This window comes from Caretta caretta, chromosome 24 (assembly GCF_965140235.1).
Source record: "Caretta caretta isolate rCarCar2 chromosome 24, rCarCar1.hap1, whole genome shotgun sequence".
Taxonomy (NCBI): domain Eukaryota; kingdom Metazoa; phylum Chordata; order Testudines; family Cheloniidae; genus Caretta; species Caretta caretta.
This window is the reverse complement of record NC_134229.1, coordinates 16,815,833-16,957,272: the sequence shown is the minus strand read 5'-3', so window position 1 is coordinate 16,957,272 and position 141,440 is coordinate 16,815,833. Positions and strand designations below refer to the sequence as shown.

The 141,440-nt window shown below is 52.5% G+C and overlaps 2 protein-coding genes and 4 long non-coding RNA genes across 11 annotated transcripts in view; 2 read left to right on the top strand and 4 right to left on the bottom strand.

Annotated features, from left to right (window-relative positions):
- The window catches only part of USF2 (upstream transcription factor 2, c-fos interacting), a 20,517-nt gene extending 9,728 nt beyond the window's left edge, over positions 1-10,789 (bottom strand). Inside the window, exons 1-5 of one of the 2 annotated variants that reach the window (XM_048828052.2) lie at positions 10,682-10,789; positions 4,088-4,134; positions 3,672-3,787; positions 3,300-3,419; positions 522-675 (exon numbers count right to left, since the gene is read on the bottom strand). In XM_048828052.2, the coding sequence (XP_048684009.1) occupies positions 522-675; positions 3,300-3,419; positions 3,672-3,787; positions 4,088-4,134; positions 10,682-10,734 (490 nt within the window). In that variant the 5' untranslated portion in view covers positions 10,735-10,789. The remainder of the gene's footprint in view (positions 1-521; positions 676-3,299; positions 3,420-3,671; positions 3,788-4,087; positions 4,135-10,681) is intronic. The other variant, XM_048828053.2, reaches the window with a different exon arrangement.
- Positions 10,790-41,176: 30,387 nt separating this feature from the next.
- LOC142069993 (uncharacterized protein C8orf90-like) lies at positions 41,177-42,888 on the bottom strand. Its single transcript, XM_075122869.1, has one exon. It carries the CDS (start codon positions 42,353-42,355, stop codon positions 41,732-41,734), a length of 624 nt encoding a protein of 207 aa, XP_074978970.1. The 5' UTR covers positions 42,356-42,888; the 3' UTR covers positions 41,177-41,731.
- Positions 42,889-48,235: 5,347 nt separating this feature from the next.
- On the top strand, positions 48,236-53,394 carry LOC142070032 (uncharacterized). Its single transcript, XR_012666002.1, has 2 exons — positions 48,236-48,373; positions 53,207-53,394. It is a non-coding gene; the product is annotated as an uncharacterized LOC142070032 (long non-coding RNA).
- A 2,113-nt stretch (positions 53,395-55,507) lies between these two features.
- On the top strand, positions 55,508-80,682 carry LOC125625884 (uncharacterized). 5 transcript variants are annotated; one of them, XR_012665929.1, is made up of 6 exons: positions 55,508-55,701; positions 58,069-58,101; positions 65,605-65,643; positions 70,947-70,985; positions 78,254-78,277; positions 80,384-80,682. It is a non-coding gene; the product is annotated as an uncharacterized LOC125625884 (long non-coding RNA). The 5 variants fall into 5 exon arrangements; XR_012665930.1 differs by lacking the exon at positions 70,947-70,985; XR_012665928.1 differs by lacking the exons at positions 55,508-55,701; positions 58,069-58,101; positions 65,605-65,643; positions 70,947-70,985 and adding exons at positions 74,660-75,728; positions 76,881-77,033.
- A 10,762-nt stretch (positions 80,683-91,444) lies between these two features.
- On the bottom strand, positions 91,445-101,879 carry LOC142069981 (uncharacterized). The gene is made up of 2 exons (XR_012665940.1): positions 98,147-101,879; positions 91,445-92,448 (listed from the first exon to the last, which is right to left on the bottom strand). It is a non-coding gene; the product is annotated as an uncharacterized LOC142069981 (long non-coding RNA).
- A 4,833-nt stretch (positions 101,880-106,712) lies between these two features.
- LOC142070080 (uncharacterized) lies at positions 106,713-135,282 on the bottom strand. Its single transcript, XR_012666011.1, has 2 exons — positions 134,596-135,282; positions 106,713-128,171 (listed from the first exon to the last, which is right to left on the bottom strand). It is a non-coding gene; the product is annotated as an uncharacterized LOC142070080 (long non-coding RNA).
- Between the last annotated feature and the right edge of the window lie 6,158 nt (positions 135,283-141,440).

Below are 141,440 nucleotides of genomic sequence, written 5' to 3'. Positions count from 1 at the left end.
AGGGGGGGGAGCTGCTCTGAGTGTGACCGACGCCGCAACGCTGCCTGAGTCTGCCGAGAGCCTGAGCCCGTCGCTGGAAGGGGGGGAGCTGCTCTGAGTGTGACCGACGCTGCAATGCTGCCTGAGTCTGCCGAGAGCCTGAGCCCGCCGCTGGGGGAGGAGGAGGCTGCCTCGGATGCGACTGACGCACCGACACTGTCTGGGTCTCCAGAGAGCCCCTTTCCGTCTCCCAAAATGCTTCCCCACTTCTGCTAACCCTTTCTAGACCTTCCCTTTAAATAAAGCAGGGCTGAGATATTCCAGGTCAGCCACGCCATCCTCCCAGCATGCTTTGCGGATGACGCCGCGCCAGCCGTGAACCAGAGCGGCCAAACCTTCACCGGCGAGGCGTCTTTACCCCCCTGCCATGTGCCCAGCTGCAGAGTAGAGAAGTCCTGAGTCTTAGAAGCAAACAGACCCAGCCACCCTTCCTGCCCCCCCCAAGTCTTTCCAGCCCCGGGAAACTGGTGGAGTCCTCTCACCTCCAGCCTGTGCCAGCGACTGATCTGTGGTCTGAACTGACACGGCCGTGGCATCCCCCACCGTGGAGGCAGGGAAATACGCGAAGCGGGCCTCTCCGCTGACTGCGTCTGCGGCCGGGCTTCCGCCATTGCTGAACGGGTTCTGGATCACAGCCTGAAGAAGAGGAGAAGAGGGCACCTGTTAGAGCAGGTGAGGGGAGCGAGTCAGGACTCCTGGGTTCTATCCCCGGCTCTCGGAGGGGAGCGGGGCCTAGCCTGATATCCTTCCCCACCCTCTGATCAGACCAACGAGCCCATCTAGCCTGGTGTCCTGTCTCCAGCACTGGCCAGAACCAGCTGCTTCAGACAAAGGCACCCCGTAGTGGTCAATGATGGAATGACCTGCCCCTGAGAGATTTCCTCCTGACCCCACCACCAGCTGGAGATCGCTGCCCTGAAGCCCAGATCTACAGTTCAGTCACCCTCTTCTGCCTCAGTGTGGTCAGTAAGAGGACGGGGATCTAGCCGACGAGACGTGGGGAAGCCAGGAGGAGCGCTATGCTGCAGGGGGCAGGCTCTCCCCTGGCAGCCAGGGCTGGCCCCAATGCCCCCGCACGGCGCTAGGGGGCGCTGCCCTGTAGGGTGCAAGCTCTCCACTGGCTGTCAGGGCTGGCCCAAAGAACTGAAGCAAAGGGTCTTGTAGAAAGATCTAGATTTCAGGACATCCAGGTGATAAAGATCCCACCAGGTCCCTTGGAACAGTCAAAGGGTTAATTCTCTCCCGGTTAAAAATCTGCCCCTTATTTCCAGCCTAAATTAATCTGCCAGCTCCCGCTTTGCCTGTCCTGGCTGAGCTAACCAGCCCTCTGTTCCCCGAAATCTCCTCCCCAGGGAGACTCTGATAGACCGGGATCTAGTCCCCTCTGAGCCGTCTCTGGAGAAACTCCACAGATCGAGCTCCTTCAGCAGGTTTTCCAGCCCTCAGATCATCACCGTCGCTCTTCCCTGAGCCCTCCCCGATTTCCTGATGTCCTGTTTGACGTGCATCCCCCCAGAGCTGGGCGCAGTCTCCAGTCATGGCGTCCCCCATGCTGTATCCAGAGGGGACCCCACTTACCAGCTCCCACTCGCTCTTCTCCAGCCCAGCGGGGTGCTCGCCCTCTTAGCCACAGAAATGCCGGGGAGCTCATGGGCTGTTGGTGCCCCAGGACTCCTGGGTCCTTCCCAGAGCAGCTGCTCTGCAGGGCACAGCCCTGCAGCCTGTAAGTGTGACCCCCACACGACATTGCTTACATAGGCCAAGACCCAACTTTTTAAGGCTTTTCAGAAAAGAAAAGAAAAGAAAAGAAAAAAGAAAAATCCTGGGGCCATTTTATGGTTAGAGAACGAATAACCAGCATCATCGGACCCCCGAGCTCTTCTCTAGCGCTTGAGCTCTTCGGGTGGAAACGCTTCCTACACGCGGCCAGCACCATTATCGTCATGGCTCAGATGGGGAAACTGAGGCACGGAGCCACAGGATTTGGCCACCGTTACCAGGCAGATCAAGCCGGGAACGAACTAGCCCTCTACCCAGCAGGCCAGACTGCCTTTTACAGCCTAGTGATGGGATGCGCCCCATCCCACCCACGCCAATTAGGTGCAGCGGCAGAGCTTGGGCTCCCCAGCAAAGGGCAGATTAAAAAGGAGAAGCTGGCCACAGAGCCGGGGGGCGTTTGCCCAAGAGGAGAGGCTGCTGGAGACACTACGGAGCGAGGCAGTGACTAGCCCTCCCTTCCCACCCACAGCGGAGGGGCTCCAGCCGGCTGCCCTCTGGCCATCTGCACAGCTGGACCTGAGAAGCAGGGGTTAGACCCCGAAAGCTAGTCCAGAAGAGGGTCCCGTGTAAACACTGTTCTGGACTCAAACTGCTTTCACTCCACAACCTCCCGGGGAACTACTCTGCCATTGCCCTGTGCAGATAAGTCAGGGGCAAAGGGCAGGATTATCATCAGCCCCAGAACCCCCCTGGTGCCAGGTGCTGGCCCCTGTCCCAAGTGGCTGACAATCCAGACGGCGGAGCCCGCATTCGGCTGCATGAGAAAGGCACCTGCTTCGCTCCTTGGGGCTTGTGCCCCGAGCTGCCAGGTGCAGCCAACAGCCACAGCTGCATGAGACGGCCTGGCCCTGACCACATCCGAGCGAGTGCACGCTCGCGGAGAACAAAGAGGCCCCCGCAACGTCAGGCTAAAAATAAACTGCGAAGCACTGGGGCGGGGGGGCTGTAACCCAAGAGCACCTCCAGCTCCCTGAGACAGGGAAAGGATGGTGGGGACACAGGGACACCTGGGTTCCATTCCCAGCTCTGCTGCATCTTTCAGATGGGGACTGAGCTCTCCAGGGCAGGGCTTGTCTCTCGCTGCGCCTGGGCAGCGCCTGGCACATCGGGGCTCTGACCCCAGCTGGGACCCATGGACACTACCATAATACACCTAATACAGCCCACTCTTGCAGCGTGATTTATAATTAACTCCACGCGAGCTATCTGCTGAGCCCGTTGTTCAGAACTAATCAGAGCTTCCCCAAGGGGGAGGCCATTGGCCTGAGTCTCAGGACTCCAGAGCTCCATCTCTGTCCCTGCTTCACCCTTCCGTGCCTCAGTTTCCCCAATCTCTCCAACGGGGCCAGTGATACTGGGCTCCTTTCCAAAGCGCTTGGAGACCTATGGAGGAAGAATGCACTAGAGGGGCCAGCTATTGCTCGTTCCCCAGTCCCTTTTACTAAGCCCTGGTTAGAAACCGGGCGCAGCCCGCCCCCCACCTGAGCGACAGCCTGCTGGCCCCCGGCGAAGGCGGCTGTCGAGACCACGCTGACGGCTCCCGTTGCGTCCGTCTGTCCATCCAGCTGACTGTCTGTCACCTGGACCACTCTGTATGTCACCTGGGAGGAGAGGGAGACAGGAAAGATCATTTGGGATAGAGAAATGTGAACAGAATCCACAGACGGCCCAGGGCCCCTTAGTGCCGTGCTGGGGCTTCGGGACCAGCCCTGACCACCAGGGGAGAGCCCCCGCCCCACTCCCTGCAGCACAGCGCCCCCTAGTGCCACGCTGGGGCATCGAAGCCAGCCCTGCCTGCCAGGGGAGAGCCTCACCCCGCCCCCTGTAGCGCAGCGCCCCCTAGCGTCTCTCACCTGTCCTCCATTGTTCTCTGTGCGGAACTGGTACTGGATATTGTGGTCTGTGAAGGCTGCTTGCTGGACACTAGCAATGGCCACTGCTGTCTGCTCCTCGGCGTTCGTGACGTCCCCTGGGAGCCAGGAGAGACCAGTCACTCACACAGGACCCCACCGAGGGAGGGGGAAGGGTTCACACCCCGGCTCTGGGGAGGCAGCATGACCTATGGAGTCAAAGCGGGGCGGGGGAGGCTGGGAGTCGGGACTCCTGGGTTCTATCCCCAGCTCTGGGAGGGGAGTGGGGTCTAATGGCTAGAGCAGGGGGAGGCTGTCAGGGTTGCACGAGTCCCACCCTGCTGGTTTAAGTGGCCCAAGCAGGAGCTCCAAGCAACGCAGCACCTGGACGGCGACAGGGCTCCCTGGCCTCGCCTCACCTTCCTGCAGCTCGACTCCTTCTTCAACTTCTTGTCCTTTCTCGTGGCTGGAAGACAGAAGGAGACAACACCAGCGGGAGCCGCTTCAGCCGGTGCTTTACTCCCAGAGCTGGGGATAGAACCCAGGCGTCTTGGCTCCCAGCTCCCCTTGTTCTAACCACTAGACCCCACTCCCCTCCCAGAGTGGAAGAGAGAACCCAGGCGTCCTGGCTCCCAGCCCCCCTGCTCTAACCCACCAGATCCCACTCCCCTTTCCCTGCTCTCCAAGAAGACGCCAGATGGAGGAGAACCCCCACGTAGCCACTCTTGCAAGAGGCTGTAATTCACGTTGTGACAATTTGCCATGCAACATGGATCTCAGCCCCTCAGCCAGAGAAGACCAGGCAGAATTCTGCCATGGGGGTAACACACACCCAACAACCAATGCCACCAAGCTACCGGATTTCATAGAAACCAAACACCTCCCAGGACCCAGCTGACAATATTTTAACCTCTTTCCCTGCACCCAGTTCACTGCTGGAGAAGACCCTCATTCTCCAAGGACACAAGGACTACTGGAAAGAGCTATTAATTCCCCCCCACATCCTCATCCTTAAATTTTAATCTGCTACAGGATTCCCCTGGTCTCCTGTCCTACACTCTGCAGCATTGCTGTGCGCTGTTGAAGCACCTCACCCCAGAAGCAGCTGCATTTCTGGCTGGATCAGTTTCGCCTGATCTCTTTTGCCAGCACTTGCTACCATCTCAAGAGTGGTAGAGAGCAGGAAGATGATCTAGTGTTTGAGGAACTAGAGTGGGAGCTAGGTTTGATTCCAGGCTCTACCAGACTTCCTGTCCCAGCTGAGACTGGGGAAAACGAGGGAGAGATGAGACGGACCCAGAACTGGACTCCTGGAAACCAGGACACCTGGATTCTATCCCCAGCGCTGGGAGGCGAGTGGGGTCTAGTGGGTTAGAGCAGGGGAGGGCTGGGAGCCAGGACTCCTGGGTTCTACCCCCAGCGCTGGGAAGGGAGTGGGGTCTAGTGAGCTAGAGCAGGGCGGGGCTGGGAGCCAGGACTCCTGGCTTCTATCCCCAGCACTGGGAGGCGAGTGGGGTCTAGTGGTTAGCTGGGGCAGGGATGGTCTCTCACAGTGTGTCTGTGCAGTGATTGACAACAGTGCCTGTCGGTCCTACCATAAACACAAACAAAGGATCCTGAAATCCAACCCAGCTATTTCTCAGAAGCTTCTAGCTACAATGCATGCGGCGACTTACTCTCCTTTCCCGCAGATGAAGGCTCAGACAGCTGCTTTCCGAAACAGGGTTTCATGCCGGGAGGTATTAGAACGGGTTGAAATCTAATCCTTCCCGCTGGCAGGGAGAGATAATGCCCATGCCCTATCTGGATGCCAGCATGGTATGCAACTGCCCAGAGACGCTCCTGCCTGGATGAGCAGAGCACAGGCTGCAGGGAGACTCACACAGCCACTTACACCATCGGTCAATTTCCTTTCCACCCGGTCAGTTTCGTGTGTGCCTGGGAGCCACCCGCACTGACCATTCCCTTTCCAACACAGGGCCACCATGATCAGATGAAGGCAACGGGCGGGTGCTCGGTGACGTGGCTGCCTGGTGCTAGTGTGGGCCCACAATTTGTGCACCCTGCACTTAAAGCTTTGTTTTCGGAGGGTCTTTCCTGACTCGGTGGCCCTGGGTTCCCCCCCCCCCAGTAAGTAACAACCACATTTCTTGCCCTGGTAAGCCTGGCTAAGGAGGAGCGACTGTCACTCCCTAGTGGCTAGATCAGGCATAGCACTTTGAGTCAGTTAATTCCTCTGCACCACTGGATCTGGTTGTTCCGGTCACTCGGAAGGCGTTTACGCTTTTAGATCCCCTGGTTGTATCCCTGCAGAGGATCAAAATGGACGATGGTTGGGGGTGGACGTTACACACCGATTAATGCCCTTGTGAAATGTATCCCGTTATGAAATGCATGCAAAAGGGCCCCGAACGGGACGTGCCTGCCATGTCTGGGCACCGGCTCTGATCCAGGAACAGACTGGCTCAGCGTATGGCCTCTTGGGTGCCTTAGCTCCCCATCTGGCCCCAGAGCTTGGGGGAGGGGGGGAGGGGGCTGGCTGGCTGGCTCAGTGGGGCAGGGAATGGGACATGGGGCCTTTCCTCTCTAGAGGGCGCTGACGCCAATCCACTTGCAGCTGGTACGGACTGGCTATGGGGGGAGAGGGGATAGAAACCGGGGAATGGGATACATACAGAACGGATTTTAAAATAATACTACTAATAAATGGGTCAGATTCTGATCTTATGCAGTTCAGGGGGAAGTTGGGCGAGTATGAGGCTCAGTGCAGGGGGACCTGGGCAATATTCCCTGGCCTGGGCTACCCAGGAGCTCAGACCAGATGATCAGATGGCCCTGCCCGGCCTTGAAATTGGCGAAAAGCCATGGTGAAATCAGAGGAGTTATTCTGGAATATACGCCCAATGGGAGCTATTTCACAGACACACAGGACTAGGGGACACTACAAGCCCCCCTCTAATGGCCTCCCGGCAACAGATCCCTTCCCTGAGGAAGTAATGATCACTCACACAGGCCTCTCCGAGCTGCCTGGACATCCCAGGAACAGCTAAGAAGTGCGGCTACGGCTGCCCCTGGAGACTTTTTCCCTTCGGAGAGTCCACGGGGCAGACAGGCCTGCTCCTCCAGCCCAGCTGTCCTGGCAGGTCCAGTGAGACACGCCCACCTCTCTCATCCACCGGTGACTTAGTGCAGACCCGCTGGGTGGTCTTTCAGGGTGGCTTCGGGGCGAAGGTGCTGGGCTAAGACCCCATGTTCTTGGGTTCTATTCCCAGACCTCCCACCTGTTCCCTTGGACCTCTGTGCCTCAGTTTCCCCCATCGGCAGGCTTGGAAGGATAAATTTGGGAGTGGCTCAAATACTAGGGACTAAAGGAGGATCAAGTCCCAGAGAGGGGGCTGCCCAGCACCCCCAAAAGTCCCTGTGTTGGGGACCCTGAAACAGGGTTATTTGAAAATGCTACCGCAGTGCCTCCCAGGAGTTGTAGTTCAGGAACCACATTCTCCAGGATAGACTGGACTACATGTCCCATCCTGCACCAGGCTTCCCTCTTTAGATTAGAAGCTCCTTAGACAGGGCCTGTCTCTTGCTGCATGTCGAGGCAACGCCTAGCACCACAGAACCGATCTCAGCCGGGGCAGGGCCTGTCTCTCGCCGGGTCTGGGCAGCGCCCGGCACGACGGGGCCCTGATCTCAGCTGGGGCAGGGCCTGTCTCTCGCCGGGTCTGGGCAGCGCCCGGCACGACGGGGCCCTGATCTCAGCTGGGGCAGGGCCTGTCTCTTGCCGGGTCTGGGCAGCGCCCGGCACGACAGGGCCCTGATCTCAGCTGGGGCAGGGCCTGTCTCTTGCCGGGTCTGGGCAGCGCCCGGCACGACGGGGCCCTGATCTCAGCTGGCGCAGGGACTGGCTGCTTCAGTAACCATGGAACTTGACCACTAGCAGGGTTAATTAAAGCTGCCATGGCAGGGAGAGCCCCCCAGATCTCCACAGCATCCAGTGTTGCCAGCTGTAGCCGGGAGCGGCTATGGGACCTATTCACTTCAGTCCCCGTGGGCACAGTTAGTTCCAGCCGCAGGGACCCATCTACTCTGACAATAGCCAGATGTGTCAGCATCTCGCACCCTGCAGCACAGCGCCCCCTAGTGCCACCCTAGGGCACTGGGGCCAGTCCTGATCGTCCACAGGACAAGTACCCATCCCACCCCCTGCAGCACAGAGCCCCCTAGCGCCACCCTGGGGCATTGGGGCCAGTCCTGACTGTCTGTGGGGAGCGCCCCCTGCCCGCCCCCTACAGCACAGTGCCCCCTGGTGCCGTGCTGGGGGGTCAGCACCATTCAACTCTACATCATTTCGCTTCCCAACGTGAAATCTTTTCCCCTAAGTTCTCCAGGACGACCAGACTCCGCAGCACCAAAACCTCTGCGAGACACTCAATGGCTTTAACAGCGCCCAGGCCCCCGCCCGGAGTTCTCGCCTTGCCAGCGATCACAAGGGCAGAGTCGCCCGCTGGGGCAACACAACGGACGCGCCGCAGCCTCGCCTTTCCACCAAAAGACGATCCAGCCCCAGGGTGTCTCCATTCACCTCCCTGGGCCTTGGTTTTTCCATCTGTGAAATGGGGAGGACACCGACCTCCTTTGCAAAGTGCTTTGAGATCACAGCTAGGAAGCGATAGACGAGAGGCAGGGATTATTACGAGGGCCACGCTTTGAATTACAGCCCATCTCCCTTCACAGGCGCTGACTCCTTGAGTGCTTAGGGGCTCAAGCACCCCTGGAGAAAAAACAGGGGGTCTCAGCACCCACAGGGCTGCTGCTCTGGGGGCCCTGGGGCAGGCCACCAATCAGCTGTTCAGCTCTGGCCCTGCCCCCCTTCCAGCTGTTGAGTGGGGCTGCCCCCGCCACTGGCTCCTCGCTGCCCCCTCACGGCCCCCAAGGTAGGAGGGGGCAGAAAAGAGCGAGGGAGGGAGGCTCTCAGGGGAGCAGTGGGGGTGGGAAGAGGTGGAGTGGGGGTGGAGCCTCAGGCAAGGGAGCCGAGCCAATGTGGGGCACCCACTCTCACAGGACCAGTAATGTCCCTGGCTCTGGAGAATATTAACCCAAGTTTCCTTCCAGATGCCTGATACTCTTGCTAAGCCTATGAGGAGGGTAAGGGCTGGAGAATTTTGTCAGCTGCCTTATACCGCCAGGAAGGAGAGGAGAGCAGCTGGGGGGAGGGGGCCGCTCTGCCCTTCATCCCCAGAGGGGGTCTCAGACGTGGACACAGATCACAGGCAACACAGTCCCTGTCTCATCCCCCACAGACCCCTAAAAGTGTGAATTACCTCTTCACAGTCTGCATATACAGGGCCAGACCCCTAGCTGGTCAGTCAGAGCTCCCCCGGAGTCACCGGGGCCTGATCCCAGCTGGGGTCAAGGGGCCGCAGCTCCCCCGGAATCACCGGGGCCCGATCCCAGCTGGGGTCAAGGGGCCGCAGCTCCCCCGGAGTCCACTGAGCTGGTCCAGAGTGTGCACCCCGCCCCCCGCACACTTACAGCAACACCCTCCGATCCCTGGGCTGCCCCCAAATGCAGGACACGGATCGAGCCTCCCAACTCCCTCCTCCCCATGGGGACCTCCGTCTGGCCACCCCCCCTCGACCTCCCACATCCCCCAACTCAGGCGGATCCTAGAATCCTTCCCGCCCCCCTCCCCAACAGCTCCCACCTCACTCCCCTTGACACAGAGGATCACCAGAAGATGCTCCCTAACCGCACCCTCTCCCACTTCCAGCACAGCGGCCTCCTCCCCCCTCACTTCTCTCTACCCCCCACCTCTTTCTCCTGGGCATCAAGTACCCTTAGGCTTCTGCAGTCTCTTTCGGCCACTCCACCGTCTATGGACCCATCTCATCTACATTGGCGCCCCACTCCCCGCCACAGTGCTGACCCCGTCCCAAGTCACCTAGAGCGTGGGGGGTGGGGGGGGATCCTGGGAACTAATTACTTGGTGGGGTGAACTCCCCCTGCTCAGCTCCCCTGGCATCCCATCCCCACCGCGCACAGGTCACAGGACACTTCTACCTGCTCTGGCCCCCCAACGCTAACAAGAGCCCTCCCCCTCCCTGACCTACTTCCCCAGTCCTCTCCTCTGCCCCCTCCCACCCCATTTCTTCATTCCTCACACTCCGGGCCCCCGACACCGAGCCACTAAGACCCCAGCTGCCACTTCTGTCTGCCCCCCCAACCCATGACACCAATTCGCTTAGCTCACAGACCCCCTGAGCTCCCTCCTCCCCCACCAGCTCACTCAGACCCCAGGTGCTCCCCTCTTCCTGTCTCACCCCGGCGCCCCAGATTCCAGGCTCTGTCTGCACCCCTTTCAGTCCTGTCACCAGCTCACCCCAGCCCAGCCCTCACTCCTGTGTCTGCCCCCCCCAACACAAATCCACACAGATCACAGCCCTCCCTATCTCCCTCCCATACAGCCCCCCCCCCCACTCCTGACACCAGCTCACTCTCACCCGTGGCCCCCTTTGTCTGTCTCCCCCACCCCGCAACTCCAGGCACAAGCCACACAGATCACTGGACCCCTTCCTCGACTCCCGCCCTCGGGACACACTCCCTGACCCCCCCATGTCACAGCCCCTTCACCTATTTGCTTCCCAAACACTCCCTGCCCCCCAGATCACAGCCCCACCCCCCAACTCCCTGCCCCAACCCTTCCCCTCCCCCCAAGTCACAGCCCCCTCCAACTCTGCCCCCATCCCTCCCCAACAGACACTCAAGGCCCCTCCTCCTCTCCCCCCCCAGCCGACTGGGCTCCCAGCCCCCTACCCCCTTTCCCCTCCTTCCCCCCTTTCTCTCTCTGCCTCGTCCTCCATTTTGTTCTCCCCCTCTCCGCGCCGCTGCAGGAGGATCATGGCTGGCTCCCTCCCCTCCCCCACCCTGCCCCTCCGCAGGCCCAGCGAGGGGGTGGGAAGCAATCGGGCCCCCCCAGAAGAGGGGTGGGGAATTTCCTCCCTTCGTCCCCTTACCTGGGAGCAGCAGAGGCGGTGGCTGTGTCCAGGCCGGGATCCAGCATGTCCATGGGGGGAGAGGGGGGAGGGGGAGGGGGAAGGGGGGAAGGAGAGGGGTGGGGAGGCCCCTCAGCACCAGGCCGGGGCGGGGGGGGAGGGAAGGAGAAGAGGGAGAGGAAGGGGGGCGGGTGAGTTTAAATCTCACGCCGGATGGAGGCAGAGGGGACGCGGAGGAGACACGGGAGCCGAGGCGCTGATCACGGGGACAAACACTCGGGTCATGTGAGGAGGAGAGCGAGAGCGATCCTCTCCCCCCCTCCCCTCCCCTTCCCTTCCCTTCCCTTCTTCCCCAGCTGGGAGCCCGGGACACGTGAGGGGGGAGCCGGCGGAGCCGCCGATCGAGCGCGGCCTGGGCCCCGGGGAAGCGTCGCGGGCGGCGGCGGCAGCAGCGGATGGAACGTTGCAACAATCCGGGGAGGAGGGTGGGGGAGGGGATAGAACGTTGCGACGATCGCGGGGGGGGGGGGGGGGAGGGAAGGAGAGCGAGGGGGGAGGGGTGGAACGTTGCGAGCGGATGGGAACTTGGGGAGCCCCCGGGCCGAGCGCTGCGAGAGGGGGGAAAGGGAGGGGGGCGGAAGGAAGTTTGGGGACCCCCCCTCCCCCGCTCTCCCCACCAGGTGGAACGTTGCTACTGTCTCGAGGGAGGGGACAGAACGTTGCGGCGGGCCGGATGGAACGTGGCCGGGGAGCCCCGGATCGAACGCTGCCGCCGGCCGGGGTGGATGCGGGGCGGGGGGGGGGCGTGAACGGTTGGGAACCCCCTGCTGGAACGTGGCGGCAATGTACGCGGTGGGGGAGGGGGGCTGGGGACGTCGGGAAGTCCCCGTCGCCGGAGGTGGGGGGTGGAACGTCGGGAACCCCGATGGAACGTTGAGACAATCTAGGCGGTGGCGGGAATAGAACATTGCGACGATCCGGGGGCGGGGGGGGGGGGGTGGCGGAAGGAACGTGGGGGGTGGAATATTGCCCCCATCGAACGTGACAACCAGCCAGGGAGGAAGGAGGAGACGGAAGGTTGCGACGATCCGTGGCAGAAGCGGGGCGGGGGGCGACGTTGGGAGCCCCCCCCCCCAATGCAACGCTGTGACGGCCTGGTGGTGTCGGGCCGGGGGGGGGGGTGGAACCTTGCAACATGGTGGGACAGACCCACGCGTGATCTGGGGCTCAGAACTCCCCCCCTGCGCCATCTCTCACGCGGGCCGGCGGCGGCTGCTGCTGGGAGAGTGCCCCGCCCCCGAAACAGGATAGGGAAGGGATCGGTGCGTCTTTCTCCGGGCTTTGCCCCCACTCCTGCAGGCAGCACCCGGGCCCTGGGCCTGTCCCGATGCACTTGGCAGAGCGGCTGTCCCCCGGTTGTCAGATCTTTGAGCCCAGTGTCCCAGCGCGGCGCTAGGGGGCGCCGTGCTGCAGACAGCGAGATGGGGGTGCCCAGGACTGGCCCCAATGCCCCAGGGCAGTGATAGGGGGTGCTGTGCTGCAGGGAGTGAAGTGGGGTGCTCTCCCAGGGCAGTCAGTGGCCCCAGTGCATCAGCGCTAGGGGGCGCTGTGCTGCAGGGGGGGAAGCAATCCCCTGGCAGTCAGGGCTGGACCCAGTGCTCCAGCGGGGCACTAGGGGGCGCTGTGCTGCAGGGGGGGAAGCAATCCCCTGGCAGTCAGGGCTGGACCCAGTGCTCCAGCGGGGCACTAGGGGGCGCTGTGCTGCAGGGGGTGGGAGCTCCCCTGGCAGTCAGGGCTGGACCCAGTGCTCCAGCGGGGCACTAGGGGGCGCTGTGCTGCAGGGGGTGGGAGCTCCCCTGGCAGTCAGGGCTGGACCCAGTGCTCCAGCGGGGCACTTGGGGGGCGCTGTGCTGCAAGGGGTGGGAGCTCCCCTGGCAGTCAGGGCTGGACGCAGTGCTCCAGCAGGGCACTAGGGGGCGCTGTGCTGCAAGGGGTGGGAGCTCCCCTGGCAGTCAGGGCTGGACGCAGTGCTCCAGCGGGACACTAGGGGGCGCTGTGCTGCAAGGGGTGGGAGCTCCCCTGGCAGTCAGGGCTGGACCCAGTGCTCCAGCGGGGCACTAGGGGGCGCTATGCTGCAAGGGGTGGGAGCTCCCCTGGCAGTCAGGGCTGGCCCCGATGCCCCAGTGTGCTGTGGCAGTGTTGTGAATCCACGCTTTGGGATACCTTTTTCTCTTAGCTCTACCTCTCCAGCTAAACTTCAGCATGAATTACTCCATCCTACTTCTCCAAAGCCTTCTAGATAAAGCTGTCTTCACTTCCTGTCCTAAACGGCCGTGTCTCTTTCACTTTGCTGTACAAGCACCCTATCACAGATTTACCCACGGGAGCTCCCAGCCCTTGCTACGTTTCCAAGCAAACCACCCAGCTCAAGTGGTTTGATTCTTCCAGGACATATCTCCAAACCCGCTCCCAACTGATTCTCGTTCCCGTCCTGCTTTTCAGGATCCCCTTGGAGACAAAGAAGATGATCTAACAACTTACGTGGCTTCAAACCACAGCATAACAAGAACCAGTGGCTGGACATTAGAGATAGACAAATTCCAGCTGGAAATAAGACACTGGTTTTTCTCCCTGAGAGGGATTAACCATTGAAACAAACTGCCTGGGGAAGTGTTGGTTAATCCTCTCCATGGCTTCCAGTCAAGGCTGGATGCCTTTTGAGATGTTACTGGACGCAGGGCAGGGGGACCAGGGTGAACTCACTGCTCTGGGTTACAAAGGAGGTCAGACTAAATGATGTAATGGTCCCTTCTGCCATTGGACTGGCTGAAGTTGAATTTTGAAAATGCAGGTGATTCACAATTTTCATGGCTGCATCATCGAAACATTTCCTGAATTTATCCTGCCTCCTCTGAGGTGGGGAAATACTAGCCCACTTTTATAGGTGGGGAAACAGAGGCAAAAAGAGAGGCTCATCCAGGGAGTCGTAGAGCTAGGAATTGAACCCACAGCTCTGAGCCCCACTTCTGCCACCAGGCCAGCTTTCCCCAGTGACCCCTTGTGATCACGCTCAGCTGAGAGGCCAATGGTTGAAGAGGCAGAGACTGATGACATGTCTCATCCCAGGTCAGGCATGAGGCAATTACAGGGGAAGATGGCCATGTGACTGGGACTTAGGCGTTCTGGGTTTGATTCCCAGCTCTGCTAGAAACATTGGCAAGTCACCTCATTTTTGCCTTAGTTTCCCCTTCTCTAAAATGAGAATAATTTTGCCTTTGTCTAGACAGATTGTAAGTTCTTTGGAGATGGTCTCTCACTGTTTGTCTGGGCAGCACCTGGAACAACAGGGCCCTGATCTCAGCTCGGGCAGGAACTGTCTCTCTCTGTGGGCATCGCCTGGAACAACAGGGCCCTGACCCCAGCTGGGGCAGGGCCAGTCTCTGTCTGGGCAGCGCCTGGTACAACAGAATCCTGACTTGGGGTTTCCAGCAATATATAAACAGTAACAGTTTTGTCCTATGCGGGTCCTGGTTAAAGATGCTGTCCTGGGCTCTTAACCCCAGTACTTCTGATCAACTAGTATATTTCCCTGTTTGCAATATGTCATATTGATACTTTCCAACAACCACTACATTTGCTCATTTAAAAGAAAACAGAAGAAATAAAATATCTCTGTGGAGCAATTGTTTCCTGTTCGCCCAGGGTGATAAATGTGGCTATTTATACTTGATGTGCTGCAGTGCGGTGTTCACTGTGCTCAATGTGCTTTTCAACAACTCTGCCAGGTCCGGGGCTAAGGCAGCGGGGATCTGGGTCTCAGCCCTTCAGGAGGTCAGACTATCATGGTCCTTTGAACTGAGAGATCAGTGGCACAGCCCCCCCTGCAGAGGGCGCTCTGGGGATCAGCATGGAGAGGGGTGTTTCCCCACCTACCTACCCAGAAGTTAGCTGCAGAACAGTGGGCCAGTCTAGCGCCATGCCCTGCTTTCCCATATCAGATCAGAGCCATGGGCCCACCGAGCCCAGTTCCTGCCTGCCTGGATCAGAACAATGAGCCCCTCGAGCCTGTGTCCCAAGCTCCCTGCTGCATCAGATCAGACCAATGGGCCCATCTGCCCTGGTATCCTCCCTGCCAACCTGGATCGGACCAACAGCTCAGCTTATACACCATGCTTCTGTGCCAGGGATCCATTTTTAAGGGGAGCTCTGGGGGCACCCACCGACTCAAAAAGCCGGAACAGTGCCACTCTGTCACAGCCTTGCCATTGTAACCACTGGAGCGCCCTCTGCTGCCAAGAGAACCCAGGAGTCCTGATTCCCAGCAGCCCCCAATGTTGTCCACTAGTTACGTGGAATCCGGACTCCAAGCCCCGCTGCTCAAACCACGAGACCCTCATACCCACACAAGTCCATTGCAAAGTGCTGCATAACCACCCAAAAGGCAGTTCCTGCCCGCAAAAGCTTCCAATCCAGGACAAGCGCTGGGGATGGATGGGAGCAATGGGCATGACGAGCAGTGGTCTCAGCTGCCCACGCATGGCAAGGTTTTTGAAGGTATTCTGGCAAAGGAGGACAGTGGGGGTGGATGCCGGTGTGGACCCTCCCCTCCTCACGGAGCTGTCAAGCCATCTGCTCTCCTCCAGCCCTGGCATAGAGGTTTTTCGTTAAGCTGTCTAAATCCCTCTGTATTTGCTGGTTTGTGCTGGGTTTGTGGCATTAGCTGGGGGTGGAATTGCCTCCTGCCTGGGCTTGTGTGGTTGGCCCCTGAGCATCAGTGACCCAACCAGCCTCGGAGGGAAGGCAAAAGCTAAAGTAGACGCTGAGGCGGCGAGAACCCAGGAATCTTGGGTCTCGGTAACATCGTCTTGCTGCACTAATCCCCTACACTCTGCTCCCCTCCCACAACTGGGAAGAGAACCCAGGAGTCCTGACTCCCAACCCTCAGCCAAATCTTACTCCCCTCCCAGAACTGGAATTGAACCCAGGCGTCCTGACCTGCGGCCTCCCGTGCTCTAGTCACTAGGCCCCAGTCTCCTCCCATTGTGGGGCCTGGCTTCCAAGCCTGGCCTTGCTATTGCAGTTGAAAGAAAAAATAGATTTGTTTTGAAAAAAAATTCTCGCTTTTCCTACATGTTGCCACTAGGTGGCGAGACAGCTGAGTGTAAAAAATAAAAGTGGCCCAGTGAGTTGGCCTGGGGCCAGGACAGAGCGGGGTGCTTCTAGAGAGAGCTGTTTTGGGGAGACTAGGGCAGGGCCCGGAGGAGATTGATGTTCCATTCAGTCACCTGGAGAGCAAGGCTGGCCTGTGCCTAAATGAGGACGCAGAAGAGCTGAGTTCAAGTCATGCCTGTGGCACAGAATCCCCGTGTTGCCCTCAGCAAGCCACTGCATCACTCGGTGCCTCAGTTTCCCATCTTTAACATGGGACGCAGACTGACACTGGTTCTGCAGCACCCAGCACAATGGGGCCCTGATCCCCGCTGGCGCAGGGACTGTCTCTTGCTGTGTCTGGGCAGCACCTGGCACAAGGGGGTCTCAGACTCTGTTGCTACTTTAATACAAAAATATTCCTTGGAATTATTTTCTTTGCTTAAATAGAAGGAACAAAATGATTCAATGTAGGAAAAATGCAACAGAAATTGTAGAAGTGAGAATAAAAAAATCACAATGGATCGAAAGGTTTAATGGGGACTTACTTGACTGAGTACCACGTGGGGCCTTAAAAAGCCACCCAGTTCTCTGTTCTGTGTTCACACTGAAAAGCTCACGGCGTTTTTGTAAGCACTGGGGTAAGCTTTGCTCTGCAGCTGTGACATAGCAGCCATGTCGCACCCCAGAGGCAGCTGCATTCCTACACGGGACTGGGTGACTGAGCCCTGCGCACCAGCGATGTACAGCTGGTAAACACCAGTTGGGCCCCACCTGAGCAGGGGAGGCATTTCTGCATCGGCTGAATCAGCCCTGTGCAGCGGCTAAACGGCTGTTCCTGACCAGAGACCGCTGCGTGTGTCCGGTGCAAGGCAACAACTATGAAGAAACCAAACTGTCAGCTCAGCTTTCTGTCTGTGTGCTCAGATCAGACGCACACACAGAGCTGGTGAGATGTTTTAAACACACACAGCGGTTTGGAGAGATGCTGCTGATAAATGCATCCAAGGATCCAGTGTGTAGCCCCACCTGGGCTCACACCTGTCTCTCACAGGGACCCGAGGATCTGTGTATCTGTTACCCTGTGGCATCACTCGCAGAACTTGTCGCTCCAATGAAGTCTGAGTCAGTGAACTGAAATGGACGGATTTCATGCAGCAGAGGGCAGTGCCTCCCCGACAGAGCAGGCCTCATCCCCTCCAGCAGGGACACGCATGCAGGGGGACACAGAGCAGGGCTCCAGCCAGGACGGGGACACACACGTGTTCCACCCTGCTCGAATGCAAAGCCCTGGAGAGGGACAGGAGCACTTTTCTCTTTGAGAAGTGTGGTCGCCACTTTTCACCTAGGGAAAATTCTGAGCAGCAGGCAGTTCTCGCAGCAATCACAGTCCTACTAAAACAAAAGCTCCTTCCTCTTGAACTGAATCCATCCAGCTATGACAAGGCGGGTGAGGTAGTATCTGTCACGGAGTGTGGGGGAGTCCAGGCCCTGCACCCCTCTTCCTGGGATTCACTGAGACTCTCAGCCAGCCAGTGAAACAGAAGGTTTATTGGACAACAGGAACACAGTCCAAAACAGAGCTTGTGGGTACAACCAGGACCCCTCAGTCAAGTCCTTCTGGGGGAGCAGGGAGCTTAGACCCCAGCCCTGTGGTTCCCTGCGTTCCTCCACCCAGCCCCAAACTGAAACTAAACCCCCCCAGCAGGTTCCCTTCTGCAGCCTCTGTTCACATTCCTGGTCAGAGGTGTCACCTCCCCCTCCCCCTCCTGGCTCAGGTGACAGGCTCTCAGGTCTCCCATCCCCAGGGCACATTCCCAGGTCAACACTCCCCCCTCCCCACTGCGTCACATCGTCACAGTATCTTTTACTGGACTAACTTCTGCTGGGGAGAGAGGCGAGCTTTCAAGCTTACACAGAGTTCTTTGGGTTATTTTACTTCTTTATTTGCCACTGGTGGGACTGGTGCTGAAATCCTGTGTCCAGTTCTGGTGTCCACAGTTCAAGAAGGATGCTGGTAAATTTCAGAGGGGACAGAGAAGAGCCACAAGAATGATTAAAGGGTTAGAAAACCTGCCTTATAGTGAGACACTCCAGGAGCTCAAGCTTGGTTGTTTAGCTTAACAAAGAGAAGGTTAAGGGGTGACTTAATCCTAGTCTATAAGTACCTATATGGCAGACAAAATATTTAATCGTGGGCTCTTTGATCTACCACAGGAAGGTCTAACAAGCTCCAGTGGCTGGAAGTTGAAGTTAAACAAACTCAGACTGGAAATGGAGTGTAATTTTGAACCATGAGAGTAATCGGGACAGTTTACCCACACTGGCAATATTTAAATCCAGATTAGTTGGTTTTCCAACAGCTCTCCTCTAGGGGCAGTTTTGGGGCAGTTCTCCGGCCTGTGCAATCCAGGAGGTCAGATGAGATGATCACAATGGTCCCTTCTGGCCTTAAGAGTCTATGAATTGATCTAAACTGAGCTGTAGGAAACAGACTCTCAGTGCCACGTTTAAGTTGCCTCTAAAGGGCTGGTGGAGTTGGTGGCTGTGACTGAATGAGCTTTGGCCCAGGACTTCCCAAAGTCTTCTGTGACATTCCCATCCTACATTAGCGATCAGCCAATTGTCACTGTCAGCTCTCTCATGGCTACAAAAAGCTAAACCTACTTGACCTTGTACTCCGGGAGTTTCTAAGGGCACGTCTACACTGCCAAAGTTATAGCGTCGGCTATTCGGAGCGGTGCACTCTGGGCAGCTATCCCACAGAGCACCTCTTTCTCTTCTGCCGCTAAGACTTGTGGGAAGGCGGAAGGGGTCACGGCGCGTCCTGGGTCCTGTCCCAACGCCCCATGATGCATTGCTTCGCATCCCAGCAATCCCTGTGCTTCCATCCGCATTTGGTGCCAATTTTCAGCAGTTTGTGTACTGCACGCCCTAGCTCTTCGGGCTGCAGACGTGGACCCCGAGCTGCTGACAAGAATGCTGTTCACACTGACCAACACGTCACGAGAGGCAGTGGAGTGATTCCTGAAACTACCAAGGCAAGAGGAGTGCGACACTGATCTCGCCACGCATAGGAGCTACGACAGGAGATTGCTTGCGGCATTCACGGAGGTGCTGACCACAGTGGAACGCCACTTCTGGGCTCGGGAAACAAGCACTCCGTGGTGGGGTCACATTGTGGTGCACGTCTGCAATGGGAGACAAGCCTGCGTTCTGCAACCCTCCTGCCCCCAGCAACTCGCTTCAGCAATTCCCCAAATCAGGTCCACTTACCAGAGGACTCCTCTCCTGTTTGTGCTTTGCCAAGCTCCGACTGCTGTGACCGGCTAGGCTGCTCCGGGGTAGAAAAGAGCTCCTGACTGCCTGCTTCTCTCCCCGTCTTCGTCCAAGATTTCCTCCTCCTGGCTCAGTCCACTCTCGACTGGCACGTGAGCCAATGAAGTATCCACAGGGGCCTTCGCAGTGGAGGTGGGGTTGCCGCCGAGCATCGCGTCCAGCTCTTTGTAGAACCGGCAGCTGGTGGGCGCAGCATCGGACTGGTGGTTTGCCTCCCGCGCCCTGTGGTGGGTGTTCTGCAGCTCCTTCCCTGTGACCCTGCACGGCAGTGTGTCCCGGCCATGGCCCCTTTCTCTCCTGCAGCGTGAAAACTGTCCCTGGGTATCATAGTTCCTACGGCTGGCGCGCAGCTGGGACTGCACAGCCTCCTAGCGGATCTTAAACATAAAAAAGAAGCTTACAAGAAGTGTAAGGTTGGACATATGACCAGGGAAGAGTATAAAAATATTGCTCGGGCATGTAGGAATGATATCAGGAGGGCCAAATCGCACCTGGAGCTGCAGCTAGCAAGAGATGTCAAGAGTAACAAGAAGGGTTTCTTCAGGTATGTTGGCAACAAGAAGAAAGCCAAGGAAAGTGTGGGCCCCTTACTGAATGAGGGAGGCAACCTAGTGACAGAGGATGTGGAAAAAGCTAATGTACTCAATGCTTTTTTTGCCTTTGTCTTCACTAACAAGGTCAGCTCCCAGACTGCTGCGCTGGGCATCGCAAAATGGGGAAGAGATGGCCAGTCCTCTGTGGAGAAAGAGGTGGTTAGGGACTATTTAGAAAAGCTGGACGTGCACAAGTCCATGGGGCCGGACGAGTTGCATCCGAGAGTGCTGAAGGAATTGGCGGCTGTGATTGCAGAGCCATTGGCCATTATCTTTGAAAACTCGTGGCGAACGGGGGAAGTCCCGGATGACTGGAAAAAGGCTAATGTAGTGCCAATCTTTAAAAAAGGGAAGAAGGAGGATCCTGGGAACTACAGGCCAGTCAGCCTCACCTCAGTCCCTGGAAAAATCATGGAGCAGGTCCTCAAAGAATCAATCCTGATGCACTTGCATGAGAGGAAAGTGATCAGGAACAGCCAGCATGGATTCACCAAGGGAAGGTCATGCCTGACTAATCTAATCGCCTTCTATGATGAGATTACTGGTTCTGTGGATGAAGGGAAAGCAGTGGATGTATTGTTTCTTGTCTTTAGCAAAGCTTTTGACACGGTCTCCCACAGTATTCTTGTCAGTAAGTTAAGGAAGTATGGGCTGGATGAATGCACTATAAGGTGGGTAGAAAGCTGGCTAGATTGTCGGGCTCAACGGGTAGTGATCAATGGCTCCATGTCTAGTTGGCAGCTGGTATCAAGTGGAGTGCCCCAAGGGTCGGTCCTGGGGCCGGTTTTGTTCAATATCTTCATAAATGATCTGGAGGATGGTGTGGATTGCACTCTCAGCAAATTTGCGGATGATACTAAACTGGGAGGAGTGGTAGATATGCTGGAGGGGAGGGATAGGATACAGAAGGACCTAGACAAATTGGAGGATTGGGCCAAAAGAAATCTGATGAGGTTCAATAAGGATAAGTGCAGGGTCCTGCACTTAGGACGGAAGAACCCAATGCACCGCTACAGACTAGGGACTGAATGGCTAGGCAGCAGTTCTGCGGAAAAGGACCTAGGGGTGACAGTGAACGAGAAGCTGGATATGAGTCAGCAGTGTGCCCTTGTTGCCAAGAAGGCCAATGGCATTTTGGGATGTATAAGTAGGGGCATAGCGAGCAGATCGAGGGACGTGATCGTTCCCCTCTATTCGACATTGGTGAGGCCTCATCTGGAGTACTGTGTCCAGTTTTGGGCCCCACACTACAAGAAGGATGTGGATAAATTGGAGAGAGTCCAGCGAAGGGCAACAAAAATGATTAGGGGTCTAGAACACATGAGTTATGAGGAGAGGCTGAGGGAGCTGGGATTGTTTAGCCTGCAGAAGAGAAGAATGAGGGGGGATTTGATAGCTGCTTTCAACTACCTGAAAGGGGGTTCCAAAGAGGATGGCTCTAGACTGTTCTCAATGGTATCAGATGACAGAACGAGGAGTAATGGTCTCAAGCTGCAGTGGGGGAGGTTTAGATTGGATATTAGGAAAAACTTTTTCACTAAGAGGGTGGTGAAACACTGGAATGCGTTACCTAGGGAGGTGGTAGAATCTCCTTCCTTAGAGGTTTTTAAGGTCAGGCTTGACAAAGCCCTGGCTGGGATGATTTAACTGGGAATTGGTCCTGCTTCGAGCAGGGGATTGGACTAGATGACCTTCAGGGGTCCCTTCCAACCCTGATATTCTATGATTCTATGATTCCTCTCCCCAAATGCCGACGAGGTCCAGCAGCTCGGCATTGCTGCAAGCCGGGCATCGCCTGGTGCCTGGAGCAGGCAGGGCCACCTGGACAGATGCACTGAGACCACTGCACGCGTCACCGAGAAACAGGAAGGGGACTTTCAAATTTGCAAAGGAACGTACGGGCTGGGGCTGACGGTGGGTCACCCGAGGGCAGGGCAGTAGATTTCAAACCGCTGACCCCAGAAAGGTGAGAACGGGCATCGGGGGACACCTCCCGGAGGCCGGTCGCAGCGCTGTCGTTGACCAGGGTGTCTACGCCGGCACCGCGGCTCTGTAGCCCCGGCGCAGGAAGCTCGACGCCTCTCGTCGGGGCTTTTCTAAAGCCCTACAACGGGCAGGTTCTGCGCACGAAGTGGCTTGGCCGTGTGCACCTCGGGAGCGACGGCGCAGAACGCCGCTTAACTGCGCAGACGCTTGCCAGTGAGGACGGGGTGTCACGGCGTCCCCGGGCAATGCTCTGGAACGGCTCCCCGCGAAGCCAGGCAGGACTCTGGGGAAGTCTCCTCTCGGGGAGCAGCCTGTCTGCAGGACACACAGCTCCCCCGGCTCCACCTTCCTGGGTCTGACCTCGGAGCATTCAGCCTCCTCTGTCCCTCCGTGCGCTTCCCCCAGCGAGTCCACTCAAGCAGGGCTCCTGGGGAAGCCAGAGGGTCCTGCCCCCCAACTCCGCAGTCAGACGTGACTCTCAGCCAGCCAGTAAAACAGAGGTTTATTAGATGACAGGAACATGGTCTAACACAGAGCTTGTAGGTGCAGAGAATAGGACCCCTCAGCTGGGTCCATTTTGGGGGGCAGGGAGTCAGACAACCACGTCTGCCCTTCACTCCATGTCCCAGCCAGCCCCAAACTGAAACTCGCTCCAGCCCCTCCTCCTCCGGGCTTTGTCCTTTTCCCGGCCAGGAGGTCACCTGATTCCTTTATTCTCCAACCCTTTAGCTCTCACCTCGAAGGGGGAAAGGGCCCAGGCCATGAGATGCCAGGAAACAGGGTGTCGGCCATTCTCTGTGTCCAGACCCCTGCACACCTGCCCTCTAGGGCTCTGCAAGGATCATACACCCTTATCCCACCCCCTAGATACTTAAGAACTGCATAGGGGAAACTGAGACACCCCCACACTATTCAAAGGAAACATTAAGAACAGTCCCACTTCGTCACATCTCTCCCCCCTTCGAGATCGAACTGAGCGGGGTCACTTTAGCTGGTGACCTGGGGAAGTTCGAAGCCATCAGTGTTCCCATGGATGCCCCAGCATCTCTCCCATTCCTTGGTAGGAGTTACACCAGGCCCTTCCAGTTTCACGCCCTCCCTTAGGTCAGGGGTGTTCAATAGCACTCGCAGGCCGCATGTGGGAAGGTTTATGCGGCCCGTGCCCTTTGGCCACCCCAAAACCCCAGGGGGTCAAACTGGGATTGGGTCTTCTCCCCAACAAGCTGGACTGTTTAACTTTCTTAACAGCTTTCACTTCATCTGAGACCTTCTCAAAGCTATCCACACTGGATCTTTCAACAGGAAAGTCAGTGGATCCATTCACAACAGAAAATTTCTGGCTGTTAGGAACTGAAACTTTCTTGATTAAATCACTTTCACGCCCTTCAGTTGCAGTAAACTGCTTGCAAAGACTCCATGAGGATTCCTTTCCGTAGGGCTTTTCTAGACAACAATTCACCCCTCACAGAAATTCTGCTCTTACCCTCTTCACCGAGGGCTTGCTCTAGAGGAACACTTTCCTGAGCAACAACAGACTCTTTCTGGGTCTCCCTTACATCCAGAATTACCTCTGGCCCATCCGGCTGATTCCTCCACAATCCCCTTTCAGGCAAACTTACAGACTTCCTAGAGAAAAGGTCAGACACATTCTCCTTCCCTTTGCCACAAACAAGTTCAGGAATCTTTTCCTTCTTGCTACAGGTTTCCACACCCTCAGTAGGTAACACAATCAAATCACCTTTCTGCTCTCCTTGTGCCCTGGCTAGGATCTCACCCTGATTAGACAGAGTTGCTCCACCCTTTCCCAACAACACACTAGCAACAGGCAAAATACAAGCACCAGAATTGTCTGCTCTCTGGGATTTTACATAGACACTAACTGGATGCGACCTAGTTACAGGGCCATTCTCCCGAGCAGACACAAACTTAGGACCCTTCCCTTCCTGGGCTTTAGCTGAATCCAGAACCAACTCTGAGACAACTGCACGACCCTCAACCATCACAGGCTGAAAGGCCCCTTCTGTCTGCTCCACAGACAAAGAAGAGCCAGACACACTTTTTCCTTTCCCAGACACCCAGCTTGGGATCTCATTCCCCTTGTCCCAGCACACAAGGCTGGTCACAGACAACTGCTTGGAGATCAGGGTAGCTCCCTCCACAGGCAAGTCAACACCCCTGACAGACACGGGCACGTTCCCTTCACTGTCCCTATTCTCCACCCAGGTAACAGGTAAGGTCCAGGGACACTCATCTTCTACTCTCCTCGCCTTCCCACCCTGCTGACTAGACTGTGCTTTGGTGAACTTTCCAATGCTCAACCCTCTCTTTCTGCACAGGGTTACAATGTCCTTCTTAAGGAGACGGTGACAGGCCCTCACTCCGCTCTTCCCAAGTTGTTGTGGACTCACAGGCCTGTGTGCTCTCAGCTCCCCACGGTTTCCAGGGAGAACCCCTAGTGTGCCAGCCCTTCTCGAGGTCACCACCTCTTTGCCAGGGTCGAGCTGCAGACTCCTCCCCCCTGGGACTGCTCGCTGCAATCCCCCGGGGGACCCTGTTACTGCAAAAGTCCTTCTCTCTCCCAGGGCCAAGCCGCAGGCTCCTCCGCCCCTGAAACTGCTCACTGCAGTCTGCAGGGGGACCCCAACACTGCACAGTCCTTCGTGCTGGTCACACACTCCCAGGGGTTAACCGCCCCCTAAAATTGCTCCTCTCTGAGCCTTCAGCACGCCTGGTCCTTGTCAGTCCCCCTTCGTTTTACTGCTCCCCCGTCACTTACTGCAGGAAGCGCCGTACATGGGGTGCAGTACATCCCACCGCTCCCACCAGTTGCCACGGAGTCCCTGGGCAATGCTCTGGAACTGCTCCCCATGCCCACACCTGCCCTCTAGGGCTCTGCAATGATCATCCACCCTTATCCCACCACCTAGATACTTAAGAACTGCATAGGGGAAACTGAGGCACCCCTACACTATTCAGAGGAAACATTAAGAACAGTCCCACTTCGTCACACGGGCCCATAGTGAGGGGAATGCAGATACTGCTAATACAAAAACGCAAGCTGCAGAATTGTGCTTCTCTTGTGCGCCGCTTGGGGGAAGCACTCCCCCAGACAATGCAGCACAAGGCACCAGAACAGGATCTAGAGACAGGGCAAAAATATCTGTCATCGGCTATCAGATCTGTCTATCCATCTACGATCATGTGTCCATAAAAACTGGGGAGTCTTGAATATTCACATATTTGAATGTGGAACCTATCTGTCAGTAGAGTAAAAATGCACACTGCAGAAGAGGAATATTTGGGGAATCGATTGTTCAAGGTGTCATAACTAGGACTTGGATTTCAAAGGTGCCTAAAATCCTATTGCAGTTTGTTGGGAAATAGGTACAAAGGCTCTCAGCTTCCTTTGAAAAATAACAAAATGCAACAATAGTTCTAACACTCTCTTGAAAGGAGACACCAGGTCCCAGACACCTCTGCCATCCATACAAACACAGATTTTCCCATGATGGTGCCCTGGTCCCTAGCCGGCTACTCTTCTGTCTAAAGGCCTGACCCACAGTCCGCTAAAGCCAACAGTGGGTCTTTACGTTCCCTTCAACAGACAGTAGTTCAGCCCTTACATCTGGAGGGATGTGACTCCAGTCCCTTCCCGGGATCCTGTGGGACCCACTTCATATCGTAGCAGCACCTGCATGGGCTGGATCAGACAGGAGCCGGGAAAGGGGCTGGAGTGGCTGGCGCTGTATCACCACGAGGGGAACAGCAAGTACTAGGCCTCCTCCGTCCAGGGCCGATTCACAGCCCCCAAGGACAGCACCGACTTCTGCCTGCACATGCAGAAACTGAGAGCGGAGGACACCGCCACGTATTACTGTGCCAGAGACACAGTGCAGGGAAGTGAGTCTGAGCTCAGACAGAAACCTTCCCCTGCAGTAACAGCAGCCACCGACTGCAAGGGACAGGCGATGAGAGCAGCCCAGAGAAAGTCTCCCAGGCTATTAATAGTTGCAGACTGGTGTAGTTTCATAATCAGTTTCATTCACTCCCCCTTGTTTGTATTAACTCAGCTGGCTATTAATTTCATCGGATGACCCCTGGTTTGTGTATTTGGGGAAAGGGTAAAGAACTGCTTCACTGCTTGAACCCACCAGGCCGCGGCTTCACAGTGCCAGAGCTTCAGGGGCTGGGGAATGAGGGGTTTGAAGCAGGGGAGGTGAGTAGCCGCATTCGCGTCTCCTCCTTTTCCTAAGGGACTGATCAATTCAACTTCGGATGGACTCCAGTTCCCAGCATGGAGCTCATGGAGGAGAGTGACGTACTAGCGTGTTTGGCAAGGATTGAGTGACTGTACCTTTAACACATGACACTGCCTGCCACTTGATCAAAGCCTTGGGAAATTCAGATATCTTCCTTAGCATACAATACTGGGGCCTCTGTCATTGCAACACCAAGTTTCCTACTGTGCACGTAGGGTGAGCTTTTTAAAGGGGACTAGTTATTTAATATCCCTGGGTTTTCCTTTGCCCCTTTTGAGGCAACTTAGAAGAGACTCGATTTTGAGAAGTTGGGCGGTCAGCACCTTCTGGTTATAAATCCCGGTAGAGGTGCAGCAATATGGGTATCCAGGCATGGGGCACTCTGGCCATTTACATTACATATTGAAGGAGAGAGAACAAAGAGAAATGTCTTTACTTTTATAATAGAGAAAGAAAAGGGGTGTTAATAGGAGCAACACTAAATACTTTTTTCCCCACAAAATAAACAATTAACCAGGGACACTCATGCCATAAGATGTTGGTTTGTTTGTGGTGGCCAGAAGTACAAAAAAAGAACTGGAAACATTCATGGAGGATCTATGGCTAATAGCCAATAGTGCCAGGGACACAACCCAATGCTCGAGGGACCCTAAATCTTTGATGCCAGAAGCGGGGAGCGGAAGATGGGGGTGGATCGCTCGAAATGTCCCTGTTCTGTTCACTCTGCCTGAAGATCTGGTCCCGGCCACTGACGGAGACAGGATCCTGGGCAAGAGAGACCATTGGTCTGAACCAGTACAGCAGCTCCGATCTATCTAATGTATTTAATCTATTTCTCTAGTTACGGGTCTTCCTCCTTGTCTTGTCTCCCCAGCCCTAGACAGTGTGACCGCTCGGGGAAGGAGTTGCTGTTTCTTATAATGAAGGGGATATGCAAATATGTCAGTTTCCAGTTTACATCTGTCCCTCTCTCTGCCCAGGCTGCATCCGGAGACACAATCCACAGCCCCCTGGGTCTGTGCAGTTACCAGCCAGTCCCCTGAGAACTTTCCCCTCCAGCACCCGGGAAATGAGGCTTTGGTTCTGCATAGTTTTCATTATAGTGGCTTTGGAAGGTAATTTCTCCCCCTAAACGCATTGCAGTGGCAAAGGAAGAGTCTATCGTTACTGTGAGTACTCAGATGATTTATGAGCAGGTGTCCGGTCCCACGTCCAGCTGGTGGAGTCCGGAAGGTATGTGAAAAAGCCCGGAGACTCTCTCTGCCTCTCCTGCAAAGCCTCCAGGTTCACCTTCAGCAGCCATCTCATGGATTGGACCCGTCTGGCCCCTGGGAAGGGACTGGAGTGGGTCTCGGAAATTCAAGTCACCCCTATGATTCTGTCAAAGGGCGATTCACCATCTCCAGGGACAATCCCAACACAGTTTATTTGCAAATGAACAGCCTGAAGCCCGAGGACACCGCCCGGTATTACTGTGCAAGGCACAAAGTGAACCGAAACCTATAAATGATCATACAGAAACACCAGCTGCGGATTCCCCCTTATCCCATGGGCCGCATTGGGGCTGCAGATCTATAAACAAGACCCCACTGGGCGCAGGAATGGGAAGGGTCACCAGGCCAGGAATGAAGTCTGGTTTTATGTCTCTAATTCCCAGACAATATTCCCTCTTGTTGCCCATCGCTCCATAGTGTCCGTGCCGGGATTTTGAAAGGAAACTAATAGATTGAGGCAACTCTTTCTGATTCAAAAAATAACCCAGCGGAGACTGTCAGTTGGCCCCAGGGTCACTTATTAAGGACGTGTGTGAATGGGTGTGGGAATATTAATGGTAACAGGAGTGACTCTGAATTGTGATGGGAATGACAATTTGAGTGTCAGTGTGAAAGGTAATAGATACAGGAACATAGGTGGGAAAGCAAATATTTATTATTGTTGTCCCTCGGTATTCCATCGGGAGGAGGGGATTTTGAAAGCCTTCATGACACAGCAGAACTTTCAGCATAAAAAGGAGAAAGTTACTGTCTACAATTTATTACTTTTCCTTCTTCTTCTTTCTTACTTATTAGTGGCAGTGGAGTAGCTGGTGGTTGTGGTCCTAGGGCTTACGGTCTCCAGTCATGGTCTGGGATCCCCTTGTCCAAGGTACAGTACAAACACAGACCATAAGACCACTCTTTATCCCACTTAGTCGACAATTCTAGCATAAATGGGAAGTGGAGTGTGACTGGATATAGGAGTGTGAATATCAATCGTGATTAATAAATCTCCCTTCAGCGCTCCCTGAACCCTCCCTCGACTCTCCCCTAAAGAAAGAGTCCCAGGCACACCGCTCTCGGCAGACTAATCTCAGGGAGGCTCAACTGGAAAACCTTAACTCTGTCCTCAGACTTCCCCACAGCTTCTCCCACCTGCACCCACAGGCGGACCCCCAGACCTGTTAAAAAGCATGAGCCAGGCTTGCTCAGATCACGTCCCTAGTGTCATGGATCATTTCAATGTAGCCGGTCACTGCTGGGAAGGGAAAGGGCCTTCCGTCCCAAATCCCTCCCAGCGTGATGGGAAATCTTCCCTCTCCAGTGGCTGTCCTAGCCCAAAGGATCCCTGGGACACGACCCCTCCCCAAACACCGACCCTACTGACAGTATGTTGCATGACCCCTTTGCGCATGGGACGGGGCTCCAAATATGAGTTCTCCCCCCACCCCGCATATCACTTGACAATAACCGGGCCCTCAGTTCTTGTGTGAGAAAATACAGTCACTGCAGGGAGCTGTTCATTCCTCCCAGGGGTCCAAAACTGTAAGAAGGACCCCAGCGCCCTGTGCCCAGCGCTGCACAGACAGACAGGACGGGACAGTCTGACTCCTGCATCCGGAGCCCTAGTGTAAGCAGGGGAATGGTCCCGCTCTTGTGGGGAACTTTCCTGGCTTCTGCACTACCCCTGAGAAATGGGCTAGTGGAAGGATCCGAGTCCTCGCTCCCACTTCCTTTACCCAGTGGCCTCCCTGCCCTTAAGAACTCCTCTTCCACTCTCCTGTCTGGCCGAGTCCTCGTAACCCCAACAAGGCTGGGCCCAGGATTCCTGGGGGGCTCGACCCTCAGCTCTGCTGTGGTCACTTAGGACAGGGGCTAGGGTGTCCCCACTCCGGGATGCTCTCTCTGCACTGGACACTACCTTGACCCACTGATCATTACATACCATTTAAAGTAAATACAAGTTATTTAATCAACAATTAATTTAAAAAAGAATAAGGAAAAATGGAAAAGGTTAAAGGAAAACCTGTCACCCCGCTCTGTGGCAGGGAACATCACAAACAGTTTCTCTGGACATCAGGGCAGTTCATACTCGGTGCCTTGTAGGTCCCAGGCCTCCTTCTCCGGCCCTGGCTGTTCTGCAGGGATGCTGTGGGTCGGACACTTGCTCTGGTGGTGGCCACACACCTCCGGGCTTTGGGCGGTGGGACCCTTCTTCCCAGCGTCAGCCCCCCACCGGGTTCAGATCCCCTTCCCAGTCTGGCCTGCCAGGACCCTTGGCTGGGGGTGTCTTTCTGCCCTGGGCCCTTTGCCAGGGTTCCCCCTTGGCTGGCCCCAGTTGCTCACCACACCCAGCTCCAGACTGCTCCAGCTCCAGCCCCAGCCCCACTGTTCGAGCTCCGGCTCCACTCGGCCTCAGCACGGCTGCTTCTGCTCTGCCTCCAGCCCCCTGGGCTGCTTCTCCGGCCCCACTGGCTCTGTGGCTGCAGGCCGGCTCCCAGCACAGGGTCTGCTCTCCCTGGGCTGCGTCTCTGTGGGTATGTCTACACTACGGAATTAGGTCGAATTTATAGAAGTCGGTTTTTTAGAAATCGGTTTTATATATTCGAGTGTGTGTGTCCCCACAGAAAATGCTCTAAGTGCATTCACTCGGCGGAGCGCTTCCACAGGACCGAGGCAAGCGTCGACTTCCGGAGCGTTGCACTGTGGGTAGCTGTCCCACAGTTCCCGCAGTCTCCGCTGCCCATTGGAATTCTGGGTTGAGATCCCAATGCCTGATGGGGCTAAAACATTGTCGCGGGTGGTTCTGGGTACATATCGTCAGGCCCCCGTTCCCTCCCTCCCTCTGTGAAAGCAAGGGCAGACAATCGTTTCGCGCCTTTTTTCCTGAGTTACCTGTGCAGATGCCATACCACGGCAAGCATGGAGCCCGCTCAGGTAACCGTCACCCTATGTCTCCTGGGTGCTGGCAGACATGGTACGGCATTGCTACACAGCAGCATCAACCCCTTGCCTTGTGGCAGCAGACGGTGCAGTACGACTGGTAGCCGTCATCGTCATGTCCGAGGTGCTTCTGGCCACATCGGCCAGAAGCGCCTGGGCAGACATGGGCGCAGGGACTAAATTTGGAGTGACTTGACCAGGTCATTCTCTTTAGTCCTGCAGTCAGTCCTATTGAACTGTCTTATGGTGAGCAGGCAGGCGATACAGATTGCTAGCAGTCCTACTGCATCATCTTCTGCCGGGCAGCCATGAGATGTGGATGGCTTGCAGTCCTTCTGCACCGTCTGCTGCAGGCCAAAGATGTAAAAGATAGATGGAGTGGATCAAAACAAGAAATAGACCAGATTTGTTTTGTACTCATTTGCTTCCCCCCCTCCCCCGTCTAGGGGACTCGTTCCTCTAGGTCACACTGCAGTCACTCACAGAGAAGGTGCAGCGAGGTAAATCTAGCCATGTATCAATCAGAGGCCAGGCTAACCTCCTTGTTCCAATAAGAACAATAACTTAGGTGCACCATTTCTTATTGGAACCCTCCGTGAAGTCCTGCCTGAAATACTCCTTGATGTAAAGCCACCCCCTTTGTTGATTTTAGCTCCCTGAAGCCAACCCTGTAAGCAGTGTCGTCAGTCGCCCCTCCCTCCGTCAGAGCAACGGCAGACAATCGTTCCGCGCCTTTTTTCTGTGCGGATGCCATACCAAGGCAAGCATGGAGGCCGCTCAGCTCACTTTGGCAATTAGGAGCACATTAAACACCACACACATTATCCAGCAGTATATGCAGCACCAAAACCTGGCAGAGCGATACCGGGCGAGGAGGTGACATCAGCGCGGTCACGTGAGTGAGCAGGACATGGACACAGATTTCTCTCAAAGCATGGGCCCTGCCAATGCATGCATCATGGTGCTAATGGGGCAGGTTCATGCCGTGGAATGCCGATTCTGGGAAACAAGCACAGACTGGTGGGACCGCATAGTGTTGCAGGTCTGGGACGATTCCCAGTGGCTGCGAAACTTTCGCATGCGTAAGGGCACTTTCATGGAACTTTGTGACTTGCTTTCCCCTGCTCTGAAGCGCATGAATACCAAGATGAGAGCAGCCCTCACAGTTGAGAAGCGAGTGGCGATAGCCCTGTGGAAGCTTGCAACGCCAGACAGCTACCGGTCAATTGGGAATCAATTTGGAGTGGGCAAATCTACTGTTGGGGCTGCTGTGATGCAAGTAGCCCACGCAATCAAAGATCTGCTGATATCAAGGGTAGTGACCCTGGGAAATGTGCAGGTCATAGTGGATGGCTTTGCTGCAATGGGATTCCCTAACTGTGGTGGGGCCATAGACGGAACCCATATCCCTATCTTGGCACTGGAGCACCAAGCCACCGAGTACATAAACCGCAAGGGGTACTTTTCGATAGTGCTGCAAGCTCTGGTGGATCACAAGGGACGTTTCACCAACATCAACGTGGGATGGCCGGGAAAGGTACATGATGCTCGCATCTTCAGGAACTCTGGTCTGTTTCAAAAGCTGCAGGAAGGGACTTTATTCCCAGATCAGAAAATAACTGTTGGGGACGTTGAAATGCCTATATGTATCCTTGGGGACCCAGCCTCCCCTGAATGCCATGGCTCATGAAGCCGTACACAGGCAGCCTGGACAGTAGTCAGGAGCTGTTCAACTACAGGCTGAGCAAGTGCAGAATGGTGGTAGAGTGTGCATTTGGACGTTTAAAGGCGCGCTGGCGCAGTTTACTGACTCGCTTAGACCTCAGCGAAACCAATATTCCCAAGGTTATTACTGCTTGCTGTGCGCTCCACAATATCTGTGAGAGTAAGGGGGAGACATTTATGGCAGGGTGGGAGGTCGAGACAAATCGCCTGGCTGCTGGTTATGCGCAGCCAGGCACCAGGGCGGTTAGAAGAGCACAGGAGGGCGCAGTACGCGACAGAGAAGCTTAGAAAACCAGTTTCATGACTGGCCAGGCTACGGTGTGAAAGTTCTCTTTGTTTCTCCTTGATGAAACCCCCCGCCCATTGGTTCACTCAACTTCCCTGCAAGCTCACCCCCCCCTCCCTTTAATCATTGCTTGCAGAGGCAATAAAGTCATTGTTGCTTCACATTCATGCATTCTTTATTCATTCATCACACAAATAGGGGGATGACTACCAAGGTAGCCCAGGAGGGGTGGTGGAGGAGGGAAGGAAAATGCCACACAGCACTTTAAAAGTTTACAGCTTTAAAATTTATTGAATGCTAGCCTTCTTTTTTTGGGAAATCCTCTGTGGCGGAGTGGCTGGTTGGCCGGTGGTCCCCCCACCGCGTTCTTGGGCGTCTGGGTGAGGAGGCTATGGAACTTGGGGAGGAGGGCGGTTGGTTACACAGGGGCTGTAGTGGCTGTCTGTGCTCCTGCTGCCTTTCCTGCAGCTCCACCATACGCTGGAGCATACTGGTTTGGTCCTCCAGCAGCCTCAGCATTGAATCCTGCCTCCTCTCATCATGCTGCCACCATATTTGAGCTTCAGCCCTGTCTTCAGCCCGCCACTTACTCTCTTCAGCCCGCCACCTCTCCTTCCGGTCATTTTGTGCTTTCCTGCACTCTGACATTGTCTGCCTCCACGCATTCGTCTGTGCTCTGTCAGTGTGGGAGGACAGCATGAGCTCAGAGAACATTTCATCACGAGTGCGTTTTTTTTTCTTTCTAATCTTCACTAGCCTCTGGGAAGGAGAAGATCCTGTGATCATTGAAACACATGCAGCTGGTGGAGAAAAAAAAAGGGACAGCAGTATTTAAAAAGACACATTTTATAAAACAGTGGCTACACTCTTTCAGGGTAAACCTTGCTGTTAACATTACATACATAGCACATGTGCTTTCATTACAAGGTTGCATTTTGCCTCCCCCCACCGCGTGGCTACCCCCTCAACCCTCCCCCCTCCCTGTGGCTAACAGCGGGGAACATTTCTGTTCAGCCGCAGGCAAACAGCTCAGTAGGAACGGGCTCCTCTGAATGTCCCCTGAAGAAAAGCACCCTATTTCAACCAGGAGACAATGAATGATATCTCACTCTCCTGAGGATAACACAGAGAGATAAAGAACGGATGTTGTTTGAACGCCAGCAAACATACACTGCAATGCTTTATTGTACAATGATTCCCGAGTACGTGTTACTGGCCTGGAGTGGTAAAGTGTCCTACCATGAAGGACGCAATAAGGCTGCCCTCCCCTCCCCAGAAACCTTTTGCAAAGGCTTTGGGAGTACATCCAGGAGAGCCGTGAATGCCAGGGCAAATTAATCCTTTCACATGCTTGCTTTTAAACCATGTATAGTATTTTAAAAGGTACACTCACCGGAGGTCCCTTCTCCGCCTGCCAGGTCCAGGAGGCAGCCTTGGGTGGGTTCGGGGGGTACTGGCTCCAGGTCCAGGGTGAGAAACAGTTCCTGGCTGTCGGGAAAACCGGTTTCTCTGCTTGCTTGCTGTGAGCTATCTACAACCTCCTCCTCCTCCTCCTCCTCATCATCATCTTCTTTGTCCACAAAACCTGCTTTCGTGTTGCCTCCATCTCCATTGAAGGAGTCAAACAACACGGCTGGGGTAATGGTGGCTGAACCCCCTAAAATGGCATGCAGCTCATCATAGAAGCGGCATGTTTGGGGCTCTGACCCGGAGCGGCCGTTTTCCCCTCTGGTTTTCTGGTAGGCTTGCCTCAACTCCTTAAGTTTCACGCGGCACTGCTTCAGATCCCTGTTATGGCCTCTGTCCTTCATGCCCTGGGAGATTTTGACAAAGGTTTTGGCATTTCGAAAACTGGAACGGAGTTCTGATAGCACGGATTCCTCTCCCCATACAGCGATCAGATCCCGTACCTCCCGTTCGGTCCATGCTGGAGCTCTTTTGCGATTCTGGGACTCCATCATGGTCACCTGTGCTGATGAGCTCTGCATGGTCACCTGCAGCTTGCCACGCTGGCCAAACAGGAAAGGAGATTCAAAAGTTCGCAGTTCTTTTCCTGTGTACCTGGCCAGTGCATCTGAGTTGAGAGTGCTGTCCAGAGCGGTCACAATGGAGCACTCTGGGATAGCTCCCGGAGGCCAATACCATTGAATTGTGTCCACAGTACCCCAAATTCAACCTGACAAGGCCAATTTAAGCGCTAATCCACTTGTCAGGGGTGGAGTACGGAAATTGATTTTAAGAGCCCTTTAAGTCGAAATAAAGGGCTTCATTGTGTGGAGGGGTGCAGGTTTACATCGATTTAACGCTGCTAAATTCGACCTAAAGTCCTAGTGTAGACCAGGGCTGTGACTCTGCTCCCAGCTCTGACCTGCTTCCTGGGCTGCTTTTCGGCCCCTCTGGATCTGGCCCACCCCACGCCACCCTCCTGACTCCCTGATTAGCCCGCCCTGTCAATCAGGCTCAGAGGCTGAGGCTGACCTGGTGCACTGGCCTCTCCCCATTCTTTTGGTGCTGGGAGCTACCCAACCAAAACACCCCCACTGAAGGGTAGTAAGGGGACAACAGGCTCCTTAGACTAGGGCGAGTCAATCAGATCACTGGCAGGAGGAGTGTGTGTCTCTTATAAGGTGGGGGCATGCAAATGAGAGAGACAAGTTTCCTGTTTAAATCTGTGCCTCTCTGTGCCCAGGCTGCACCCGGAGACACAGTCCGCAGACCCCACTTCCAGTGCAGTTACCAGCCAGTCCCCTGAGAACTTTCCCCTCCAGCAGCAGGGAAAATGAGATTTTTGGTCCTTTTAATTTTTGCTGTAGCAGCTTTAGAAGGTGCGTTCCTTCCTCCAAATAACTGGCAGAGTTAGAAGAATATTGTGTTATCGCTATTTCTCTACTGATATTAATGGGCTGTCTTTATTCTCAGGTGTCCGGTCCCAGGTCCAGCTGGTGGAGTCCAGAGGGGTGTGTGAAAAAGCCAGAGACTCTCTCCACCTCTCCTGCAAAGCCTCCGGGTTCACCTTCAGCAGCTCCTGGATGGGCTGGGTCCGACAGGCTCCTGGCAAGGGACTAGAATGGGTCGCTCAGATAAACCCCGGTGGGAGTGATATACGCTCCCTTGATTCAGTGAAAGGCCGATTCATCATCTGCAGGGACGATTCCCAGAGTGAGCTGTATCTGTCCGACCTGAAAGCCGAGGACACTGCCCACTATTACTGTGCAATAGTGAAACCCCCTTCTCCTGGCAGCCATGCGGGGGCAGAAGTGACACACACCCTGCTTCGGGCTTAGGCAGGAGACCCGGCAACTGCGTGAATGCAACACAAACCTACCATTTGTTTAACACTCTTCTGCTACTCACACCTTTTTGTCAACTGTTTGAAATGGGCCATCCTGATGATCACTACAAAAGTTTTTTTTCTCCTGCTGATAATAGCCAACCTTAATTGATTTGTCTCGTTACAGTTGGTATGGCAACCCCCATCTTTTCATGTTCTCTGCATATATAGATCTCCCTACTGTATTTTCCACTCCAGGCATCCGATGAAGTGGGTTTTAGCCCATGAAAGCTTATGCGGAAATAAATGTGTTAGTCTCTAAGGTGTCACAAGGACTCCTTGTTCTTTCTACCGTCAGTGTCTCCCTTTCCTTCCCAGAGCCCCGCTGAGCCTGCGGGGCACAGTTCCCTTGCTTCATCGGCAAACCCTAATCCAGAGTGAGTCTGGTTTTGAGTCACTCTCTCCTCGGAGACCTGGCACGTTGGCTCTCCTGGGGCCCGTCTCAGTGTCAGACTCACAGGACAACCTCTGCCAGTGTACAGGAGACAAGCACATTGCGGGACTGATCCAGTGCCTGCCAGAGCCAATGGGATTTATCCCCCTGCCCTCATTGGGCTTTGCCTCACACCCAAGGGATGGAGCAAATTCCTCATGGGGCCAAACCCTCCTCTAGTGTAAAGTCACTGCAACCGCTTTCGGTGTACTCCAGTTACTCCTGATCGACACCAGGGAGGCTCTGGCCCTTTCAGCAAACTGGGACGTTTGGCTCTGGCCCTTTCAGCAAACTGGGACGTTTATTGCATTAAGGCAGCAGAAGGTGATTAGTTCATTATAACCGATGTGGGGCCCCTCACCGTGGCGTCTCCGCCCTTCACACGCGGTTATTGCCTTTATCCCCACAACGCCGCTGGGAGGCTGGGGAACTATCACAGTCCCGCTTTTGGCGTCCCTGGGTGGGCGACGAGGCTGCTATTTAGCCTTGCCTGGAACCCTCCTGGAGGTCGAGGATTGCGGCGAGAACCGACGCCCAGCGCGCACCGATGAGTTCATCGGGGGCCTCGGTGGAGACGCGATTTGATCGACCCCGGAGGGCACAACGGTGCAACGCACTCATATAGTGGAAAAGCAGTTGTGGTGGACGACGGTGAAGAACCGGTCCCTTAGACATGGGGGAGGAGCAGCTGCAGGCGACGGTGAGGAACCGGTCCCTTGGATAAGGTAGGAACCTTTTGAAATCCGGATTGTATGCACTGTTGGAACCTGGGGACGCCCAGAGTTACCCTGTAGGTATGGGACAGGGTCAGAGCTCGGGGGTTAGGGCACGGTGTACGCCCCTAGAGTGCATTCTAGCAAACTGGAAGGTATTTGGTGTGGATCCAATGACTAAGAGCCAATTAAAATGATTCTGTACAGTTGACTGGCCTCAATATCAACTAGAGGACCAGGAGTGGTGGCCACCAGGAGGGTCAACTAATTACAACACAATCCTCCAATTAGTTTTGTTTTGTCAGTGAATGGGTAAATGGAATGAACATTTGTATGCACATGTGTTTATGGCTTTAAGAAATAGCACAGAGCTGTAATTCTGCAGAGCTGTAATTTGACTCAGAGTGGTTCGGTCATAGCTAATGTTAGTCCCCAGACCCCCACCCCCACTGTAATGGCAGAGCCGGTGTCCCCTTCGGCCCCCACACCTCCACCTTATAAGGGTAGGATGCCTCGGGTTACAGAGATTGCCCCCTCGATGGGACTCTATCCTTTGCTTACCGAGACTGTTGTGGCTTGCCCAGGGGCAGACGGACGTCAGGCTACCACTTTGCAAGTTTTCACCCATGTGCCATTCAATCCCATAGACCTAGCAGCTTTTAAAACACAGACTGGGGAATTGTTAAGGGGAATCCCCTTAAGAAACAGTCCTTACTGGGACCTACAGGGTCACTATTTGGTATGTGGCTGAAAGGCTTACAAGGTGCTGCCTGCCTGGGGATATGGCACCGCCGGGACTTTCCAAAGCGGCTCGTTTGGATGGTTTTCACCCAACTGACCTGTGGCAATCGCAGCCCGGACTCTCCGCTGGCATCAGTGGGTGGGGCTGAGACGTCCCGACCTACAGGCAAGTTCCACGATTTCATAGCGTCGCCATGGAGATAAAAGACCCCGCCCCTCAGCCCTTGATGACATCACTCCGCCCGGGGCTGGCACTCAGGGCATTGGGGGAAGTCACGTGACTCGCAGGGCTGGATTAGCGTTTTGGGGGCCCCCCTGGAGGCAGTGGAGCATGGTGAGGGACGTCAGTCCCCGGAGCGAGGGGCCGGCCAGAGGCAATGGCGCATGGCATGGCAGGGGCACTATTTACAAACCGGGAGTTGCCAGATGCACAGTGGCCCGCCTGGCCCTGTGCTGCCAGCCTGCCCCTTCCCCTTGGGGGCGGGCCCATGCCGTCGCACACAGCACCCCCGGCCAACACCAGAACATGCCCCCTCCCCCGATTCACTATGGCCAGAGCCCCCCCAGACTTGCTATGCCCAGCACCTCCCCTCATCACCCCCCACAAATCCACAGCCCCCTGCACAACACCACCCTTGCCCAGCGCCCCCCTGCCCACAACCCCAACACCAGGGCTGTCCTTAGGATTTATGGGGTCCTACGCAGCATTATTAAACTGGTGCCCCCATGCCCGAATTGGGGCACAGCCACCACCCCTGCCCACGGACCCCCCAGAAGAGCCCCCCACCCATTGCTGACACACACTGAGCTTCGTATGCAGCCCGGGCTCACAGCCTGGGCGGGAGGGACGAGGCACCAAAGGATACCGAGCCGCCCGCCCCGCCTCACGGTGCTGGAGAGTCACAGTTCCCCACAGAGACCCGCGTACCCCCCCAGTGCATTCGGCTCTGTGAATACGGGCCCTGCCTAAGGAGACTGCAGCGCGTGCTGGGTATGCGGGAGCCGACCCGCTCTTACCGGCTGTCCCGGTGGTTGCCCAAATTTCCGGGTGCCCTACGCAGCTGCGTATGCTAAGGACAGCCCTGCCCACCGCAGCTGCCCAGCACCCCCCACAGTACCTCCATTCACTAGTGCCCCAACGCACACAGATCTTCCCCGTCCCCTCACAGCCCAGCACCCCCCAGAAACCCACTCCCCACCCCTGCCTCCCGGCCGCACTCACCGGCCCTGCTGGGAGGCGACTGTGTCTGCCGGGGTGAGCCGGCAGCGCAGCCAGGGCTGGTCCCGGGACGGGAAATCGCTCCAGCCCCTCGGGAGTGCCGCGATCAGCCAGGCCAGGGCCTGCTCCGCCTGGGCTCCCTCAGGACCCACGTGCCTGGAGGGGCCCAGGCAAGCCCCCCACACTGTCACTCCCCCCCACACACACCTGGCTGAGACTGGCCAGGCTTCTGCACCAGTCCCAGGCAGCTCATCTCTGGGGAGACAGGCCATACCTGGAGCCGGAGGTGCACAAGGGTCCAGCCAGCGGCAGAGAGGAGCAGGAGGGTGGGGCCAGGGGGCGGAGAGGAGCCCTTGGCTGGGCAGGGGGGAGCCAGCGGACTGGCAGAGTCTTGGGGCGCAGTGAAAGCAGAGCAGGCCAGGGCCCCTTCTCAGCATGGGCCTGGCTCCATGGAGCCACTGGCGTCATTGTAATCCCGACACTGGTGACTAAGGGTTGTAGAAAGGAACGGGAAGGGATTCATTGGGATAGCTCAGCGAGAGGCGGCTGCTGAGGGAGAAGCAGAGGCATGTTGGTGGGGGGTCACGGGGGCACTAGGGTCACAGAACGCAGGTCCCACTGAATGAGATTTGTCCCAGGACTTCCCAAAGTCTTGTGTGACAGGTGACACAGAAACCTCCTTGTGCCAACTGGCACAAGGCACGGGGGTGATGGGGGAGTTTTACACGAATCCCCTGGGTCAAGTATATGCAGAAGAATTCACCGAAGGATGTCATAAGGTGTCTGCTGAGAGCCAGTAGTGATCATCATCTTTGTGTAATGTATGTAGGATCATATTTAAGGAGTGATGTATTTATACTGGAAATTATGTCTTCAAGCTTTTGAAGTCAAAGGCAGGTCACCAGGTGGTGACATGCCTCAGACAGGCTTTGTTCAGGCAGGGGGCAGCAGGTGCTTATCTCTCTGTCTGATCATTGTGCATCTCAGATGCACTGTGCATCTCAGAATGTAAGTTTATTTTCATATACAGCCACCAGCTAATCAAGATTGTGGCATCGACAAGAGACCGTGAAATCTACAAGAAGGAGCGCACAGTTTATGAACAAAGATCAAAGGACTGTTTTGAGATATCTGGGGTTGCAAAGAGACAGGCCGGATCCTTCTCCTAGGAAGCAAGCTGTGTGTTTGCCTATGAACAGAAGGTCACAGCCAAGCAGGCTGTAAATCGCTGTGAGGATCTTTGGGGGAGCAACCCTTAGTATTTGGTTAATTGCCTAGGCCCTCCGATATGTGCTGTGATTTTATTTTACATGTAACTTTTTGTTTCCAGTTACTCCTACTTGGTATTATTTGAAATCTACTCTTTGTTAAATAAATGTTTGCTTGCTTTCCCCCTAAGCAGCTCTAAGGGCTGTGTTTAAGGAGAGCGGTGATCTGAGGTATAACTGGCAAGCTGCGGGGTGCTGTTCCTTGGGAGAAAACACAGTGAGTGTCCAGTGCATCAGGGGGTCCATGCTGAAGATGCTTGGCAGGCTTGGGAGCTGGAGTGCACCTCTCGCTAACCTGCAGAGGGACAGTGGGGTCTGCACAGACTGAGGATTGACTGCTTGTGTCACCTGTGGCTGGTGGAGTTGGGGAGCTGACCCATGGCTAGCACAGGTGGCTCCCACACGGCAAGAGCAGAGGGTGGCAGGGTGTCTCCCAGCCCTGGGTATCCCCGGGAAGTGTCACAGTGGGGTTTGCCAGTGCTGGGGGAGCAGAATTTAGGAATTGTTTGGTGCATTCATCCTCACCCACCCTATGACTGAGAGCTCAGCTCCCCACACACACACCTATGATATGGATTTGCAGGGGAGAGAGAGGGGCGGGACCTGCCAGTTGGAGAGTAGGAAGAGGTCTGGATTAGAGCTGGAAAATGGGATTAAATTTGCAGTTTTTGGGGAAAAAAAATTGCAGGATTTCCATTCTGAAATGGTGCCTCATACTCTGCTCTGGGGACCAGGCTCCCCATCTGGACATCGCCCACGAGGGACTGCCAGCTGCTCGCTTAGCAAGGGGAGGCCATGCATTATGGCAGTTGTATGACTATGGTGTATCATGGGAGCCTGACCAGGGCCTAGCCCAAAAGCACGAGTCACCCAAACTACAGCTCCCATGAGGCACCCTGGTGGCATGTGAGAATGGAAATATTTCGGTTTTGGGACATACCGTTTTTGATGGCAAGTTTTTGACCAGCCTTCATCTGGATGCTGCAGCTTCAGTGTCCTGGGCCTATTTTAATCCCTGACCATGGTGCTGAAGGTGATAGTGAAAAGGACAGCTGACTTGTGTTGACACCTGTCCTGCTGGTAACGGGACTGAGCCTCCCACAACTCGTCTCTCACTTCCCATGGCGAGAGACCTGGCTGTGGTGTGGAAGAGGATCTATGTTTCTGTCCGATGAGCTCATTCTAAGATCAAAGATGAGTCCAAGTTGATTCGATTTTACTAATCTTCGCCCCGGGATGCTCTCTCCATATACAGGGTAGGCTGGTAGGGTCCCTCTTCAGCAGATAGGCCGATTTTTATTAAACTTTCAACCCAGGCTGTAACATACAGATCCTAGCTAGACAACAAACATCCGGATCATCACTGAGGATATGTCTACGTTGCAGCAGCGACTCTCGAAGCTTGTGTCAACTGACTCGGGCTTGCGGAGCTCACACTACAAGGCTAAAAATAGCAGTGTAGACGTTCCATGCCAGGCTGGAAACCCAGCAAGGGGAGAGGGTCTCAGAGCCTGGGCTCCATCCTGGGTGCCAACGTCTACACTGCTATTTTAAGCCCAGCAGCATGAGCCCCATGAGCCCAAACCAGTTGACCTTGGCTCTGTGATTCGCTGCCATGGGGTTGGTTTTTTGCAATGTAGATTTACCTGAGTGGACAGGTGAGCAGAACTGGGCTTCAAAAACATCTGGAACATCAGGGTGTGTTATGGTCAGTGCTGGAGTTCATAAACATCTGGAGCATTACTGAGTGTTCACATGGGGTTTGTCGAGGTTTCATAAACATCTGGAGTATTCAGATGGGCCACGTTTGGGTTCAGACACATCTGGAGCATTACTGAAGGTTTAAATGGGAAATGGTTGGGGTAAGGAACCCAGGATTTCCTAGCTGTGGTGGGGCAGGATTGGAGACTGCCACAGGGGCAGGCTGGATGTTCCTCAGGCCTTTGACATCCTTTAGAAGGAAGGTGGGTTCTCCAGGAATGGTGGAGGTGCTCACATGCGGCAGGCTGGTGATCATCACAACGTCTGTCTGCATCGGGGGAGTGGCTCCTTGTGCCGGTGGCCCCTGGGAACCCTGGCTGGCATAGCTGAGGGCCAGCTGCTCCAGGCGTCTCTTCTTGAAGAAGGCCTGGGTGGTGGCATGCAGCGGCTGCAGGATCCGAGGCACGGGTTTGCCTGGGTGCAGGAAGAAGTCGAAGCTGGAGCAGTCGGTGGGGTCATAGGATGGCTGCAGGGATGCCTCACCTTCAGCCGGCCAGGTAAATGGGAATGGCAGGGTGAAGTCCTCAGTCAGCACCCGGATGGCCAAGTCATCATCCTTGCCAAATTCCTTGTAGGCCCTCTGGATGCTGTGGAAATGCTCCTCCCACTTCTTGGTGTCTCCATCATAGATGTCTGGGAAGGACCCCGGCAGGGTCTGGACCAGCACTGAGGGCGAGGACACAGTGGCATCCATCAGGCTGTAGATGAGCCCTAGGTTGTTGCTTGGCAGAGCTGTCTGGTTGAAAATGCGTGGTGGGGGGAGCAGGAATTCTTGCTGGACGCTCCCTACTCTTCCTCCTTTGGGCTTGGAGGTGATGGCTGAGGACGGAGCAGCTGGGTTCCCTCCATTGCCTGCCCAAAACAACAAGGTGAGAGTCCCAGGGAGGGGAACGGGGAACAGGCAGTGTTGTGTGGAGGGGAGACCAACATGGGAACAGCAACGGGAGTGGAGGGGCAGTGATGGGGGTGAGAGGTAGAGAGACAGCAGAAGGAATGTAGGATGGAGTGGTGAGTTGGGAGGCAGAGAAGGTCTTGGCTGACTTGAACATGGGCATGATCCACCTCCATTGAGAGTGGAAGAGCCCTCTGGCCTGCATGTTATTCTACCATGCCCTCTTCTTAGTCAGCTCCAGAAACAACTGGGTCCCTCCCACCATCCCCTGTATTTTCCATTCAGTACCTTGGCTCTGAGGTGAGTAACTGAATTGGCCTGGGGCTGAGGAAGCCATTACTCACATGGCATAGCAGAACCTCCAGGGACTTGTTTACTACAATCGCCTGGGAAACGACAGGGGCTCTGGGGTGACATCACACAGGAGAAAGGAGAGGGGAGGTGGTATCTGAAGACAACACATAACAGGATAAGGGTTGCTGCCCCACTAGGATGTGTAACTTGGTTACACACCCCTCTTTCTTGCACTTCCTCAGCTGAGCCCGTTGTTGAAGCACAAGCTTTTGCACAGAGTTAAACCTCAGGGCTCTTGTATGTAAAACCTTGAACATAGGTGTTAACAGTTCCCAAGCAGCTAGAGAGAGAGAGAGAGAGAGAGTCCAGTGCAATGTCTTATAAACTAACACTGAACACATGCAAACACCCTGCAAATAGTATCTGGAATTCTTCTGAATAATTTTTTAAACACAAGCTATTTGGTATTAAATCTAGCCCTTATACAGCCTTCCCACTTTGGTGCTGTTGCATATATTTAAAAACAAGCTTTCAACATAGCCTTTACACGTTAGCACACACATAGCAAACATAGTGCTCTCTGATCTTCTTTCTGAGATGAGGTCTCAGTCTTCATAACACGTGGCATGTGTCACCTTCACCACTTGGAAAGAACAGCAGCAACTTGATTCTTTCCCAAACACTTGCCTTGTCAGCAAACCAAAGTCTAGGGCTCCTTATATTCCAGCCCTTGGATTAATAACAGAGTGAGGGAGATGGTCGCCAAATTGGACTAATTGGCTTCTAACTTGCCATGTTCTGTGAGATCCAATAGATACCTCTGCAGTACTCTCTACAGATGTTGTGGTGGGAAATTTCCCTGGTTTGTGTGCCTTCCAGTTGATCTTCAATGCACAGCTACAGACTAGGGACCGAATGGCTAGGCAGCAGTTCTGCGGAAAAGGACCTAGGGGTGACAGTGGACGAGAAGCTGGATATGAGTCAGCAGTGTGCCCTTGTTGCCAAGAAGGCCAATGGCATTTTGGGATGTATAAGTAGGGGCATAGCGAGCAGATCGAGGGACATGATCGTTCCCCTCTATTCGACATTGGTGAGGCCTCATCTGGAGTACTGTGTCCAGTTTTGGGCCCCACACTTCAAGAAGGATGTGGATAAATTGGAGAGAGTCCAGCGAAGGGCAACAAAAATGATTAGGGGTCTGGAACACATGAGTTATGAGGAGAGGCTGAGGGAGCTGGGATTGTTTAGCCTGCAGAAGAGAAGAATGAGGGGGGATTTGATAGCTGCTTTCAACTACCTGAAAGGGGGTTCCAAAGAGGATGGCTCTAGACTGTTCTCAATGGTATCAGATGACAGAACGAGGAGTAATGGTCTCAAGCTGCAGTGGGGGAGGTTTAGATTGGATATTAGGAAAAACTTTTTCACTAAGAGGGTGGTGAAACACTGGAATGCGTTACCTAGGGAGGTGGTAGAATCTCCTTCCTTAGAGGTTTTTAAGGTCAGGCTTGACAAAGCCCTGGCTGGGATGATTTAACTGGGAATTGGTCCTGCTTCGAGCAGGGGGTTGGACTAGATGACCTTCTGGGGTCCCTTCCAATCCTTATATTCTATGATTCTATGATTCTATGATTCATGAAGTTGACTCCTCTTGTTTGGGTCAAATTCCGCTGACTGAGGATTGAGTTCTGATTGCAGACATTTCCTTTCTACGGCTCGGGTCATTTAAGGCAAATAAAACTGACCTCTAGCAACTCTAGTGTTCTTTCTATTCCCATGTGGTGCATATCTTCCCAGGGATTCCTTCTAATGCTGTCTCAATGAGTGTAGGGAATCACTAGCTATCCCAAATCTACTCTTTTCTGAATCTTTCTGTACAAAACCCCACTGAACACAAAAAGCTTTGGCCAGTCTCGTTAAGTATAGACAGGGCTTATATTTCTCCTTCTCCTCCTCACCCTGACTGGGCCAAGGGCCAGACTCCAGAAAGTGAATCAAGTGTCCTATATGCCTATCTTGTCACTGCAAAACTTTCCAATCAACAGGAACAGAATCTTGCACATTTGTCCTTCCAGGCTATGGTCTTGCTGTCTGAAACTCTTTTAGTATGCTGAGTCTTCTCCAGGATTGTCCTCATGAGATCCAGATTGTACTCTGTGCCTCTACATGACTGCTTTGCTGGCTGTGCCCGTCACACAAATCCTCCAGCAGGCAGCTTTGCCATTGTTGCGCTAAATTGGGCTGAGGTGAGTTCTCACAGTCTTGTACTAAATGGTCTTGCTGTCCACAGTTGACACACATCCATCCTTTTGTCTATCTTCATACTACTGGCTTACCAGTTCCCTTAGGCTTCTCAGGGGTTAAAATGTCCTGAATTGGGTGGAACAGGCCTTGGCCTATATATCTGCTACTGAGCCAACTGCTGCAGAGGTTTCCCTTTCCAGTCTATCTCAGAATTCCTCTCCCTGGTACAGGATGTTCTTTCCCGTTCCTTCACCCATTGAAGGCCAGCTTTACCCAGGAGTGGCCCCTTTTCATCACAGCACTCTTTCTCAATAGATCTCCCTTTAAGCAAGAGAGCTTCATAGGGAATGTTTCTCTGCTGACCCTATGGATCCTGCGTATGATTTGTAATGATTTGTGCAACAGTCTAATTAGGGTTCAAATCAGCGGCACTGCAATGGGTACCCGCATGGCCCCACAGTATGCCAACATTTTTATGGCTGACTTAGAACAACGCTGCCTCAGCTCTCGTCCCCTAATGCCCCTACTCTAGTTGTGCTACATTGATGACATATTCATCATTTGGACCCATGGAAAAGAAGCCCTTGAGGAATTCTACCATGATTTCAACAATTTCCATCCCACCATCAACTTCAGCCTGGACCAGTCCACACAAGAGATCCACTTCCTGGACACTATGGTGCTAATAAATGATGGTCACATAAACACCACCCTATACCGGAAACCTACTGACCGCTATACTTACCTACATGCCTCCAACTTTCATCCAGACCACACCACACGATCCATTGTCTACAGCCAAGCTCTATGATACAACCGCATTTGTTCCAACCCCTCAGACAGAGACAAACACCTACAAGATCTCTATCAAGCGTTCTTACAACTACAATACCCACCTGCTGAAGTGAAGAAACAGATTGACAGAGCCAGAAGAGTTCCCAGAAGTTACCTACTACAGGACAGGCCCAACAAAGAAAATAACATAACGCCATGAGCCATCACCTTCAGCCCCCAACTAAAACCTCTCCAGCGCATCATCAAGGATCTACAACCTATCCTGAAGGACGACCCATCACTCTCACAAATCTTGGGAGACAGGCCAGTCCTCGCTTACAGACAGCCCCCCAACCTGAAGCACATACTCACCAGCAACCACACACCACACAACAGAAACACTAACCCAGGAACCTACCCTTGCAACAAAGCCTGTTGCCAACTGTGTCCACATATCTATTCAGGGGACACCATTATTGGGCCTAATCACATCAGCCACACTATCAGAGGCTCGTTCACCTACGTGTCTACCAATGTGATCTATGCCATCATGTGCCAGCAATGCCCCTCTGCCTTGTACATTGGCCAAACTGGACAATCTCTACGTAAAAGTAGCTCATAATAGCTCAGCTTATTTGATCACTCTCGTTACAGTGTGTATGGTAACACCCATTGTTTCATGTTCTCTGTGTATATAAATCTCCCCGCTGTATTTTCCACTGAATGCATCCGATGAAAGGAGCTATAGCTCACGAAAGCTTATGCTCAAATAAATTTGTTAGTCCTGTTGGGGACACTGGGCATGGCCACTAGGTAACTCGAGGGGATGGAAGACCACGAGTGTCGATGAAGCCCCCTCGCACTAGGCCCAAGTGTCCTTGGCCCCCCCACCCCCCCGCCTGGAGGCACTCGCAGCAGCTCTGCGTACTAGGCCCGAGTGTCCTTGGCCCCCCCGCCTGGAGGCACTCACAGCAGTTATGCTGAGGATCTGCAACAATATGTTGCAGAGTCAGACTGCCTGAAACTAAGCAAGGCCAAACAGGGCAGATATGGAAGAACAATGGTGAATAAAGCAGCTTTATGTATGGTTTAACAGATGGTACAGAGAACAAGGGAACTAGCTGGTAACTGGACTGGCTGGCTATATGGATCCTTAGGGCAGCTTTCTATTGGATAAGTATGCTGAAGAAAGGATGTATAAAAGCCTGTGTAACTTCCTGCTCTGTGTGCAGGATTTGAGATTCTATTTTCCATGTACCTTCTTTGCAGCTGCAAATAAACTTTTCTGCTTCTCCACCCCATTGTGTTTATTGGGTGATGCACACCGGGCAACGAACCCCTGCTGTTGCTCGCCTCTGGCCCTGGGTGCCGGCAACAGCTTCTAAGGTGCCACAAGTACTCCTTTTCTTTTTGCGGATACAGACTAACACGGTTGCTACTCTCAAACCAGTCTAATTAGAACTAGTCATGTCTATCCAAATCCAGTTCTGTATCTTCTGTATCAAGCCGCAAGAGTTTCTTGGACTAATGAATGGAATCTAGTGACTTACAGCAGTGAGACTGGAAACCAAAACACCTGCGTTCTATTCCCAGTGGTGGTGGGAAGGAGGGGCCTAGTGGTTAATAGATTCATAGCTTTTAAGGACAGAAAGGACTATTAGGATCATCTAGTCTGGCCTCGGGCATAACAGGCCAGTCTCACCCATCATTTCTGCATCAAGCCCATAAGTTATAGACCAATCAGAAATTATCTTTTAAAAAGATATACAGTCTTCAGTCTGGTGAGAAATGCAGGGCTGGGAGTCAGGACGCCTGGGTCCTATTCTCAGTGCTGCGCAGGGTGTAGAATCTAGTAGGTTAAAGCAGTAACTCCTAGATTCTACTTCCAACTGTGGGAGGCAGGAAGCGCACATAGAGGGGCAAGCAGGGGCACTCCCCCTCCCCAATAATCGTCAGGGGCACAGAACTTGTCCAGCCCTGGGGCTGCAGTGGGGAGGAGGGAAGAGTGAGCTCCTCCCGGGACCTGGGCAGGTGTGGGGGGGGGCACAGAATGTGCCCCCCTCAAAAAAGCGATCAAAGTTAAATTTCTGCGCATTCCCCTGCTGGGAGGGAAGTGAGGTCTAGTGGGTTAGAGCAGGGGGGCCTGGGAGACAGGACTCCTGGGTTCTCTCCCTGACCCTGGGAGGGATACGGTGTTTAGTGGTTAGAGCAGGGCACTAGGGCTCAGCATTCCACACAACAGAGGAAATGTGAGTTTGAAGGAATCTTTAGAAGTCCACAATCGCAGGACATCTGCCTGTCTGTAACACTCAGTAGAGACCATCAAAACCAAACCCTTCTGCACCTTTCAGTCGCAAACGCCCCTTCCTTCCCTTTAAGAAACCCACAAAAGAAGAGCTTCCTGCCCCGTGCAGAGTCAGTCTGTGTAGACTTCAGGGACTGTGTCAGGGACCTGACCCTGGACAGAGATTAACTCTTAGAGGCCACATCTCACATCTCACCAACACGCAGGTAAGAAAGTACCATACCCCTCAACCCTGCCTCAGTACATCGGAGGCTGGATCAGTACTGGGAATAGGTCCCGTTCACTGGGGCTCTATGGAGCCCTTGATGGTCTATAGGGAGCTGGCTGGTTACATGTTGCTGACCCGTCCTATTTCTAGCAGCTAAATCATGGTAATAGGAGCTAGAAACACATGGAATGTTTTCTGAAAAGTATTTTTTCAGGAAGCAGTTTCTGTAGTTGCCACAGTGACATTAGGAAGCCATGAATGGGAGAGTGGGGAGGGCAAGGCACTGGGAAACTGGGAAATCCTGAAGCACTTACATGAGAGGAAAGTGATCAGGAACAGCCAGCATGGATTCACCAAGGGAAGGTCATGCCTGACTAATCTAATCGCCTTCTATGATGAGATTACTGGTTCTGTGGATGAAGGGAAAGCAGTGGATGTATTGTTTCTTGACTTTAGCAAAGCTTTTGACACGGTCTCCCACAGTATTCTTGTCAGCAAGTTAAGGAAGTATGGGCTGGATGAATGCACTACAAGGTGGGTAGAAAGCTGGCTAGATTGTCGGGCTCAACGGGTAGTGATCAATGGCTCCATGTCTAGTTGGCAGCCGGTATCAAGTGGTGTGCCCCAAGGGTCGGTCCTGGGGCCGGTTTTGTTCAATATCTTCATAAATGATCTGGAGGATGGTGTGGATTGCACTCTCAGCAAATTTGCGGATGATACTAAACTGGGAGGAGTGGTAGATACGCTGGAGGGGAGGGATAGGATACAGAAGGACCTAGACAAATTGGAGGATTGGGCCAAAAGAAATCTGATGAGGTTCAATAAGGATAAGTGCAGGGTCCTGCACTTAGGACGGAAGAACCCAATGCACAGCTACAGACTAGGGACCGAATGTCTAGGCAGCAGTTCTGCGGAAAAGGACCTAGGGGTGACAGTGGACGAGAAGCTGGATATGAGTCAGCAGTGTGCCCTTGTTGCCAAGAAGGCCAATGGCATTTTGGGATGTATAAGTAGGGGCATAGCGAGCAGATCGAGGGACGTGATCGTTCCCCTCTATTCGACATTGGTGAGGCCTCATCTGGAGTACTGTGTCCAGTTTTGGGCCCCACACTTCAAGAAGGATGTGGATAAATTGGAGAGAGTCCAGCGAAGGGCAACAAAAATGATTAGGGGTCTGGAACATATGAGTTATGAGGAGAGGCTGAGGGAGCTGGGATTGTTTAGCCTGCAGAAGAGAAGAATGAGGGGGGATTTGATAGCTGTTTTCAACTACCTGAAAGGGGGTTCCAAAGAGGATGGCTCTAGACTGTTCTCAATGGTATCAGATGACAGAACGAGGAGTAATGGTCTCAAGTTACAGTGGGGGAGGTTTAGATTGGATATTAGGAAAAACTTTTTCACTAAGAGGGTAGTGAAACACTGGAATGCGTTACCTAGGGAGGTGGTAGAATCTCCTTCCTTAGAGGTTTTTAAGGTCAGGCTTGACAAAGCCCTGGCTGGGATGATTTAACTGGGAATTGGTCCTGCTTTGAGCAGGGGGTTGGACTAGATGACCTTCTGGGGTCCCTTCCAACCCTTATATTCTATGATTCTATGATTCTATGAAACAGGAGGGCAGACGGGGATGGGAAGGGAGACAGGGTTGGGTATTAGAGACCAGGTGGGGAGATGGGAGGCAGTCAAGGGGCAACCAGAGGGCCGGTGGGGTCAGGCAAGAGGGAACGGGAGGGGAGACAAGGTCCGGTGAGGGGGAATGTGAAGGGAGGTGGGAGCTGGTGGGGCCGGGCAAGGAGAAACAGGAGGGTAGACAGAGGCTTGAAGAGTGGGGACGGTGGTGGCTGGGTGATGGGGAATGAGAAGTCAGGAGTCAAGTGAATAGGAATGAAAGTGGAGATGGGAGGGGAGGAGTTTTCACCTGGAAATGGCCAATGGTCAGAGAGGTGTCTATGAGACAGTCTCTCTTAAACTGTGGCCCATTCCATGAAAAAGATTGAGAAGCCCTGATCAAATCCACAGAATTGGGGTTTATTTTAGCAAACTTGGGTTTAAAATGTTAGCGCCAATTGCTATGAAAATTTGAATCTCTCGGAGCTCTGCCTTGGTCCTGGGATGCAGAGGGGAGTTTATATATTTCCTCAGTAGCTTGTGAGATGTTTAGAAATCCTGTCGACACTCACTTGCCTTCATTAGGACGGTATGGATCAAGATATATTGTGGAATTATTTTAGAACATATTAGCTAGTTGAGCTGGGCAGGAACCAAATATTTCATTTCTCAGGAAATACTGTGATTATGAAAAAGAATTCTAGTCTGAACCGAAACACAAATAAAAACATTCAATATTTCCCATGAAAGAAAATTCTGAATTTTTTTTTGTGTGTGCTTTAGGTCATTTGAAATGTTTTGTTTCAACTTTGACCTTTTAAAACATTAACATTTTTATATGAAAAATAATTAATTTCATTTTTAAATAAAAAATCAAAATATTCCGTTCTGAAAATGTTGAAATGCTTCGCTTTCTTTTGGTTTCCAAAAAGGAAATTTTATCAAAATGAGGATGTTTTTCTAGATATTTTGATTTCAACTGAAACACCATTTGTCACTGAAAAATCATTTTGATGAAAAATTTCCAAGAAGTCCGATTAGCTAGCGCATTCTAACAAATGTGTTCACAAGCTCCAGAGTAGACCGGCAATTTGCACTTTATTTGGCCACCTTAGCACTTTCTAGAGTTATTAACAGTGCTAAGCTAGAGTTTGTGTGTGTTATTTACAACTTGCTATCTAAAACCCCAACCTTTTACACAGGTGCTGGAACTAGGAGTGCTGGGGGGGCTGCTGCACCCTCTGGCTTGAAGTGCTTTCCATCATAAACAGGGTTACAGTTTGGTTCAATGGCTGTCAGCACCCCCACTATACAAATTGTTCCAGCATCCCTGATCTTTTATCCTCATCAAGATAAGCTTTCAGAGACGTGATATTTGATTTGATATGCCTGTGTGCGGTGGGAAGTTGACTTGTAAGGCAATGGCAGTGATGGGAACCAAATCCTTTCTATCCACTTCCTCTGCTCTAACCCTGCAGACCTAAATCCCCTCCCAGAGTTGCGGATAGGACCCAGGAGTCCTGACTCTCAGACCCCCGCCTCCCTGACTCTAATGAGGAGACACAACTTCCCTCCCAGAACTGGAAATACAACTTTTGTGTGTCTTGTTTATTTATCTGTAAACTCTTTGTGACTCTCTGTTCATTTATGTTTGTACAATGCCCGGCACAACAAGGCCCAAATCTCAGCAAGGGCAGGGACTGTCTCTCGCTGTATCTGGGCAGTGCCAGGCACTACAGGGCCCTGATCTCAGCTGGGGCAGGAACTGTGTCTCCCTGTGTATCTGGGCAACACCCTGCACAACAAGGCCCAAGTCTCTCTAAGGGCAGGGACTGTCCCCCACTGTATTTGTACAGCGCCCGGCAAAACAGGGCCCTAGCACACACAAGGCATCAACCGATGACTATACAGATGTTAAATACGAATGAAACAATGAGGTTCTCTCAGGTGAGCTGCCTCCTGAACTACTTTTGGTGTCTCTCCAGATCGACTCCTGCTCTACACGATCACATTTAACCCTCTTCAGTAGCGTTTGAAAAACACTTTCCGTCCACACACAAAACTGCTTTAGTCAGTTATGGCTGGTTCTAAGCAACGTCACAAAGTGACTCTGCTCTTTGAGGACTAAAGAACAATTTAGCCCAAATCATTCCAGGCTCAGTTGTTTCATGAGACCTTTAAAAATGATCCGGTATGGGAATTCCTACATGCTTTCCCTGGGCTACTTGGTGATATCACCCAGCTCTATGCCACACAGATCCACAGGGAATAACCAGGTAAGGACTGAAAAGGCTGGGACTTGGGGTTCAGTCGTGTACTTTAAGCGCTAGAGTACCCGGAGCTGCACAGCCTGCTAGAATCTGGAAAGAAGTCTCCATGAGCAGTGGGGAATCAGCAGGAGTGATCCTGAGAACTTCCTACAGCAAGGTATTTTAGAGTGAGTGACCCATGCGAAGAAATGTCCTTTCTGGCTGCTGACATGGACTGTCCTTGTTATATCACCGTCTCTGAACAGCAAACGGCTAAAGCTCTTGTTCTGAGGTGATGCCCGGTCAGACTCTAAACAGGCTCCTATTGTTTGTCCACTGGACAGTTCATGGGGTTTTAAGAATGGGAACAGTCAGTCATTAAGAGGAGGAAGCAGAACCCATGGCTCTTATCAGCATGAGATCGGTGCCTGCCAGAGGTGAACAAGGGCAGACAGGGGGAACGGGCTGTCAGGTGTGGCTGTGTTTTCAGAAGAGCTCTTGCATGAAATAGCTGTGCTAACATAGCAATGCCGCCGGCGACAGGTGAAAGGTGGGGTGTCCAGAGAGGCAAAGAGGGGCCTCAGTAGTAGCTCTTTGTTGTGCTTGGATTGGGTCCCGGTTGTGGAAGGAGAGAGAGAAAACACAGGCCCAGATTCTCAGGCCTTGTCTACACAAGAAAGAAACATTATTTGACCAATTTTGTGGGAGTTTAATCTGAGTTAGTTCAACCATGAAAACCCCTGTGTGCAGGCTCTTCTTCCATTCAAATCAGGTTTATGTTGCATTATCCTAATTTTGGAAGGGTTATGAAACCTCCTGCTTAGGGATAAGGATGAGACTTTCATGGGGGCAGATTCTCCCACATTGGGGTTCTTACACCTTCCTTGGAAGCAGTGGGTGCTGGCCAGTGCCGGAGATGGGATACTGGAGGAAGTGGCTCTTGGGTCTAATCCAGTCTTGCCATTCCTTTCCTCCAGAAAACCATTTGCGATTTGCTAGCGGGGGCCAAGAATGGCGGACATCTCTGAGGAGGACGACCTGAGAGCCATGGCTGCGGGAGAGAAGTTCAGGGGAGCATTACTTCGCACGGGAAGACTTGGATAACTCTCAGCCTTCTCTTGCTACACTATTGTCAGCCAGTAAACCAGTAGCTGAGTACAACCAATGGAAGCATACTCCACTGATGTCTTTGCTGTACATAAAGTCTGAGCATGCTTGTGTAAGCGGGAAAATAGTCCCGCTCTTGTGGGGAACTTTCCTGGCTTCTGCACGACCCCGGTGAAGTGGGCTAGCGAAAGGATCCGAGTCTTCACTCCCACTTCCTTTACCCAGTGGCCTCCCTGCCCTTGTGGACTCCCCTTCCACTCTCCTGTCTGGCAGAGTCCTTGTAACCCCAACAAGGCTGGGCCCAGGATTCCTGGGGGGCTCGACCCCCAACCCTGCTCTGGTCACCTAGGACAGGGGCTAGGGTGTCCCCACTCCGGGGTACTCTCTCTGCACTGGGCACTTCTCTGACCCACTGACCATTACATACAACTTAAAGCAAATACAAGTTATTTAATCAACAATTAATTTTAAAAAGAGTAAGGAAGAATGAGAAAGGTTAAAGGAAACACATCACCCCGCTCTGTGGCAGGGAACATCACAAACAGTGTCTCTGGAACGTCCGGGCAGTTCACAGTCTGTTCCTCGTAAGTCCCAGGCCTTCTTCTCAGGCCCTGGCTGTGCAGCAGGGATGCTGTGGGTTGGACACTTGCTCTGGTGGTGGCCACACGCTCTCAGGCTCTAAGTGGTAGGACCCTTCTGCCCAGTGTCGCCCCCGCCCTGGCGGGGTTACGATCCAAGCCTGGCCTGCAGAGCCTCTTGGCTGAGGCGTCTCCCTGTGCTGGGCCCGCTGCCCAGGGTCCCCCTCGCTCTCCCCCGCTGCTCACCGCACCCAGCTCCGGACGGCTCCAGCCCCAGCTGCACCGCTCGGCCTCTGCACTGCTGCTGCTGTCTCCAGCTCCCTGGGCTGCTTCTTTGGCCCCTCTGGCTCTGGTTGCTGCAGCTCTGCTCCCAGGACAGGGTCTGCTCTCTCTGGGCTGCTTTTCAGGTCCCTCTGGATCTGGCCCAGCTCTGCTCCCCAGCTTAGCTTGGGCCCCTGCTTTCTCCTTAGCTCGGCCCCACTCTGTCTGACCCAGGCAAATCCAGCTCACACGGAGGACGAGGACGGGACCTCCCTGGCCTTCTGACTCCCTGATTAGCCTGCTCGCCCTGTCATTCAGGCTGACCTGGAGCATTGGCCTCTCCCCATTGTTCCTGGGGGCTGTCAGTCTCAGGGTCCTGATTCCCCACCCAACCTTCCCCCTTTTTAGTACTGGCAGCTAGCAACTAAAACACCCCCACTGAATGTTAGTAAGGGGGCAACAGTCCCCTTACACTTGGGAGCGCCTCTGATTTTATTACTTGCTACATTCCTGCCTCCAGGGCTGGCTTTTGGGACTCAGGTTATGGAAGGAGGGTCGCCCAGTGGTTAGAGCATTAGCTTAGGACTCAGGACATGACAGCTCAATCCCCTGTGGTGCCACAGACTCCTGTGTGACCTTGATTACGTTATTGAGTCCTTCTGTGCCTCAGTTTCCCATCTGTAAGACAGGGACAATAGCACTTCCTGTCCTTGCAGGGGGGTTGGAAGGTTAAGGAGATGAAAGATTGGCAGATACTTCAGCTGACATATCTTCACCTACGGTAGACAGATCTCTACTGTGGGGGGCAGACCTTTCGCAGAGGGAAAGAAGAAATGTTCATGACCTGAACGAGACAATAAAGTGGCAGGAGTTGCAGGCTGCAAAGTCTGGGCAATCATGGGAGGGTAAAGAGAGACTTGTTGGTTCCACTGGGCAGAACCAGTGACGCAAGATACTGCGCTTGAGAGAGTAGGGTAAGATCAGGCTCGTGGCCCCTTCAAGGGAACAGCCCGTAGAGCGCAGGGGAAACTGAGAGGCTGCAGGGCTAGGGATGGGCTAGTTGATTAGTTAGCAGAAACGGTGGGCATGGGGATTGGGGCAGATGAGAAAGATAAAGCAGGTTCTGCCTCTCCATGCCAGAAAGGAAAAGATAAGTCACTTTGATAAGTTTAGGGAGAACAACAGTTTATTTTTCCAGCTGAAGTTGGATCCTGGCCTTTGGAAGCAGAAATCAGATTCCACAGGGTGAGTTTTGGTGATAAATGAGGTGTCTGACCTTTCCTTATTGATAAAGGTGATTGGTCTCCTTGAGAATGCGGGCATGGTGTTTGGGCAATCAAGCTTGTAATGTCACGTACCACACATGGTATAAATATAGACGCTAAACCCTCCAGCTGCACGCTGGGGATATCAGGACCTGGAAGAATCTTTCAGCAGCCAAGATGAAGCTCCAGATTGTGGCTGCCATTCTCCTCGTCACCATCCTTTCCCCAAAGAGAAGCAGCGCGCAGCAGGTCAGCGCACAGGTAAGGATGCGATCACTACGAGCAGTGTAATACTTTCTATTATAATGCTGGTTTTCTCTGTGAAATAGGATCTGAAATGGCTCCACTTTCCTCTCTGCCCAAAGGTGAATTGTTCTTGGACAGTGTCTTAGCACTGTGCTGAGTTTGAATTGGCCGAGTACTGTAATGGGGGGAGAAGATTAAAGGGTTTTCCTCACTTATTAGGAAAATTCTTTAGATCTGTTATTATGCTTCGATATCCCCAAAGCGCATTTTGTTCCAAAGTTCAGATTCAATGTGTACATATGGTTCAAAGTGGTTTGCGTGCTGGAGAAATAGAGAGGTCCTCACTGATTGACATTAGTTTACTATGCCATTTCCACCACACATTTGGCCAACTTGTGCCCCAGTGGTCAGCGATTTGGGCTGGGGATGGGGTCTCATTCTTTAGAGGCTCAAGCAGAGATGACTTGATCTTGATTCCCAAAAGTGCTGAACATCCTGGGCTGTGCAAAGAACCCCCCTCCCCTCCCCGACCCCCCACCCCATTCTCTAAAATGTTTGAAAATAACAGAGGATGCTCAGCCAATTTTGCGACCAAAAATGATTAGTTTTTAAATGAATTGTCTCGGTGTAGTGAGGGGAGAAGATTAGAGGGATTTCCTTGCTTATTCAGAAAATGTTTTGGATCCATTATTGTGCTTAGATGTTACAAAAGCAACTATTGTTCCAATCTTCAGCTTCAGTGTGTACATATGGTTCTAAGAGGTTTGTGTGCTGGAGACATAGAGAGGCCCTCACCAATTGACAAGAGCTTATCATGCCATTTCCCTCACACAGTTAGCAAAACCTGCAGATCTCATTCTTTGGGGGCGCAATCACTGACGATTTGGACTTGATTCCCAAAAGTGCTGAACAGTTTCAGCTGTGCAATCAACTCTTCCCTCCACGTTCTATATTTTTTGAAAACAACAAACAGGATGCTCAGTCATTTTTGAAAGGAGAAAAATGTAGAACTACTTGAAATTTGTCACTAATCTATTTTATTTTTAACTAAAAATGATTTTTTTAAAAGAAAAATTTGATGGAAAAATTTGTTTCTTCTGTTTTTTTCTGATTTTTTTCAACGAAAATAATGAAAACTAAAAAGAAAAAAAGGCATGAGTTCTATTACATAATTTTCTAGCCACCTTTTTCCCCAATTTTTCCATAAAAATAATGAAAAAGAAAAAGAAAAAAAGTTTTGAGGTTTGTTCTTTGATTCCTCAGACCCATTTTTGCAAATAGATTTGAAGTGCTATTTTTCTTTGAAATGTCCCCCAAAACACACTTATAATTTTTCAAACAGCTCCAGACAAGATGAAGGTGGTGGGGGGAATAAATAAAAAAACCACAAATTCTTTTCATTTCTGATTTTGCAAAACAAAATGACAATATTTTTACAAAAAGAAAAGGAGTACTTGTGGCACCTTAGAGACTAACCAATTTATTTGAGCATGAGCTTTCGTGGGCTCACGAAAACTCATGCTCAAATAAATTGGTTAGTCTCTAAGGTGCCACAAGTACTCCTTTTCTTTTTGCGAATACAGACTAACACGGCTGTTACTCTGAAACCTGTCAATATTTTTACAAAAACTCATTTTGAAACATTTGAACCAGCTCTAATTCTTATCTTGAAAAGTCAGACTCAAGAAAGGGAGTTAGTTCCCAAATTCCAGATTCTGGGGGTCAATCTGAGTACTGAGAAGGAAGTGTAGGAGGGCTGTTTCCCATCGCAGAGCTATCTGGGGCCATGTCTGAAACACAGACTCCTGCTGGCACAGCTCTATAGTAGGGGTGTGAAGAGGTTTGATTCCTGACTGACACGGCTGTGCTGGCAAAAGCCTCTCCCTACTGTAGCTGCAGTTGTAATCAGCACAACTGGGCTTTTGCTGGTATTGCTGGGCCTGGTCTACACTATAAAGTTCTGCCAGCGCAGCTATATCAACTAGCTGTGTGCAAAAATCACCCCTCTTGGGCAACACGGCTATTTTCCTGGAGAATCCCCCGTATAGACGGAACTAGACCAAGAGAAGGTGATTCTGTCAGCATACCGAACTTCGACTGGGGAGGTGGAGTGCTGATATTGGCAGAAAAAGACCTTCTGTTGGCGTGCACAGCATGTTCCATAGGGCAATGCAGCGTAATGCAGACATGACCTTATTTGGCTTTGGGGGGGACATGGTATACTGGCAAAAGCCCACTAGTCTACCGGTAGAGCCACACTGGCCAAGCGCTCCTTGTGTAGAACTGACCTGGGAAAGCTATTGCCATTGTGAGGAATCAGCTACATTGAAATGATCCTGGAGAAAGAGCAGGGTGAAATAACTCCTAACTATCTCCTTACAGGATGTCGAGACTCCAGTTGAAGAAGCTGTTTGGGTGAGTACTCTAGATTTACTTTATTGTCAGGCTGTTTTATATTATCTCAGTACCTCTTCGCAAGCCCGAACCCTGAGATTCAGAGTCAACTGGAGTATCCTGGACACATGTTCAAAGACTGGTGCAAAACACAAAGCAATGGGCTTCCAAGTCCCATGGGGCATGTAAGTGTCAATCCAAGTGTTCTTTGCACTTTCAAGTCTCCCATTATAAAAGTAGGCAATTTGCTGGGTTACTGTGGGCTCTGTTCATTATAATCACTTCCCAGGTGGAGTCATACATACTGGGAGCTGTGATATACGGGGAATTCTGTCATTCTGCATCCGAGAGACTGCAGATCATAGTATCACCATGGGCAATCCCGTACATGACCTCATGTCTACAAGGGAGCAGATCCCAAGCTGGTGTAAATTAGCATTGCTCTATCAAAGTAAGTGGAGACAGAAGAACAGGTGTAAATCAACCATTGCTCCGGTAAAGTCAGCAGGGCCAGATCCCCTTCTGGTGTAACTTATCCGTAGCTTCACTGGAGTCAACGGGCCAGATTCCAAATGGATGTAAATCAACATTCCTGTGTTGGAGTTCATGGTCCAGGCTAAACCGAGGTCGCTCCATTGCAGGCAGGGCAGCGGTGAGCCGCGTCAGTGATGCTCTGCCTGTGAGTACTGCAAGTTCATTTTGCTTCAATAGTCTGTTCTATTAGCCTGATACGTTTAACAGACAGAGGCCAGATTAAATGGCGGAATCCCATTCCCTTCACAGTTAGGGTTAGCAAATCTATGAAGTGAGAGATCCCTGGCAATCCTAGTCTCTCTTTTATTCATCTGGCTTCCCATCATGTTCAGAATCTGGAGTTTCAGATGGTGGTCGTAGGGCCAGCTATGATTTCTCTCGAGGCATCTAGACAGACTTATGTGCAGTGCTGGGGAGGAGCCATGGTACATGTAGGTACCAGTGACACAGGGAAGGGGAGGAGAGACGTCCTGGAGGCCAAATTTAGGCTGGTAGGAAAGAGACTGAAATCCAGGACCTCTGTGGTGGCATTCTCAGAAATGCTTCCACGCGCAGTGCCAGGTAGGCAGGCAGAGCTTCAGAGTCTCAATGCGTGGATGAGATGATGGTGTAGAGAGGCAGGGTTTAGATTTATTAGGAACTGGGGAAACATTTGGGATGGGGGAACCTATACAGGAAGAATGGGCTCCACCTAAACCAAGGTGGATCCAGACGGCTGGCACTTAGTTTAAAAACTGCTCTGCAACCTTTCTAATGTTAAGAGATGGGGGCGGGGGGGAAAGCCGATTGCTGCAAAGGATCACGTGGATTGGACAGAGACTTCTCTTACAGGAGGGTCTATTGATAGAGATTCTCTAGGTTTTAGTCAGGAGGAGAGGATGGAAGAGGATAAAGCAGGGGCCAGATCAGATGAGAAACAGTCACATAAAAAAGAATCTGACACATCAGAAAAGGGCAGACAAATAAACAGTGACAAGTTTTTAAAGTGCTTGTACACAAATGCTAGAAGTCTAAATAATAAGATGGGTGAACTAGAGTGCCTCGTGTTAAAGGAGGATATTGACATAATAGGCATCTCAGAAAATTGGTGGAATGAGGACAATCAATGGGACACAATCATTCCGGGGTACAATATATATTGGAAGGACAGAACAGGTCATGCGGGGGCGGGGGGGTCGAGGGGGGGGGGTGAAAATGTAGAATCAAATGAAGTAAAAATCTTAAATGAATCCACATGTTCCATAGAATCTCTCTGGATAGTAATTCCATGCTCTAATAAGAATATAACAGTAGGGATCTATTATCGACCACCTGACCAGGACAGCGATAGTGATGATGAAATGCTAAGGGAGATTAGAGAGGCTACCAAAACAAAGAACTCAATAATAGCGGGGGATTTCAATTATCCCCACATTGACTGGGTACATGTCACCTCAGGACGAAATGCAGAGACAAAATTTCTCGATACTTTAAATGACTGCTTCTTGGAGCAGTTGGTACAGGAACTCACAAGGGGAGAGGCAACTCTCGATTTAGTCCTGAGTGGAGCGCAGGATCTGGTCCAAGAGGTAACTATAACAGGACCGCTTGGAAACAGTGACCATAATACAATAACATTTAACATTCCTGTGGCGGGAAGAACACATCACCAGCCCAACACTATGGCATTTAATTTCAGAAAAGGGAACTATTCAAAAATGAGGGGGTTAGTTAGAAATTAAAAGGTACAGTGAATAGAGTGAAATCCCTGCAAGCTGCATGGACACTTTTCAAAGACACCATAATAGAGGCCCAACTTAAATGTAAATCCAAATTAAAAAACACAGTAAAAGAACTAAAAAAGAGCCACTGTGGCTTAACAACCATGTAGAAGAAGCAGTGAGAGGTAAAAAGGCATCTTTTAAAAAGTGGAAGTCAAATCCTTGTGAGGTAAATAGAAAGGAGCATAAACTCTGCCAAATTAAGTGTAAAAATGTAATAAGAAAAGCCAAAAAGGAGTTTGAAGAACAGCTAGCCAAAAACTCAAAAGGTAAGAACAAAATGTTTTTTAAGTACATCAGAAGCAGGAAGCCTGCTAAACAACCAGTGGGGCCCCTGGACGATTGAGATACAAAAGGAGCACTTAAAGACAATAAAGTCATTGCAGAGAAACTAAATGAATTCTTTGCTTTAGTCTTCACGGCTGAGGATGTTAGGAAGATTCTCAGACCTGAGCCATCTTTTGCAGGTGACAAATCTGAGGAATTGTCACAGACTGAAGTGTCACTAGAGGACGTTTTGGAATTAATTGATAAACTTAACAGTAACAAGTCACCAGGACCAGATGGCATTTACCCAAGAGTTCTGAAAGAACTCCAATGTGAAATTGCGGAACTATTAACTAGGGTTTGTAACCTGTCCTTTAAATCAGCTTCTGTACCCAATGACTGGAAGATAGCTAATGTAATGCCACTATTTAAGAAGAGCTCTAGAGGTGATCCCACCAATTACACACCGGTAAATCTATCGTCAGAACGGGGCAAATTAGTTGAAACAATAGTAAAAAATAAAAGTGTCCAGACACATAGAAGAACATAAATGGTTGGGCAAAACTCAACATGGTTTCTGTGAAGGGAAATAGTGTCTTACTAACCTTTTAGGGCACGTCTTCACTACCCACCAGCTCGGCGGGTAGTGATCGATATATCGGGGACGCGATAAATCACGTCTAGAGGCGATAAATCGATCCCCGAATCGACGCCTGTACTCCACCTCAGCAGGAGGAGTAAGCGGAGTCGACGGGGGAGCTGTTGTGGTTGACTTGCCACCGTGCGGACGGCCAGGTAACTCAAACTAAGATACTTTGACTTCAGCTACGCAAATAGTGTGGAGGAAGTTGTGTATCTTAGTTCGAACCCACCCCCACCCCCCGCCAGTGTAGCCCAGGCCTTAGAGTTCTTTGAAGGGGTCAACAAACATGTAGACAAGGGGGATCCAGTGGACACAGTGTACTTAGATTTTCAGAAAGCCTTTGACAAGGTCCCTCCCCAAAGGCTCTTATGTAAATTAAGTTGTCATGGGATAAGAGGGAAGATCCTTTCATGGATTGAGAACTGGTTAAAAGACAGGGAACAAAGGGTAGGAATAAATGGTAAATTTTCAGAATGGAGAGGGGTAACTAGTGGTGTTCCCCAAAGGTCAGTCCTAGGACCAATCCTATTCAATTTATTCATAAATGATCTGGAGAAAGGGGTAAACAATGAGGTGGCAAAGTTTGCAGATGATACTAAACTGCTCAAGATAGTTAAGACCAAAGCAGACTGTGAAGAACTTCAAAAAGATCTCACCAAACTAAGTGATTGGGCAACAAAATGGCAAATGAAATTTAATGTGGATAAATGTAAAGTAATGCATATTGGAAAAAATAACCCCAACTATACATAGAATATGATGGGGGCTAATTTAGCTACAACTAATCAGGAAAAAGATCTTGGAGTCATTGTGGATAGTTCTCTGAAGACGTCCATGCAGTGTGCAGCGGCAGTCAAAAAAGCAAACAAATCATTAAAAAAGGGATAGAGAATAAGACGGAGAATATCTTCAATACTGCATACAGATGTGGTCTCCTCATCTCAAAAAAGATATACTGGCATTAGAAAAGGTTCAGAGAAGGGCAACTAAAATGATTAGGGGTTTGGAACAGGTCCCCTATGAGGAGAGATTAAAGACGCTAGGACTTTTCAGCTTGGAAAAGAGGAGACTAAGGGGGGACATGATAGAGGTCTATAAAATCATGAGTGGTTTAGAGAAAGTGAATAAGGAAAAGTTATTTACTTGTTCCCGTAATATAAGAACTAGGGGCCACCAAATAAAATTAATGGGCAGCAGATTTAAAACAAATAAAAGGAAGTTGTTCTTCACACAGCGCACAGTCAACCTGTGGAACTCCTTGCCTGAGGAGGTTGTGAAGGCTAGGACTATGAGAGGGTTTAAAAGAGAACTGGATAAATTCATGGAGGTTAAGTCCATTAATGGCTATTAGCCAGGATGGGTAAGGAATGGTGTCCCTAGCCTCTGTTTGTCAGAGGGTGGAGATGGATGGCAGGAGAGAGATCACTTGATCATTGCCTGTTAGGTTCACTCCCTCTGGGGAACCTGGCATTGGCCACTGTTGGTAGATGGGATACTGGGCTGGATGGACCTTTGGTCTGACTCAGGATGGCCATTCTTATGTTCTTATGATTACAGACCCCATCCACACCATAAAGGCTATGTTCAGAAACTCTAGGGACAGCATATAGCCATATTACACCGGGAGGTAAATCAACTCTGACCGTTCCTCATTGACAAAGGCCACTGGTCTCTTTAACAAACAAGGTGTTGGGTTTGCGCAATCAGGCTTGTAATGTCATAGACAACTCATGGTATCAATGGAGCTGCTAAACCTCCCCAGCCTGAAAGTGGATTTCATAATCGGAAGAAACAAACAGAAACCAACATTAAGCTCCAAATCATGGCTGCCTTTACCCCCATCTCCACCCTTTACCGAAAGGGAAGCAGTGCTTTGCCGGTAGAAGCTCTGCTGGTAAAAGTGAAAGTACTACTAGGATTAATACTTTATATTAGAAAGATGATTTTCTCTGTGATATAGTAACATAAATGTCTCCTTTTTCTCTCTACCCAATGGTGAATTGTTCTGTGACGATCTCTTGGCATTCCCTCTAGCTGAGCTTGAATTGTCTGAGGCCCCATCTATCCTGAATACTCACATTGATATAGCTACGTCTCTCATGAGCGTGAAAAATCCACACCCCTGAAAGTAGCAGCTATCCTGACCTAATCTTCATTGTAGACAGTGCTAGCTAGGCGGAAGAATTTTACACTCAACCTAGGTACTGCTCCATGGGAATGTGGATTAACTATAGCGACAGGAGAACCCCTCCCGTCACGGTAGCGAGTGTTTACACTGAAGTGCTTCAGTGTGCAAATTTAGCGCTGCACGGTGTTGCTGTAGCGTTTTAAGTGTAGAAAGATGCTGAGTAACAGCTGTGGGGGGAGGAGGCTGAAGGGTTTTCATCACGTATTAAGAAAACTGTTTAGATGTTATTGTGCTCAGATATCTCAAAAGCAGCTTTTGTTCCAAATTTCAGACTTGATGTGTACATGTATGGTTAAAAGTGGTTTGTGTGCAGAAGACAGAGAGAGGCTCTCACTGACTGACAACAGTTTACTCTGCCATGTCCTTCCACATTTAGGCCAACAAGTGCAGCAGTGGTCAGTGATTCAGGAGGTCTCATTCTTTGCGGACTCGAGCATTTTGAAACATTATTGAAATAAATGAAAACTAAAACAAAAAAGTTCTGAGTTGTGTCATTTGATTCCCAAGATCCATTTTTGGAAATAGAGTTGAAATGTAATTTTTCATTGAAAAATCCTAAAAAGATTCAGCTCCAGTAAAGAAGAAAGAAGGACGGGGGAGAAGTAAATGAAAAAAATGTCAAACTTTTTCATTTTTGATTCTATCAAACAATGAATTTGTTCTCTGGATAAAAAATGACAATTTTATTACAAATATTCATTTTGAAAAAATTGAACCAGCTCTAATTCTTATCTTGAAATGTCAGACTGAAGAAAGGGAGTTCCCAAATTCCAGATTCTGGGGGTCAATCTGAGTACTGAGAAGGAAGTGTAGAGGGGATGTCTTCTATCGCACAGCTATCTGGGGCCATGTCTGAAACACAGACTTCTGCTGGCACAGCTCTATAGAATGGGGTGTGAAGAGGTTTGATTCCTGACTGACACGGCTGTGCTGGCAAAAGCCTCTCCCTACTGTAGCTGCAGTTGTAATCAGCATAACTGGGCTTTTGCTGGTATTGCTGGGCCTGGTCTATACTATAAAGTTCTGCCAGCGCAGCTATATCAACGAGCTGTGTGCAAAAATCACCCCTCTTGGGCAACACGGCTATTTTCCTGGAGAATCCCCAGTATAGACGGAACTAGACCAAGAGAAGGGTGAGTCTATCAGCATACCGAACATCCACTGGGGAGGTGGAGTGCCTATATTGGCCTTACACCTTGATTATTAGTACAAAAGGTTTTTTTCTCTCTTGCTGGTAACATCTCACCTTCCCTGATCACTCTCATTACAGTGTGTATGGTAACACCCATTGTTTCATGTTCTCTGTGTATATAAAATCTACCCACTGTATTTTCCACTGTATGCATCTGATGAAGTGAGCTGTAGCTCACGAAAGCTTATGCTCTAATAAATTTGTTAGTCTCTAAGGTCCACAAGTATTCCTTTTCTTTTTACAAAACAAGTTTGGAATTTTGTTATTTGATTCCCCAGGGTCCAATTTCCAAATAGAGTTGAAATGCTATTTTTCTTTGAAATTTACACATTTATAATTTTTCAAAGAGTTCCAGAAAAGAAGAAAAAAAGGGGGAAAAGTAAATGAAAAAATGCAAAGAAATTTCATTTCTGATTTTCTTAAAAGTATTAATCAATTTTCTGGAAAAAGCTTGAGAATTTTTTTTTAAACAAAAATTCATTAGAAAAATTTTTTTGACCAGCTCTAATTCTTATATTGATTGGTCAGAGTCAAGAAAGGAAGCTCCCATATTCAGATTCAGGAGGTTAATCTCACCCCTGTGAAGCAAGGATGGGGGGCTGTTTCCCTTCGCAGAGCTGTCTGGGGCCATGTCTAAAATACAGACTTCTGTTGGCATAGCTCCATCTGTATGGGGTGTGAAAAAGTTTATGTCAGCATATGCAGCATCTACTCAAGGGCCTATGCAGGCATAGGCTCTGTAGTGTAGACATGGCCTCATTTCCCTTTCGAGGAGAATATGCTATACCAGCAAAAGCACACGAGTGTACTGGTAGAACTGTACTGGCAAAGCACTCCTAGTGTAGAACGGGCTGGTAACGCTATTGCCATTGTGAGGAATCAACAACCTTGAAATGATATTGGAGAAGGAGTTTCTTGATCCTGCTCTATTTCCTTACAGGTGTTTCCACAACGTCCAGCTGGAGAAAGACTTCCTCAGGTGAGTACTCAAAATTACTTTGCTGTCCACCTGTTTTATATAATCATTACAGAGGACATGCTTCCATGCTAATGACTGGTTCTGCTCCATAATGATCCAAAGCAATGTGCAGACTAACACATGTTCATTTTCATCACCTGAATCAGATGCCACCAACAGAAGGTTGATTTTCCTTTTGGGTGGTTCGGGTTCTGTAGTTTCCACATTGGAGTGTTGTCAAAAGTCTTAAAAGAGCAACATGTTCCACACCTTGTCCCTCTCAGATTTTGGAAGGCACTTCAGATTCTTAAGCCTTGGGTTGAGTGCTGTAGCTATCTTTAGAAATCTCACATTGGTACCTTCTTTGCATTTTGTCAAATCTGCAGTGAAAGTGTTCTTGAAATGAACAACATGTGCTGGGTCATCATCCGAGACTGCTATAACATGAAATATATGTGGCAGAATGCGGGTAAAACACAGAGCAGGAGACATACAATCTTGCACAAGGAGTTCAGTCAGAAATTCAATTAGCGCATTTTCTTTTTTTCTTTTTTTTGAAGAAGTGTCACGAGCATGAAAGCATATCCTCTGGAATGGTGGCCAAAGGATGAAGGGGCATACGAATGTTTAGGATATCTGGCATATAACTACCTTGCAATGCTGGCTACAAAAGTGCCATGCACATGCCTCTTCTTATTTACAATGTCACCTGAAAGTGAGAAGCGGGCAGCATTATCTCCTGTAAATGAAAACAAACTTCTTTGTCTTACAAATTGTCTGAACAAGAAGTAGGATTGAGTGGAATTATAGGCTCTAAAGTTTTACATGGTTTTGTTTTTGAGTGCTGTTATTTTAAAATAAAATCTACAATTGAAAGTTTCACTTTCACATGAAAGAGATTGCACTACAGTACTTGTATGAGGTGAATTGAAAAATACTATTTCTTTATACTGGAAGGACAGAACAGGTCGGACTGGTGGGGGAGTGGCACTAGAGGTGAAAAAAACCAGAGTCAAATGAAATAAGAATCTTAAATGAACCAAACTGTACCATAGAATCTCTATGGATACTAATTTCGTAGACAACCCACCACCTGACCAGGATGGGATAGTGACTGTGAAATGCTCAGAGAGATTAGAGAGGCTATAAAACAAAACAAAAACAAGACAACAACTCAATAATGATGGGGGATTTCAACAATCCCCATATTGACTGGGTACATGTCATCTTAGGACGGGATGCAGATATACAGTTTCTTGACACCTTAAATGACTGCTTCTTGGAGAAGCTAGTCCTGGGACCCCCAAGAGGAGAGGCAATCTTTGATTTAGTACTAGGTGGATCACAGGATCTGGTCCAAGAAGTGAATATAGCTGGATTGCTTGGTAATCGTGAGCATAATATAATTCAATTTAACATTCCTCGGGTAGGAGAAAAACCACAGCAGCCCGCCATAGCTGCATTTAATTTCAGAAAGGGGAACAACACCAAAATGAGGAAGTTAATTAAACAGAAATTAAAAGGTACAGTGCCAAATGTGAAATCCCCCCAAGCTGCATGGAAACTTTGTAAAGACACCATAATGCAGGCTCAACTTCAATGTAATTCAAATTAAAAAACATAATTAGAGAATTCTAAAAGTGCCACCATGGCGAAACAAAGTCAAAGAAGCACTGAGAGGCAAAAGGCATCCTTTAAAAAGTGGAAGTTAAATACTACTGAGGAAAATAGAAAGGAGAATAAACTCTGGCAAGTGAAATGTAAAAATACAATTAGGAAGGTCAAAAAAGAATTTGAAGAACAACTAACAAAAGACTCAAAAAGCAACAGCTAAACGTTTTGAAGTAGATCAGAAGCAGGAAGCTGCTAAACAACCAGTGGTGCCACTGGACGATTGAGATGCTAAAGGAGCACTCAAGGACGATAAAGCCATTGCGGAGAAACGAAATAAATTCTTTGCGTCGGTCTTCACGGCTGAGGACGTGAGGGAGATTCCCAAACCAGAGCCATTCTTTTTAGGTGACAAATCTGAGGAACTGTCCCAGATTGAGGTATCATTAGAGGAGCTTTTGGAACAGATTGAAAAATTAAACAGTAATAAGTCATAGAATACCAGGGTTGGAAGGGACCTCAGGAGGTCATCTAGTCCAACCCCCTGCTCAGAGCAGGACCAATCCCCAATTTTTGCCCTGATCCCAAATGGCCCCCTCAAGGATTGAACTCACAACCCTGGGTTTAGCAGGCCAATGCTCAAACCACTGAGCTATCCCTCCCCCCAGTCACCAGGACCAGATGGCATTCACTCAAGTGTTCTCTTGGAACTCAAATGTGAAATTGCAGAACTACTAAGTGTGGTACGTAACCTATCATTTCAATCACCTTCTGTACCAGATGACTGGAGCATTGCTAATGTGACACCAATTTTTAAAAAAGACTCGAGAGGTGATCCCGGTAATTACAGGCTGGTAAGCCTAACTTGAGTGCCGGGCAAGCTGGTTGAAAATATAGTAAAGAACAGAATTACCAGACACCTAGATGAACACAATTTGTTGGGGGAAGAGTCCACATGGTTTTTGTAAAGAGCAATCATGCCTTACCCATCTACTAGAATTCTTTGAGGGGGGTCAACAAGCACGTGGACAAGGGGGAATCCAGTTGATATAGTGTACTTAGATTTCCAGAAAGTCTTTGACAAGCTCCCTCATCGAAGGTTCTTAAGCAAAGAAAGCTGTCATGGGATAAGAGGGAAGGTCCTCTCATGGATCAGCAACTGGTTAAAAGATAGGAAACAAAGGGCAGGAATAAATGGTCAATTTTCAGTCAAGAGTGGTATCCTGCAGGGATGTGTACTTGGACCAGTACTACTCACCATATTCATAAACAATCTGGAAAAAGGGATAAACAGTGAGGTGGCAAAATTTGCAGATGAGAAATATCTTGAGCAGTTTTGTAAGTCCAAAGCAGACTGCGAAGAGTTACAAAGGGATCTCCCAAAAACTGGGTGACTGGGCAACAAAATGGCAGGTGAACTTCATTGTTGATAAATGCGAAGTAATGCACATAGGAAAACAAAATCCCAACTATAATATAAAATGATAGGATCTAAATTAGCTGTTGCCACTCAAGAAAGATTTTTTTTCCAATGAAAATTAAGAAAAATAGAACTAAAAATGTTTTGAATTTTGTTGATTCCCCAGAGTCCTATTTGCAAATAGAGTTCCAATGCTATTTTTCTTTGAAATTTGCCACAAACAAACTTATAATTTTTCAAAGAGCTCCATCAAAGAAGAAGGGGGGGAAAGAAAATGAAAAAATGAAAACTTTTTCATTTCTGATTTTGTCAAAAAAGAAGTGATTAATTTTCTGGTAAAAAAGTGACAATTTGCTTGCAAAAATTCATTATGAAAAATGTTGATCATCTCTAATTCTTATCTTGAGGGATCAGAGTCACGAAAGGAAGCTCCCATATTCCAGGTTAATCTCACCCCTGAGAAGTAACGATAGGGGGACGGTTTCCCATCGCAGAGCTGTCTGGGGCCATGTCTACAATATGGACTTCTGCTGGCATAGCTCAATCTGTATAGGGTGTGAAGAAGTTTGATTCCTTACGACATAGCTGCACTGGCAAAAGTCATAAAATCATAGAGGATTGGGTTTGGAAGAGACCTCAGAAGGTCATCTAGTCCAACCCCCTGCTCAAAGCTGGACCAATCCCCAACTAAATCATCCCAGCCAGGGCTTTGTCAAGCCGGGCCTTAAAAACCTCTAAGGATGGAGATTCCACCACCTCCCTAGGGAACCCAGTCCAGTGCTTCACCACCCTCCTAGTGAAATAGTGTTTCCTAATATCCAACCTAGACCTCCCCCACTGCAACTTGAGACCATTCCTCCTTGTTCTGCCGTCTGCCATCAATGAGAACAGCCAAGCTCCATCCTCTTTGGAACCCCCCTTCAGGTAGTTGAAGGCTGCCATCAAATCCCCGCTCACTCTTCTCTTCTGCAGACTAAACAAGCCCAGTTCCCTCAGCCTCTCCTCGTAAATCCCCTGCCCCAGCCCCCTAATCATTTTCATTGCTCTCCGCTGTAGTCTCTCCAATTTGTCTACATCCTTTCTGTAGTGGGGGCCCCAAAACTGGACACAGTACTCCAGATGTGGCCTCACCAGTGCTGAATAGAGGGGAATAATCACTTCCCTCAATCTGCTGGCCACGCTCCTACTAATGCAGCCCAAGATGCTGTTGGCCTTCTTGGCAACAAGGGCACCCTGCTGACTCATAGCCAGCTTCTCATCCACTGCAATCCCCAGGTCCTTTTCTGCAGAACTGCTACTTAGCCTGTCGGTCCCCAGGCAGTAGCGGTGCATGGGATTCTTCCGTCCTAAGTGCAGGACTCTGCACTGGTCCTTGTTGAACCTCATCAGATTTCTTTTCGCACAATCCTCCATTTTGTCTAGGTCACTCTGGACCCTATCCCTACCTTCCAGCATATCTACCTCTCCCCGCAGCTTAGTATCACCTCTGAACTTGCGGAGGGTGCAATCCTTCCCATCATCCAGATCATTAATAAAGACATTGAACAAAACAGGCCCCAGGACCGGCCCCTGGGACACTCTGCTTGATACTGGCTGCCAACTAGACATCCAGTCATTGATCACTACCCGTTGAGCCCGACTATCTAGCCAGCTTTCTATCCACCTTACAGTCCATTTATCCAATCTGTACCTCTTTAACTTGCTAGCAAGAATACTGTGGAAGACAGTAGCAAAAGCTTTGCTAAAGTCAAGATATATCATGTCCACTGCTTTCCCCATATCCACAGAGCCAGTTATCTCATCATAGAAGGCAATCAGGTTGGTCAGGCCTGACTATTGTAACTGCAGTTACAACCAGCAAAACTGCTTTTGCTGGTATTGCTGGGCCTGGTGTACACTTTGGTGTTCGGCCAGCATCGCGATATCAGCCAGCAGTGTGAAAAACGCGATGCTGAAAAATCCCCAGGATAGAGGCAACTAGACCGACAGAAGGGTGAGTCTCTCAAGTGGGGAGGTGGTCTTATTATGTCGGAACAAGTCCTTAAGTCAACATATGCAGCCTTACTCTAGGGACTATGCAGGCATAGGCTCTGTAGTGTAGACATGGCCTCATTTCCCTTTCGAGGAGAATATGCCATACCAGCAAAAGCACACGAGTGTACTGGTAGAACTGTACTGGCAAAGCATTCCTAGTGTAGAACGGGCTGGTAACGCTATTGCCATTGTGAGGAATCAACAACCTTGAAATGATATTGGAGAAGGAGTTTCTTGATCCTGCTCTATTTCCTTACAGGTGTTTCCACAACGTCCAGCTGGAGAAAGTTTTCCTCGGGTGAGTACTCAAAATTACTTTGCTGTCCACCTGTTTTATATAATCATTACAGAGGACATGCTTCCATGCCAATGACTGGTTCTGCTCGATAATGATCCAAAGCAATGTGCAGACTGACACATGTTCATTTTCATCACCTGAATCAGATGCCACCAACAGAAGGTTCATTTTCCTTTTCGATGGTTCGGGTTCTGTAGTTTCCACATTGGAGTGTTGTCAGAAGTCTTAAAAAAGCAACATGTTCCACACCTTGTCCCTCTCAGATTTTGGATGGCACTTCTGATTCTTAAGCCTTGGGTTGAGTGCTGTAGCTATCTTTAGAAATCTCACATTGGTACCTTCTTTGCATTTTGTCAAATCTGCAGCGAAAGTGTTCTTGAAATGAACAACATGTGCTGGGTCATGATCCGAGACTGCTATAACATGAAACATATGTGGTAGAATGCGGGTAAAACACAGAGCAGGAGACATACAATCTCGCACAAGGAGTTCAGTCAGAAATTCAATTAGCGCATTTTCTTTTTTTTTTTGAAGAAGAAGTAGTGTCACGAGCATGGAAGCATATCCTCTGGAATGGTGGCCAAAGCATGAAGGGCCATACGAATGTTTACCATATCTGGCACGTAAATACCTTGCAATGCCGGCTACAAAAGTGCCATGCGAATGCCTCTTCTTATTTACAATGTCACCTGAAAGTGAGAAGCGGGCAGCATTATCTCCTGTAAATGAAAACAAACTTCTTTGTCTTACAAATTGTCTGAACAAGAAGTAGGATTGAGTGGAATTGTAGGCTCGAAAGTTTTACATGGTTTTGTTTTTGAGTGCAGTTATTTTAAAATAAAATCTACCTTTGAAAGTTTCACTTTCACATGAAAGAGATTGCACTACAGTACTTGTATGAGGTGAATTGAAAAATACTATTTCTTTATACTGGAAGGACAGAACAGGTCGGACTGGTGGGGGAGTGGCACTAGAGGTGAAAAAAACCAGAGTCAAATGAAATAAGAATCTTAAATGAACCAAACTGTACCATAGAATCTCTATGGATACTAATTTCGTAGACAACCCACCACCTGACCAGGATGGGATAGTGACTGTGAAATGCTCAGCGAGATTAGAGAGGCTATAAAACAAAACAAAACAAAAAAACAACGCAATAATGATGGGGGATTTCAACAATCCCCATATTGACTGGGTACATGTCATCTTAGGACAGGATGCAGATATACAGTTTCTTGACACCTTAAATGACTGCTTCTTGGAGAAGCTAGTCCTGGGACCCCCAAGAGGAGAGGCAATCTTTGATTTAGTACTAGGTGGATCACAGGATCTGGTCCAAGAAGTGAATATAGCTGGATTGCTTGGTAATCGTGAGCATAATATAATTCAATTTAACATTCCTCGGGTAGGAGAAAAACCACAGCAGCCCGCCATAGCTGCATTTAATTTCAGAAAGGGGAACACCACCAAAATGAGGAAGTTAATTAAACAGAAATTAAAAGGTACAGTGCCAAATGTGAAATCCCCCCAAGCTGCATGGAAACTTTGTAAAGACACCATAATGCAGGCTCAACTTCAATGTATCCCCCAAATTAAAAAACATAATTAGAGAATTCTAAAAGTGCCACCATGGCGAAACAAAGTCAAAGAAGCACTGAGAGGCAAAAGGCATCCTTTAAAAAGTGGAAGTTAAATACTACTGAGGAAAATAGAAAGGAGAATAAACTCTGGCAAGTGAAATGTAAAAATACAATTAGGAAGGTCAAAAAAGAATTTGAAGAACAACTAACAAAAGACTCAAAAAGCAACAGCTAAACGTTTTGAAGTAGATCAGAAGCAGGAAGCTGCTAAACAACCAGTGGTGCCACTGGACGATTGAGATGCTAAAGGAGCACTCAAGGACGATAAAGCCATTGCGGAGAAACGAAATAAATTCTTTGCGTCGGTCTTCACGGCTGAGGATGTGAGGGAGATTCCCAAACCAGAGCCATTCTTTTTAGGTGACAAATCTGAGGAACTGTCCCAGATTGAGGTATCATTAGAGGAGCTTTTGGAACAGATTGAAAAATTAAAGAGTAATAAGTCCCCAGGACCAGATGGCATTCACTCAAGTGTTCTCTTGGAACTCAAATGTGAAATTGCAGAACTACTAAGTGTGGTACGTAACCTATCATTTCAATCACCTTCTGTACCAGATGACTGGAGCATTGCTAATGTGACACCAATTTTTAAAAAAGACTCAAGAGATGATCCTGGTAATTATACACAGAGACCATGATCAATACCTCCTCCCACCCCACTCTCCTGCTGGTAATAGCTTATCTAAAGTGATCACTCTCCTTACAATGTGTATGATAATCAAGTTGGGCCTTTTCCAGCACAAATCTAGGTTTTTTCACCCTCCGCGCCCCCCCCCCACACACACACACAAACTCACTCTCCTGCTGGTAATAGCCCATCCAAAGTGACCACTCTCTTTACAATGTGCATGAAAATCAAGGTGGGCCATCTCCAGCACAAATCCAGGCCCTCTCCCCCCAAAAAACACACACACACAAACTCACTCTCCTGCTGGCAATAGTTCATCCAAACTGACCACTCTCCTTACAATGTGTTTGATAATAAAGGTGGGCCATTTCCAGCATAAATCCAAGTTTAAACAGAACGTCTGGGGGAGGGGGGGGGGTAGGAAAAAACAAGGGGAAATAGGCTACCTTGCATAATGACTTAGCCACTCCCAGTCTCTATTTAAGCCTAAATTAATAGTATCCAATTTGCAAATGAATTCCAATTCAGCAGTTTCATTTGTGCTGGAAATGGCCCACCTTGATTATCATGCACATTGTAGGGAGAGTGGTCACTTTGGATAAGCTATTACCAGCAGGAGAGTGAGTTTGTGTGTGTGTGTTTTTGGGGGGTGGAGGCGGAAGGGCCTGGATTTGTGCTGGAGATGGCCCACCTTGATTTTCATGCACACTGTGAGGTCGCTTTGGATAAGCTGTTGCCAGCAGGAGAGTGAGTTTGTGTATGTGGTTTTTGGAGGGGGAGGGGGTGAGAAAACCTGGATTTGTGCTGGAGATGGCCTACCTTGATTCTTATACACATTGTAAAGAGAGTGGCCACTTTGGATGGGCTATTACCAGCAGGAGAGTGAGTTTGGGGCGGGGCGCGGAGGGTGAAAAAACCTGGATTTGTGCTGGAAATGGCCCAACTTGATGATCATACACATTGTAAGGAGAGTGATCACTTTAGATAAGCTATTACCAGCAGGAGAGTGGGGTAGGAGGAGGTATTGTTTCATGGTCTCTGTGTATATAATGTCTTCTGCAGTTTCCACAGTATGCATCCGATGAAGTGAGCTGTAGCTCACGAAAGCTTATGCTCAAATACATTGGTTAGTCTCTAAGGTGCCACAAGTACTCCTTTTCTTTTTGCGAATACAGACTAACACGGCTGTTACTCTGAAACCAATTTTTAAAAAAGACTCAAGAGGTGATCCCAGTAATTCCAGGCTGGTGAGCCTAGCTTGAGTGCCGGGCAAGCTGCTTGAAACTATAGTAAAGAACAGAATTACCAGACACCTAGATGAACACAATTTGTTGGGGGAAGAGTCAACGTGATTTTTGTAAAGAGCAATCATGCCTTACCCATCTACTAGAATTCTTTGAGGGGGGTCAACAAGCCCGTGGACAAGGGGGAATCCAGTGGATATAGTGTACTTAGATTTCCAGAAAGTCTTTGACAAGCTCCCTCATCGAAGGTTCTTAAGCAAAGTAAGATGTCATGGGACAAGAGGGAAGGTCCTCTCATGGATCAGCAACTGGTTAAAAGATAGGAAAGGGCAGGAATAAATGGTCAATTTTCAGTCAAGAGTGGTATCCTGCAGGGATGTTTACTTGGACCAGTACTACTCACCATATTCATAAACAATCTGGAAAAAGGGATAAACAGTGAGGTGGCAAAATTTGAGGATGATAAATATCTTGAGCAGTTTTGTAAGTCCAAAGCAGACTGCGAAGAGTTACAAAGGGATCTCCCAAAAACTGGGTGACTGGGCAACAAAATGGCAGGTGAACTTCATTGTTGATAAATGCGAAGTAATGCGCATGGGAAAACAAAATCCCAACTATAATATAAAAGGATAGGATCTAAATTAGCTGTTTCCGCTGAAGAAAGATTTTTTTTTCCAATGAAAATTATGAAAAATAGAACTAAAAATGTTTTGAATTTTGTTGATTCCCCAGAGTCGTATTTGCAAATAGAGTTCCTTTAGGATTCATACAAGGTTCATGCGCTTGGCAACATTCAGGGCACACCGGGCGTGTTGTATAGGAGCTGTGCACAAACAGCTCCTCTCAAGGGCATGAACCTTGGAATCTCGCCCAGATGACATGAACCGTGGGAAGCCTCCCAGGACTGGGCTCAAGGCCTGAGAGCAAGGAATGTGGTAGATAGAAATTGGTAAATAAGAATGTTAAACAAAGCCAGTGTATTCCTTTTATCTGTTGGAGAATGTAATGCGTGGGGGGAGAGAAAAGAATAAAGGAGAGGGTGGAAAGCTGACAGGCAGAAGTCCGATGGCAGACCAGCCTGTTTGCTTGCTTAAAGCTCTGTGCTGTCTTGTATTTGAACCGCAACAACTGGCTCCAAAACGTGGGGCCCTCAGCACTCACCACGCCCGGCAAGGTTTTCAGACGCGTCACTCATCCGTTTCGCGGATCCCAGTGAGTATTTTTCATTGTGGTAAGTATGGGAAGCTCCCTCTCTGCTTTGCAAGTGCAACATCGCAATGAGCTACAGTATTTGCTGCGTAAGGCTCAGCATGACTGCCCCACTCGAGAACTCACTCTCCTGCTACAGGAGGTGAGTGCCCAATGCCCGTGGTACCCTGAAGCCGGAACCCTTAAGCTAGCGGACTGGGAGCGGTTGGGCCAGACAAAGAGCACAAAGAGCCTCGGGCGCCCGTGCAGGCTTTACATGCCTGGCACCTCTGCCGCGACGCGATACAGCGTGTCGCCTCGGACAGGCCCTCCCTCGTGGGGCTGGTGCTCTCGCCACTCCCGTCCGCTCCTGCAGCCATCCCCCTTCCTGGCGATGCGACACAGCGTGTCGCCTCGGAAAGGCCCTCTCCAGCCCCAACAGAGGGGCTGCCGATCCCGCCACCCCCGTCTGCTCCTGCAGCCATCCCTCCCCCTGCTTTGCCCCCAGTGCCTCTATTACCACCGCCTCCCTTGCCTTCCCACCGGAGCCGGTGTGTGATCACCATCCCCCCGTGGGGCCCCATGCTCCGGGGCCCCCTGGGGGGTCGTCCGCGTCTGCTCAGGGGCTTTCGCTGGTGCAACAAATGGTTCACGCAGCGAAGACTCGCTCAGATCTTACAGCGGAGGAGCTGGCTGATCTGGTCTCAGTTTGTCCGGTGACCTGGCAGGATGATGGCCAGGGCAACCAGGTTGCAATCTGGGTCAGTTTGCCTTACTCGGTGATCAGAGAGGTAAAGAAAGCGATCCGCGAGTTCGGCCTCACTAGCACATATGTACGTGGTCTCCTTGAAGGGCTAGGTACTGGGTACACCCCGATCCCTGAAGATTGGAAGGCGCTGTTACGCATGATGCTGACGCCCAGTCAGTATGTTATTTGGCTTAGTGAGTATCGGCAGATGGGGGAACGCCAAGCCCAGGTATATAGAAAGCAAGGTATCATTTATGAGCACTTGGCAGGGGAGGGCCAGTTTGCTACCGTTCAGATGCAGACTCAACTCCCTCAGGCCATCTTCCCCATTATATCCACCTGCGCCCAGCATGCTTTCTGGAAGGTCCCGGATTCAGGCAAGCCTACCAAAAGCTTTGCCAGTATCCGTCAGGGTGCATCAGAGTCCTTTATGGATTTTACCAACAGATTGCTGGAGGCTATCCTCCGACAGGTGGATAACCCTACGGCAGCTCAGGAGATCCTGTTAAAAATGGCGGTTGAAAATGTGAACGAGGATTGCCGCCGTGCTCTCCAGGCGGCACAAGCCCCCGGCGTTCTAGAGGAAGGCTGAAGTCTTCAGTGAGTGTCTTTGTTGCTTGCAGCATAGGTGGGGGCAGGAGAAAGCCAAGCATGGGGCCCCTGTGTCACGAGTCCCCAGCCAAGGTTGAGCAATTCCCTTGGTGTGGCCTCATGCAGGTGAGTGATTGCATTGTAGCTCCCTTGCTGGACAATGGCTAGTGATGTCTGTTCAACAGCACCCACCCCGGTGTTGGTTACCTCCCTTGTCATTGTCTCTGTGTAGCTAGTATCTTGGTGTCTCCCAAATCCACAGCATATTTTAGTGAAAACCATACAACACAATTCTTATCATTTCATATGCATTGGTGCTACACATGTTTAGATAGAACAATGTCTTTCAGCAGATCATAACCTTTCCCCTGATACCTTACCAGGCATGCTTTATATGCAAGATCACAGTTATCTAAAAATGAGGAATATGGGGGTTACAGGATGCTCCCCCAAGGTATAGAGTGTCACACCCATGTTTCAAAATCTGGAGTTTCAGGTGTTGCTTTATAACCTGGTGGGACGGTCAAGATCAATCTATAGCTGCCATTCTCCTCGTCTCCGTCCCTTGCCCAAAGGGAAGCAGCGCTGGGCCTGTACAAATGCTGGTGGTAACAATGAAAGTAATGGTAGGGGTAACATACTCTCTATTATAATGACGATTCTCTCTCAGAAATAGGATTGGATATGTCTGCGCTTTCCTCTTTGCCCAAAGGTGAACTTTTAGCATTCCCTATAGCTGAGTTTGGATTGTTTGAGTGAGCAGAAAGGAGGATAAAAGGTTCTCCTCACTTATTAAGAAAATTCTTTACATCTATTATTGTGTTTAGATAGATTAAAAGCCACTTTTGTCCAAATCTCAGATTCGGTGTGTACAGATTCGGTTCTAAGAAGTTTGTGTGCCGGAGAAATAGAGAGGCCCTCACTGACTGACGTTAGCTTACTGTGCCGTTTCCCTTACACATTTAGGCCAACAGGAGGAAAAGCTGTCATTCATTTAGGGGGTCTCACAGTTGAGGGTTTCAAGTACAGATGCCTGGGGCTCGATTTCAAAAGGTGCTAAACACCCTGGGCTACACCAGAAGTCAGTAGCAGCTTTGGGACAGCAACAAAGTTTGCCATGACACAAGCACCTCAGCTGCTTCTGCCAGGGATAGGAGCTAACCACCCTCATTCCAATGTCACAGGAAGTCACTGGAAAAAAATAACTTTCTTGTATTTTCTCTCTAAAGGGTTTAATGGGGCGATGATCTGTGGTGAGTATCTCAAGTTCTCTCTCTTTGAGAATCTCTTGCGTTATCTTGGCAGCTCTCATAATGGGAATGGAGACTGGAGCCATTTGAGTTAAAGGAGGCACCCTCAGTATATTTCACGGTACAACCTCAGTGAAAGGAAAAAAGTGCCCCCCGCTCTTGCTGCTGCCCACCAGCCCTGACACAGAAGGGTCCCCCACCCAGCGGCATCTGCCAATGGCATGAAACTGTTTGTTTCAGCTGCTGCCTTCAGTCCATGCCAAGGAGTAACAACTAGCGAGCAGAAACAAAGCTTTTCCTTTTCATTTCGGAGGTATTATTTTCCGGCTTGTCTGGTAGTTAGAGAGAGGATGGGGGAGTGACAGGCTCAAATGTATGTTAACAGAGAACACCACCAGCACAATTCATAGGTTCACACATTTTAAGGCCAGAAGGGACCGTTCTCTTCAGCTAGTCTGACCTCCTGCAGAACACAGTCCAGGGAATTTCATCCAGTCCTTCCTGCAACTAGCCCATGATTTCTAGGTGAGCTAGGGCACACCCCAAAGAAAGATATCCTGGCAGAAGCCTCACCAGCGCCTCCATGTGTTAAGACTGTAAGTTGCATTTTCAAAAGTGAGGAAGACTTCAGTACTTCATATCCCCAGACTTTCACCAGGACTCAGGCTCTTAAGTGCCTCCGTCAATTTTGAATGTGGGACTTGGACTCCTAAATCACGTAGATGCTTATGCAAAATTTATACCAAGACTTGACTGACAGACTTTGAGTGATGGAGATTCCATCTTGTCCCTTCGTAACTTCCCCATTTGATGGCTGTGTTCATTTAAGACTGGTTCATGTAAGAGGGAATGGGTCCTGTTCACCTGTAATTAGTTAGGTCCCTCCCAGTGGGTCCTGATAGAGGGCACCTGGCCTCCATGCAGGGAGCTGTTAAGAATTGCTAGGAGAGAGCTGTCTGAGATCTGAGAAGGCTGCAGTGGAAGATGTTGGGGAAGAGACCTGTGCAGAGAGAGAACTTCCGAGAGCTGTTAGGCTCGTGCTGTGGGTGGCAGCCACTGGAGAAAACTGGCCAGAGCAGGGAAACCCTGCTGAACAGACGGTGTGTGCAGGGGTCCCGAGGGAAAGGGGACAAACTAGCTCAATCAGGGCAGGCTGAGCCAAGAAGCAGAGGGTTGTTTCTAGACTGAGGCTCCCAGGAGATGTTGCTTAGCAGGGGTAGGACTCACAGGCAAGGGGGCCTGAAGAGTGGAACACTGTGGGGAGCCCTCTCGCAGAAGACCCGAACTGAGGGCTGCGGGAGGAGAGAGGTAAGAAGGATGGAGAATCACCAGAGGTGTGGAGGCCCTAGAATAGGGGCCCAAAAGAACTGGGGAACAGTGTGGTTGTTGACTCTCAGGAGCATAGGCACCAACTCCATGGGTGCTCTGGGGCTTCCATTAGCCAAACCTGGAAGAATCTACCATGTAGCAGCACTGGCTTTGTGACATACTTCCTCTCCACAACCACTTTTCCTGATCTCACAGCAGCCACTTCACCACCAGGATCATGCACCTCAGATCAGGAGCAGGGCAGAGGGCTACTCTCAACATCACTGAGCTGCCCCCTTCAAGCACGCAAGACTTCTTCCCCTTTCCTCCTGTCACCCTCTCCATTGAATGCAATGCTGGGAAGTGCAATGCTGTCTCATTGACACAGCATTCCCGTGGCAGACAGAATAAACTCTGTGTGGGTAAATACTGACACAGTGGCAGGGATTTGACGAGTGTGTGATAATCAGAGCATAAATCCCAGTGGCAGCTCAAATCCCCAAAAGAAAGTTTTAATTTCTAAAATTACCCTTCCCTTTAACAAATCCAAGAGCTCAGTTCCAGCCCTCCCAAATCTCCCCTGGCCCTCTCCTCCCTCATTTCACCATCCAGTGCCATCAATCGCAGTTTGTAAAGGGCACTGCTGTACAATGCACAATACTGGAAGTGGAATGCTGGCGGTCGCACACAGCTGTAGGGGACTAGAAAGGGACTAAACTCCTCCAGGGAGTGCGGGAGGGTTCTTGTCTGACTCCCTGTGGGTTACTGGGACCATAATGACCATTTGCCATCTCTCCCCAGGACTAAGAATTATGAATTACTAACTCAAACGCTGGCGAAACCGGATTGGCTGACTTCGATGATGACACCTGCCATTACGCTCCCCGTGCTGCTGCCTCACAACTCTTCCACCAATCAAATGCTGACTGAAAATCATGAATCCTACTGAATGGGCCTCTAGCTGATTACTGTGACAGTCCTTGATTTTTATGCTTTTTGATGTAACAGGGAGCGGAGGGACACTGAGCTCTGTCCCGCAGCTGCCCTGGGGGATTGCGAGAGCTTTGCAAAAATTAAAATAAATACAAACGCACAAAAAATGTTCAGTAACTGTTGGTTTTTTTACATTTTAGTAAATTAAATTTCCTTCCAGGCTGGGATAGGATTCGCTCCTCTGTAAACGCTGACACGACTGTGAGTCATTTCTAAACTCTTTGTAGGCAATGATTACTGTATGGGGGGTGGGGGAAGACACTGTTCTCCAGTATTCCTCTCTCTCCCTCAGTGGTGAAACCAGGGAAGCAGCAGCACTGGGAAAAATGAATAATGGAGTGGCTCACAAATCCAGAAGAGCAGGAGGGAAGAGTATCCGTTAACTGAGCTACAGAACTACACTACCAGGGCTAGAGAACATGTGGCAAGTTTTCCTTTCAGGGTAGATGCTCCAGCACATAATCCTCAAAAATCTAGAGGTGCCTCCTTGCACTCCATAAAACGATCCCTTTCCAGAACAGTTACGCTCTTTTGGCTTGAACGCCGGACAAGAAACCACTCCCATTAAAACCACCCATAAACTGCACCTCAGTCTTGCTTCTTCAAAGGACACAGATTACAGATAAATTCATGAGAAGGTTTAATTTGTTCTTAATTATTTTGGGCTTCAGCCCCTTCCACTGGCTTCTCAGCCTCATCCAGCCCAGCTCCCTACATCCGGACTGTCACCTTCTATCCTTCATGTGAGACACAAAATCTCTTCCCCAAAAGATATTGGGGCTGGGATTTGCAAAGAATCCTAATTTCCTTCGGTCTGTCTGAAAATCCCAACCTAGGGCAACAGAGCAATATTTTGCAAAGCAGATGGGAGCAGGGCTGCTCTTTTTGCTCATTCCACTAACATGTTAAATGCTGCTGGAAATGAAAGTGGCAACTCTTCCTGAACCCCTCTCCACGTTCTTATGACTCGACTGGATTGTGACACAGAAGCAGCCACTTCCAAACAACCTGTTAGGAAGCTGTCAAAGCTCTGATCCAGTGCCCCACCAGACTGCTGTGAGGGGACCCAGACACTGGTTTCCATGTCTTTCAAGCCTCCAGAGTCTGAATAGACATGAGCCCAGACACTGGCTCTGTCTTGGGGTCCTTATGCACACTCCCAGGGTGCTGATCTATCTAGCACCCCCTCCTGAGAGTTGCAGCCAGGGGGTCCAACCACCCAGTTGCTAGAATCAGTGCTGATTCCTCTGACTCTCCTGTAGCTTAAACTCACCCTCCTCCAGAATCCCACTGAAGATAGGAGCCTTCCAGTTTAACTCTCCCAGGGGGCCCATGATGAGGTGAAACACGTAACATGGAGAGAGACACTTTGCATAGGATTCTCAAATACTATTGCACTTTACTTAAGCACAAGAAATACACAGAGAGAGCAGCTCATATCTAAACCCACAAACATCCTAAACACATTGCCCCTCACTCTGGCTCACCCTTCCCTTGGGAATGCTTTCAGAACCATCCGACTTCAGGTAGGCAGGGTTCCCCTGCCTCATCAGGCTCCTGCATCACTTCCCCTCGGTTTGAACTGGTGACAACAGCCAAAGACCCCAAATAGATCAACTCCTGCCTTCCTAATCTTCCCATCCCCGTCAGGTGACTCTTGGATCTGTTTCCTCAGGCAATTTCATTGCCAGTGGACCACTCCCCTGACAAACTGATCCCCCAAGTTGGGAGCCAGTCTTTATTTCAATAGGGGACCATCCCAATTTAATGACCCTCTACTGTCAGTGCTGTATCATTACACCTTGGACTTTCAGTCTACCATGGAGACAAGATCACAGAGAAGACCCCCACACACACACACACATTCAAAATGGAGTTTGCAATCTAATAAAGATACAGATGGACAGTTCATAAGCTCACACAGAATTCATGAACTGCATGGGCAGATTCCCAAATCATCAAGAAGCCATGCGAAAAATGTGCCTACAAAGGCTAGAGTCCACTATCAAATCTTAAAAAAAATGAAGGTGTAACCCATACCTCCCCTGGGTGGCTGTGTGCCGTCCAGCAGCAGGACATCGTACAGGTGTATTAGTCAGCAACTGACTTTGCGCAAACAAATATAACCCTGTCAGCTCTGGCATGATTTCAGATGTAGCTAGCCAGGGTTCAGTCCCCCCCAGTGGCTCCTTCCCAGGTGAGATTTGTCAGAAGAGATGGTCCATATGAGGATCTGAGCCGCAATGGAACTCTGAAAGTTGGGATGAGCTTTCGCCGCGAGGGCAGCTTTTAGCTCTTGAAAAGAAAAGGAGTACTTGTGGCACCTTAGAGACTAACCAATTTATTTGAGCATGAGCTTTCGTGAGCTACAGCTCACTTCATCAGATGCATACCGTGAACCACCACGGTATGCATCTGATGAAGTGAGCTGTAGCTCACGAAAGCTCATGCTCAAATAAATTGGTTAGTCTCTAAGGTGCCACAAGTACTCCTTTTCTTTTTGCGAATACAGACTAACACGGCTGTTACTCTGAAACCTGTCTTTTAGCTCTTGGTGATGGGGGTACTGTTACCACCATTAGTAGACATTGTGGCTCTCGGCTCCCCCTCGTGGTTAGTCCACATATAGCAGTTTATGAACCCCTATTTTAGGATTCTTTAGCTCAGGGTCTCTTAGCTCAAACTCCAGCCACCAGACAGGAGCACAGACCTGCTCTGTGTAAGCGTAGGGCACAATGGGGCAAGAATGGCTCGAACAAACTGGGTAGCAGCAGGCTTCTTCGTGGTTCTGCATGCATACAGAAATGGCAATGAGTACATCACCCATTAGGATGCAATAATCACCTGCAGGGCTTAGATCAGGTTTGCCAACATGGTTTTTGGCTCATGTAACGCAGCATTAGAGGTTATGTGACATATTGGGCCCTAAATTCCCAGCCATTTTAAGGCATATCCATGTCAGAAAATATCCAAGTTACAATTCAAACCATTTCATTTAGATTTTCTGGACAGCAATGAAGATTGTACCCTAAAGGGCTGATTGTCGGTGACACTCCATGGAATTGTGATTTTTATACTTACAAGGTATCTTCACATAGGCAAGGCATTTTAAAGTGCCCTTATAGAACTTAATAATCAGGCCAACATTTTCCAAAAGGAACTAGCCATTCTGGGGAGCCCAAGCCTTCAAAGAGAGCTGATTTTCACAGGTTGGGTGCTCTGCACAAGGTGTTTTGAGTTGGGCTCCCAAAATCACAAGTCACTTCTGAAAATATAGTTAAATAACCATAAAACAAATGCTCAAAGGAAAAGCTCCTGGTGCCCCAACTTTCAATCACATAATGATGGCTGCCAAGCAGGACAATCACATAAAGAGAATGAATTAACTCACCCATATCAATCAATCGAACAAAGCAGCCCATTAGTCCCTGGCCTGAAAAGTACCTTCAATCTTCCCCACAGCAGTTCCCTAACTGTGTGTCTCGACCCCAGCCATCAGCAGATGGAGTTCCAGCAACCCATTTTGCTCCGCACAGCGTGACCTCACATGTATGACACATGCGAAATCATGAGGCACTGAGAATGCCATATTGCTCTACAATGTGCCATCCTCCACACAGCATGACTTTGCACATACCACACATATGAGGTCATTCAGCATGGAAGATGCCATTTGGTAGAGAAAACTGGCATCCTCTACGAGGCGTGATGTCGCATGCGCCATACACGTGAGGTCACACTGTGCTGAGGATGCCATTTCGCTCTCCAAAATGGTGTCCTCCATGCTATCTGGGGCCCCGAAAAGAAATAATTCATTACAATGGGGTCGTCCCAGTCAAAAGTGTGGGAACCCATGCCCTAAACTCTGATATAAAGTTTAGGGAAGACAACAACAAACAACCACGTTTTCCTCCCATGTGCTGAGGCCAAAAACTTTCTAGACATGCAGTAGGCTTTGCTCGCTACCAGGTGCGGGTGGAAAATATTTGTTGGTACAGGATTATTCAGTGCTGTAATGTAAATAATGGGGTGATGGGTGCACTAATCTGAAAATGTAAATGCCTCACTCTTGTTAGATTAGAGGGTGCAGGAGATTGCAAAAGTGCTGCCACCTCAGCCAATTATCAATATCAGACCAGAGTATTCCCGGGAACTCGTTAAAAAGAGGCAGAAGAAAGAAATGTCCCTAAAAAACCTGATCTACCTGTGCCAGATGTCGATGGCATATGCTGAGGTCAAATGCAGGCTGCAGTCGGGTGGCTTAGAGAGCAGATGTTTCAGCCAGATGTTCAGACCAGAGGCTGCGGCCAGATGTTTGAAGCTGAGACAGAAATCAGACACCGACACCAGGTATCAAGTCCAGATGCCGAAGGCAGGGAAAGGAGGCCAAGTGTTGAGTCCCGCTGTTGAAGCCAGAGACAAAACACTTAGGCCCCCCCGTGGACCCCAGGCTACCAGAGGCCAAACATGAAGCCTGGACGATGGAGGCCTGGTGCCGAGTCCAGTCATGGAGGTGGGTTTCTCTGGTGACCAAAGACCTTCCAATCCCATCACTCCTTGCTGCGGGAAGGGGGCTCAAACCCCCTCAGCCCCCAGGTTCAGAGGGTATTGTGACCCCTCCCCCTGAGAGCAGGGCAATGGGGGTGACACCCACCAATTCTGTCCACGCTGTGTGGCGAGAGGACTAAAGGCAGGAAGCTGGTCCTTTAACCCCCACCCCAAGGCTGGGAGGGGAGCAGTGGGGAGGCAGCTGTTCCATTGCCCCTCCCCCTGAGACGTCTCCCTCCAGGCTGGAAGAAGCGAGCTGTTCCCTGGCGCCCCCGGGGTACAGGAGAGGGTTGAAACGTCTGGAGGGGGCAGAAGGAGTCTGTTCTAATGCGTCGCCCATGCTAAGCCTCCCAATAGGCTGCCTGAAAGGGGGCGGGGCTGTTCCTTTGCCCCGCCCACTGAACGGTCCGGGGAGGAGCAGGAGGCCGTTCCATCGTCCTCCCCCCCCCCCCGCCGTTGCTTCCTCTCCACGTCTCGCGCTGTCTCCTCCCCACCCCGCAGACTCGCAAACGCCCCCGGTTCTTCCCGCCTTTTCCAAAGCTCCGCCCCTTCCCGCCCCCCCCCCCCCGGCGCTGCCTCCCGCCGCGTGCCGGGCTGAGCGGAGGGGGCGGGGCAGAAACGGGGCGCGCGAGACCCACGGTCGCTGCCTCGCGGCGGGGTCCTCGCCCGCCCGCCCGCCCGGGATTGGTGTATCCGCGGCACGGGGAGTCCCGGGGCGGGACACGAGGAGCGAGGAAGGGATCTCGAGGGTCTGCGGGGAGACTGGGGGACGGGACGAGGAGAATGAGGGAATGGGAGCGGCTGTGAGGAGGTGTATGGGGCAGGTCCTGAGGGGACACGCTTTGGGGGGGGCTGTGAGGAGGTGTATGGTGCAAGTCCTGAGGGGACACGCTGGGGGGGGCTCTGAGGAGGTGTATGGGGCAGGTTCTGAGGGGACACGCTTTGGGGGGGGCTTTGAGGAAGTGTTTGGGGGAGGTCCTGAGGGGACACGCTTTGGGGGGGGCTTTGAGGAGGTGTATGGGGCAGGTTCTGAGGGGACACGCTTTGGGGGGGGCTGTGAGGAAGTGTTTGGGGGAGGTCCTGAGGGGACACGCTTGCGGGGGGGGCTGTGAGGAGGTGTATGGGGCAGGTGCTGTGGGGACACACTGGGGGGCTGTGAGGAGGCTTGTGGGGCAGGACATGAGGGGACACACTGTGGGGGGCTGCGAGGAGGTGTATGGGGCAGGTTCTGTGGGTACACACTGGGGGGAGGGGACGCTGTGAGGAGGCGTATGGGGCAGGTCCTGAGGGGGGACACTGGAGGGCTGTGAGGAGGCGTATGGGGCAGGTCCTGAGGGGGGACACTGGGGGCCTGTGAGGGGGCGTATGGGGCAGGCCCTGTGAGGATGTATTGGGGAGTTACGAGGGGAGAGCTGTTGAGAGGCACAGACAGCACTGAGGTGGAGTGGTGAGCTGAGTCTGAGCAGACTCATATCATATCAGGAACACAGACCGGGCTGTGGGTGGAGCTGGGAACAGCGGAGAAGTAAGGCTGGCGATCCTCCCCCTCCTTGTTAAAGCAGTAACACCCAGGGAAACTGAGTCCTCTAGGGCTTGTGGGAGAAATGTGGGGTCTGGTCCACCGGGGCCTCTGCATATCACCCTTAGTCCAACGGGCTGGTGGAGAGATTTTATGGGACACTGAGGATGATGCTGAGGACTTTTATGAATCAGCATCCGCAGGACTGGGACAAGAACCTGCCCCACCTGTGGAACAGGGAAGTGCCCCAGGAATCCACAGGGTTCTTCCCTTTTGAGCTGCTGTATGGGAGGAGAGTGAGGGGACCCCTGGACCTGGAGTAGGGATGACTGGGAGGAGAAGGGGGAAAAACCCCTGGTGGATCTCTTCCCTGAGATGGGAGCCAATCCTCCCATCAGGTGTCCCCTGTTCAGAGTCACTGGGAAAACAGCCCAGAACCTGGAGAGAGAGGTCAAGGACATGCTGGCTTTAGAGGTGATCCAGCTGTTCAACAGCCCATGAGCCTCAGCCGTGGGGCTGGTCCCCAAGAAAGACGGGTCAATCCGATTCTGGGTGGACTATCGGAAGCTTAATGCCATCAGCATGTCCAATGCCTACTCCATGCCTAGGCCTGGTGAGATACTAGACAAGCTGTGGAGGGCTCGTTACTCACTACTATGGATCTCACCAAAGGTGACTGGCAGGTGCCTTTGGACCCAGATGCCAGGTTGAAATCTGCCTTCACCGCTTTGGGGCTCTTTGAGTTCCTGGTCCAGCCTTTCGACCTCAAGGGTTGGCCACCTCCCAGCGCCGGGTGGTTCCGTTACTGAGGGGGATGGAGAACTTGGCCTTGGCGTACATTGGTGACATCTATGTCTTTAGCCAGACCTGGGAGGAACACGTGTCCCAGGTGAAGAGGGTGCTGGGCTGCCTCAAGGAGGCAGGACTGCCGGTGAAAGCTGGAAAGTGTAAGGTGGGGATGGCAGAGGTGTTGTACCTGGGCCACAAGGTGGGGAGCAGCTGCCCAAGCGCAGAGCCGGCCAAGGTGGAGACAATCAGAGATTGGCCCATTCCCCAGACCAAGAAACAGGTCCAGGCCTTAATCGGGATGGCGGGGTACTACTGGAGGTTTGTACCCCACTTTAGCTCCCTAGCTGCCCCCATCACTGAGCTGTGTAAGAAGGGGAAGCCAGATGAGATGGTCTGGACTGAGCAGTGCCAGAGGACTCTCTGTGCGCTGAAGGAGGCTCTAATCCAGAATCTGGTAAACCCAGATTTTGCCAAGCCTTTACAGTGTTCACCGACACCTCTGACGCAGGGCTGGATGCGGTGCTGATGCAGGCCGATGCTGAGGGGGAGAGACACCCCATCGGGTACCCGAGCAAGAAGCTGCTGCCCCGGGAGCAGAACTATGCGGCCACAGAGAAGAAATGCCTGGCCATGGGGCAGGCCCCTAAAAAGCTGTGGCCGTATCTCTTTGGGCGGTGCTTTGCTGTGTATCCTGACCCCTCTGCCCCAACGTGGCTGCATCAAATGAAAGGGGCTGATGCCAAGCTGCTGGTGACAGACACACCTGGGCAGAGGGTGGCCAAGGTCAAGGTGGGGGCTTTTAACCAAGTGTTAGGAATTACACCTGGTAGGACACGCACACAACTGCTGCGAATTATACCTGATAGGTCACGCACAGTTCGAATCACAGCCCTCCAGACTGGAGTGCTGGGAGAAGACCCGATCTCAGTTTGAACCCCAGGAGTTTTGGGGTGGCAAAAGGGCACAGGCCACATAAACCTTCCCACATGTGGCCTGCGAGTGCCATCAAGCACACCCGACCTACGGGAGGGCATGAAACTGGAAGGGCCTTGTCATAACTATAAAGGGAAGAGTAACCACCTTTCTGTATACAGTGCTATAAAATCCCTCCTGGCCCCCAGATGCAACACCCTGTTACCTATAAAGGGTTAAGAAGCTCAACTAACCTGGCTGGCACCTGACCCAAAGGACCATTAATGGGACAAGATACTTTCAAATCTTGTTGCGGGGGGGGGGGGGGGGGAGAAGGAAGGCTTTTGTTTGTGCTCTTTGTTTACGTGGTTGTTCTCTCTTGGAACTGAGAGAGGCCAGACAGAAATCCATCTTCTCCAACCCATCCTAATCCAAGTCTCCAATATTGCAACCACTATAGGTAAGCCAGGTGTGACGAAGTGGGACTGTTCTTAATGTTTCCTCTGAATAGTGTGGGGGTGCCTCAGTTTCCCCTAGGCAGTTCTTAAGTATCTAGGGGGTGGAGTAAGGGTGTATGATCATTGCAGAGCCCTAGAGGGCATGTGTGTGCAGGAGTCTGGACACAGAGAATGGGCGACACCCTGTTTCCTGGCAACTGATGGCCTGGGCCCTTCCCCCCCTGCAAGGTGAGAGCTGAAGGGTTGGAGAACAAAGGAATCAGGTGACCACCTGGCCGGGGAAAGGAACAAAGCCCAGAGGAGGAGGGGCTGGAGGGAGTTTCAGTTTGGGGCTGGCTGGGACATGGAGTGAAGTGCAGACGTGGTTGTCTGGCTCACTGCCCCCCAAAATGGACCCAGCTGAGGGGTCCCGTTCTCTGCACCTGCAAGCTCTGTTTTAGACCATGTTCCTGTCGTCTAATAAACCTTCTGTTTTACTGGCTGGCTGAGAGTCACGTCTGACTGCGAAGTTGGGGTGCAGGACCCTCTGGCTTCCCCAGGAGCCCCGCCTGAGCGGACTCGCTGTGGGAAGCGCACGGAGGGGCAGAGGATGCTGAATGATCCGAGGTCAGACCCAGGAAGGTGGAAGCTGTGTGAGCTGTGTGTCCTGAAGACAGGCTGCTCACAGGAAGGCGACTGCCCCAGAGTCCTGACTGGCTTCATGGGGAGCAGTTCCAGAGCATCGCCCAGGGACTCCGTGACACCAGGCAAAGCGGATTAGTTTATCTTTTGTTTTATGTGACTTTTTCTTGTGTTAAGAGGGAGGTTTATTCCTGTTTTCTGTAACTTTAAGGTTTTGCCCAGAGGGGGATCCTCTGTGTTTTGAATCTGAATACCCTGTAAAGTATTTTCCATCCTGATTTTACAGAGGTGATTCTTTTACCTTTTCTTTAATTAAAATTCTTCTTTAAAGAACCTGATTGATTTTTCATTGTTTTTAAGATCCAAGGGTTTGGGTCTGTGTTCACCTGTACAAATTGGTGAGGATTCTTATCAAGCCTTCCCCAGAAAAGGGGGCTTAGGGCTTGGGGGGATATTTTGGGGGAAGATGTCTCCAAGTGGTCTCTTTCCCTGTTCTTTGTTTAAAACGCTTGGTGGTGGCAGCATAGGGTTCGAGGACAAGGCAAAGTTTGTACCTTGGGGACGTTTTGAACCAAAGCTGGTAAGAATAAGCTTAGGGGGTCTTTCATGCAGGTCCCCACATCTGTACCCTAGAGTTCAGAGTGGGGAAGGAACCCTGACAGGCCTGGTGTAACTCCCACCAAACAATGGGAGAAATGTTGGGGCATCCATGGGAACGTTGGTGGGTTCTAACTTCCCCAGGTCACCGGCTAAAGTGACCCCGCTCAGTTCGGTCTCAAAGGGGAGAGAGATGTGATGAAGTGGGAATGTTCTTAATGTTTTCTCTGAATACTGTGGGGGGCCTCAGTTTCCCCTAGGCAGTTCTTAAGTATCTAGGTGGTGGGATAAGGGGGTGTGATTGCTGCAGAGCCCTAGAGGGCCAGTGTGATGGTGTCTGCATAGAGAATGGCCGTGGCCTGGGCCCCTCCCCTGCAAGGTGCCAACTGAAGGTGTTGGAGAACAAAGAGTCAGGTGGCCTCCTTGCCCAGGAAAGAGACAAAGGCCAGAGGAGGGGCTGGAGGGGGTTTCAGTTTAGAGCTGGCCGGGAAAACAGAGGGAGGCCCAGAACCAGGGTCTGGGCTCCCCACCGCGCAAGATGGACCTGACTGAGGGATCCTGTTCTCTGTACCTACAAGCTCTGTTTTAAACTGTGTTCCTGTTGTCTAATAAACCTTCTGTTTTACTGGCTGGCTGAGAGTCATGGTGAATCGCAGGAAGTGGCGGGTGGAGGGTGCAGGGCCCTGACTCCCCCATACTCCATGACACCAACCACCCCAATGACCCCTCACTGAGAAACAGATACCCCAGCAATCCACAGCCCAATCACCCCTCACTGAGACACAGATCCCCCAGCCACCCCACCCCAATCACCCCTCACTGAGACACAGAGCCCCCAGCCACCCCCACCCCAATCACCCCTCACTGAGACACAGACCCCCCAGCCACCAGCCACCCCAATCACCCCTCACTGAGACACAGACCCCCCCAGCAACCCCACCCCAAGCACCCCTCACTGACACACAGACCCCTCCTGCCACCACTCGCCCCAATCACCCCTCACTCAGACACAGACCAACCAGCCACTCCACCCCAATCACCACCCTGAGACACAGACCCCCCCAGTCACCCTACCCCAATCATCCCTCAGTGAGACACAGACCCCCCCAGTCATCCCACCCCAATCACCCTTCACTAGGACACAGAGCCCCCAGCCAGCCCGCCCCAATCACCCCTCACTGAGACACAGACCCCCCAGCCACCCCCACACCAATCATCCCTCAGTGAGACACAGACCCCCCCAGTCACCCCACCCCAATCACCCCTCAATGAGATACAGACCCCCCCCCAGCAACCCCACCCTAATCACCCCTCACTGAGACACAGACCCCCCCCAGCCACCACCCACCCCAACCACACCTCAGTGAGACACAGGTTACCCCCCTTCCTTTCCCCCTGCCTTTTTCATTAAGAATTAGATGCAGATTCTACTTGACAATTATTTTTATTGTTGCAAAACAGCAGGAGAAGCTGGGGCAGGGTCTGTGTCCGGCAGCTGGCTGGGGAGGCTCTGATGGACATCGAGTCACTGTCCTGGCCCCTCTGGGGTGTCTGCAGCCCCCTTGGTGTCAGACGGTGGGGAGATGGGGTCTTGCCATGTCACCGGCGGTGCCTTTCCCTGGGGCTGCAAAGGCAGGGACCGCAGTGGTGAGGGGCTCCCGATCCATGGGTCAGCTCTGGGGTGCTGAGTCCAGCAGGCCACGGGACAGTGGCTGGGACAAGTTCTTGCTTCCTCCCATCGTCTCAGCTGGGTTGATTCTGCGCCTATCACTCAGAAGGTCAGCGCTCCTTGTGTGCTCAGGGAGGGGTCACAGGGGCAGGCAGGGGAATGTCTGCAATCAGCGCCAATCATCACCAGGGCAGGGAGTGAATCCTCTTCTAGGGAACAGGTGGGGCCCTGGAGCCGTTCCTCTGTTCACAGGGAAGGGGAACGTTCTCACCCGTTTTCATTACAACTCCATGTCCCTGGCAGTCTTCACTGATTTGCCAATGGAGGGTAACTTCACAGCAGTGAAATTCTGCACCTCGTCTCCATTCAGCAGGATCCTCTTCTCTCCTGCGTAGTTTTCCCCATCGAAGAAGACCACAGCTCCCTTAGTTACTTTGAGAGAAAAATACTTTTCCTGCAGTTGAGGTGCCTTACTTTGAAATATCTCCCCTGTGCCCCTGAAGAAAGGGTGAGGATAGAAGGTGATTTCGGAGTTGTCGATTCCCCCATTGATCATGCGCACAGATTGGATGCTAGTGAGCGTCGAGGGGAATGCTTGATTTCCTACCCTGAAGATTCTGAAGTCCCCTCTATAATTGAGAGAATCAAAGACGACCCAGGCGTCTCCTGCCACAGTGATGCTCCGGACAGTGGTCTCATTTAAGTCATCAGGTATACATGGGTCATCTCCGGAGATCGTCACAGGAGAGCCTTTGTACATCTGGAATCTGAGAAAATTTGCCATGCTGTTCTGCCGTGCCGTCAGTCAGCGTTCGGAGTCACTGGATGCTCAGATTGGAAATGTTCCTTCTCGAGCAGCCAAACTGCATTTATATATTCTCCTTTGCTCCAAGGGGATGAGGTTTGCTAGCCTGGGGGAAGGTCAGGGCATGGGCTGTGCTTATAGTAAAGAGGCGGGACGGGGTGCCTTCACGCCCTGGAGATTTTTGATCAGCACTCGTCATGTCCTTGCACAAACAAAGCCTGTCCCCGACCTTTCCTCAGGAGGGGGCAGATTCTGGTCCCGTTGGAGCAGCGACGCTGCCAGAGTAACTGTGTGGCATTGCAGAGAACCAGGACAGGGTGATGCCCCAAGGAATTCTCTAGAACTAGCACCCGCCAAGCACCCAGGAGAAATCCATCCAGCTCCAGAGATTCCTTCTGCTGCCTGGTGGGTACTACAGGACAGCCTGACACAGAGGCCTCAAAGATCGGGGAACCATTGTGCCAAGCGCTGCAGAGTCACACAGTGAAAAACAGACCCTGCCCTACTGAGATCAGGGCCCTGTTGTGCCAGGCGCTGTACAGACACCCTGCTCCTGTTCCATTGGCAAGAGTGACAGCAGGCAGCGGGGTCACTTAGCGCCTGTGGGCCTGGTTCAGGGGGGAGGGGAGCAGGTGTGAGGGGATAGAAGGGAGTCGAGCCACCCGGAGCCACTCCACCAAGGGGCTGGGAGAAGGACTCAGCTGCACGCCCTGAGTCCCCCTGTCACATCATGCAGGGCCTGGCCTGTGACTCAGGGCTTGCCCTCAGATGGTCTATGGCCCATCCCCGGGGGCTGCACAGACTGGCAGAGCCCCCAGCCTGGGCTGAGACCCATGGGCCGGGCCTAGGGGAGCTATTGCTGCAGGCTGGCCGCACATGGAGGCCTCGGTTCATGCTCCGCTCGCACTTTTGAGGTTCCCTCAGCAGCCCTGAGGGGGAGGCAGGGGGGTTACGATCCCCTGGTGGGGCCCCAGCTTGGGAACCTGTGAGCCAGCCCAGCGGGGTCCGGCCTCCCTAGGCTGACACCCAACGCTCTTACTGCAGAGAGGTCGCGGGGCCACATGCCTCATGTTACCGTCCCCGGCTCAGGCCCAGCTCCCATCCAGCTCTCCCTGGGGCTCCCACAGCCCCTCCGGCAGCAAGCAACGGGTCACCAGCACTCTCCACTGCCCTTCCCTGCCATGCAGCGGGCAGCCAGCAGAGGCAGGGGCAGGGACAGCCCTGCTCAGAGCACGTCCAGCTCGGGGGCTGCAGACGAGGCAGGAGGAGGGGTCGGCAGGCGGCGCCAAGTGCCTCAGTGTGCATCTGGGACAATGAGCTGGGAGAGCCCACGAGTCCATGGGGCAGAGTTGCCCCCAGGGCCTGCACTCTACTGGAGCCCCTTGCCCCTGGGCCTCTGCTGCGGGTGCAGAAGGGGCGAGCAGGGTTCCATTCGCTCAGGACATGTCCGTGGGAGGCCGTGAAATCCTCGGTGTCAAGGGGGCAGAACAGGCGTCACCCACAGGTTGCGTGCGGATCTGGGTTCCCTTCATGGCCGGGTCACCTGCTGAGGCCCCTGCGGAGCTCCCTGGAACTGAGCGAGAGGGAGGGAAAGAACCGAGCTGTGTAACGTGCCAAGGGATTTCGCTCCTACCCCCTCCCACCGCCGCCCGAGAGTTCTGAGGAACTGCACCCGGCCACTCTGCACCCTCTGTGCTCAGGCTGTTATCAAACCGCTCCCTTCTGGGGAATGCGGGACACTGCTCTTGGAGAGGAGATAGTCTCACTGCTTCCATTCACAACGTTTGCGGGCTGCTGCAGCTCCCGGGGTGGGAGATGCCCCTTCCCGCTCTGCTGCTCTGTAGGGGAGGATCGCTCCCAGCCTGCCAGGGCCACATGCCCCTCGGCGTGCCCGGAATCCCCCTGGCAGCACTGGCTGTGATGGTCCTAGGCTTGCAGCTCCTCAGCGCCCTGGGCCTACAGGCTCTGGCCTCCAGGGCAGCGTGCCAGGTGGACAGCCCCAGAGTCATGGAGCCCAGGGCACGCAGGGTCTGGTCTCTAGGGCTGCCTGTCACGGACTCACAGGGCTCGTGCTCTCTCGGCTCTGTACGGTCCCTGGGAGGAAACCCCTTCAGTGTGACACCCTACTCGGGGTTCTCTCTCTCTCAGGGGTTAAGCCGTAGGCCCTTCTGCCTCCTGGAACCGCCTTCAGCACGCCTGTCTCTCGCCGTGGGCCCCCTCAGGGAGTCCACTTTCTCTAGACCCCTGGGGCCTCCACTCCCAGAGGGAATAATGCCACCCTGTTCTCTAGACCGGAGCGACTCATCCAGCGTAACACAGGAGGGTTTATTCAGCATCTTAGCACAGCACAGGAAACTCTCAGGGCCACAGGCCTGGCCTCCCTCAGCACCGTACATCTAGGTCTGTCCTACCTCTTGGTGGTCTCTGGCTGCTCTCTCCTCCTAGCCTAGAAAACCCCTCCTTCCACTTGGGCATCTGACATCACCTCCCCCAAGACTCATCTCTGTCCTTTGTCTTCTGTCCCAGGTAAACAGGCAGCCTGGGCCTCCTCTTCTCTCAGCCTCTCCTCTCATCCGTCTTTGTTCCTCACTGGCTGGAACCGGCTGGTCAGGTCACCGGGGTCCTCTCTCCGCAGCCTATTGTCCTCTCGCTGGCCAGAAGCGGCTGTGACTTCCGAGCTGGGCCTCCCGGTCACCAGGTCACCAGTTGCTGGGGTATCCATTTTCCAGGCCGTTCGCTGACCCTCTGTAACAAAAAACTCCCTCTCCCTCCACCTTGTTAAGCCACAAGTAGTCCGTGTGGCCCCTTAGAGACTAACACATTTCTTTGGGCATAAGCTTTTGTGGGCCACAACCCACTTCATCAGATGCATGGAGTGAAAGATACAGTAAGCAGGTATAAATATACAGCACATGAAAAGATGGGAGTTGTCTTACCAAGTCGGGGGTCAGTGTTAACAAAGCCAATTTAAGCATGGTGCATGTGGCCCATTCCCAAATTACCAGCCACTCCCAGTCTTTATTCAGGCCTAATTTGATGGTGTCAAGTTTGCCAATTAATTCCAGTTCTGCAGTTTCTCGCTGAAGTCTGTTTTTGAAGTGTTTTTGTTGACGAGTGGCCACTTTTAAGTCTGTTATTGACTGTCCAGGGAGAGTGAAGTGCTCTCCCACTGGTTTTTGAATGTTCCAGTTCTCGATGTCTGATTTGTGTCCATTGAGTCTTTTGCACAGCAACTCTCCGGTTTGGCCAATGTACGTGGCAGAGGGGCATTGCTGGCACAGGATGGCATAGATCACATTGGTAGATGTGCAGATGAACGAGCCCCTGATGGTGTGGCTGATGTGGTTAGGTCCTCTAATGGTGTCCCTTGAATAGATATGCGGACAGAGGTGGCAATGGGGTTTGTTGCAGGGATTTGTTCCTAGGTTAGGGTTTCTGTTGTGTGGTGCGTAGTTGCTGGGGAGTATTTGCTTCAGATTCGGGGGCTGTCTGTAAGCTAGGACTGGCCTGTCTCCCAAGGTCTGTGAGAGTGAGGGATCGTTCTTCAGGACAGGTGGTAGATCCTGGATGATGCGCTGGAGAGGTTTTAGTTGGGGGCTGTAGGTGATGGCTAGTGGCGTTCTGTTCCTTTTTTGCTGGGCCCGTCCTGTAGTAGGTGACTTCTGGGTACCCTTCTGGCTCTCTCAATCTATTTCTTCACTTCCCCAAGTGGGTATTGTAGTTGTAAGAACACTTGATAGAGATCCTGTAAGTGTTTGTCTCTGTCTGAGGGGTTGGAGCAAATGCGGTTGTATCTTAGAGCTTGGCTGTAGACAATGGATTGTGTGATGTGGTCTGGATGAAAGCTGAAGGCATGTAGGTAAGTATAGTGGTCAGTAGGTTTCCGGTATAGAGTGGTGTTTATGTGACCATCGCTTGTTAGCACTGTAGTGTCCAGGAAGTGGATCTCTTCTGTGGACTGGTCTCGGCCGAGGTTGATGGTGGGGTGGAAATTGTTGAAATCCTGGTGGAATTCCTCAAGGGCCTCCTTCCATGGGTCCAGATAAGAACATAAGAATGGCCATCCTGGGTCAAACCAAAGGTCCATCAAGCCCAGTATCCTGTCCTCTGACAGTGGCCAATGGCAGGTGCCCCAGAGGGAATGAACAGACAGGTTATCATCAAGTGATCCATGCCCTGTCACCCAATCCCAGCTCCTGGCAACCTGGGACTAGGGACACCTAGCCTGATGATGAAGATGTCATCAATGTAGCGCAAGCAGAGGAGGGGCGCTAGGGGGCAAGAGCTGAGGAAGCGTTGCTCTAAGTCAGCCATAAAAATGTTGGCGTCCTGTGGGGCCATGCAGGTACCCATAGCAGTGCCGCTGACTTGAAGGTATAAAGTTAGCACTCGCCGAGGGGCTCTCTGCCTCTATTTTTACTGATTCTCGGTATGCCTTTGGGATTATGCATGACTTTGGCACCCTCTGGCAGGCTCGAGGTTTTCTTTCCTCTACTGGCACCCCTATCAAGAATGGCCCCTACATTGCCGCCCTCCTGTATGCAGTTTTACTACCGTCTGCCTTGGCAATTGTTAAGTGTACTGGCCACTCAGCGGCAGACACCGAGGTGGCAAAAGGTAATGCACTTGCTGATGCTGCTGCAAAACATGCCGCCACTATAAAACCTTCACCAGAAGCATTTCTTGGTCCTCTCTCTGTCACGCCACCATCCCTGTCTCATCTCGCTCAGCTCCAGGATTCTGCCCCAGAAACAGAGAAAGACTCCTGGAGTGCTTTGGGTTGCTCTTTGCATTCTGATTCCCTTTGGTGATCGCCCACCGGTACCTTTGTAGCCCCCCTCTCACTCTACCCATCTCTAGCCGCCCTGCTACATGGTGTTTCGCATGTCGGCAAGGAGGGGATGGTCTCTGCTATGAGTAAGGCGGGGTGGTGGGCTCCCCATTTCAGCTCCTTTGCAACCCGCCACTGTGCCGCTTGTGTTACTTGTCAAAGCCACAATGTAGGCAAATCTGTAAAAGTAACACAAGGGTTCCGGGGTTTGCCTCAAGCACCTTTCCTACACTGGCAACTTGATTTTGTACAAATGCCAAAGTGTCAGAAATATGAATTCATTTTAGTTATAATATGTCTGTTTTCGGGTTGGATTGAAGCCTTTCCCTGTCGCAAAGCTGATTCATTGTCCTTTGCAAAATGACTGTTAAACCACATTATCCCTACCAAGGGAATTCCTGCCACTTTGTCTAGTGACCGGGGAACACATTCTACTGGAAAAATTGTTCAACATCTAAACCAGGTATTACATGTCACCCACCTGTTGCACTGCCCTTACCATCCACAGAGTGCAGGGGCAGTTGAAAGGCGAAATGGTGTGCTTAAAAATAAGCTGGCAAAAATCTGTAGTTCCATAGGGTTAAACTGGCCAGCTGCTTTACCACTGGCCCTTATGGAAATTCGGTCATCCCCATCCCAGAGACACAAATTGAGTCCGTTTGAAATCATCATGGGACGCCCTATGCGAACGATGGCTACTATTACCCCAGCCCCAGACCTAAACCCAACTCACAGCACGCTCCTCCAGTACTGCAAAGGGTTAATGCAAGCGGTGAGCTCCTTCCATTGGCAGGTGCGAGCAGCTTGGCCGAGGGAACCCACCTCTGCTGCCTGTCACACTCCTGAGCCTGGTGAGTGGGTCTGCCTGCGGCACCACCTTCGGAAGCCCGCCTTGGAACCCCAGTGGAAGGGTCCATGCCAGGTACTGCTCACCACCCAGACAGCAGTGAAATTATCCGGCATCGCTGCATGGATCCACGCCTCACAGTGTAAGCCAGCGCCACCTCAAGGGGACCAAGCACCTCTGCAAGACCACGCAGAACCAGCTTCAACCCTAGAAGACAAAGAGGAACAGCCTGCAATACCTTACAATCTGCGCGCTCGTAAGGGGGGAGAGGGATAGCTCAGTGGTTTGAGCATTGGCCTGCTAAACCCAGGGTTGTGAGTTCAATCCTTGAGGGGGCCATTTAGGGATCTGGGGCAAAAACTTGTGGATTGGTCCTGCTTTAAGCAGGGGGTTGGACTAGATGACCTCCTGAGGTCCCTTCCAACCCTGATATTCTATGATTCTATGAAAGGAGTCGAGCCACCCGGAGCCATTCCACCAAGGGGCTGGGAGAAGGGCTCAGCTGCACCCCCGATTCCCCCCGTCACAAAACGCAGGGCCTGGCCTGTGACTTGGGGCTTCCCCTCAGATGGCCCATGGCCCATTCCCGGGGGCTACAGGGATGGACACAGGGATCCCTCCCTGAGGCGGCAAAGGGCAGGGGAGACGGTCGTTGTTATGACACCTTCCTACGTGCGCCTGCCCCGCTCCTGGCCCCCCTGCTCCCTGCAGGGCTAGAGAAACTCCTGGGGGCCTTGTCTGCGGCTCCCACTTGCTTTCCCTGGGATGCCGGGTGCTCAGCGTGGGGAAACATCAGCCCCTCGTCTTGGCCAGCTCTTGCCTCGGGTAGAAACGACCCTCTCCTCCCCGCATCGTCACGGCTCCTCTCCAGCCCTCAGCAGTCTCTGGAGTCGATGATCTCGCCCAGGGTCTCTCAGCCCTTTCCGTCCTAGCGTCCCCCTACCATCCAGCTGGGACCTGCGGGCTGGGCGGCTAAGGACCCCGGGGTCCTGGCAGGCGCTTGTCTGCAGAGACTGGTGCTGCCTGGGGAAAGGGCTGAACTCTGTGTCCCAGGGAACAAAACCCAGCTCGCAGAGCACAGACTGGCAGAGCCCCCAGCCTGGGCTGAGACCCATGGGCCGGGCCTAGGGGAGCTATTGCTGCAGGCTGGCCGCACATGGAGGCCTCGGTTCATGCTCCGCTCGCACTTTTGAGGTTCCCTCAGCAGCCCTGAGGGGGAGGCAGGGGGGTTACGATCCCCTGGTGGGGCCCCAGCTTGGGAACCTGTGAGCCAGCCCAGCGGGGTCCGGCCTCCCTAGGCTGACACCCAACGCTCTTACTGCAGAGAGGTCGCGGGGCCACATGCCTCATGTTACCGTCCCCGGCTCAGGCCCAGCTCCCATCCAGCTCTCCCTGGGGCTCCCACAGCCCCTCCGGCAGCAAGCAACGGGTCACCAGCACTCTCCACTGCCCTTCCCTGCCATGCAGCGGGCAGCCAGCAGAGGCAGGGGCAGGGACAGCCCTGCTCAGAGCACGTCCAGCTCGGGGGCTGCAGACGAGGCAGGAGGAGGGGTCGGCAGGCGGCGCCAAGTGCCTCAGTGTGCATCTGGGACAATGAGCTGGGAGAGCCCACGAGTCCATGGGGCAGAGTTGCCCCCAGGGCCTGCACTCTACTGGAGCCCCTTGCCCCTGGGCCTCTGCTGCGGGTGCAGAAGGGGCGAGCAGGGTTCCATTCGCTCAGGACATGTCCGTGGGAGGCCGTGAAATCCTCGGTGTCAAGGGGGCAGAACAGGCGTCACCCACAGGTTGCGTGCGGATCTGGGTTCCCTTCATGGCCGGGTCACCTGCTGAGGCCCCTGCGGAGCTCCCTGGAACTGAGCGAGAGGGAGGGAAAGAACCGAGCTGTGTAACGTGCCAAGGGATTTCGCTCCTACCCCCTCCCACCGCCGCCCGAGAGTTCTGAGGAACTGCACCCGGCCACTCTGCACCCTCTGTGCTCAGGCTGTTATCAAACCGCTCCCTTCTGGGGAATGCGGGACACTGCTCTTGGAGAGGAGATAGTCTCACTGCTTCCATTCACAACGTTTGCGGGCTGCTGCAGCTCCCGGGGTGGGAGATGCCCCTTCCCGCTCTGCTGCTCTGTAGGGGAGGATCGCTCCCAGCCTGCCAGGGCCACATGCCCCTCGGCGTGCCCGGAATCCCCCTGGCAGCACTGGCTGTGATGGTCCTAGGCTTGCAGCTCCTCAGCGCCCTGGGCCTACAGGCTCTGGCCTCCAGGGCAGCGTGCCAGGTGGACAGCCCCAGAGTCATGGAGCCCAGGGCACGCAGGGTCTGGTCTCTAGGGCTGCCTGTCACGGACTCACAGGGCTCGTGCTCTCTCGGCTCTGTACGGTCCCTGGGAGGAAACCCCTTCAGTGTGACACCCTACTCGGGGTTCTCTCTCTCTCAGGGGTTAAGCCGTAGGCCCTTCTGCCTCCTGGAACCGCCTTCAGCACGCCTGTCTCTCGCCGTGGGCCCCCTCAGGGAGTCCACTTTCTCTAGACCCCTGGGGCCTCCACTCCCAGAGGGAATAATGCCACCCTGTTCTCTAGACCGGAGCGACTCATCCAGCGTAACACAGGAGGGTTTATTCAGCATCTTAGCACAGCACAGGAAACTCTCAGGGCCACAGGCCTGGCCTCCCTCAGCACCGTACATCTAGGTCTGTCCTACCTCTTGGTGGTCTCTGGCTGCTCTCTCCTCCTAGCCTAGAAAACCCCTCCTTCCACTTGGGCATCTGACATCACCTCCCCCAAGACTCATCTCTGTCCTTTGTCTTCTGTCCCAGGTAAACAGGCAGCCTGGGCCTCCTCTTCTCTCAGCCTCTCCTCTCATCCGTCTTTGTTCCTCACTGGCTGGAACCGGCTGGTCAGGTCACCGGGGTCCTCTCTCCGCAGCCTATTGTCCTCTCGCTGGCCAGAAGCGGCTGTGACTTCCGAGCTGGGCCTCCCGGTCACCAGGTCACCAGTTGCTGGGGTATCCATTTTCCAGGCCGTTCGCTGACCCTCTGTAACAAAAAACTCCCTCTCCCTCCACCTTGTTAAGCCACAAGTAGTCCGTGTGGCCCCTTAGAGACTAACACATTTCTTTGGGCATAAGCTTTTGTGGGCCACAACCCACTTCATCAGATGCATGGAGTGAAAGATACAGTAAGCAGGTATAAATATACAGCACATGAAAAGATGGGAGTTGTCTTACCAAGTCGGGGGTCAGTGTTAACAAAGCCAATTTAAGCATGGTGCATGTGGCCCATTCCCAAATTACCAGCCACTCCCAGTCTTTATTCAGGCCTAATTTGATGGTGTCAAGTTTGCCAATTAATTCCAGTTCTGCAGTTTCTCGCTGAAGTCTGTTTTTGAAGTGTTTTTGTTGACGAGTGGCCACTTTTAAGTCTGTTATTGACTGTCCAGGGAGAGTGAAGTGCTCTCCCACTGGTTTTTGAATGTTCCAGTTCTCGATGTCTGATTTGTGTCCATTGAGTCTTTTGCACAGCAACTCTCCGGTTTGGCCAATGTACGTGGCAGAGGGGCATTGCTGGCACAGGATGGCATAGATCACATTGGTAGATGTGCAGATGAACGAGCCCCTGATGGTGTGGCTGATGTGGTTAGGTCCTCTAATGGTGTCCCTTGAATAGATATGCGGACAGAGGTGGCAATGGGGTTTGTTGCAGGGATTTGTTCCTAGGTTAGGGTTTCTGTTGTGTGGTGCGTAGTTGCTGGGGAGTATTTGCTTCAGATTCGGGGGCTGTCTGTAAGCTAGGACTGGCCTGTCTCCCAAGGTCTGTGAGAGTGAGGGATCGTTCTTCAGGACAGGTGGTAGATCCTGGATGATGCGCTGGAGAGGTTTTAGTTGGGGGCTGTAGGTGATGGCTAGTGGCGTTCTGTTCCTTTTTTGCTGGGCCCGTCCTGTAGTAGGTGACTTCTGGGTACCCTTCTGGCTCTCTCAATCTATTTCTTCACTTCCCCAAGTGGGTATTGTAGTTGTAAGAACACTTGATAGAGATCCTGTAAGTGTTTGTCTCTGTCTGAGGGGTTGGAGCAAATGCGGTTGTATCTTAGAGCTTGGCTGTAGACAATGGATTGTGTGATGTGGTCTGGATGAAAGCTGAAGGCATGTAGGTAAGTATAGTGGTCAGTAGGTTTCCGGTATAGAGTGGTGTTTATGTGACCATCGCTTGTTAGCACTGTAGTGTCCAGGAAGTGGATCTCTTCTGTGGACTGGTCTCGGCCGAGGTTGATGGTGGGGTGGAAATTGTTGAAATCCTGGTGGAATTCCTCAAGGGCCTCCTTCCATGGGTCCAGATAAGAACATAAGAATGGCCATCCTGGGTCAAACCAAAGGTCCATCAAGCCCAGTATCCTGTCCTCTGACAGTGGCCAATGGCAGGTGCCCCAGAGGGAATGAACAGACAGGTTATCATCAAGTGATCCATGCCCTGTCACCCAATCCCAGCTCCTGGCAACCTGGGACTAGGGACACCTAGCCTGATGATGAAGATGTCATCAATGTAGCGCAAGCAGAGGAGGGGCGCTAGGGGGCAAGAGCTGAGGAAGCGTTGCTCTAAGTCAGCCATAAAAATGTTGGCGTCCTGTGGGGCCATGCAGGTACCCATAGCAGTGCCGCTGACTTGAAGGTATAAAGTTAGCACTCGCCGAGGGGCTCTCTGCCTCTATTTTTACTGATTCTCGGTATGCCTTTGGGATTATGCATGACTTTGGCACCCTCTGGCAGGCTCGAGGTTTTCTTTCCTCTACTGGCACCCCTATCAAGAATGGCCCCTACATTGCCGCCCTCCTGTATGCAGTTTTACTACCGTCTGCCTTGGCAATTGTTAAGTGTACTGGCCACTCAGCGGCAGACACCGAGGTGGCAAAAGGTAATGCACTTGCTGATGCTGCTGCAAAACATGCCGCCACTATAAAACCTTCACCAGAAGCATTTCTTGGTCCTCTCTCTGTCACGCCACCATCCCTGTCTCATCTCGCTCAGCTCCAGGATTCTGCCCCAGAAACAGAGAAAGACTCCTGGAGTGCTTTGGGTTGCTCTTTGCATTCTGATTCCCTTTGGTGATCGCCCACCGGTACCTTTGTAGCCCCCCTCTCACTCTACCCATCTCTAGCCGCCCTGCTACATGGTGTTTCGCATGTCGGCAAGGAGGGGATGGTCTCTGCTATGAGTAAGGCGGGGTGGTGGGCTCCCCATTTCAGCTCCTTTGCAACCCGCCACTGTGCCGCTTGTGTTACTTGTCAAAGCCACAATGTAGGCAAATCTGTAAAAGTAACACAAGGGTTCCGGGGTTTGCCTCAAGCACCTTTCCTACACTGGCAACTTGATTTTGTACAAATGCCAAAGTGTCAGAAATATGAATTCATTTTAGTTATAATATGTCTGTTTTCGGGTTGGATTGAAGCCTTTCCCTGTCGCAAAGCTGATTCATTGTCCTTTGCAAAATGACTGTTAAACCACATTATCCCTACCAAGGGAATTCCTGCCACTTTGTCTAGTGACCGGGGAACACATTCTACTGGAAAAATTGTTCAACATCTAAACCAGGTATTACATGTCACCCACCTGTTGCACTGCCCTTACCATCCACAGAGTGCAGGGGCAGTTGAAAGGCGAAATGGTGTGCTTAAAAATAAGCTGGCAAAAATCTGTAGTTCCATAGGGTTAAACTGGCCAGCTGCTTTACCACTGGCCCTTATGGAAATTCGGTCATCCCCATCCCAGAGACACAAATTGAGTCCGTTTGAAATCATCATGGGACGCCCTATGCGAACGATGGCTACTATTACCCCAGCCCCAGACCTAAACCCAACTCACAGCACGCTCCTCCAGTACTGCAAAGGGTTAATGCAAGCGGTGAGCTCCTTCCATTGGCAGGTGCGAGCAGCTTGGCCGAGGGAACCCACCTCTGCTGCCTGTCACACTCCTGAGCCTGGTGAGTGGGTCTGCCTGCGGCACCACCTTCGGAAGCCCGCCTTGGAACCCCAGTGGAAGGGTCCATGCCAGGTACTGCTCACCACCCAGACAGCAGTGAAATTATCCGGCATCGCTGCATGGATCCACGCCTCACAGTGTAAGCCAGCGCCACCTCAAGGGGACCAAGCACCTCTGCAAGACCACGCAGAACCAGCTTCAACCCTAGAAGACAAAGAGGAACAGCCTGCAATACCTTACAATCTGCGCGCTCGTAAGGGGGGAGAGGGATAGCTCAGTGGTTTGAGCATTGGCCTGCTAAACCCAGGGTTGTGAGTTCAATCCTTGAGGGGGCCATTTAGGGATCTGGGGCAAAAACTTGTGGATTGGTCCTGCTTTAAGCAGGGGGTTGGACTAGATGACCTCCTGAGGTCCCTTCCAACCCTGATATTCTATGATTCTATGAAAGGAGTCGAGCCACCCGGAGCCATTCCACCAAGGGGCTGGGAGAAGGGCTCAGCTGCACCCCCGATTCCCCCCGTCACAAAACGCAGGGCCTGGCCTGTGACTTGGGGCTTCCCCTCAGATGGCCCATGGCCCATTCCCGGGGGCTACAGGGATGGACACAGGGATCCCTCCCTGAGGCGGCAAAGGGCAGGGGAGACGGTCGTTGTTATGACACCTTCCTACGTGCGCCTGCCCCGCTCCTGGCCCCCCTGCTCCCTGCAGGGCTAGAGAAACTCCTGGGGGCCTTGTCTGCGGCTCCCACTTGCTTTCCCTGGGATGCCGGGTGCTCAGCGTGGGGAAACATCAGCCCCTCGTCTTGGCCAGCTCTTGCCTCGGGTAGAAACGACCCTCTCCTCCCGCATCGTCACGGCTCCTCTCCAGCCCTCAGCAGTCTCTGGAGTCGATGATCTCGCCCAGGGTCTCTCAGCCCTTTCCGTCCTAGCGTCCCCCTACCATCCAGCTGGGACCTGCGGGCTGGGCGGCTAAGGACCCCGGGGTCCTGGCAGGCGCTTGTCTGCAGAGACTGGTGCTGCCTGGGGAAAGGGCTGAACTCTGTGTCCCAGGGAACAAAACCCAGCTCGCAGAGCACAGACTGGCAGAGCCCCCAGCCTGGGCTGAGACCCATGGGCCGGGCCTAGGGGAGCTATTGCTGCAGGCTGGCCGCACATGGAGGCCTCGGTTCATGCTCCGCTCGCACTTTTGAGGTTCCCTCAGCAGCCCTGAGGGGGAGGCAGGGGGGTTACGATCCCCTGGTGGGGCCCCAGCTTGGGAACCTGTGAGCCAGCCCAGCGGGGTCCGGCCTCCCTAGGCTGACACCCAACGCTCTTACTGCAGAGAGGTCGCGGGGCCACATGCCTCATGTTACCGTCCCCGGCTCAGGCCCAGCTCCCATCCAGCTCTCCCTGGGGCTCCCACAGCCCCTCCGGCAGCAAGCAACGGGTCACCAGCACTCTCCACTGCCCTTCCCTGCCATGCAGCGGGCAGCCAGCAGAGGCAGGGGCAGGGACAGCCCTGCTCAGAGCACGTCCAGCTCGGGGGCTGCAGACGAGGCAGGAGGAGGGGTCGGCAGGCGGCGCCAAGTGCCTCAGTGTGCATCTGGGACAATGAGCTGGGAGAGCCCACGAGTCCATGGGGCAGAGTTGCCCCCAGGGCCTGCACTCTACTGGAGCCCCTTGCCCCTGGGCCTCTGCTGCGGGTGCAGAAGGGGCGAGCAGGGTTCCATTCGCTCAGGACATGTCCGTGGGAGGCCGTGAAATCCTCGGTGTCAAGGGGGCAGAACAGGCGTCACCCACAGGTTGCGTGCGGATCTGGGTTCCCTTCATGGCCGGGTCACCTGCTGAGGCCCCTGCGGAGCTCCCTGGAACTGAGCGAGAGGGAGGGAAAGAACCGAGCTGTGTAACGTGCCAAGGGATTTCGCTCCTACCCCCTCCCACCGCCGCCCGAGAGTTCTGAGGAACTGCACCCGGCCACTCTGCACCCTCTGTGCTCAGGCTGTTATCAAACCGCTCCCTTCTGGGGAATGCGGGACACTGCTCTTGGAGAGGAGATAGTCTCACTGCTTCCATTCACAACGTTTGCGGGCTGCTGCAGCTCCCGGGGTGGGAGATGCCCCTTCCCGCTCTGCTGCTCTGTAGGGGAGGATCGCTCCCAGCCTGCCAGGGCCACATGCCCCTCGGCGTGCCCGGAATCCCCCTGGCAGCACTGGCTGTGATGGTCCTAGGCTTGCAGCTCCTCAGCGCCCTGGGCCTACAGGCTCTGGCCTCCAGGGCAGCGTGCCAGGTGGACAGCCCCAGAGTCATGGAGCCCAGGGCACGCAGGGTCTGGTCTCTAGGGCTGCCTGTCACGGACTCACAGGGCTCGTGCTCTCTCGGCTCTGTACGGTCCCTGGGAGGAAACCCCTTCAGTGTGACACCCTACTCGGGGTTCTCTCTCTCTCAGGGGTTAAGCCGTAGGCCCTTCTGCCTCCTGGAACCGCCTTCAGCACGCCTGTCTCTCGCCGTGGGCCCCCTCAGGGAGTCCACTTTCTCTAGACCCCTGGGGCCTCCACTCCCAGAGGGAATAATGCCACCCTGTTCTCTAGACCGGAGCGACTCATCCAGCGTAACACAGGAGGGTTTATTCAGCATCTTAGCACAGCACAGGAAACTCTCAGGGCCACAGGCCTGGCCTCCCTCAGCACCGTACATCTAGGTCTGTCCTACCTCTTGGTGGTCTCTGGCTGCTCTCTCCTCCTAGCCCAGAAAACCCCTCCTTCCACTTGGGCATCTGACATCACCTCCCCCAAGACCCATCTCTGTCCTTTGTCTTCTGTCCCAGGTAAACAGGCAGCCTGGGCCTCCTCTTCTCTCAGCCTCTCCTCGCATCCGTCTTTGTTCCTCACTGGCTGGAACCGGCTGGTCAGGTCACCGGGGTCCTCTCTCCGCAGCCTATTGTCCTCTCGCTGGCCAGAAGCGGCTGTGACTTCCGAGCTGGGCCTCCCGGTCACCAGGTCACCAGTCGCTGGGGTATCCATTTTCCAGGCCGTTCGCTGACCCTCTGTAACAAAAAACTCCCTCTCCCTCCACCTTGTTAAGCCACAAGTAGTCCGTGTGGCCCCTTAGAGACTAACACATTTCTTTGGGCATAAGCTTTTGTGGGCCACAACCCACTTCATCAGATGCATGGAGTGAAAGATACAGTAAGCAGGTATAAATATACAGCACATGAAAAGATGGGAGTTGTCTTACCAAGTCGGGGGTCAGTGTTAACAAAGCCAATTTAAGCATGGTGCATGTGGCCCATTCCCAAATTACCAGCCACTCCCAGTCTTTATTCAGGCCTAATTTGATGGTGTCAAGTTTGCCAATTAATTCCAGTTCTTGCAGTTTCTCGCTGAAGTCTGTTTTTGAAGTGTTTTTGTTGACGAGTGGCCACTTTTAAGTCTGTTATTGACTGTCCAGGGAGAGTGAAGTGCTCTCCCACTGGTTTTTGAATGTTCCAGTTCTCGATGTCTGATTTGTGTCCATTGAGTCTTTTGCACAGCAACTCTCCGGTTTGGCCAATGTACGTGGCAGAGGGGCATTGCTGGCACAGGATGGCATAGATCACATTGGTAGATGTGCAGGTGAACGAGCCCCTGATGGTGTGGCTGATGTGGTTAGGTCCTCTAATGGTGTCCCTTGAATAGATATGCGGACAGAGGTGGCAATGGGGTTTGTTGCAGGGATTTGTTCCTAGGTTAGGGTTTCTGTTGTGCGGTGCGTAGTTGCTGGGGAGTATTTGCTTCAGATTCGGGGGCTGTCTGTAAGCTAGGACTGGCCTGTCTCCCAAGGTCTGTGAGAGTGAGGGATCGTTCTTCAGGACAGGTGGTAGATCCTGGATGATGCGCTGGAGAGGTTTTAGTTGGGGGCTGTAGGTGATGGCTAGTGGCGTTCTGTTCCTTTTTTGCTGGGCCCGTCCTGTAGTAGGTGACTTCTGGGTACCCTTCTGGCTCTCTCAATCTATTTCTTCACTTCCCCAAGTGGGTATTGTAGTTGTAAGAACACTTGATAGAGATCCTGTAAGTGTTTGTCTCTGTCTGAGGGGTTGGAGCAAATGCGGTTGTATCTTAGAGCTTGGCTGTAGACAATGGATTGTGTGATGTGGTCTGGATGAAAGCTGAAGGCATGTAGGTAAGTATAGTGGTCAGTAGGTTTCCGGTATAGAGTGGTGTTTATGTGACCATCGCTTGTTAGCACTGTAGTGTCCAGGAAGTGGATCTCTTCTGTGGACTGGTCTCGGCCGAGGTTGATGGTGGGGTGGAAATTGTTGAAATCCTGGTGGAATTCCTCAAGGGCCTCCTTCCATGGGTCCAGATAAGAACATAAGAATGGCCATCCTGGGTCAAACCAAAGGTCCATCAAGCCCAGTATCCTGTCCTCTGACAGTGGCCAATGGCAGGTGCCCCAGAGGGAATGAACAGACAGGTTATCATCAAGTGATCCATGCCCTGTCACCCAATCCCAGCTCCTGGCAACCTGGGACTAGGGACACCTAGCCTGATGATGAAGATGTCATCAATGTAGCGCAAGCAGAGGAGGGGCGCTAGGGGGCAAGAGCTGAGGAAGCGTTGCTCTAAGTCAGCCATAAAAATGTTGGCGTCCTGTGGGGCCATGCAGGTACCCATAGCAGTGCCGCTGACTTGAAGGTATAAAGTTAGCACTCGCCGAGGGGCTCTCTGCCTCTATTTTTACTGATTCTCGGTATGCCTTTGGGATTATGCATGACTTTGGCACCCTCTGGCAGGCTCGAGGTTTTCTTTCCTCTACTGGCACCCCTATCAAGAATGGCCCCTACATTGCCGCCCTCCTGTATGCAGTTTTACTACCGTCTGCCTTGGCAATTGTTAAGTGTACTGGCCACTCAGCGGCAGACACCGAGGTGGCAAAAGGTAATGCACTTGCTGATGCTGCTGCAAAACATGCCGCCACTATAAAACCTTCACCAGAAGCATTTCTTGGTCCTCTCTCTGTCACGCCACCATCCCTGTCTCATCTCGCTCAGCTCCAGGATTCTGCCCCAGAAACAGAGAAAGACTCCTGGAGTGCTTTGGGTTGCTCTTTGCATTCTGATTCCCTTTGGTGATCGCCCACCGGTACCTTTGTAGCCCCCCTCTCACTCTACCCATCTCTAGCCGCCCTGCTACATGGTGTTTCGCATGTCGGCAAGGAGGGGATGGTCTCTGCTATGAGTAAGGCGGGGTGGTGGGCTCCCCATTTCAGCTCCTTTGCAACCCGCCACTGTGCCGCTTGTGTTACTTGTCAAAGCCACAATGTAGGCAAATCTGTAAAAGTAACACAAGGGTTCCGGGGTTTGCCTCAAGCACCTTTCCTACACTGGCAACTTGATTTTGTACAAATGCCAAAGTGTCAGAAATATGAATTCATTTTAGTTATAATATGTCTGTTTTCGGGTTGGATTGAAGCCTTTCCCTGTCGCAAAGCTGATTCATTGTCCTTTGCAAAATGACTGTTAAACCACATTATCCCTACCAAGGGAATTCCTGCCACTTTGTCTAGTGACCGGGGAACACATTCTACTGGAAAAATTGTTCAACATCTAAACCAGGTATTACATGTCACCCACCTGTTGCACTGCCCTTACCATCCACAGAGTGCAGGGGCAGTTGAAAGGCGAAATGGTGTGCTTAAAAATAAGCTGGCAAAAATCTGTAGTTCCATAGGGTTAAACTGGCCAGCTGCTTTACCACTGGCCCTTATGGAAATTCGGTCATCCCCATCCCAGAGACACAAATTGAGTCCGTTTGAAATCATCATGGGACGCCCTATGCGAACGATGGCTACTATTACCCCAGCCCCAGACCTAAACCCAACTCACAGCACGCTCCTCCAGTACTGCAAAGGGTTAATGCAAGCGGTGAGCTCCTTCCATTGGCAGGTGCGAGCAGCTTGGCCGAGGGAACCCACCTCTGCTGCCTGTCACACTCCTGAGCCTGGTGAGTGGGTCTGCCTGCGGCACCACCTTCGGAAGCCCGCCTTGGAACCCCAGTGGAAGGGTCCATGCCAGGTACTGCTCACCACCCAGACAGCAGTGAAATTATCCGGCATCGCTGCATGGATCCACGCCTCACAGTGTAAGCCAGCGCCACCTCAAGGGGACCAAGCACCTCTGCAAGACCACGCAGAACCAGCTTCAACCCTAGAAGACAAAGAGGAACAGCCTGCAATACCTTACAATCTGCGCGCTCGTAAGGGGGGAGAGGGATAGCTCAGTGGTTTGAGCATTGGCCTGCTAAACCCAGGGTTGTGAGTTCAATCCTTGAGGGGGCCATTTAGGGATCTGGGGCAAAAACTTGTGGATTGGTCCTGCTTTAAGCAGGGGGTTGGACTAGATGACCTCCTGAGGTCCCTTCCAACCCTGATATTCTATGATTCTATGAAAGGAGTCGAGCCACCCGGAGCCATTCCACCAAGGGGCTGGGAGAAGGGCTCAGCTGCACCCCCGATTCCCCCCGTCACAAAACGCAGGGCCTGGCCTGTGACTTGGGGCTTCCCCTCAGATGGCCCATGGCCCATTCCCGGGGGCTACAGGGATGGACACAGGGATCCCTCCCTGAGGCGGCAAAGGGCAGGGGAGACGGTCGTTGTTATGACACCTTCCTACGTGCGCCTGCCCCGCTCCTGGCCCCCCTGCTCCCTGCAGGGCTAGAGAAACTCCTGGGGGCCTTGTCTGCGGCTCCCACTTGCTTTCCCTGGGATGCCGGGTGCTCAGCGTGGGGAAACATCAGCCCCTCGTCTTGGCCAGCTCTTGCCTCGGGTAGAAACGACCCTCTCCTCCCCGCATCGTCACGGCTCCTCTCCAGCCCTCAGCAGTCTCTGGAGTCGATGATCTCGCCCAGGGTCTCTCAGCCCTTTCCGTCCTAGCGTCCCCCTACCATCCAGCTGGGACCTGCGGGCTGGGCGGCTAAGGACCCCGGGGTCCTGGCAGGCGCTTGTCTGCAGAGACTGGTGCTGCCTGGGGAAAGGGCTGAACTCTGTGTCCCAGGGAACAAAACCCAGCTCGCAGAGCACAGACTGGCAGAGCCCCCAGCCTGGGCTGAGACCCATGGGCCGGGCCTAGGGGAGCTATTGCTGCAGGCTGGCCGCACATGGAGGCCTCGGTTCATGCTCCGCTCGCACTTTTGAGGTTCCCTCAGCAGCCCTGAGGGGGAGGCAGGGGGGTTACGATCCCCTGGTGGGGCCCCAGCTTGGGAACCTGTGAGCCAGCCCAGCGGGGTCCGGCCTCCCTAGGCTGACACCCAACGCTCTTACTGCAGAGAGGTCGCGGGGCCACATGCCTCATGTTACCGTCCCCGGCTCAGGCCCAGCTCCCATCCAGCTCTCCCTGGGGCTCCCACAGCCCCTCCGGCAGCAAGCAACGGGTCACCAGCACTCTCCACTGCCCTTCCCTGCCATGCAGCGGGCAGCCAGCAGAGGCAGGGGCAGGGACAGCCCTGCTCAGAGCACGTCCAGCTCGGGGGCTGCAGACGAGGCAGGAGGAGGGGTCGGCAGGCGGCGCCAAGTGCCTCAGTGTGCATCTGGGACAATGAGCTGGGAGAGCCCACGAGTCCATGGGGCAGAGTTGCCCCCAGGGCCTGCACTCTACTGGAGCCCCTTGCCCCTGGGCCTCTGCTGCGGGTGCAGAAGGGGCGAGCAGGGTTCCATTCGCTCAGGACATGTCCGTGGGAGGCCGTGAAATCCTCGGTGTCAAGGGGGCAGAACAGGCGTCACCCACAGGTTGCGTGCGGATCTGGGTTCCCTTCATGGCCGGGTCACCTGCTGAGGCCCCTGCGGAGCTCCCTGGAACTGAGCGAGAGGGAGGGAAAGAACCGAGCTGTGTAACGTGCCAAGGGATTTCGCTCCTACCCCCTCCCACCGCCGCCCGAGAGTTCTGAGGAACTGCACCCGGCCACTCTGCACCCTCTGTGCTCAGGCTGTTATCAAACCGCTCCCTTCTGGGGAATGCGGGACACTGCTCTTGGAGAGGAGATAGTCTCACTGCTTCCATTCACAACGTTTGCGGGCTGCTGCAGCTCCCGGGGTGGGAGATGCCCCTTCCCGCTCTGCTGCTCTGTAGGGGAGGATCGCTCCCAGCCTGCCAGGGCCACATGCCCCTCGGCGTGCCCGGAATCCCCCTGGCAGCACTGGCTGTGATGGTCCTAGGCTTGCAGCTCCTCAGCGCCCTGGGCCTACAGGCTCTGGCCTCCAGGGCAGCGTGCCAGGTGGACAGCCCCAGAGTCATGGAGCCCAGGGCACGCAGGGTCTGGTCTCTAGGGCTGCCTGTCACGGACTCACAGGGCTCGTGCTCTCTCGGCTCTGTACGGTCCCTGGGAGGAAACCCCTTCAGTGTGACACCCTACTCGGGGTTCTCTCTCTCTCAGGGGTTAAGCCGTAGGCCCTTCTGCCTCCTGGAACCGCCTTCAGCACGCCTGTCTCTCGCCGTGGGCCCCCTCAGGGAGTCCACTTTCTCTAGACCCCTGGGGCCTCCACTCCCAGAGGGAATAATGCCACCCTGTTCTCTAGACCGGAGCGACTCATCCAGCGTAACACAGGAGGGTTTATTCAGCATCTTAGCACAGCACAGGAAACTCTCAGGGCCACAGGCCTGGCCTCCCTCAGCACCGTACATCTAGGTCTGTCCTACCTCTTGGTGGTCTCTGGCTGCTCTCTCCTCCTAGCCCAGAAAACCCCTCCTTCCACTTGGGCATCTGACATCACCTCCCCCAAGACCCATCTCTGTCCTTTGTCTTCTGTCCCAGGTAAACAGGCAGCCTGGGCCTCCTCTTCTCTCAGCCTCTCCTCGCATCCGTCTTTGTTCCTCACTGGCTGGAACCGGCTGGTCAGGTCACCGGGGTCCTCTCTCCGCAGCCTATTGTCCTCTCGCTGGCCAGAAGCGGCTGTGACTTCCGAGCTGGGCCTCCCGGTCACCAGGTCACCAGTCGCTGGGGTATCCATTTTCCAGGCCGTTCGCTGACCCTCTGTAACAAAAAACTCCCTCTCCCTCCACCTTGTTAAGCCACAAGTAGTCCGTGTGGCCCCTTAGAGACTAACACATTTCTTTGGGCATAAGCTTTTGTGGGCCACAACCCACTTCATCAGATGCATGGAGTGAAAGATACAGTAAGCAGGTATAAATATACAGCACATGAAAAGATGGGAGTTGTCTTACCAAGTCGGGGGTCAGTGTTAACAAAGCCAATTTAAGCATGGTGCATGTGGCCCATTCCCAAATTACCAGCCACTCCCAGTCTTTATTCAGGCCTAATTTGATGGTGTCAAGTTTGCCAATTAATTCCAGTTCTTGCAGTTTCTCGCTGAAGTCTGTTTTTGAAGTGTTTTTGTTGACGAGTGGCCACTTTTAAGTCTGTTATTGACTGTCCAGGGAGAGTGAAGTGCTCTCCCACTGGTTTTTGAATGTTCCAGTTCTCGATGTCTGATTTGTGTCCATTGAGTCTTTTGCACAGCAACTCTCCGGTTTGGCCAATGTACGTGGCAGAGGGGCATTGCTGGCACAGGATGGCATAGATCACATTGGTAGATGTGCAGGTGAACGAGCCCCTGATGGTGTGGCTGATGTGGTTAGGTCCTCTAATGGTGTCCCTTGAATAGATATGCGGACAGAGGTGGCAATGGGGTTTGTTGCAGGGATTTGTTCCTAGGTTAGGGTTTCTGTTGTGCGGTGCGTAGTTGCTGGGGAGTATTTGCTTCAGATTCGGGGGCTGTCTGTAAGCTAGGACTGGCCTGTCTCCCAAGGTCTGTGAGAGTGAGGGATCGTTCTTCAGGACAGGTGGTAGATCCTGGATGATGCGCTGGAGAGGTTTTAGTTGGGGGCTGTAGGTGATGGCTAGTGGCGTTCTGTTCCTTTTTTGCTGGGCCCGTCCTGTAGTAGGTGACTTCTGGGTACCCTTCTGGCTCTCTCAATCTATTTCTTCACTTCCCCAAGTGGGTATTGTAGTTGTAAGAACACTTGATAGAGATCCTGTAAGTGTTTGTCTCTGTCTGAGGGGTTGGAGCAAATGCGGTTGTATCTTAGAGCTTGGCTGTAGACAATGGATTGTGTGATGTGGTCTGGATGAAAGCTGAAGGCATGTAGGTAAGTATAGTGGTCAGTAGGTTTCCGGTATAGAGTGGTGTTTATGTGACCATCGCTTGTTAGCACTGTAGTGTCCAGGAAGTGGATCTCTTCTGTGGACTGGTCTCGGCCGAGGTTGATGGTGGGGTGGAAATTGTTGAAATCCTGGTGGAATTCCTCAAGGGCCTCCTTCCATGGGTCCAGATAAGAACATAAGAATGGCCATCCTGGGTCAAACCAAAGGTCCATCAAGCCCAGTATCCTGTCCTCTGACAGTGGCCAATGGCAGGTGCCCCAGAGGGAATGAACAGACAGGTTATCATCAAGTGATCCATGCCCTGTCACCCAATCCCAGCTCCTGGCAACCTGGGACTAGGGACACCTAGCCTGATGATGAAGATGTCATCAATGTAGCGCAAGCAGAGGAGGGGCGCTAGGGGGCAAGAGCTGAGGAAGCGTTGCTCTAAGTCAGCCATAAAAATGTTGGCGTCCTGTGGGGCCATGCAGGTACCCATAGCAGTGCCGCTGACTTGAAGGTATAAAGTTAGCACTCGCCGAGGGGCTCTCTGCCTCTATTTTTACTGATTCTCGGTATGCCTTTGGGATTATGCATGACTTTGGCACCCTCTGGCAGGCTCGAGGTTTTCTTTCCTCTACTGGCACCCCTATCAAGAATGGCCCCTACATTGCCGCCCTCCTGTATGCAGTTTTACTACCGTCTGCCTTGGCAATTGTTAAGTGTACTGGCCACTCAGCGGCAGACACCGAGGTGGCAAAAGGTAATGCACTTGCTGATGCTGCTGCAAAACATGCCGCCACTATAAAACCTTCACCAGAAGCATTTCTTGGTCCTCTCTCTGTCACGCCACCATCCCTGTCTCATCTCGCTCAGCTCCAGGATTCTGCCCCAGAAACAGAGAAAGACTCCTGGAGTGCTTTGGGTTGCTCTTTGCATTCTGATTCCCTTTGGTGATCGCCCACCGGTACCTTTGTAGCCCCCCTCTCACTCTACCCATCTCTAGCCGCCCTGCTACATGGTGTTTCGCATGTCGGCAAGGAGGGGATGGTCTCTGCTATGAGTAAGGCGGGGTGGTGGGCTCCCCATTTCAGCTCCTTTGCAACCCGCCACTGTGCCGCTTGTGTTACTTGTCAAAGCCACAATGTAGGCAAATCTGTAAAAGTAACACAAGGGTTCCGGGGTTTGCCTCAAGCACCTTTCCTACACTGGCAACTTGATTTTGTACAAATGCCAAAGTGTCAGAAATATGAATTCATTTTAGTTATAATATGTCTGTTTTCGGGTTGGATTGAAGCCTTTCCCTGTCGCAAAGCTGATTCATTGTCCTTTGCAAAATGACTGTTAAACCACATTATCCCTACCAAGGGAATTCCTGCCACTTTGTCTAGTGACCGGGGAACACATTCTACTGGAAAAATTGTTCAACATCTAAACCAGGTATTACATGTCACCCACCTGTTGCACTGCCCTTACCATCCACAGAGTGCAGGGGCAGTTGAAAGGCGAAATGGTGTGCTTAAAAATAAGCTGGCAAAAATCTGTAGTTCCATAGGGTTAAACTGGCCAGCTGCTTTACCACTGGCCCTTATGGAAATTCGGTCATCCCCATCCCAGAGACACAAATTGAGTCCGTTTGAAATCATCATGGGACGCCCTATGCGAACGATGGCTACTATTACCCCAGCCCCAGACCTAAACCCAACTCACAGCACGCTCCTCCAGTACTGCAAAGGGTTAATGCAAGCGGTGAGCTCCTTCCATTGGCAGGTGCGAGCAGCTTGGCCGAGGGAACCCACCTCTGCTGCCTGTCACACTCCTGAGCCTGGTGAGTGGGTCTGCCTGCGGCACCACCTTCGGAAGCCCGCCTTGGAACCCCAGTGGAAGGGTCCATGCCAGGTACTGCTCACCACCCAGACAGCAGTGAAATTATCCGGCATCGCTGCATGGATCCACGCCTCACAGTGTAAGCCAGCGCCACCTCAAGGGGACCAAGCACCTCTGCAAGACCACGCAGAACCAGCTTCAACCCTAGAAGACAAAGAGGAACAGCCTGCAATACCTTACAATCTGCGCGCTCGTAAGGGGGGAGAGGGATAGCTCAGTGGTTTGAGCATTGGCCTGCTAAACCCAGGGTTGTGAGTTCAATCCTTGAGGGGGCCATTTAGGGATCTGGGGCAAAAACTTGTGGATTGGTCCTGCTTTAAGCAGGGGGTTGGACTAGATGACCTCCTGAGGTCCCTTCCAACCCTGATATTCTATGATTCTATGAAAGGAGTCGAGCCACCCGGAGCCATTCCACCAAGGGGCTGGGAGAAGGGCTCAGCTGCACCCCCGATTCCCCCCGTCACAAAACGCAGGGCCTGGCCTGTGACTTGGGGCTTCCCCTCAGATGGCCCATGGCCCATTCCCGGGGGCTACAGGGATGGACACAGGGATCCCTCCCTGAGGCGGCAAAGGGCAGGGGAGACGGTCGTTGTTATGACACCTTCCTACGTGCGCCTGCCCCGCTCCTGGCCCCCCTGCTCCCTGCAGGGCTAGAGAAACTCCTGGGGGCCTTGTCTGCGGCTCCCACTTGCTTTCCCTGGGATGCCGGGTGCTCAGCGTGGGGAAACATCAGCCCCTCGTCTTGGCCAGCTCTTGCCTCGGGTAGAAACGACCCTCTCCTCCCCGCATCGTCACGGCTCCTCTCCAGCCCTCAGCAGTCTCTGGAGTCGATGATCTCGCCCAGGGTCTCTCAGCCCTTTCCGTCCTAGCGTCCCCCTACCATCCAGCTGGGACCTGCGGGCTGGGCGGCTAAGGACCCCGGGGTCCTGGCAGGCGCTTGTCTGCAGAGACTGGTGCTGCCTGGGGAAAGGGCTGAACTCTGTGTCCCAGGGAACAAAACCCAGCTCGCAGAGCACAGACTGGCAGAGCCCCCAGCCTGGGCTGAGACCCATGGGCCGGGCCTAGGGGAGCTATTGCTGCAGGCTGGCCGCACATGGAGGCCTCGGTTCATGCTCCGCTCGCACTTTTGAGGTTCCCTCAGCAGCCCTGAGGGGGAGGCAGGGGGGTTACGATCCCCTGGTGGGGCCCCAGCTTGGGAACCTGTGAGCCAGCCCAGCGGGGTCCGGCCTCCCTAGGCTGACACCCAACGCTCTTACTGCAGAGAGGTCGCGGGGCCACATGCCTCATGTTACCGTCCCCGGCTCAGGCCCAGCTCCCATCCAGCTCTCCCTGGGGCTCCCACAGCCCCTCCGGCAGCAAGCAACGGGTCACCAGCACTCTCCACTGCCCTTCCCTGCCATGCAGCGGGCAGCCAGCAGAGGCAGGGGCAGGGACAGCCCTGCTCAGAGCACGTCCAGCTCGGGGGCTGCAGACGAGGCAGGAGGAGGGGTCGGCAGGCGGCGCCAAGTGCCTCAGTGTGCATCTGGGACAATGAGCTGGGAGAGCCCACGAGTCCATGGGGCAGAGTTGCCCCCAGGGCCTGCACTCTACTGGAGCCCCTTGCCCCTGGGCCTCTGCTGCGGGTGCAGAAGGGGCGAGCAGGGTTCCATTCGCTCAGGACATGTCCGTGGGAGGCCGTGAAATCCTCGGTGTCAAGGGGGCAGAACAGGCGTCACCCACAGGTTGCGTGCGGATCTGGGTTCCCTTCATGGCCGGGTCACCTGCTGAGGCCCCTGCGGAGCTCCCTGGAACTGAGCGAGAGGGAGGGAAAGAACCGAGCTGTGTAACGTGCCAAGGGATTTCGCTCCTACCCCCTCCCACCGCCGCCCGAGAGTTCTGAGGAACTGCACCCGGCCACTCTGCACCCTCTGTGCTCAGGCTGTTATCAAACCGCTCCCTTCTGGGGAATGCGGGACACTGCTCTTGGAGAGGAGATAGTCTCACTGCTTCCATTCACAACGTTTGCGGGCTGCTGCAGCTCCCGGGGTGGGAGATGCCCCTTCCCGCTCTGCTGCTCTGTAGGGGAGGATCGCTCCCAGCCTGCCAGGGCCACATGCCCCTCGGCGTGCCCGGAATCCCCCTGGCAGCACTGGCTGTGATGGTCCTAGGCTTGCAGCTCCTCAGCGCCCTGGGCCTACAGGCTCTGGCCTCCAGGGCAGCGTGCCAGGTGGACAGCCCCAGAGTCATGGAGCCCAGGGCACGCAGGGTCTGGTCTCTAGGGCTGCCTGTCACGGACTCACAGGGCTCGTGCTCTCTCGGCTCTGTACGGTCCCTGGGAGGAAACCCCTTCAGTGTGACACCCTACTCGGGGTTCTCTCTCTCTCAGGGGTTAAGCCGTAGGCCCTTCTGCCTCCTGGAACCGCCTTCAGCACGCCTGTCTCTCGCCGTGGGCCCCCTCAGGGAGTCCACTTTCTCTAGACCCCTGGGGCCTCCACTCCCAGAGGGAATAATGCCACCCTGTTCTCTAGACCGGAGCGACTCATCCAGCGTAACACAGGAGGGTTTATTCAGCATCTTAGCACAGCACAGGAAACTCTCAGGGCCACAGGCCTGGCCTCCCTCAGCACCGTACATCTAGGTCTGTCCTACCTCTTGGTGGTCTCTGGCTGCTCTCTCCTCCTAGCCCAGAAAACCCCTCCTTCCACTTGGGCATCTGACATCACCTCCCCCAAGACTCATCTCTGTCCTTTGTCTTCTGTCCCAGGTAAACAGGCAGCCTGGGCCTCCTCTTCTCTCAGCCTCTCCTCGCATCCGTCTTTGTTCCTCACTGGCTGGAACCGGCTGGTCAGGTCACCGGGGTCCTCTCTCCGCAGCCTATTGTCCTCTCGCTGGCCAGAACCGGCTGTGACTTCCGAGCTGGGCCTCCCGGTCACCAGGTCACCAGTCGCTGGGGTATCCATTTTCCAGGCCGTTCGCTGACCCTCTGTAACAAAAAACTCCCTCTCCCTCCACCTTGTTAAGCCACAAGTAGTCCGTGTGGCCCCTTAGAGACTAACACATTTCTTTGGGCATAAGCTTTTGTGGGCCACAACCCACTTCATCAGATGCATGGAGTGAAAGATACAGTAAGCAGGTATAAATATACAGCACATGAAAAGATGGGAGTTGTCTTACCAAGTCGGGGGTCAGTGTTAACAAAGCCAATTTAAGCATGGTGCATGTGGCCCATTCCCAAATTACCAGCCACTCCCAGTCTTTATTCAGGCCTAATTTGATGGTGTCAAGTTTGCCAATTAATTCCAGTTCTTGCAGTTTCTCGCTGAAGTCTGTTTTTGAAGTGTTTTTGTTGACGAGTGGCCACTTTTAAGTCTGTTATTGACTGTCCAGGGAGAGTGAAGTGCTCTCCCACTGGTTTTTGAATGTTCCAGTTCTCGATGTCTGATTTGTGTCCATTGAGTCTTTTGCACAGCAACTCTCCGGTTTGGCCAATGTACGTGGCAGAGGGGCATTGCTGGCACAGGATGGCATAGATCACATTGGTAGATGTGCAGGTGAACGAGCCCCTGATGGTGTGGCTGATGTGGTTAGGTCCTCTAATGGTGTCCCTTGAATAGATATGCGGACAGAGGTGGCAATGGGGTTTGTTGCAGGGATTTGTTCCTAGGTTAGGGTTTCTGTTGTGCGGTGCGTAGTTGCTGGGGAGTATTTGCTTCAGATTCGGGGGCTGTCTGTAAGCTAGGACTGGCCTGTCTCCCAAGGTCTGTGAGAGTGAGGGATCGTTCTTCAGGACAGGTGGTAGATCCTGGATGATGCGCTGGAGAGGTTTTAGTTGGGGGCTGTAGGTGATGGCTAGTGGCGTTCTGTTCCTTTTTTGCTGGGCCCGTCCTGTAGTAGGTGACTTCTGGGTACCCTTCTGGCTCTCTCAATCTATTTCTTCACTTCCCCAAGTGGGTATTGTAGTTGTAAGAACACTTGATAGAGATCCTGTAAGTGTTTGTCTCTGTCTGAGGGGTTGGAGCAAATGCGGTTGTATCTTAGAGCTTGGCTGTAGACAATGGATTGTGTGATGTGGTCTGGATGAAAGCTGAAGGCATGTAGGTAAGTATAGTGGTCAGTAGGTTTCCGGTATAGAGTGGTGTTTATGTGACCATCGCTTGTTAGCACTGTAGTGTCCAGGAAGTGGATCTCTTCTGTGGACTGGTCTCGGCCGAGGTTGATGGTGGGGTGGAAATTGTTGAAATCCTGGTGGAATTCCTCAAGGGCCTCCTTCCATGGGTCCAGATAAGAACATAAGAATGGCCATCCTGGGTCAAACCAAAGGTCCATCAAGCCCAGTATCCTGTCCTCTGACAGTGGCCAATGGCAGGTGCCCCAGAGGGAATGAACAGACAGGTTATCATCAAGTGATCCATGCCCTGTCACCCAATCCCAGCTCCTGGCAACCTGGGACTAGGGACACCTAGCCTGATGATGAAGATGTCATCAATGTAGCGCAAGCAGAGGAGGGGCGCTAGGGGGCAAGAGCTGAGGAAGCGTTGCTCTAAGTCAGCCATAAAAATGTTGGCGTCCTGTGGGGCCATGCAGGTACCCATAGCAGTGCCGCTGACTTGAAGGTATAAAGTTAGCACTCGCCGAGGGGCTCTCTGCCTCTATTTTTACTGATTCTCGGTATGCCTTTGGGATTATGCATGACTTTGGCACCCTCTGGCAGGCTCGAGGTTTTCTTTCCTCTACTGGCACCCCTATCAAGAATGGCCCCTACATTGCCGCCCTCCTGTATGCAGTTTTACTACCGTCTGCCTTGGCAATTGTTAAGTGTACTGGCCACTCAGCGGCAGACACCGAGGTGGCAAAAGGTAATGCACTTGCTGATGCTGCTGCAAAACATGCCGCCACTATAAAACCTTCACCAGAAGCATTTCTTGGTCCTCTCTCTGTCACGCCACCATCCCTGTCTCATCTCGCTCAGCTCCAGGATTCTGCCCCAGAAACAGAGAAAGACTCCTGGAGTGCTTTGGGTTGCTCTTTGCATTCTGATTCCCTTTGGTGATCGCCCACCGGTACCTTTGTAGCCCCCCTCTCACTCTACCCATCTCTAGCCGCCCTGCTACATGGTGTTTCGCATGTCGGCAAGGAGGGGATGGTCTCTGCTATGAGTAAGGCGGGGTGGTGGGCTCCCCATTTCAGCTCCTTTGCAACCCGCCACTGTGCCGCTTGTGTTACTTGTCAAAGCCACAATGTAGGCAAATCTGTAAAAGTAACACAAGGGTTCCGGGGTTTGCCTCAAGCACCTTTCCTACACTGGCAACTTGATTTTGTACAAATGCCAAAGTGTCAGAAATATGAATTCATTTTAGTTATAATATGTCTGTTTTCGGGTTGGATTGAAGCCTTTCCCTGTCGCAAAGCTGATTCATTGTCCTTTGCAAAATGACTGTTAAACCACATTATCCCTACCAAGGGAATTCCTGCCACTTTGTCTAGTGACCGGGGAACACATTCTACTGGAAAAATTGTTCAACATCTAAACCAGGTATTACATGTCACCCACCTGTTGCACTGCCCTTACCATCCACAGAGTGCAGGGGCAGTTGAAAGGCGAAATGGTGTGCTTAAAAATAAGCTGGCAAAAATCTGTAGTTCCATAGGGTTAAACTGGCCAGCTGCTTTACCACTGGCCCTTATGGAAATTCGGTCATCCCCATCCCAGAGACACAAATTGAGTCCGTTTGAAATCATCATGGGACGCCCTATGCGAACGATGGCTACTATTACCCCAGCCCCAGACCTAAACCCAACTCACAGCACGCTCCTCCAGTACTGCAAAGGGTTAATGCAAGCGGTGAGCTCCTTCCATTGGCAGGTGCGAGCAGCTTGGCCGAGGGAACCCACCTCTGCTGCCTGTCACACTCCTGAGCCTGGTGAGTGGGTCTGCCTGCGGCACCACCTTCGGAAGCCCGCCTTGGAACCCCAGTGGAAGGGTCCATGCCAGGTACTGCTCACCACCCAGACAGCAGTGAAATTATCCGGCATCGCTGCATGGATCCACGCCTCACAGTGTAAGCCAGCGCCACCTCAAGGGGACCAAGCACCTCTGCAAGACCACGCAGAACCAGCTTCAACCCTAGAAGACAAAGAGGAACAGCCTGCAATACCTTACAATCTGCGCGCTCGTAAGGGGGGAGAGGGATAGCTCAGTGGTTTGAGCATTGGCCTGCTAAACCCAGGGTTGTGAGTTCAATCCTTGAGGGGGCCATTTAGGGATCTGGGGCAAAAACTTGTGGATTGGTCCTGCTTTAAGCAGGGGGTTGGACTAGATGACCTCCTGAGGTCCCTTCCAACCCTGATATTCTATGATTCTATGAAAGGAGTCGAGCCACCCGGAGCCATTCCACCAAGGGGCTGGGAGAAGGGCTCAGCTGCACCCCCGATTCCCCCCGTCACAAAACGCAGGGCCTGGCCTGTGACTTGGGGCTTCCCCTCAGATGGCCCATGGCCCATTCCCGGGGGCTACAGGGATGGACACAGGGATCCCTCCCTGAGGCGGCAAAGGGCAGGGGAGACGGTCGTTGTTATGACACCTTCCTACGTGCGCCTGCCCCGCTCCTGGCCCCCCTGCTCCCTGCAGGGCTAGAGAAACTCCTGGGGGCCTTGTCTGCGGCTCCCACTTGCTTTCCCTGGGATGCCGGGTGCTCAGCGTGGGGAAACATCAGCCCCTCGTCTTGGCCAGCTCTTGCCTCGGGTAGAAACGACCCTCTCCTCCCCGCATCGTCACGGCTCCTCTCCAGCCCTCAGCAGTCTCTGGAGTCGATGATCTCGCCCAGGGTCTCTCAGCCCTTTCCGTCCTAGCGTCCCCCTACCATCCAGCTGGGACCTGCGGGCTGGGCGGCTAAGGACCCCGGGGTCCTGGCAGGCGCTTGTCTGCAGAGACTGGTGCTGCCTGGGGAAAGGGCTGAACTCTGTGTCCCAGGGAACAAAACCCAGCTCGCAGAGCACAGACTGGCAGAGCCCCCAGCCTGGGCTGAGACCCATGGGCCGGGCCTAGGGGAGCTATTGCTGCAGGCTGGCCGCACATGGAGGCCTCGGTTCATGCTCCGCTCGCACTTTTGAGGTTCCCTCAGCAGCCCTGAGGGGGAGGCAGGGGGGTTACGATCCCCTGGTGGGGCCCCAGCTTGGGAACCTGTGAGCCAGCCCAGCGGGGTCCGGCCTCCCTAGGCTGACACCCAACGCTCTTACTGCAGAGAGGTCGCGGGGCCACATGCCTCATGTTACCGTCCCCGGCTCAGGCCCAGCTCCCATCCAGCTCTCCCTGGGGCTCCCACAGCCCCTCCGGCAGCAAGCAACGGGTCACCAGCACTCTCCACTGCCCTTCCCTGCCATGCAGCGGGCAGCCAGCAGAGGCAGGGGCAGGGACAGCCCTGCTCAGAGCACGTCCAGCTCGGGGGCTGCAGACGAGGCAGGAGGAGGGGTCGGCAGGCGGCGCCAAGTGCCTCAGTGTGCATCTGGGACAATGAGCTGGGAGAGCCCACGAGTCCATGGGGCAGAGTTGCCCCCAGGGCCTGCACTCTACTGGAGCCCCTTGCCCCTGGGCCTCTGCTGCGGGTGCAGAAGGGGCGAGCAGGGTTCCATTCGCTCAGGACATGTCCGTGGGAGGCCGTGAAATCCTCGGTGTCAAGGGGGCAGAACAGGCGTCACCCACAGGTTGCGTGCGGATCTGGGTTCCCTTCATGGCCGGGTCACCTGCTGAGGCCCCTGCGGAGCTCCCTGGAACTGAGCGAGAGGGAGGGAAAGAACCGAGCTGTGTAACGTGCCAAGGGATTTCGCTCCTACCCCCTCCCACCGCCGCCCGAGAGTTCTGAGGAACTGCACCCGGCCACTCTGCACCCTCTGTGCTCAGGCTGTTATCAAACCGCTCCCTTCTGGGGAATGCGGGACACTGCTCTTGGAGAGGAGATAGTCTCACTGCTTCCATTCACAACGTTTGCGGGCTGCTGCAGCTCCCGGGGTGGGAGATGCCCCTTCCCGCTCTGCTGCTCTGTAGGGGAGGATCGCTCCCAGCCTGCCAGGGCCACATGCCCCTCGGCGTGCCCGGAATCCCCCTGGCAGCACTGGCTGTGATGGTCCTAGGCTTGCAGCTCCTCAGCGCCCTGGGCCTACAGGCTCTGGCCTCCAGGGCAGCGTGCCAGGTGGACAGCCCCAGAGTCATGGAGCCCAGGGCACGCAGGGTCTGGTCTCTAGGGCTGCCTGTCACGGACTCACAGGGCTCGTGCTCTCTCGGCTCTGTACGGTCCCTGGGAGGAAACCCCTTCAGTGTGACACCCTACTCGGGGTTCTCTCTCTCTCAGGGGTTAAGCCGTAGGCCCTTCTGCCTCCTGGAACCGCCTTCAGCACGCCTGTCTCTCGCCGTGGGCCCCCTCAGGGAGTCCACTTTCTCTAGACCCCTGGGGCCTCCACTCCCAGAGGGAATAATGCCACCCTGTTCTCTAGACCGGAGCGACTCATCCAGCGTAACACAGGAGGGTTTATTCAGCATCTTAGCACAGCACAGGAAACTCTCAGGGCCACAGGCCTGGCCTCCCTCAGCACCGTACATCTAGGTCTGTCCTACCTCTTGGTGGTCTCTGGCTGCTCTCTCCTCCTAGCCCAGAAAACCCCTCCTTCCACTTGGGCATCTGACATCACCTCCCCCAAGACTCATCTCTGTCCTTTGTCTTCTGTCCCAGGTAAACAGGCAGCCTGGGCCTCCTCTTCTCTCAGCCTCTCCTCGCATCCGTCTTTGTTCCTCACTGGCTGGAACCGGCTGGTCAGGTCACCGGGGTCCTCTCTCCGCAGCCTATTGTCCTCTCGCTGGCCAGAACCGGCTGTGACTTCCGAGCTGGGCCTCCCGGTCACCAGGTCACCAGTCGCTGGGGTATCCATTTTCCAGGCCGTTCGCTGACCCTCTGTAACAAAAAACTCCCTCTCCCTCCACCTTGTTAAGCCACAAGTAGTCCGTGTGGCCCCTTAGAGACTAACACATTTCTTTGGGCATAAGCTTTTGTGGGCCACAACCCACTTCATCAGATGCATGGAGTGAAAGATACAGTAAGCAGGTATAAATATACAGCACATGAAAAGATGGGAGTTGTCTTACCAAGTCGGGGGTCAGTGTTAACAAAGCCAATTTAAGCATGGTGCATGTGGCCCATTCCCAAATTACCAGCCACTCCCAGTCTTTATTCAGGCCTAATTTGATGGTGTCAAGTTTGCCAATTAATTCCAGTTCTTGCAGTTTCTCGCTGAAGTCTGTTTTTGAAGTGTTTTTGTTGACGAGTGGCCACTTTTAAGTCTGTTATTGACTGTCCAGGGAGAGTGAAGTGCTCTCCCACTGGTTTTTGAATGTTCCAGTTCTCGATGTCTGATTTGTGTCCATTGAGTCTTTTGCACAGCAACTCTCCGGTTTGGCCAATGTACGTGGCAGAGGGGCATTGCTGGCACAGGATGGCATAGATCACATTGGTAGATGTGCAGGTGAACGAGCCCCTGATGGTGTGGCTGATGTGGTTAGGTCCTCTAATGGTGTCCCTTGAATAGATATGCGGACAGAGGTGGCAATGGGGTTTGTTGCAGGGATTTGTTCCTAGGTTAGGGTTTCTGTTGTGCGGTGCGTAGTTGCTGGGGAGTATTTGCTTCAGATTCGGGGGCTGTCTGTAAGCTAGGACTGGCCTGTCTCCCAAGGTCTGTGAGAGTGAGGGATCGTTCTTCAGGACAGGTGGTAGATCCTGGATGATGCGCTGGAGAGGTTTTAGTTGGGGGCTGTAGGTGATGGCTAGTGGCGTTCTGTTCCTTTTTTGCTGGGCCCGTCCTGTAGTAGGTGACTTCTGGGTACCCTTCTGGCTCTCTCAATCTATTTCTTCACTTCCCCAAGTGGGTATTGTAGTTGTAAGAACACTTGATAGAGATCCTGTAAGTGTTTGTCTCTGTCTGAGGGGTTGGAGCAAATGCGGTTGTATCTTAGAGCTTGGCTGTAGACAATGGATTGTGTGATGTGGTCTGGATGAAAGCTGAAGGCATGTAGGTAAGTATAGTGGTCAGTAGGTTTCCGGTATAGAGTGGTGTTTATGTGACCATCGCTTGTTAGCACTGTAGTGTCCAGGAAGTGGATCTCTTCTGTGGACTGGTCTCGGCCGAGGTTGATGGTGGGGTGGAAATTGTTGAAATCCTGGTGGAATTCCTCAAGGGCCTCCTTCCATGGGTCCAGATAAGAACATAAGAATGGCCATCCTGGGTCAAACCAAAGGTCCATCAAGCCCAGTATCCTGTCCTCTGACAGTGGCCAATGGCAGGTGCCCCAGAGGGAATGAACAGACAGGTTATCATCAAGTGATCCATGCCCTGTCACCCAATCCCAGCTCCTGGCAACCTGGGACTAGGGACACCTAGCCTGATGATGAAGATGTCATCAATGTAGCGCAAGCAGAGGAGGGGCGCTAGGGGGCAAGAGCTGAGGAAGCGTTGCTCTAAGTCAGCCATAAAAATGTTGGCGTCCTGTGGGGCCATGCAGGTACCCATAGCAGTGCCGCTGACTTGAAGGTATAAAGTTAGCACTCGCCGAGGGGCTCTCTGCCTCTATTTTTACTGATTCTCGGTATGCCTTTGGGATTATGCATGACTTTGGCACCCTCTGGCAGGCTCGAGGTTTTCTTTCCTCTACTGGCACCCCTATCAAGAATGGCCCCTACATTGCCGCCCTCCTGTATGCAGTTTTACTACCGTCTGCCTTGGCAATTGTTAAGTGTACTGGCCACTCAGCGGCAGACACCGAGGTGGCAAAAGGTAATGCACTTGCTGATGCTGCTGCAAAACATGCCGCCACTATAAAACCTTCACCAGAAGCATTTCTTGGTCCTCTCTCTGTCACGCCACCATCCCTGTCTCATCTCGCTCAGCTCCAGGATTCTGCCCCAGAAACAGAGAAAGACTCCTGGAGTGCTTTGGGTTGCTCTTTGCATTCTGATTCCCTTTGGTGATCGCCCACCGGTACCTTTGTAGCCCCCCTCTCACTCTACCCATCTCTAGCCGCCCTGCTACATGGTGTTTCGCATGTCGGCAAGGAGGGGATGGTCTCTGCTATGAGTAAGGCGGGGTGGTGGGCTCCCCATTTCAGCTCCTTTGCAACCCGCCACTGTGCCGCTTGTGTTACTTGTCAAAGCCACAATGTAGGCAAATCTGTAAAAGTAACACAAGGGTTCCGGGGTTTGCCTCAAGCACCTTTCCTACACTGGCAACTTGATTTTGTACAAATGCCAAAGTGTCAGAAATATGAATTCATTTTAGTTATAATATGTCTGTTTTCGGGTTGGATTGAAGCCTTTCCCTGTCGCAAAGCTGATTCATTGTCCTTTGCAAAATGACTGTTAAACCACATTATCCCTACCAAGGGAATTCCTGCCACTTTGTCTAGTGACCGGGGAACACATTCTACTGGAAAAATTGTTCAACATCTAAACCAGGTATTACATGTCACCCACCTGTTGCACTGCCCTTACCATCCACAGAGTGCAGGGGCAGTTGAAAGGCGAAATGGTGTGCTTAAAAATAAGCTGGCAAAAATCTGTAGTTCCATAGGGTTAAACTGGCCAGCTGCTTTACCACTGGCCCTTATGGAAATTCGGTCATCCCCATCCCAGAGACACAAATTGAGTCCGTTTGAAATCATCATGGGACGCCCTATGCGAACGATGGCTACTATTACCCCAGCCCCAGACCTAAACCCAACTCACAGCACGCTCCTCCAGTACTGCAAAGGGTTAATGCAAGCGGTGAGCTCCTTCCATTGGCAGGTGCGAGCAGCTTGGCCGAGGGAACCCACCTCTGCTGCCTGTCACACTCCTGAGCCTGGTGAGTGGGTCTGCCTGCGGCACCACCTTCGGAAGCCCGCCTTGGAACCCCAGTGGAAGGGTCCATGCCAGGTACTGCTCACCACCCAGACAGCAGTGAAATTATCCGGCATCGCTGCATGGATCCACGCCTCACAGTGTAAGCCAGCGCCACCTCAAGGGGACCAAGCACCTCTGCAAGACCACGCAGAACCAGCTTCAACCCTAGAAGACAAAGAGGAACAGCCTGCAATACCTTACAATCTGCGCGCTCGTAAGGGGGGAGAGGGATAGCTCAGTGGTTTGAGCATTGGCCTGCTAAACCCAGGGTTGTGAGTTCAATCCTTGAGGGGGCCATTTAGGGATCTGGGGCAAAAACTTGTGGATTGGTCCTGCTTTAAGCAGGGGGTTGGACTAGATGACCTCCTGAGGTCCCTTCCAACCCTGATATTCTATGATTCTATGAAAGGAGTCGAGCCACCCGGAGCCATTCCACCAAGGGGCTGGGAGAAGGGCTCAGCTGCACCCCCGATTCCCCCCGTCACAAAACGCAGGGCCTGGCCTGTGACTTGGGGCTTCCCCTCAGATGGCCCATGGCCCATTCCCGGGGGCTACAGGGATGGACACAGGGATCCCTCCCTGAGGCGGCAAAGGGCAGGGGAGACGGTCGTTGTTATGACACCTTCCTACGTGCGCCTGCCCCGCTCCTGGCCCCCCTGCTCCCTGCAGGGCTAGAGAAACTCCTGGGGGCCTTGTCTGCGGCTCCCACTTGCTTTCCCTGGGATGCCGGGTGCTCAGCGTGGGGAAACATCAGCCCCTCGTCTTGGCCAGCTCTTGCCTCGGGTAGAAACGACCCTCTCCTCCCCGCATCGTCACGGCTCCTCTCCAGCCCTCAGCAGTCTCTGGAGTCGATGATCTCGCCCAGGGTCTCTCAGCCCTTTCCGTCCTAGCGTCCCCCTACCATCCAGCTGGGACCTGCAGGCTGGGCAGCTAACGACCCCGGGGTCCTGGCAGGCGCTTGTCTGCAGAGACTGGTGCTGCCTGGGGAAAGGGCTGAACTCTGTGTCCCAGGGAACAAAACCCAGCTCGCAGAGCACAGACTGGCAGAGCCCCCAGCCTGGGCTGAGACCCATGGGCCGGGCCTAGGGGAGCTATTGCTGCAGGCTGGCTGCACATGGAGGCCTCGGTTCATGCTCCGCTCGCACTTTTGAGGTTCCCTCAGCAGCCCTGAGGGGGAGGCAGGGGGGTTACGATCCCCTGGTGGGGCCCCAGCTTGGGAACCTGTGAGCCAGCCCAGCGGGGTCCGGCCTCCCTAGGCTGACACCCAACGCTCTTACTGCAGAGAGGTCGCGGGGCCACATGCCTCATGTTACCGTCCCCGGCTCAGGCCCAGCTCCCATCCAGCTCTCCCTGGGGCTCCCACAGCCCCTCCGGCAGCAAGCAACGGGTCACCAGCACTCTCCACTGCCCTTCCCTGCCATGCAGCGGGCAGCCAGCAGAGGCAGGGGCAGGGACAGCCCTGCTCAGAGCACGTCCAGCTCGGGGGCTGCAGACGAGGCAGGAGGAGGGGTCGGCAGGCGGCGCCAAGTGCCTCAGTGTGCATCTGGGACAATGAGCTGGGAGAGCCCACGAGTCCATGGGGCAGAGTTGCCCCCAGGGCCTGCACTCTACTGGAGCCCCTTGCCCCTGGGCCTCTGCTGCGGGTGCAGAAGGGGCGAGCAGGGTTCCATTCGCTCAGGACATGTCCGTGGGAGGCCGTGAAATCCTCGGTGTCAAGGGGGCAGAACAGGCGTCACCCACAGGTTGCGTGCGGATCTGGGTTCCCTTCATGGCCGGGTCACCTGCTGAGGCCCCTGCGGAGTTCCCTGGAACTGAGCGAGAGGGAGGGAAAGAACCGAGCTGTGTAACGTGCCAAGGGATTTCGCTCCTACCCCCTCCCACCGCCGCCCGAGAGTTCTGAGGAACTGCACCCGGCCACTCTGCACCCTCTGTGCTCAGGCTGTTATCAAACCGCTCCCTTCTGGGGAATGCGGGACACTGCTCTTGGAGAGGAGATAGTCTCACTGCTTCCATTCACAACGTTTGCGGGCTGCTGCAGCTCCCGGGGTGGGAGATGCCCCTTCCCGCTCTGCTGCTCTGTAGGGGAGGATCGCTCCCAGCCTGCCAGGGCCACATGCCCCTCGGCGTGCCCGGAATCCCCCTGGCAGCACTGGCTGTGATGGTCCTAGGCTTGCAGCTCCTCAGCGCCCTGGGCCTACAGGCTCTGGCCTCCAGGGCAGCGTGCCAGGTGGACAGCCCCAGAGTCATGGAGCCCAGGGCACGCAGGGTCTGGTCTCTAGGGCTGCCTGTCACGGACTCACAGGGCTCGTGCTCTCTCGGCTCTGTACGGTCCCTGGGAGGAAACCCCTTCAGTGTGACACCCTACTCGGGGTTCTCTCTCTCTCAGGGGTTAAGCCGTAGGCCCTTCTGCCTCCTGGAACCGCCTTCAGCACGCCTGTCTCTCGCCGTGGGCCCCCTCAGGGAGTCCACTTTCTCTAGACCCCTGGGGCCTCCACTCCCAGAGGGAATAATGCCACCCTGTTCTCTAGACCGGAGCGACTCATCCAGCGTAACACAGGAGGGTTTATTCAGCATCTTAGCACAGCACAGGAAACTCTCAGGGCCACAGGCCTGGCCTCCCTCAGCACCGTACATCTAGGTCTGTCCTACCTCTTGGTGGTCTCTGGCTGCTCTCTCCTCCTAGCCCAGAAAACCCCTCCTTCCACTTGGGCATCTGACATCACCTCCCCCAAGACCCATCTCTGTCCTTTGTCTTCTGTCCCAGGTAAACAGGCAGCCTGGGCCTCCTCTTCTCTCAGCCTCTCCTCGCATCCGTCTTTGTTCCTCACTGGCTGGAACCGGCTGGTCAGGTCACCGGGGTCCTCTCTCCGCAGCCTATTGTCCTCTCGCTGGCCAGAACCGGCTGTGACTTCCGAGCTGGGCCTCCCGGTCACCAGTCGCTGGGGTATCCATTTTCCAGGCTGTTCGCTGACCCTCTGTAACAAAAAACTCCCTCTCCCTCCACCTTGTTAAGCCACAAGTAGTCCGTGTGGCCCCTTAGAGACTAACACATTTCTTTGGGCATAAGCTTTTGTGGGCCACAACCCACTTCATCAGATGCATGGAGTGAAAGATACAGTAAGCAGGTATAAATATACAGCACATGAAAAGATGGGAGTTGTCTTACCAAGTCGGGGGTCAGTGTTAACAAAGCCAATTTAAGCATGGTGCATGTGGCCCATTCCCAAATTACCAGCCACTCCCAGTCTTTATTCAGGCCTAATTTGATGGTGTCAAGTTTGCCAATTAATTCCAGTTCTTGCAGTTTCTCGCTGAAGTCTGTTTTTGAAGTGTTTTTGTTGACGAGTGGCCACTTTTAAGTCTGTTATTGACTGTCCAGGGAGAGTGAAGTGCTCTCCCACTGGTTTTTGAATGTTCCAGTTCTCGATGTCTGATTTGTGTCCATTGAGTCTTTTGCACAGCAACTCTCCGGTTTGGCCAATGTACGTGGCAGAGGGGCATTGCTGGCACAGGATGGCATAGATCACATTGGTAGATGTGCAGGTGAACGAGCCCCTGATGGTGTGGCTGATGTGGTTAGGTCCTCTAATGGTGTCCCTTGAATAGATATGCGGACAGAGGTGGCAATGGGGTTTGTTGCAGGGATTTGTTCCTAGGTTAGGGTTTCTGTTGTGCGGTGCGTAGTTGCTGGGGAGTATTTGCTTCAGATTCGGGGGCTGTCTGTAAGCTAGGACTGGCCTGTCTCCCAAGGTCTGTGAGAGTGAGGGATCGTTCTTCAGGACAGGTGGTAGATCCTGGATGATGCGCTGGAGAGGTTTTAGTTGGGGGCTGTAGGTGATGGCTAGTGGCGTTCTGTTCCTTTTTTGCTGGGCCCGTCCTGTAGTAGGTGACTTCTGGGTACCCTTCTGGCTCTCTCAATCTATTTCTTCACTTCCCCAAGTGGGTATTGTAGTTGTAAGAACACTTGATAGAGATCCTGTAAGTGTTTGTCTCTGTCTGAGGGGTTGGAGCAAATGCGGTTGTATCTTAGAGCTTGGCTGTAGACAATGGATTGTGTGATGTGGTCTGGATGAAAGCTGAAGGCATGTAGGTAAGTATAGTGGTCAGTAGGTTTCCGGTATAGAGTGGTGTTTATGTGACCATCGCTTGTTAGCACTGTAGTGTCCAGGAAGTGGATCTCTTCTGTGGACTGGTCTCGGCCGAGGTTGATGGTGGGGTGGAAATTGTTGAAATCCTGGTGGAATTCCTCAAGGGCCTCCTTCCATGGGTCCAGATAAGAACATAAGAATGGCCATCCTGGGTCAAACCAAAGGTCCATCAAGCCCAGTATCCTGTCCTCTGACAGTGGCCAATGGCAGGTGCCCCAGAGGGAATGAACAGACAGGTTATCATCAAGTGATCCATGCCCTGTCACCCAATCCCAGCTCCTGGCAACCTGGGACTAGGGACACCTAGCCTGATGATGAAGATGTCATCAATGTAGCACAAGCAGAGGAGGGGCGCTAGGGGGCAAGAGCTGAGGAAGCGTTGCTCTAAGTCAGCCATAAAAATGTTGGCATCCTGTGGGGCCATGCAGGTACCCATAGCAGTGCCGCTGACTTGAAGGTATAAAGTTAGCACTCGAAAGGAGTCGAGCCACCCGGAGCCATTCCACCAAGGGGCTGGGAGAAGGGCTCAGCTGCACCCCCGATTCCCCCCGTCACAAAACGCAGGGCCTGGCCTGTGACTTGGGGCTTCCCCTCAGATGGCCCATGGCCCATTCCCGGGGGCTACAGGGATGGACATAGGGATCCCTCCCTGAGGCGGCAAAGGGCAGGGGAGACGGTCGTTGTTATGACACCTTCCTACGTGCGCCTGCCCCGCTCCTGGCCCCCCTGCTCCCTGCAGGGCTAGAGAAACTCCTGGGGGCCTTGTCTGCGGCTCCCACTTGCTTTCCCTGGGATGCCGGGTGCTCAGCGTGGGGAAACATCAGCCCCTCGTCTTGGCCAGCTCTTGCCTCGGGTAGAAACGACCCTCTCCTCCCCGCATCGTCACGGCTCCTCTCCAGCCCTCAGCAGTCTCTGGAGTCGATGATCTCGCCCAGGGTCTCTCAGCCCTTTCCGTCCCAGCGTCCCCCTACCATCCAGCTGGGACCTGCGGGCTGGGCGGCTAAGGACCCCGGGGTCCTGGCAGGCGCTTGTCTGCAGAGACTGGTGCTGCCTGGGGAAAGGGCTGAACTCTGTGTCCCAGGGAACAAAACCCAGCTTGCAGAGCACAGACTGGCAGAGCCCCCAGCCTGGGCTGAGACCCATGGGCCGGGCCTAGGGGAGCTATTGCTGCAGGCTGGCTGCACATGGAGGCCTCGGTTCATGCTCCGCTCGCACTTTTGAGGTTCTCTCAGCAGCCCTGAGGGGAAGGCAGGGGGGTTACGAACCCCTGGTGGGACCCCAGCTTGGGAACCTGTGAGCCAGCCCAGCAGGGTCCGGCCTCCCTAGGTTGACACCCAACGCTCTTACTGCAGAGAGGTCGCGGGGCCACATGCCTCATGTTACCGTCCCCGGCTCAGGCCCAGCTCCCATCCAGCTCTCCCTGGGGCTCCCACAGCCCCTCCGGCAGCAAGCAACGGGTCACCAGCACTCTCCACTGCCCTTCCCTGCCATGCAGCGGGCAGCCAGCAGGGGCAGGGACAGCCCTGCTCAGAGCACGTCCAGCTCGGGGGCTGCAGACGAGGCAGGAGGAGGGGTCGGCAGGCGGCGCCAAGTGCCTCAGTGTGCATCTGGGACAATGAGCTGGGAGAGCCCACGAGTCCATGGGGCAGAGTAGCCCCCAGGGCCTGGAGGTATGAACTGGGGAAGGTATGAACTGGGGAAGGTATGAACTGGGGAAGTCTCTTCCAAGTCACCTCCCCCAAGACCCATCTCTGTCCTTTGTCTTCTGTCCCAGGTAAACAGGATCGCCTGGGCCTCCTCTTCTGTTAGCCTCTCCTCTCATTCGTCCTGTGTTTCCCACTTGCTAGAACCAGCTGGTCAGGACACTGGGGTCCTCTCTCCGCATCCCATTCTTCTCCTGCTGGCCAGAACTGTCTGTGACTCCCGAGCTGGACCTCCAGGTCACCAGTCGCTGGGGTATCCATTCTCCAGGCCCCTGCAGCCACCTCCCACCCCAACCACACTCAATGAGACACAGACCCTCCCAGACACCCTCAACACCAGTCAACTCTCACTTGGACACAGAGCCGCCAGCCACGCCCCACCGCAATCTCCCCTCACTGAGATTCAGATCATCCAGCATCCCCCACCCCAATCACCTCTCACTGAGACACAGAAACCCCCCAGCCACCTCCCAACTACAATCATCCCTCAATCAAAGACCCCCATTCACCACCCATCCAGTCACTCCTCATTGAAACACAGACCCCGCCAGACACTACTCATCAAATCACCTCTCAATTCGACACAGACCCTGCCCCCCCACCACACCCCACTGCAATTGTTATGCTTATAAGGGGAAAAAACAGTATGCCACAGTTATTGAAGATACAACAATTAGCGTATGCATTCAATCACCCCCCCGCCACACACACTGTCCCACCAGTCGATGTTATAGTTACCAGTTCAGAATCCAGAGCAATCTAGTGGCCAGCTAGGTTGATCACAGGTAGGAAAGAGCCGGGTTCTGTCAGTTGCGACACGATGCTCCAGGGAAGTCTTGGCAGGACGAACCCAAAGATTTATGGCAAGGCACCCTGTTTATATAGTGATTTTTTTATTGGGATTAATGATTATGCTGTAATTCATTGTTTGATGAGTGCTTGTTTTTTAAAATTTTTTTTATTCTTTATTTTCTGTTTTTATTAAGTTTTTGAGGCAGTTGTTCTATGCTGGTTTTGATTACAGTTATTTAGTTTTCATTCATAGGTGCCTGTTTTATTTTTATTTGTTAATTGCCTTTTTTTGACATTTTAACAGGGGCGTGTTGCAGCTTCCTGCCAACCCTGCGTTTGTCTCCGGTTCCTTCCAATGACATCTGGTTCAGTGATGGCCTTTACAATTATTTTTTATTCCTTATTCACACACAAAATAGAATTAATTTACACAGAACATTTTGAACAGGAACATCAAATTGCAGTGTAAAAGAAAAACAACCATGGGATTCTTTTACTTATTTGAAAATGCAAAACCTCCAACAAAGTGGTGACAATCAAAGGTCTGTTACTGCCTTAAAATTAGATCAAATACAGAATTATACAAAATACAAACATAAAATCCTACTACTACACAATCACACCTCTCTGAGACACAGACCCCCCCAGAAACCTCCCACCCCAATCACCCCTCACTGAGACACAGACCCCCCCCCCCGCTATCCCTCACCCCAATCACCCCTGACTGACACTCAGATCCTCCAGCAACTCCCACCCTCTGGGCAGCAAGCAACGGGTCACCACAACTCCCCACTGCCCTTTCCTGCCACGCAGCAGGAAGCCAGCAGGGGCAGGGGCAGGGACAGCCCTGCTCAGAGCACGTCTAGCTCTCAGCACAGCCAATGCAGGGGTTGCGGAGAAGGCAGCAGGAGCCCCCAGGTACCTGAGCCCCCTGCCCCTGGGCATCTGCTGAGGGTGCAGAAGGGGCAAGCAGGGTTCCAATTCACACAGGAACGTGTCCGTGAAATCCTCGGTGTGAAGGGGGCAGAACACGTGTCACCCCCAGCTGCGTGTGGATCTGGGTTCCCTTCATGGCTGGGTCACCTGCTGAGTCACGTGCAGAGTCACCCAATGGTTCCCTGGAACTGATCGGGAGGGAGGGAACAAACCGAGCTGTGTAATGTGCCAAGTGGGGAGGTTTAGGTTGGATATTAGGAAAAACTTTTTCACTAGGAGGGTGGTGAAACACTGGAATGCGTTACCTAGGGAGGTGGTGGAATCTCCTTCCTTAAAAGTTTTTAAGGTCAGGCTTTACAAAGCCCTGGCTGGGATGATTTAGTTGGGGATTGGTCCTGCTTTGAGCAGGGGGTTGGACTAGATGGCTTCCTGAGGTCCCTCCCAACCCTGATATTCTATGATTCTATGAAGGGATCCTGCCCCTAATCCCCCTGAGAGCTCTCAGGAACTGCACCTGGACACTCTGCACCTTCTGTGCCCAGGCAGTTTGTTAGGAAAATTTTAACATGAAGCAGTTATGTCAGCCGAACCAAAGTTAGGCCAATGCAGGAATGCTGAGAAAGTTCCTGAATGAGATTGGCAGGATGAAAGAATGCTTGTTAAGTTGCAAGGAGTGAATTAGGAGGAAACCTGCATTCCTGCATTATCGTACCAGATGTTCTGAGAATGAGAAGGAGACACACTGCCTCCACTCCCTGTTTCTGTTTCATGTATGTTCTTAACTCCTCGTCCCCTGTTTGACAACTGGATCGATAAGAAAGTTGGGGAGGCATAACGACTTGCAAAAAGCTATATATAATAGGGGATAGGTATGCGTGCATGATAAAGAACTTTTAACTAACAAAGGGGAGGGGGGTTTGGGCTATTTCATGAATAATCTGTGACGCGACGGACGGTCTATAAAAACCTATTAGTTTTGCCTAAGAGGCGGCTGGTTCTCTTCAGAGACGGGCTGCTCTCTATTGTTGTGTGCACTCTTCAATAAAGAGCTTTGTGTTCGGACCTTGCTGGTGTTGCCTGTCTCTCTGCGGTCAGACAACGAACCGTGCCGTCTGGGGTTCGAGTCCCCGACAATTTGGCGACTCTGCCGGGACCCGTCTGACTCTCTGGTGCAGGATCAGACTCTAAAGCAACGCCGCGCGCATCCTCCGGTTTTGAGAAGCCTTGCCAGTGATCTGTGTCGGCGATAAGGCATGTTCTGTGGACCAGCAGGAGCCCATAGAAATCCAGCAACATCCACCTACCCATTGAGTAGGCTCCAGATCCAGGTCTTCGGGGTTCGAGTCCCTGGAGAGGTAAGCGATCGCTTGATACTAAGAGTTGGGGATTGTGGGTTTGAGTCCCCTTTCCACCTAGAATGGGACAAATTGGCAGTAAATGCCCGGGGGACGCCCCGTTGTCTCTGATACTCAGAAATTGGAAGGGAATCTCTGGAATTATTGGGTTAACTAAATCAAAAATGAATAATTTATGTCAGGTTCAATGGCCAGCTTTCACCACTCATTTGTCCCCGACTAAAGAATGGCCGGCCTGCGGAACTCTTTCCGACAACAGGATGGATTCCTTAAAAGATATTTTGGTCGATCTTAGACCGGGACAAATGGATTATTTGTGTGTATGGTATAATTATAAGCCAAAAGAAGGATGTCCTCTTTCCTCCTCCTTTTCTTATTCATCTCAGGGGTCTCCAGCCCCGCTCTGTGCTATGCCTGCTTTTGCCCCTCCTCCGGCTTTCCCTCGGCTTTCTGACCTATGCCCAGGACCAGTTGCAAGCCTTAAGACAGGACTTCCAGGCAGAAAAGGGAGCACTGGCTAAGCAAGTACCAGTCCTTCAGAGACTTGTCAAAATTTAACCATTTGTGCTCATCATATGCTGTAACAACAGTGTGTCTGCCATAAGAGGAAGTTAAATAGTTAAACCGCCAATCGGCCGTGCGTTCTATCCAGGTGACAAGCCTCACGGGGGAGGACTCGGGTAACCCTTGTGAGTGAGAATATTTAAGAGAAGAGACCAGGAGGCCTGGGGGTTAGTTAAGAAGCCCACCCTCCTTGTTAAATTGGTCGTGGAACAAAGCTGGTGCTCATGGAAGGGACAGTTCAGAGAGAAAAACAGGATCGGGCCCAAGCGGGCAGGCAACAGATAGAGAGATTGGAAAACAGGTTGGAAACTTGGAGGGCATAGTGAAAAAAGAGGAGTAAATAATTACAGAAATGGGAAACGTAAATCCCAGAATAATACTTGGAATGGTAAAATCTGAGTTGATTGGGGTGTCGTTTTGAAACATAAGCAAGTGATTTAAGGAAAGAACGTGAGAAATTAACTCTGTAGTTGCTGGAGGGAATTAAACTAAAGAAAAAGAATTTTTGGTTTCTTTGCAGCCATTCTGAAGGGAAAATGGGCCTTTTTTTTTTCAAAGAAATGTCTGTAAATAAATCCAGGCAAAGAGACTATGTGATTGAAATCATTTGGCTATGAAAAATTTAGTCAAATTAGCTAAAAGAACATAAGGGGTTTTATTGGAACTTAACCGCCCGAATGTATAAAGGAGTGTAAATATATAATGCTACTTAATTAAGATCCTATTAGACTCTAAGGGGCTACAATAGTTGTTGTTTTCCTTTTTAGAGTTGTGTGTTGTGCAAACAGGAGTTAAAAGTAAAAGGCAATCAAAAGTCTGGTAGAGTTTATTGTGTCCTTTTTAAAGTAAAAATCTTTAAGCTGTGGATCCAAAAGCAAGCCGAAAAGCATTTGTTTTAATGTAAATTACTTAACTGATAAGGTAAAAGCCACTGAAACCTGGGCTGCCTATGAAACAAATACAAGAAAATATGGGTAATTCCTCTGTTTTGCCTGCAATTAATAAGGGTATTTGTATAAAAAGAAAATATTTTAAGCAATGACCGACTGCCCAGAAGGGGTAGATCTATGTTCTTTTTGTCTTTCAGAAAATTAGAGAAAACTGATGCCAGCTGAAAAGCAATTCAACATATCATGAATTTACTGGCACAATAGGAATTATGTTCTGTGTTCTATGTCTATGAGTTGGTTGAGTTCAGGATCCTGACGCAGGGAAGAAAGGTAAGCAGCAGGATACGGACCCTGGACTTCAGGAAAGCAGACTTCGACTCCCTCAGGGAACGGATGGCCAGGATCCCCTGGGGGACTAACTTGAAGGGGAAAGGAGTCCAGGAGAGCTGGCTGTATTTCAAGGAATCCCTGTTGAGGTTACAGGGACAAACCATCCCGATGAGTCGAAAGAATAGTAAATATGGCAGGCGACCAGCTTGGCTTAATGGTGAAATCCTAGCGGATCTTAAACATACAAAAAGAAGCTTACAAGAAGTGGAAGGTTGGACATATGACCAGGGAAGAGTATAAAAATATTGCTCGGGCATGTAGGAATGATATCAGGAGGGCCAAATCGCACCTGGAGCTGCAGCTAGCCAGAGATGTCAAGAGTAACAAGAAGGGTTTCTTCAGGTATGTTGGCAACAAGAAGAAAGCCAAGGAAAGTGTGGGCCCCTTACTGAATGAGGGAGGCAACCTAGTGACAGAGGATGTGGAAAAAGCTAATGTACTCAATGCTTTTTTTGCCTCTGTTTTCACTAACAAGGTCAGCTCCCAGACTGCTGCGCTGGGCATCACAAAATGGGGAAGAGATGGCCAGCCCTCTGTGGAGATAGAGGTGGTTAGGGACTATTTAGAAAGCTGGACATGCACAAGTCCATGGGGCCGGACGAGTTGCATCCGAGAGTGCTGAAGGAATTGGCGGCTGTGATTGCAGAGCCATTGGCCATTATCTTTGAAAACTCGTGGCGAACCGGGGAAGTCCCGGATGACTGGAAAAAGGCTAATGTAGTGCCAATCTTTAAAAAAGGGAAGAAGGAGGATCCTGGGAACTACAGGCCAGTCAGCCTCACCTCAGTCCCTGGAAAAATCATGGAGCAGGTCCTCAAAGAATCAATCCTGAAGCACTTGCATGAGAGGAAAGTGATCAGGAACAGCCAGCATGGATTCACCAAGGGAAGGTCATGCCTGACTAATCTAATCGCCTTTTATGATGAGATTACTGGTTCTGTGGATGAAGGGAAAGCAGTGGATGTATTGTTTCTTGACTTTAGCAAAGCTTTTGACACGGTCTCCCACAGTATTCTTGTCAGCAAGTTAAGGAAGTATGGGCTGGATGAATGCACTATAAGGTGGGTAGAAAGCTGGCTAGATTGTCGGGCTCAACGGGTAGTGATCAATGGCTCCATGTCTAGTTGGCAGCCGGTATCAAGTGGAGTGCCCCAAGGGTTGGTCCTGGGGCCGGTTTTGTTCAATATCTTCATAAATGATCTGGAGGATGGTGTGGATTGCACTCTCAGCAAATTTGCGGATGATACTAAACTGGGAGGAGTGGTAGATACGCTGGAGAGGAGGGATAGGATACAGAAGGACCTAGACAAATTGGAGGATTGGGCCAAAAGAAATCTGATGAGGTTCAATAAGGATAAGTGCAGGGTCCTGCACTTAGGACGGAAGAACCCAATGCACAGCTACAGACTAGGGACCGAATGGCTAGGCAGCAGTTCTGCGGAAAAGGACCTTGGGGTGACAGTGGATGAGAAGCTGGATATGAGTCAGCAGTGTGCCCTTGTTGCCAAGAAGGCCAATGGCATTTTGGGATGTATAAGTAGGGGCATAGCGAGCAGATCGAGGGACGTGATCGTTCCCCTCTATTCGACATTGGTGAGGCCTCATCTGGAGTACTGTGTCCAGTTTTGGGCCCCACACTTCAAGAAGGATGTGGATAAATTGGAGAGAGTCCAGCGAAGGGCAACAAAAATGATTAGCAAAAAGAAAAGGAGTACTTGTGGCACCTTAGAGACTAACCAATTTATTTGAGCATGAGCTTTCGTGAGCTACAGCTCACTTCATCGGATGCATTCCGATGAAAGCTCATGCTCAAATAAATTGGTTAGTCTCTAAGGTGCCACAAGTACTCCTTTTCTTTTTGCGAATACAGACTAACACGGCTGTTACTCTGAAACCTGTCAAAAATGATTAGGGGTCTGGAACACATGAGTTATGAGGAGAGGCTGAGGGAGCTGGGATTGTTTAGCCTGCAGAAGAGAAGAATGAGGGGGGATTTGATAGCTGCTTTCAACTACCTGAAAGGGGGTTCCAAAGAGGATGGCTCTAGACTGTTCTCAATGGTAGCAGATGACAGAACGAGGAGTAATGGTCTCAAGTTGCAGTGGGGGAGGTTTAGATTGGATATTAGGAAAAACTTTTTCACGAAGAGGGTGGTGAAACACTGGAATGCGTTACCTAGGGAGGTGGTAGAATCTCCTTCCTTAGAGGTTTTTAAGGTCAGGCTTGATAAAGCCCTGGCTGGGATGATTTAACTGGGAATTGGTCCTGCTTCGAGCAGGGGGTTGGACTAGATGACCTTCTGGGGTCCCTTCCAACCCTGATATTCTATGATTCTATGATTCTATTCCTGTTTTGTGGTGTTTGTCTTGTGGCCAGAATTGCTGTGTTTAATTTTTCATAGGACAGTTTAGTTTAAAACTAAATAGAAGGGTTAAATCAAAATGCAGATACTTGTTTTATTCAACTTGGAATACAAAGTGTTTGGATAATATCAGGAAAATGTAATATACTAAAGTTTAATGCATTTGCTTAAGAAAGAAAAAGAAATTTCATTGGCCAGATCTTTTAATTGAAAAAAATTGTTGTTAAAATTCGCACACCAACAGTCTTTGGAAGCAAGAACATGAAAGGTTAACCCACTCCCCATATTGGGATC

Excerpts from the sequence above, each read along its gene's own strand:
- LOC142069993 (XM_075122869.1), bottom strand. The coding sequence starts at position 42,355 with ATGGATGCCACTGTGTCCTCGCCCTCAGTGCTGGTCCAGACCCTGCCG.